The following is a 119297-nucleotide window of genomic DNA, read 5'->3' on the forward strand; positions in this document are numbered from 1 at the left end:
AAAGATACTTTGAGTCCCGAAAAAGAACATAGCATACATTTTGTCCCGGAAAAAATACCGTTTACTGCACAATATACTTTTATGATTTGCATGTAAACTATTCAATCTATTTTGATGGAATTTGGTATGGAGATACTTAAAGTCTCGAGAAATGACAAGGAATACTATTTTTGTCCCGGAAAATGTACGGTTCCTGCACAATAAACTTTTATGATTATCGCTATATAAAACTATTTAATCTATTTTGATGAAATTTAGCATGAAGATTGGAGATACTAATTTGAATCTGGGACAAGGAATGTTTCGTCAAGGAATGTCCCGGAAAAATGTGCGGTTCTCACACAATTTACTTTTCTGATTTGCGCGTTTAAAACGACTCAATCGATGTACGAGAACAACTATAAACTAAAGTCCACGCGGACGAAGTCGCGGGCAACAGCTAGTTTGAAATAAAAATGTAAAACTGTCAATGTCTAATTGATTGTATACGCCTGTCAATGTCAAAAGCCAAAACGTAGGCACTGGACCATGAACATCAATTTTTATAGTTTGTAAATTAATTAATGGAATTTGATCGTAAATTATCTTTCGAGTAAGCAGTCTAATTGTAGCCTTGACACCTGTTAACCGGACAGTGAAGATACAGTGATTATGATGTTCCGATTACGAAACTAAATTTAAAACGTATTACGATTATACATTACGATAGACGAAATGTATTGTTTACAATGGCTGATTCCTGTGCTTTTAATACCGAAGCCCGTCAATCCGGCTCTTGTGAACACACACGTAATGTTTATGGTGCTATATTTAATCGGTTTCTTCCTCGAACGAAAGCCATGCACCGTGTGCAGTGTAGTCTTCCTTGCCGCCGTTATACTCATATGCTATAGCGGAATAGGTAATTGTTTATTCTGGGCCACGCAATGCGAAGGGGAAAAGTATGATACGTAATAGACAAAACACAAGAGTTGCCTTTACAAGTGCTCAAAATGCAACGAAACAGTGCTGCTGCCGAAGAAGACTATTTCTTCTTTTTTGACTCCGCCATGAGTCGCCTCTCCAAGAAGACAAGGTGGAAACGATGTATATTATGCTGTAAATAGAATCTTTACATGACGGTGATTAGACATGTGTCAATATTATGTACTGTACTTAGTAAATTAATTTTAAATGTGATGGTAATTTTAATACAGTAATAATTATTATAGATAATGTTTTAATAGTTAATAAATTTATTCCAATTTTCATCTCCTTTCTTTAGCTCTGATTTTATTGGCCTCCTCATAGCATTATTAAATTTATTTTACTTAATCCATCAATCCCCAAGCGGCAGCCGACTTCCGCATAACAATTGAAAATATATTGTGTATGCGATACCCATGATGGAGGATGTTAAAGATTAATAAATCTTGATGCTTACACTAAGTCAAGTTGGTGTTTTCATGATCAAGTGGCTTCTATAATGTAATTATAGAATAATATGGATTTAGCCTGGGTACCAATTATTGGAAACTAGCTGTTGCCCGCGACTTCGTCCGCGTGGACTTCAGTTTATAGCGCGCAATGTCAAGAAAATTGGTGTCAAAAGCTTTTATAAAAAAACCCTGGCACCCCTTAAATCAATACAGCTGTGCAGTGTGCACACAATAAGTATTTAATTTTTTTATATTAAACTTTATATTTTATGCCAAATTTTAAAGCTTATTTAGCCCCCCAATTACACAACTTTACCCATAAACTATTTATCATTGATAGGTTTAGCCACAATTTCACCAACGTCTGTTTGTGTTAACAGCTTGTTAAAATGTCCTGTCTTCTCTTTCATTCATATGAAAAACGAAACAGCTAACGTGATACTAATTCGAGCAATAACTTTAACAGTCGTTGGTGAAATTTGGTCTTAAGGTTACGTCACTGCCTGCACAGATAAAGTTGGGGATTGATGGATAAACATTTCTTTCTTATATCTTACTAGATGAGTATCGCGCGGGAACCGTACATTTATCCAGGATAAAAATTATCCTATCTTCTTTCCCGGGACTAAAAGCATCTCCATACCAAACAACAAAATCGGTTCAGCGGTTTGGGGGTGAAGAGGTAACTGCCAGACAGACAACTTTTGGATTTGTAGTATTAAGTATGGATGTAGAAATCTCTTCTGCCTCAAGATTTTCAACCAATACAAGCAAGTTTTGCCTAACCAATACAACAGATCAGCTAAGAAAAAATTTTATGTTCAATTTAGGGAATGTTATTATTCGACAAATTTACTATTCGAATATTTTGCAAAAGTTTTCGAATAATTCGAATATTATTCGAATGATTAAAATTTTTTGAAAAATGCTGAAAATCCTGAATAAAAGTAACAAAAAGCTTCGTACAACCATGTAGGTACAACCTATTTTCTTAATACTATTTCTTATGAAAGCAATTATTGGCCGTGTTCGTCGGCGTATTTTTGGACAAACCTTTTATTGCGCATGTCCAAAAGATGTCATGGCAACGCCATAACAAGTTGCTGGTCAAGTCGTAAACAACGTCTTAATTGTTAATACATGATTAAAATAATAAAAGCTTAACATAAATACATAAGCCTAAATTGTGTAACAGCCGCACAAATAATTTATTTAACACTATGATAGTGTTTGATTATTTTATTTTGGAAAATATGGATATGGATCACTTGGAAAAATTTAAAAATTTAATTAACACTCGTAGCATCAGAAGAGATGCAGGTGCGTTGCCGGCCTTTTAAGAGGGAATAGGGTAACAGGGGAGGGTAGGGATGGGAAGGGAAGGGAATAGGGGAAGGTAGGGAAGGGAATAGGGTAGGGGATTGGGCCTCCGGTAAACTCACTCACTCGGTGAAACACAGCGCAAGCGCTGTCTTACGCCGGTTTTCTGTGAGAGCGTGGTATTTCTCCGGTCGAGCCTGCCCATTCGTGCCGAAGCATGGCTCTCCCACTGGTTTGTTCATTGCAACGCCACCAACAAATTGCAATTGGGTTAAATGTCAAGTCGTAAACAGTTGTCGTTGCCATGGCATGACATGATTTGGACATGCGCAATAACTAGGTTTTGCAGCGAATACGCTAAAAATTACGCCGACGAACACGGCCCTTATTTTTACTTTTATCAACATAAATCTTTGTTAATGACATAGTTATTTTTTATTGTTAAAATGTTTATTTTAAGGTTATAGCTGGGCAATTAACGAAAGGCTGTAAAGTGTAAACCGTTTTCGATTGTAGCACCTTTTACTTTTCTCATGTGATTATGCTTAATCTTGCTAGGCAGCAGTGGAGATTAAATAATAATAATATGATATTCGACGTTATGGTATTACTGCATTACGTCATTCGACGAAACATTCGTATACGAATGCTGTCGCGAACTTTGTCGCGAACTACCGTTCACACATTCGTGGGGTGATTCATTTTGATATTCGCACACGAACATGGAGGACGTGTTCATATTAATATAGCAATGTTGAATGAAAAATATGAAATTTATTATAGTGATATTTTGGGTTCCAAATGAGCTCTTCCTTTTTGTAAAATTCTAGGAATTCTAAAATTCACCTTTCACTCTACTCCCTTTTTATTACATAATAATAATACTAAAATATACTAATAATAATATTTATTAAAAACCAAAATATATTTCATTATTAAGTATATTAGCCAAACTGCATAGTAGTTTGTCGGCGGGCTACGCGCTCATAAATGCGAAACTAATGAATATAATACTTATTATACTTTAACAACAAAATATAATCTTTATGTATGTGTTATATCTTAAATTATGACTTATAAGTTTACACAATGATAACTTACTAATGCCACGTATGTGGCATTAGTAAGAAAAGAAACGAGTGTAATAACTAATAACATTGTACTAACGTTATAATAATAATAACATGATAACATAATATATAGAATATATAAATAATATAAGCCTATTTTATATAGAATATAAAAATAGGCTGATTTTCAGTACAGTGTAGGTACTTAAGTCAAATATGTATGTTCAGCTTTGTACACGTCCTGTAGGGTCGGACGCTAGCTGTCAACTGAATGCAGGCGAATGTGTAAACAGTAAGTTCGTTTCGCTCTCAACGCGAATGCCACGAATCGCGATACTGCATTTATACATTCGCGTTCGCTATTCGCCTCGTCATTCGACGTTGATTCGACAAAACATTCGTATACGAATGCTGTCGCGAACTTTGTCGCGAACTACCGTTCACACATTCGTGGGGTGATTCATTTTGATATTCGCACACGAACATGGAGGACGAGTTCATATTAAGATAGCAATGTTGAATGAAAAATATGAAATTTATTATAGCGATATTTTGGGTTTCATTAGAGCTCTTCCTTTTTGTAAAATTCTAGGAATTCTAAAATTCACCTTTCACTCCACTCCATTTTTATTACATAATAATAATACTAAAATATACTAATAATAATATTTATTAAAAACCAAAATATATTTCCTTATCATATTAGCCAAACTGCATAGTAGTTTGTCGGCGGGCTACGCGCTCATAAATGCGAAACTAATAAATATAATACTTATTATACATTAACAACAAAATATAATCTTTATGTATGTGTTATATCTTAAATTATGACTTATAAGGTTACACAATGATAACTATTACTAATGCCACGTATGTAGCATTAGTAAGAAAAGAAACGAGTGTAATAACTAATAACATTGTACTAACGTTATAATAATAATAACATGATAACATAATATATAGAATATATAAATAATATAAGCCTATTTTTATATACAATATAAAAATAGGCTTATTTTCAGTACAGTGTATTTAAGTCAAATATGTATGTTCAGCTTTGTACACGTCCTGTAGGGTCGGACGCTAGCTGTCAACTGAATGCAGGCGAATGTGTAAACAGTAAGTTCGTATTCGCTATTCGTGCCCTTTGATTCGCGTCCGAAAAACCGCTCTCAACGAGAATGCCACGAATAGCGAGGCGAAGAGCGAGGCGAACAGCGAGCGTACTGTTTACACATTCGTGTTTGCCATTCGCCTCGTGATTTGCCTCGCTATTCGTGCGAATTTATAAATGCGGTACGAGGTGAAGGGCGAGGCGAATAGCGAGCGCACTGTTTACACATTCGTGTTCGCCATTCGCCTCGCTATTCGTGCGAATGTATAAATGTCTGTTCATTAATACTCAGCTAGCTCATGCGTCTTTTTGATATTTTCAATCCACGTTCACGTTGACACAGGTGAAGGTGAACACCTTCACCTGTGTCAACGTGGCTCGAAATTATAAAAAATGCCCACTAGGAAACAAACACCACAACAAAGAAAAAAAATTGCAACGAAGCCTTAGGGGAGGGTGAAACATCGAAAGGGCTCTGTTTGGTGACAGAAGCATAGCGACAGTGCTTCAAAGAGGACGGGCCCACCATTGATACGCGGGCGGTCGATTGTCGAGCCACGGAGTAGAGCTCACGCGTTCTCGCGACTCGGCAACGGGAAGACGAAGAGTACCGACGGGTTTTAGTGGGTAGGGCTGCGGTCACTTACCATCCTTACGGCCGCAGCCAGCCCCACATACTCGTGGGGGAGTCCCCAATTCCCCCGGGATACGTCAATGCATTTCCCGTCGAAAAAAAAAAAAAAAAAAAGGGGAGGGTGAAACAATCCTAGAGTGACTTTAGTAATATGAAGTTTGATAACGCCAATAACATGATATTAGGGACCCATCGACATTTTTTGATACTGTACTGTTTCAATTATCAGCCGAGGACTGCCGCGGTAAAGCTATTAAATAGCTTAATCGCTTTAATCATAGATCACATATCGCGAGCTTCAAGCCAGAAGGGTGTATAAAAAAATGATCTTTTGTATTTTAACTACATATTCATACAACTCAATATTACACTTACATCTATTACCTTCTTAAAAGACGAGTTTGTTTTATATACACCCTTCTGGGTTAAAGCCCGCGATATAATATAGTTATCACGGTAGACAAAAATTTGAGAAAGCTTAAAAGAAGTCAATGGATACAGATCGTGAGCGACCATTACATACGATACTGAAATCCATGACTGAAAGGAGTTTATATCTTCATTTGCATGTCTTTAGGCAAAATAACGTCTAAAACATGGTCAACGGCGACGATGAATGGTCGTATACTCATTAGTTAGACTAAAAACAGATTAAAATATATATATATATATATATATACATTTCATTAAAGATGTAGAATATTCATAAATAATTTTATTTTTCTGAAATAAACTTAATTGTGTTCTTATTCCATGTTAATTTTATGTTTGATAGCATTTTAAACAAAACTAAAAAATATTTTTACTATTCGAATTATTCGAAAAATAATTTGGCGAATTTGGAATAATAAAATCGTCGAATATTCGAATAAAACGAGTATTCGAATATTCGAATAACATACCCTAGTTCAATTTGTGGCTTTCTTAGGCATCCATTACATGGTAGGTTTTGCTGTCAGTTTTACCACAGTCATGGCTGTAACTGATGGATAACCTACCGTGTAAGAGCGTGACAGACGGTTGCATGAAGATGATTGGCGAAAGTCTGGATATCTTGATTTTTGCTTCATGCAACCCTCAGTCACGAATTTCGAGTGAGCGTTATCACATCTAACAAAATTGGAAAAAAATTAGAAACATATAGCTTTCAAAATGTTACCAATGTAATGACTGTCTAATACAATTCGTCAGTCCATCAGTCAAACATAATTCATGATTGACGGAATTGACTCTCGCTTGTATGATTGTGTAATGGATGCCTTATAGGTCCCAAAAATTTTGATTATTAAATATCTTAAGTTTTTACTGACAGGGTTTATAAAGGTATAGGTAAAACAATAACATGAATAATATTGAGTTTATTATAAGCTGTTACATATAAAGATCATCTTTGACGGTTTAGTAGAACAACATTATCGGTTTACATTCCTTAAACTATTAAAATAACACCTCCACACCTGTAAAAGAAAAAAAAAAACAATTAGTACTAATAAAAGATATTAATTAATAACAAAGTATACAACTTTATAGTTGGTTAATGATTGACTGTGACTTGCAAGAATTATATTGAGAAATGAGATTAATAATGAGATCACAACTTCTATTTGACCTTATCTTTACACTCCAATATTCCACAAATATGGAAAGCACATTAAAATAAAGGTGCACGGTACAAAGAATCTAGAACTTGGCACAGTTTAGGTTATCTGTTTCAAGATGATAAAACATGATCTCTAGGAGCAAATTGTGTAGTGATTGCAGTCTTACCGTTTATCTTAGTCTTCTGGCTTCACGCTCAGACTCTAGAAGGGTTAGGATGTCACCCTCGCGCACGGGTCCCTTCACGTTTCTGATGATCTGACGGGTGGTCTCTCCCAGGAACTCAACTTTGACCTGGGTACACTGTCCCTGGGACCCGGTACGGCCCAAAACTTTCATGACGCGGGCGAGAACGTTTGGTTTGTCCATTTTGTTTCAGTTATCGAGCTCTTTCGACAAATTACACGTGCAACGCAGCAAGCGTGAACGTAAAAGAGTTGACAGTTGAAATGTCAAAAACAGGATACAAATTTTTTAACCATAGACAAACATTGATTTTTGTTTCTAAAGAGCAAAAGACAAAATTATATAATACTTTTCAGCAGCTGCGCTTATTCCACCTTACTAAATTTAGACGTCTAAAATCTAAATGATTCAGTAACTAAATTTAATCAATGATGAACTCAAAGCAGATATGTTACTACCGCGCGTTGTGAATTTTCGCGTTCAAATACAGCCCAATAAGCTAGATGACTATTTTTTTTTTCTTATTGGTAATTGAAAGACTCTTAAAAAATAGAAACATCGCTGAAAGAATGACTCTGACAGCTTAAAAATTCACCAAGATATGACAATTCAAACATCTCATAAAATAGACCTGCCCGAAACGCTCCATTCAAAATGCTACGAAAGACTGACGTCACTCTTTCGTAGTTTGTACGCATCGGGAGACAACTTTGTTCGATAGGTATATCAAATATTGCGTTTATGAAAGTGGTTTTATAACAAAAATTGCTTTTATTTGCATAAGTTATCGATTGGTATACAAATATTAAGAAATTTAATTGAAAAAAAAAACCGACTTGATTTTGAAGGCGCATAACAAAAAAAATAAAAATGCTATCGAGCTGTAATTTTGGGAACACTTATTTTTCACCGTGATTTCTTTATTTTATTAACAAAATTCGCTAATCTTTGACCTTGCCATCATCCCTGGCCGTCCGTTGTTTTTCGTTTTCCGCGGCACGTTCGTCTTGTCTTACCTAAATAAATTGAAAATGACGTCGTGCGTGTTTCGAAAATGTACCAATTATGACTCAAAAGAAAATGTCTAATGTGAGCTATTCCTATCTCTAGTAGGGCAAACCCAGAGATAGAGCAAATATTGGGAACGGCCGTAAATCATCGTCGCGTGCCTAGCTTTGGCGTAAAAATGACAGAAAGCGAAAAGTGTTTTATATCTCTGATATTCACTACTGAGTGGACTTGATGCAAAGCTAGCGCACTTATTAGCTAAAAATATATAGGTAGTTAATATAATATGAACTAAAATAATTTTATCACGTATTTCCACTAGTAAGGGGAAAAAATTGGGTTGACGAAATTACAAAACAGATGTATCAAAAATTTAACATTTTAATTAAATAATGTCTTCATTTTTCACAAACTTTACAAAGCTCTCTGCACTATTTGTTCCATTAATTTACGCTCACAATGCAAATAAAAATCACACACTCTTTTATACATTAAAATAAAATAAGAACAGGCCTGGAAGACAAGTCAGTACGCAGCATGCTATAATTATCTTGAGTTCTATTTTATTGCTATTTTGGTATTGCCAAGTGAGATTTTATTGTAGTCCATTTTCTTACACAGCTTTCCAATTATAACCTATTCTTATTTTATTTATTCACTCTCACATTTGCCGAGAGGCAAAGATCAGTGTTCTCTCCTATCTCTTCACAAGGTGAAAGTTTAGTCATCGCCAACTGATCTTTTCGCTTTCCTTAAGCGAGGCGACTGTTTGGGCGATTTTGGAGATTTTTCTGTAACAAAAGCATTTTCTTATAACAACAAGTAAAAATATAATATGACATTATATTAATTAAAAAATTAAAAATACAGTACTAGTACAGTACTCCCAAAGCGATAATGGCATAATGCGCATAGAAATTTCCGTAATTTTTCGGCAACGGTCGTATTTCCCGAACGTCGGAAGACGTCGTTGCAAGCGCTGTTTTAAACCTAACTTAAAGAAAAACAGCGCTTTGCAACGACGTAGAGGCGCCTGGCGTTGCTTGGACGATACCATGGTAACGCCGCGATGGCTTCCCGGTGTGTTATAGTACTTATTGACGGACCGGCAACAGCGGACAGCCACCGGCTATATGATATTTACTTCTATTTCCTTTGAACAAGGTGTAAAATGCAAGTATATTGTTTAGGGCTCTTATGTTTCATAGATTCAGGTGTGTTCGTGATTACGACAATTAGCGAAGATTTCCATGCGCATTATTAATTTGGGAGTACTGTACAAATGTAGTTGTCAATATGAAGAAAGTCAGCAACCAAATTTGATAACTGAGTACAAAAACATTAATACTTACTGAGTTGATTTACTACTTCCTTAGGTAGCCAGTCATAGTCCACATCATTGGCTGTTCCAGTCTCCAAAGGTTTGGGTGCAGACCTCGGAGACCTGCGGCGAGCCAGGGATGACAGAGCTTGTTGACCCAGAACAAGGATCAATACGCAAGCAGCTCCAAGGAACACATACAGGAAGAATGTTTCGCCGTCAAGACCTTCGGAAACCTCGACAATGTTGACAGTCTGGTTGTACACAGCTTCCTGCAAATGTTACATATTTTTAAATTAATATAACTGTATTTAAAAACATAACTATGTAGTATGTTCACTAGTCAAAAAACAAATAAGGACCATTGTCTTGAGCAATTACTATAGAGTATATATAGACTATTTCATAACTTTACAAATTATAATTCTGGATTTGACTGTTAATTACAATGGTATACAATAATTTAAAAGCAAATTACACACCTGGTAGTAATTTCCGCTGGCATCCCTGTAGTTAAGTTGGATGTTGAGTCCGAAGGGTCGGCCAGCAAAAGCTTCGTTGGGGATGAAGGAGTAAGCAAAAGTAGCCTCTTGTGCAGGCTTGACTTCTCTGTAGTAAGGCAGAGCGGTGAAGTTCTGAATGTAGTAGGTGTAGTCCATTGGGTATCTGAAGGATGCCTCCATGGTTTCCACGGTGTAGTCTTCAGAGCCCTTGTTGATGAATCCAACAAGGAACTCTACTGGGTATCCGGCTTGTAGGTCTGTAAATACAATTTATTGGTTAGATTAGCAATAACATTTGTAGAACAGAGGCCGTAGCCAAAGTCCCTTTCGTTAAAATGATGACAAAATTTGTTATGTAAATGTATGGGATTTGACATTAGTCTTCGCAAGCTTTTTGGCGATAACTTATGTCTAACCTCATACATTTTGATAACGAATTTTGTCATAGTTTTTCACGAAAGATACTAAGGGGCCAGGTATATTTTCTTTACATAGATAAAAATTTTCCTGGCTAGCAACATTTATATATAAGATATAGACAAAACATTACAAAAATATTATACTATTTTAAATAACTTAGTAAACATAAGAAAAACTTAAAGAGTTATTCTTACCAAAGGCAACATCTCCATAGATAGGTTGAGGTTTGGTGAAGAGTATAGTGGTGTCGACATCTTGAGAGGATTTGATGATTGAGTCGTCATCTTCACTAACATCATCACCAACAACCTGGTTGTCATCACCTTCAATGTCCACTACATCATCTAGCTCATCTTCTTCCGCCCTAGCAAAGAAGGTGTTGCCTGAAATTAAAGAACCTATTAAGAGCTGTTTGACCTTTGAGCTTTTATGAAAGTATCTTAGAATACAAGATAGTTTTAATTCCATATTACATTCTTAGGGAGACAGTTTCAAATTTGACCAGACAACAAAAAGATAATAATAAATTTGTTAGATGCAATTATTGATTAGTTGACAATGATTCCATATTCTATTTGTTAATATAAAAACATTTCTTATTTGCCTACCGTTCCCAGATTGTTCACTAGAAAGATGTTAAAATATGTATAATAATTAATATTTTTTCTCATTCAATATAAACTTGTTATAAAGAAAGTTTATTATTACTGACAGGTATATTATTACAATCTAAATGCAACCTCTGAAAGTACTGTTTCATAACAATCTAGGTTACTTTAAAATTTCATAAAGCAAACTGGGGCAAGCTGAATGTGGCCAAATTACATGAAATATCCCCAAGGTATGTCAAGAAAACATAAAGTAAAATGGCTTATCTTCATTTACATGAAGAAAAGCTTTGCCACGTACATATTTGCCGACACTTTCTAATGAAATAATGTTAAAAATTTAACTCACCGCTTTGTACACATAATAAGGCTGCAGGTAATACTAGAAGTACTAAGTATATTAGTTTCATTTTGTTGTTTTGTTAAATTGTACTGCGCGACTAATGCTATATTTAAAATTGACTATCCATTCACTTTTCTCACTGAAAACAGCCACCACAGCGTTGATTCGATCCCAATAATTCCCAGCAATGCCAAATTTTATTTCCAACTCGATTGACGTGGAAGGTAAAGTGTCAAGACTTGACACTTTGCCTTCCACGTCAATTCAAGTTGTCAGCAGTCCGTGTTGCAAGTGTTAAAAACAAATAAAAAACCATTAAAAAAGACTTCTATTTTTAGTCTTCGGTAAAGTGGCCCATTCACGGTCCTACATTGCAGTCCGCCGTGCAGGACTGCGAAATGACGTAGTCCACACATTATCCTGCTTTGCCGTCCATCTATGGATATGATATACTTGCAAAATTCAATATCAGGGCTTCTAAGTACGAATACGTAACGAAACGAAGCATATAGACATGCTCTACGTGGAAAATTAAGATGGTTTTGTTAGAGTAGAATCTTCTAAAGTGTAATTTGAGGGAGAAACAATCGTTCTTTTTAATGACGCGGCTCACGTGTCATACGCCACACGTTAAAAAAGTATTTTTTTATTTACACGATTTTGCTCCTTATTTCCATACATAATATTTATGGAAATAAGGAGCAAAATCGTGTATATTATACAGATTGCCTATGCAAGCTATTTTTTTAAATTAAATAGGGGCAAACGAGCAAACGGGTCACGCAAGGTCAAACAAGCAACTACCGTCGCCCATGGACATTGGACACTCGCAACATCAGAAGAGCTGCAGGTGCGTTGCCGGCCTTTTAAGAGGGAATACGCTCTTTTCTTGAAGGTTTGCAGGTCGTGTCGTTCCGGAAATACTGCTGTTTTTTCAGGGAGCCTTAGTGATTCAAGAGGAAGGTTTATAAGTATAATAACATTCATTAAATAGTGGAGAAGCACTGTTATTGTTGGGGTTTCTAATGTCGTGATGTCGTAAATAATTACATTTTTTCCGCTTACATTGCAAACGCAGGCTGAACCCTACGAGTTTATCAAAATAATATGTACCAAGACGTATTGTACATGTTGAAAAGGTCTACAGAAGACTCCGCGATGGTAGGTATATTGTCTATCTCTTAAGGATATCCCACAATAACAGTTTTTTGTCATTTACTTTTAACGACAAATAATGGCTAATTTCCGAAGCGATTTTAACTAATACAGCATTAATCCTTATTGAATTAAGCACTTTAAATAGGTACATTGTTGATTTAATATAGATCTATATGGCTCTTTACAGCATGTGATTTAAATGAATATTATGGAAGATATTATTATTTTCAAACGTCGAATCGTATCGCCGCCTCTTTCTTCGCCTGAGCTATTACGAAAATTCGACTTTTTCCAGATTGTTCGAAAAAATAATTGAAAATGTAAATAATCGGGGTATATATTGCAATCAAGACATGTGGTAAAAGATTCCATGTGTTTTGTTTTCAATTTATTTAGGTAAGACAAGACGCGGTACGTTCATGACTGCGCTCGATGCAGACTAAACAACAGACGGCCCAATTGGGCCGTATTTGAAGCTTCACAACGCGCACGGTCGATTTATCGCCCCCAAAATTTCATGAAAATCGTTGGAGCCGATTCCGATTTATATTAGCTGCGATTAGGTTAGCTGGTACCGATTGCAAAATAATGAAGATTGAGAACAGAATTAATACTGAGTACTGAAGTACCTTTAAGTATAATACTAAGTATAATACTAAATAATCCCCCGAATACCACAAGAGCTTCAAAATTATCGGGTATTTCCCGATAGGTTCGTTGCAAACAAATGAAGGAGTCAAGTTTTTCAGGTTAAAAAATCACGAGCGCGAAGCGCGAGTGATTTTTCCTGAAAAACTTGACGACTTTATTTGTTTTCAGGGAACCTTGAGGGAAATGCCAGATAATTTTGAAGCTCGTGTGGTATTCGGGGGATTATTTTTCCGTCCCAAATGTCGGCCAATAGAATTAGAATGTGTTTCAGTCAGAGAAAATTTTCAAAAAATTATCAGTATAATACCATGTAGGATGTACCACGTGACGTCGAATGGTGCAATTCTATTGGTCGATATTTGGGTCGGAAAAATAATCAGGATTATTCTTATGATTTACACTGCAGACACTTACAGCACAAGTCACAATTTTTAAATATAATAATATTTTTTTAAAATAACAAACAAATTGAACAATATATTGGAAATACCGAAAGGGCATAAAAACGACTGACGACTTTTGACGACCTGTCAAATAAAAGTGGTTACAATTTTCATTAGACTGCTTGTCTCTTTTCATCTTGTTATAATTCCATAAAGGATTTTCTTCTCTCTCGCACTCTTTGTTGGTCTTTAGCATTATAGGTTTATGGTATTTAGCATACTATTGACCAGTAATAAGGCAGGAATACAATAATAGGGGTGTAGACAGTAAACGAAATCTAATACAAATCATTGTTTTTTGAGAGTTTGTATTATAGAATTACCGAAAATGGACATATTTTACTTAACAACTTTATAATATTTTTTATATTTAATCTGTATTATCATGTGATCGCAAACAACCATGACAGGATGTGACGTCACGATCTCTAAAACATTGTGTGTGACAATGACATTTCGATGTCAAACCCGTACAAAGATTTTTGTTGTTTGGGGAGTACCGTGACGTCATAGCGACGCCATTATGACCTTTAGCGCTTTAGCGGGAAATTTTAAAACGAAATTTAATAAGTGTTTTTTTTTTTATTGAAATAAGAGTGTATTTATTTTTTATACATATTTTTAGGTGTAACAAAATATGTACATCTGTAAAATAAATATATTTCTTAAAAATAGTCTACACCCCTATTAATTTCTTAATTTACAAAAGTGGATATAATTGTTGTTTGACGACCTCTGTGGCTCAGTGGGTAGGCTGTCGGTAGCTCAAGCTGGGGGTTGGGGGTTCGAATCACAAAAAGTTGGAAAAAAGGAACAAAAAGTTTTTAAAGTTCCTGGGTCATGGGTGTGTATTAAATATGTGTATCATATAATAAAAATCTTGAATATATGTATAGTATAACAGTATTAAATATATTTCCGTTGTCTGGTACCCGTAACACAAGTCTTTCAGGTACTTAGCACGGGGTCAGACTGACGTGGTGTGAAGCGTCCATAGATATTATATTATAAAATTGTTGTCTTAGATTTTCTTCAGTAGTAGGGGAGGGAAGGTGCTATTTGTGTAGTCACCCGAGCGTCATTAAGACCTAGTAGGAATGAAAATATTGAATGGACCTCTAGACCAGGAATAAAATTTAACACCATGTTAGGTGATTTGATTTGACGTGAGCGCATGGTAGAACTCTTGATAGCTCTAACAGGCCGGTAACTGATTTAACAAGCCATTATTTATTTAACATTGCTTGATGAAACGGGTTACGGGACCTAAGTATCTTATATCTTTTCGTATATAGGTTTCGGGGGCGATAAATCTATCTAGCTAGGAATTATTTTAAGAAAATGTCATTTTATTCGTGTTTTATCGAATACCGAGCAAAGCTCGGTCAAATAGCTAGTAATAATTTTATTATTGTAAATGTTTGTACATAATCATCATTACTAATAATGTTATCCATACTAATATTATAAATGCGAAAGTATATCTGTCTGTCTGTCTGTCTGTCTTGCTTTCACGCCAAAACTACTGAACCGATTGCAATGAAATTTTGTATACAGTTATTCTAGAGTCTGAGAAAGGACATAGGCTACATTTTGATGAGGGAAAATATCTTATTTGCATGAAAATTTCGATGAAAATGAATTCGCATTGCGCGTGGCCAGCGCTCATCCCGGGGGTCCTGGGTTCGAGTTCCGCAGGCGGAACAAAAAGTTTTCAATGTTCCTGGGTCTTGGATGTGTATTAAAATAAAATTTCAAATTTCATAAACACAGCTCAAACGGTTATTACGATAATATTAATGTCCAAAAATCAACATTTTATCACTGACTGACCTATAGATCAAAATTCTAACCCAGTTGCAGATGACCTAGAAGGCTGAAATTTGGAATCGCTCAGTAGTTATAGTCTGTCCAGAACGTGTCAAGAAAGTGAAGAAATTGAAAAGTGGCAACATCGTAGTGTCATCCCTTTCTTCTTTGATTGATTTGAAAGGGATGACACTACGATGTTGCCACGTCTTTTTAATATCTTCACTTTTTTGACAGACTATATGTGCAAGCGTAGGGAAAAATCAAAGAAATCGGCCAAGTGCGAGTTGATCAACTCGCGCACGAAGGGTTCCGTACCACAATAGAGCAAAAAAAGACTGAAAATTGTCTTTTTTGTATGGGAGCTCCCCGTAAATATTTATTTGTGAAATGAATAGAAGGTGACTTTATTATTTATTTTGTAATGAAGCGTCATAATATTATGATAATAAATGAGTTATACCACAAACAGGATTCAGAATAGGGAATTAAGTAATAAGTAGGTAGTACCTGGATGACCGAGCTTTGCTCGGTATGGCATACACTCATTGACTTCGTGTTACTTAATAAAGCCATCTGCTGGTTAAAACAATTAGTTGCTCGTAAAATAGTATTATTATCTGCTATATAGATGTCAGGAAGAGTCATATTTTTCATATATATATAAATCGGAATCGGCTCCAACGATTTTCATGAAATTTTGGGGGCGATAAATCGACCGTGCGCTATATATATACAAGAATTGCTCGTTTAAAGATATAAGATACACAAATTTTTGAAAAATGTATCAATTAACTTCTATGGTGCTACTAAAGTACTGTACGAAAAACCAAATTTTTATTTTTATTCAATCGCTAAGTATCTTAAATATGCTAATAATAATAGTTGAAATTTTTACGAGGAAAACCAAAATAAGATTTTTAGATCTAATAGGCTACTTGACCTACATTCAATTTCATTGAACAAATACATATTTCTAGTAGAACTTGGCCTAGGAAACCGTATTTCACCCTTATCATCAAATAAAAGCTTATGATTGATAAATAAAGTCGATTTGAAAATATGATTTTATGAAAATAGGATTTGTACTGACGAAAACGCTTTTGCGGTACTTCCGAATTGGATATGACGTCATTCTATTCGTAATTTAATATCTTTTATTTATCGCGCTCGTTATATGTAAGTTTATTTGTACATAAATAACAAAAATAAGCCTAGAAAGATTTGTAAAATATATTTTCTTGAATAATTCAAATAAAACATCAGTTTTATAAATTATCTCCATGTATTGTAGACGGGAAATGAAATGGCCAAAACTTTTCTCCAAAAGTTTTCAACATTACAAATGATTTCTAATTTCTTATTTAATTCTTTTATAATTTTTGGGCACTTTTAGACGCGTACATTTAGCATATAAAAAAATGTTCAATAAAGAGAGCTTAAAATACAAAAAGTATGACGTCACACTATGGTGGACAGTGTTTTCGGCGCCATTTATAAGGCATATTTTTCAATTAACATTAAGGGTTTCTACTGTGTAAAATATTAAAATATTCGTTTTTTTTTGTAATAATGAATGATTATGAAGCGATTAGCATGAAGAAAAAAATGAGGTCAAGTAGCCTATTTAATACCTCAGTCCTCATAATTAAGCAAATCATTAGAAAATGCGAAATAAGTTAAAAAAGTTTCCGCATGGCTGAAGACACAGATGCGTGTCGTCCATTCGTATGGCGCTGGGCAGTGGGCACTGAACAGTGTCACATTATTTTTGTTCAACGTCACAGTTAGAAGTTATCAAATTTAGACATCGCAACAAATCGGTTCGAATTGTTGTATAACGAAGTTGCGGGCAAGACTAAAAACGAATGTCTGTCTACCCAGCAGTCTTTTGTAACCCCTTTACGCATAAGTCCCATAAAAGGACATCTTATAGGTATTATTACAGAAAAAGCTCTCAAATAAAATTGCGCGAAAGAGGTTGCGAGCAACATACGACTAGTATTTTAAGCCACAGCAACAGTCCTTTCTTAAATTACTGTATATTATGATAGACAATAGTGATTACTGATTAGGCTACGTTTTTCCTTAAAGGTCAAGCGATGTTCAATTTTAATGTAAACAATCGACGCTTTGATTTAACTGATCTTTCTTGTGTTATGTTATTTTTATTTTCGGTATCATATTGTATTGCGTAAAGCTTAGTTCATAATGTCAATAAAATGTACAAATTAATAAGTTACTATAAATGCAGATAATACCAGGTTTAATTATTTAACTATCCGTATGTATAATGGTATTTTTTTTCATGTTCTTCTCCAAGACTTGAAGTATTTCCAACCAGAATATAATACTATATTCTGGTTGGAAATACTTCATATTAATTATATCAAAATAGACTTGGCGATTAGGTCTTAACATGCATCACGTAACAGACAGACAGAATTATTAAAATATTATGCGAAAAACCATCCCTTTTTTGCGTAGTCTATACTTTTTTGTAGATTTAAAAATTTAGTTATGAGTTAACTTATGACATAAAACTTAAATACTACTTATTTTACAACTCTTATAAAATAGTAATGAAAACACCAAACATAATATCCTTGGCCTATGTGTTTAATTAAATTAATTGTAGGTATTATTTTTAATATTCTATATTGTAAACGTGCCCTTAATAATTGACAATGTAAATAAAGTCAGCAGTCAACGCTACTAACCCAAGTCGTTTAATTTAAATTTAGTTTAGTTGCATTATAGTCGTGGTTCTAGTGTAACGTTATGGCTAACAAAGGTAAAGTTAGTATTTACGTTTACAAATAAATATTGGTGTAAAATATAATTTACTTACTGATATCGTAAATGGTTATGGGCACCGATATCATAAATAAGTATAATTTAATAATATAGCAAACACCCTTAATGTAAATATTTTTATTAATTACAACAGATTACGATTTATGTCCACAAAATGACAATATTGGTGGTGGTTATTGTTCAACGTCATATTTTTTTAGCTACTTATATAAGTAATATGAACATTTTACGTACGGTACTAAGACGTACTAACTAAAAATATCATAAATTATAATATAAATATTTACTTACACCAAAGTTTACAAATAATGTTTCCAGTCACAATAACTTTAATAATGCAAGAGGGCAAAGTTGCAGACACATGGGCATAGTTTATTTAAATTGTAACGGGTTACATATTTTACATACAATGTCATTAATACTATGATAACCATTGTTCGTCGACGTCGTAATAAGTGAATTAGTTAGGGATCAATTAATAAAATATACGGTACCATACATTATGAATTATTCCATATCCGGTGAATAACGGATTTTTTTTTTTAAATTTTTGTGTTGTAAGGTAGGTTGTAAGTATTTAATAAAATAAAGAAATTAAAATGTATAGTAATTTTATTCATTTTACGTAACTTTTCTATTGAAAGGAAGATTTATTAACTACACAAATATTTTCAAGTTTGCTTTTAATATTTTTCAGTCGCAAATGGATTGAATATTTTAAAACGAGGCTACGGAAGCTCGCTACCAAAATGTGATTTTATGCCTAAAGAATATTGCGTAAGTATAGTGTATAGTCCAACTTAAAGACGCCCGCAAGTCCGTTGCAGCACCAAAATTCATTTGTCGCGTGGGAACCGTAAATTTTTCCGAGAAAATAAAGTAATCCTATGTTCTTTCCCGGGACTCAAAGTGTCACCATTCACCATACCAAATTTCAGCAGCAAATCGGTTCAGCGATTTGGGCGTGAGGATGTAACAGACAGATAGTCAGTCACTTTTTTGCACTATTTATAATATTTTATTGTACAATGTTTTGTTGTCAACAGGGGCCTACCTTTCAAAAAACAGACCAAATCAAAGGAGAGAATCTACCGCCAGCACTTTTTAACATTTATAAGAAACCCGTGGTACTCCACCAGGGTTATATGCAATGGTTGTTCGATCATGAAGGCAAGAGATACCTTGATTTATTCGGTGGGATAGTCACAGTGTCTGTTGGTCACTGTCATCCGTAAGTGTTTTGGGGATTTAAGGCCCTATTTTTTGATAGCTTTTCTCCTTATATGCCGTTTATAAATTTAAGAAACATATTTTTTGCACTTGAACATTTTTTGCCTGGAAACGATGTACGCTGTACATTTAAAAGGTAAATCTATACTTTAGCTACTCCCTTATGCACTTAACTGTATTTTTTTTCAGGAAAGTAACAGCGGCATTACAGGAGCAAATAAAAACACTTTGGCACACCACTAACATCTACAGACATCCCAAAATATACGAATACGTTGAGAAATTCACGTCTAAATTCGGGAATGATTTGAAAGTAAGTATAGTAATCCCTATTAAAGAATTTTCAAAATGTTTCGATAGTTTTTAACGTGAATTAAATTTTTCAGGTGGTATATTTAGTAAATAGTGGGACTGAAGCGAATGACCTAGCTATGCTATTGGCTAAGGCATACACGGGCAACAATGACGTTATATCTCTCCAAGGCTCCTACCACGGGTACTCGAGTACCATCATGGGATTGACTGGCACAAGGTCATATAGAATGCCCATACCTGTACCACCGGGAATACATCATGTGAGTTACGTTTCAGATAGGCAATAGAAGACAAACTCTGAGTCCATTCATTATTACTTTTCTAGTCAGTTATGTCTATAAACAAGGAAATTCGGGGTTTTCCACAAGTAAATCTGTACAAAGGACACATACACGATTACACACCATACCCACCGGCCATCACCATACCTAACTGGTGGTGGCCGGCGGGTACTACCTTACTATACCCTTTGTTTTGTTACACCCTTTATAATATGACGCGTTCACCGAAAATACATACTGTCCCCAACAAATGTGCATAACTAAACTAAAAACGTGTTTATATATTCCAGGCAATGCTCCCAGACCCACTACGCGGCATCTGGGGTGGATGCAGGGACTCGATCTCACAGGTGTCAGGGTCCTGCTCGTGCCCTGGTGAATGCGTGACCTCCGACAAATACATTCATCAATTGGAAGAGGTAAACTTGAACAATGTTAAATGGAAAGGCATAATATAATATTTGGTCCTTACATATAAAATTGGCGTTTTGTTGTCCACTTTGATCTCAAACATCTCCTCTCTGGTTAAGAATTCCAAATTCAAATTTATATATTCATTTATTTGGTACCTCATTTGGTACATTTGAGTTTCGAAAACGGTCATTTTTTTTTTCTTGATTATTTTTTCTTTGGAATCGTTCATATCGCACAATGGAAAAATTGAAATATCGCTTTATTTACGAATTTGAGTTCTACCGTGGCACTAGTGCTGCAAAAACAGTTAACAGCTCGAAGAATTAACAATGTGTATGGCGCTGGTGTCGCAAAAGACGTCGAAGAAAAAGTCGGTACGGTTTTGGTTCCAAGGTTTTTGTTTTGGAAATTTCGACCTTCAGAGCAAGCCCCGTGGACGACCCGAGACCAAAATGAATAATGAAGAATTAAAGGCCATTGTGGAAGCGGATCCATCGCAAACCACTTCAGAGTTAGCAGTAGGCTTCGGTGTTTGCCCCCCATGTGGGGCCTCTGTTCGGCGTAGGGGGACAAGAAACCCCAACAGTGTGGGCCTGCTTTGGGTGAGCAGGCAAGCGCGGACGGAAGTCACGGAAGACATGTAATAGGCCCTCGCGTCTCCGTCCTGCGCGAAAGTAGGAACACGGTCGGGTTTTAGTGGGTACAGCTGCGGCCACTTACCATCTCTTCGGCCGTAGCAAGTCCCACATACCCCGGTGGTCCTTCCCCAACGCTACCGGGGATGTGTAATAGCATTTCCCGACCAAAAAAAAAAAAAAAAAAAAAAAAAAAAAAAAAAAAAAAAAAAAAAAAAAAAAAAAAAAAAGGCTTCGGTGTAAGTGATAAAACTGCTTTAATCCACTTGAAGTAAATTGGGAAGATAAAAAACTTGAAAGGTGTGTACATCATGAATTGAGTGAAGCAAAGCAAGCAAGATTTTAAATTGAAGCATTACTTGTGAATTGTGATGAAAAATGGATCCTTTGCGATAATCGGAAGCGTTCGTCGCAATGTCTGTCCCCTGGACAATCAGCCAAATCCTGCCCTAAGCGAAAATTTACTCAGAAAAACTTACTTGTGAGTGTTTGGTGGACTAGTGCAGGCTGGTGTCGTTCACTACAGCTTTCTAAAATCTGGCCAAACGGTTACGGCAGATATCTTTTGTCAGCAAATGCAAACCATGATGGAAGAACTAGCTGCTAAACAACCAAGGCTCAAGGCTGGTCAATCGCTCTAGGCCACTGCTGCTTCAGGACAACGATCTTAGACCACACACTGCACAACAGACGGCTGCAAAACTGGAGGAGCTGCAATTGGAATGTCTGCGACATCCATCGTTGACCATACTCCCCGGACCTTGCTCCTACAGATTATTATTTTTTTCGGAATTTGGATAACTTCCTACAAGAAAAAAAAATCAACTCTGATGTGGCAGTCCAAACCTCATTCAAAGAATTTATTGACTCTCGTCCCTCCGTTTTTAGGGTTCCGTAGCCGAATGGCAAAAAACGGAACCCTTATAGATTCGTCATATCTGTCTGTCTGTCTGTCCGTCCGTATGTATTGAATCTTGGTAAGTAGATGTAGTCTGTAAACCGCATTAAGATTTTGATACAAAATTGGAAAAATTATTTAAAAAATATTAAAAATTGTAGGGGTCTCTGTAGGTACAAGTTACAACTGAAACAAAAAAAAAATCATTTAATCTATGCGTGTGGGGTATCGTATATAAATAAGTCTATGGGGGTATCTATGGAGTATGGATAGGTCTTCAAAAATCATATTGAAGTTTCTAATATATATTTTTTCTAACCTGAATAGTTTGCGAGAGAGACTCTTCCAAAGCGGTAAAACTCTAACTTCTAATGTAGAGGCGTGATAAATCTATACTAATATTATAAATGCGAAAGTATCTCTGTCTGTCTGTCTGTCTGTCTGTCTCGCTTTCACGTCAAAACTACCGAACCGATTGTAATGAAATTTTGTATACAGATAGTCTAAAGCCTGAGAAAGGACATAGGCTACTTTTTTTACTGGAAAAAAGGGTTGTAAGGGGGTGAAAATACGAAAATTTGTTCAAATTAAGTTAGTTCCAAAAATTCATACTAGATGGCGCCGTGCGTCTCTTACATCGCGCTAACGCTTGCCCAACATCTTTCTATAAAAGGTGGTATTATCATACACTTAAGTTTCGATTTTTTTTTCGATTGTTATTTCTTTTTTACGTTATTTAATAAGCCAGTACATTATATTAGATAGGGTGACGTAACCTTAAACCTATCAATGATAAATAGTTTATGGGTAAAGTTGTGTAATTGGGGGGCTAAAATATAAGCTTTAAAATTTGGCATAATATATAAAGTTTAATTTTAAAAAATGAAATATTATGTGCACACTGCACAGCTGTTTTGATTTAAGGGGTACCAGGGTATTTTTTATAAAAGCTTTTGACACCAATTTTGTTGACATCGCGCGCTATAAACTGAAGTCCACGCGGACGAAGTCGCGGGCAACAGCTAGTTATATCTATACAGGGTGTAACAAAAATAAGTGATAATACTTTGGGTATGTATGTGTTCCTTGTAGAGAGTTCACTGTGAAAGTAGCAGCTCTCAAAGACCAAATTTTTTTTTCACTTTTGTATGGGCAAGCGCCCGAACGTCACGAGTTTCCCCATACAAAAGTGAAAAAAAATTTTGGTCTTTCAGCGCTGCTACTTTCATAGTGAACTCTCTATAAGGAACACATATTCACCCTAAAGTATTATCACTTATTTTTGTTACACCTTGTATATATAAAAATGGATTTTCAATTGTGTTAGTAACGCTAAAACTCGAAAACGGCTGAACGGATTGGGCTAATTTTAGTCTCAAAATATTCGTAGAAGTCCAGGGAAGGTTTTAAAGTGACACAAAGTTCACCGGGACAGCTAGTATTTTTATATATTATGATGTACATTCCTATAAAAACTACCAATGAAAATTGGTTTGAACGAGATATATAAAGAAGTTTTTTTTATAAGTACGTCATAAATGGTTAACCTTAAATTAATTTTCTTTAAATCAACTGAAATATAAAAATAGATCAAAAACCTTTTAATTTCATAAAAATAAACCTTATTGCTGCTGCGGAACTCTTCATGGGTGAGTCCAACTCGCACTTAGCCGGTTTTTTTTTTAGTAAAGGGATCAACAAACTACATTTAAGATGGCAAAAATGCATCGATAACAATGGTACATACTTTGATTAATTAAATATTATGGGCATTTTCAAAAAAACGTGTACCCTTGCAAAAATATGTCTATATTTTTTAAGGTCATTTATTTACCTTTTTTTGAATGTCATATACAAGGAAAAATATTGAACTAATGGAATAAGTTAAAAAGAACGCTGAAAACGTTATATTGTTCTGATATTATTGAAACAAAATCGAATTTTCGACGAAACAGATTCCGTTGTGCGACTAAATGTAAAATATAATTTAATACAAAAAAATACAGCAATAAATGGATTTCTTCGTTAATTTAATCTAGTGAAATGCATATTTAATTGTTTATTAAAAAAAATTTAGATAATTTCAAGGATCAACAAGAGTAGCAATTATTTTTAATCCATAGTGTGACTATGTGACCCAACCACTAGGTTATTTTTCATTTTTTTACATGAGTAAGTAATATTTAACATATTTAAAGGAGTTTTTATAACACAAAAACCTTTTATTTAAACATTTTTATTGTTGCACTACTTATAAAAGTAAAAAATTCTTTGATTTCATAGATTTAACTTCAATAATTAGAGGGACGAACATCTCATAATCATAAAGATGTGTTCACATGTCTACGAATTCCTAAGTTATTAATGACATCGGATTATATGCACGATCAATGTGCCGAAATATCCATGCAAATATGCACGAAAAATGGTCGAAATATGCACAATCAAAAGTCACTTAATATTAAAATTTATTATTTTTTTGAAGACTTTTCCGGTAGTGACATTAATAAAAGCGCCATTTTTTATAATTTCATAAAATCCAGGATTTTTAATTTCTTGAAATAAAGACTTTTTATTTATTTATTATACGCCAATAATAATTTTCTACCAACATTTTCCGATTGCAATCTTAATGCCCATGGAAGTTAAACTACCGAAATATGCACTATCAACGAAAAATTGCCAAAATATGCACTATCGCCTAAAAAGTGACATTATATGCATTTGCATATGCAAGTATGCAAATGCATATAATCTGATGTCTAGTTATTATAAATCTGCAAATATCAACGACACAAAATGATTTTCAACTTTACTGATAGAAAAGTAGTGGAAATAAAATCAAAATTAAAAAAAAAAAAAAAAAAAAAAACAACTTTTAGGTACTTAAATTTTAAATATTTGTTATTGTTAAGTAAAGGCAACGCCTTGATAATTTGGCTGTAGCGATATCGATTTTTCAATGACTAAAGCTAAGAAATTAAAGTTCATTGTCAGTATTTATCATGTCTTTGTCTTTGATTTACCCATAGCATAACACGATTGGTCAACTTTTATAACACAGAATAATCAATCAAATAGACCTGTGTAAAAAAAAAGGATTCCTATTTTTCCAACAGAGGAGAGTGATTTAAGCTTCCAAATTTGTACATGGCTTGGTTCAAGCATACACTTTAATTTGCCCATAGCTTATATGAAATGTATTTATGGTTTTTAAATTACGCGACAAAAATATTTTGTCGCTTACGCCCTTTCCATTTTTTGCTGTTCCATTGCTTGTTTTCTGTGAAAGGCCGGGCCGGGCTTTCATAGAAAACTAGCAATCTAAAACATATCCAAAACGGTTTTTTACTTTAACGCGGCGTCACCTTAACACATAAGTAATAAAAAATATATTTGTACGTTAATCGTACCAGTTTAAAAATCTCCAATTTTCTGAATAAAATCTGTGAATAAAAAAATAATTTATTTAAAATGTGAACTAAGCCTTATGCTTTCCGCCTGTTGTGACTTGTCCGTTCCATTATATGTGACCATACGAAAAGTCACAAGTCGGAAGTCACGTAATATTACTTTCTTTTACTTTTAAAGTGTTTGTAAATAACAGATAATAGTTATCACAATTTCATTTTTTATACTAAATACTAAGATAATTTTGCAACGTGTCAACAGTAGAAACAGTTGGAGAAAGTATAATAATGCTTACAAAATATGGTCACTTATCTGAACAAATAAACCGTTCCTGAAGAACCATCCAACCTGCGTCCGCGTCTTGTAGCAGATTTTTAACTACTAAATTCAAATTGAAGTTTCTCGATGTACATGAAATATAGTGCTATCATTTAGTGCCGAAAATATTTTTGTAGTATGTTTATAAAACTAAAAAAAACGGTCACTAAACCGAACATTCCGGTCGGGTTGCTTTTTCATGATTATAATTTTAATTAATTTGTAGTTAAATTATGTTAGATTTTTCAATAACAAGACATTCAATTGATACATTAAGTATTTAGGAATCTAACATATGTTTTTTAAGTAACTTACTTTAAGAAAAAAAATAGTTATTAAAGATTTTGTTACAACTTCTGGGAAGGGGACAGATGAATTTAATAGGTTTCGATACTTAAAAACCCTTATAAATCTCATACTAAATAAAATTTTATACAAACGTGAATGTATTTTAATAAAAGAAAACTTGTTTATGCTCCTACATTAAAATTACAAAATGTTAGTATGTAATTTTTTACAAATAATCTGTAGCGAAGTCAAGGGACAAGGTAAAAACCAGGGGTACACATTTTTTTGAAAATGCCCTTATATTAAACAAAAAAAAACGACTTTATATTCCTCCCATACAAAATTCCAGTTTCATATGACGTAAGGACCTAGTAATATCTTATATATTTAAACGAGCAATTCTTGTATCTATATATATATAAGTGGAATCTTGGAATCCGCCCCAACGATTTTCATAAAATTTAGTATATAGGGGGTTTCGGGGGCGATAAATCGATCTAGCTACGAATCATTTTTAGAAAATGTCATTTTATTCGTGTTTTATCGAATACCGAGCAAAGCTCGGTCAAACAGCTAGTATTATATTAACTAAGACAAAAAAATATATTTTATGCAGTCACATTCTGCTGGCCGATTCTGTGTCGTACATTTGTGAGTATTATCACTGAGTTAGTAACGAAACGGAGGAGTGAGTAACGGAAATGATTCCTAGCTAGATCGATTTATCGCCCCCGAAACCCCCTATTTACAATAATATTTAATATTTTAATTTAAGGATGATAAACGCGATACCGTACTTCTTTATATTAATATTTATTTAGCTTTGTAGGTATATTTTTTGAAGTTGTTAGACCATGCCTATAGGAGGGTAGACAGTACACGAAATATAATACAAATTATTTTTTTTTGAGAGTTTGTAATATTATAGAATTACTGAAAATGACATTTTCTAACTCATTAATTTTATTAAATAAAAAGTAAATATTTTATGCGTAATATCACGTGATCGCAAACAGCCATCAGAGAGTGTTAGGTACGTCACGATCTCCAAAACATTGTGTGTGACAGTGACATTTTGATGTCAAACCCATACAAAAATTTTACGCGAGATTTGACGCGACGCCATGACGAACTTTAGCGTTTTAGCGGGAAATTTTAAAACGAAATAAGTGTTTTTTTTTTAATTTAAGTAAATAAGAGTGTATTTATTTTTTATATATTATTAGGTGCAGCAAATATACATCTGTAAAATAAATGTATTTGCGAAAAATAGTCTATTATACCCCTGTTCCCTAAATAATCACGAAGTGGTTTACTTGAAGATATTCTACGAGAAACGAGTGCTTTTAACTAATTTACTTGTTACTAAAATTTTAATTTTTGCTTTACAGCTAATAGGTAACTCGATCCCGGTGGGCGGTGTGGCTGCTATGTTTGCAGAATCTATCCAGGGTGTCAATGGCACTATGCAGTTTCCAAAAGGATACCTCAGAAAAGCCAGTGAAGTGGTCAGAAAACATGGCGGCGTGTTCATATCTGACGAGGTTGTTATTTATTTAAATAATGTATTATCTATTTTACTAGCTGTCCCGGCAAACGTTGTTTTGCCATCTAAAGTATTTCGCCCAGTGATATTTTATTATAAAAAACATCATTGATTTCGCCCATTTTAATTTACTGAAGTGACTAAATATGTATGTCACCATGGGAACATCCATCGCTATCCCATCGCACAAAAAATGGTCGCCGTTGGCCTCGACTCTCGAGTTGTAATAATTGAAGAGTGATATTCCAAAACGTACAAGTAATTTTTTTTAATTTTCAGTTTTATGTTTCGTTTTACTCTATGGCACAGCAGTTACGTAACCGAACAAAATAAATTTCACAAAACGTACTAGGTCGCGTCAGTTTTTTCTAAAATACGGATTCACAATCAGTATGTAGGGTCGGATATCTCACATTGAACCAGGCAGCTACATTTAACCACCATTTTATTTCCAAAATGCGACGTTGCCAATTTCTGCAAAAATGGCTGAAAGAGAGGTATTTTTATGAAAATGAACTCGAAAAGTAAGTATTTTTTACAAATTTCTTTCTTTTTTCACTTTTTTACAATCAATGATATTGGTATCTTTATATTAATACTGTATACTGTAGTTATCCAGCTTGAAAATACGCCTTAATTCGTTACTGTGCGAGATTATTTTCTGGGTAAAATTTTGAGATTAGTTGCCAAAACGTGGTCTGTCCCACAATGAGCCACTTGTAGGTGGTACACATTGAACCATGGCTCAATGTGCACCACCCCACAGGTTAAATGTGTACTAATACCATAATTATTTATTTTGTTACAGTATGGCGCGAAATAAGGTGTTAGTAAAAAAAAGAGGTGGACATTCAGCTGCCAATAATTGCATAGATCAGTATTAGAAAACTTTATAGAAAGATTTATTCCAAAATGTGCTTAGTGAAACTTAGTTTTTACATTTTGGAACGAATCACTTCCTTACTTAGCACGTTTCGGAACGCAATCTGTCATTGTTAACGTAAAAATGGACGAAAGTGAATTTGAAGAGTTTAATTATTGTGTCGTTAAAATAGTTGAAAGTGGACGGAAACGAAGAAAAAATGAGGAAAAGTGGAAAAAACTTTAGAGGACCGGTTGGTCTCCCTAAGAGTTCACTAGAGGTCGGAGGAGTATAGAGTAAAACTCGATATACTGTGGTGAACTGAAGTGAACTCTTAGAGAGACCAACCGGTCCTCTAAACTGGTGACCCCGACGTGATATTGTGTCAATTTCAATTTCAATTTCATGTCCGGTATTATTACACGGACAGATTTCTCTTGTCATGCGAACGTACGTTCTTTGCAGAGCGATTTTCTTCTGTGTTTCAACTGCTATAACGAACGTATACAAAGACGGCGTGCGTTCTTTTCAGAGCGCGTTGTTTTCTTTGTGTCAATCGGCGCACGAACGTAGGTACTGCTACAAAACAAATACTGTTCTCAAGAAAAATATAGTTCCTAATCGATTTTATAGTAATATAGAAAGTATTCCAGCTGAAAACTGCATATCAGAAGAAAAAAGATGTAAGAAAATTACTTCAATTTTGTGATCTACCAACGGCTGCTAAAGCCTTTTATGACCAAGCACTTGGAAGTTGTACAAGTGGTATCTAATCAAGAAACTGTCTACGGAAATAATGATGAAGAGCCATTTATATAAGCCATAAATTTTTAAATGTGTCATGTAACTTCAATTTTTAATCATTTCTATAGTGTTATTGATTGTTTAATTTCATTACCTTCAATTTTGCTTCCAATAAAATAATTAACTAAATAAAATTACTTACTGTTTTTTTCTGATTTAGTTTGAACACAAACTACTATATTGAGGTAAATAGATCTGAAAACTTCACAATAATAAAACAATTTTCTTTGTGATTTTATTTCAAAACGTACTAAGTAATGACTTAGTTCATTATGTTTAATGACTTAGTGCATTTTGGAAATGAAGGACGATAAAAATTACATATTTTTTTCCTTTTATATGTAAAAAAATTATATTTCTTTATCTAAATAACACTTTTTATCACAATGTATTTGTGCACTAACATAAAATTACAATGCATTATGTAAGAGAATAAACACAATTCAGTTTTTAATATATACCCAAAAGTTGCATCATGAGGACATAGCACATTTTGAAATATCACTCTTCAATTTACTATTATTTATTCAACAAATGAACTTATCAATATAAAAAGTACCCAGTAGCCGATTCTCAGACCAACTAAATATGCATAAAAAATTTGGTAAAAATTAGTAAAGCAGTTTCAGAGGAGTACGGTAACTAACATTGTGACACGAGAATTTTATATATAAGATAAGAAGATATTTCCGATGGCTAAAATTGAGCGAAATTCCTCCATGGCATGTCCATGACCTACAATATCATATTCTAGTTTCAGTAAAGTAATAAAAAGCGCTCATCTATTTCAGGTACAGACTGGTTTCGGTCGTACCGGCGATGCTTTTTGGGGTTTCGAAAACCACGAAGTGAAACCGGACATTGTAACCATGGCTAAAGGCATTGGTAACGGATTCCCTATGGCAGCTGTGGTAACCACGCAAGAAATAGCTGCGGTACATACTAAAGCATCGTATTTCAACACATTTGGTGGAAATCCTATGGCCGCCGCGGTGGGAAAAGCTGTTTTAGAAGTACGTTAAAATCTTTTGACCAGGTGGCAGGTACCATCTCAGAAATTGATCCATAGTCAGATGACCGACTAAAGTTAATTGGTCGGATTATGACAAGTCAATAACGAATAGCGTTATTTTTCGGCTGTGCTCGACATACTCGACCTTTCGTAAAGTTCGACAAGGCTTTAATTGAATGTGTCAATGGGCGCCGCTGGTAAAGGAGAACTGTCAAAAATGAGGTTTTTGTATGATAGCAGCGTTAGTTCCTTTTCTTGCCACGTTCATAAAAAGCCTTGTCGAACTGTACGTTATAATGTGCCTATGAATCAATTTTTTGATTGTATGGTGTGAAGTTATTACCTATATCCTGTTGTATTAAGAAAAAATAAATACTTTGCATTTTTTTCACTAGGTTATAGAAGAGGAAAACCTACAAGCAAATTGCAAAAAACTGGGCAAATATTTCATAGAACAGTTGATGCAGTTGCAATCTGTGTACCCTGTGATTGGAGACGTAAGAGGGAAAGGCCTTATGCTGGGCGTCGAGTTTGTCGAGCCAGGCACAAAAACACCGCTAAGCCCTACAGATGTAGGCGATATTATGGAGGGCATGAAGGATCTAGGTGTACTCATTGGACGCGGTGGGCGCTGGAATAATGTATGACTTTATTTATTTTTAATAACTATTATTATTCACGTGAGTTTAGTATGCATTAATATTTTTAATTATTTTCAGGTGTTAAGAATTAAACCTCCCATGTGCATAACGGAAAATGACGTCGACTTCACTATCTCTGTTATAGATACGGTCCTCAATGGATTTATGAAGAAATAAAAACTTTTTCTAAATACCCAAAAAATAGGCTGTACATTATTAACTGTACAGCATGTAATGGATAGGCACCTTTATAACAAAATAAAATTTAATTAATACTTTCATGGCTCTTATTTCAAAAAAAATATAAACGTCAATCTGATTGTCGAATGTCGATGTCAAATGTTGGAGTTTTGCGGAGAATGTGAAAGAGTCATTGACTTTTATAAGTGGACTCGGCATAATGGTCTCTACCAAATCAAAATACTGTCGCCGGTCCGCCTTTTTATGTTCCGGTTCTCCGAGGTACATAAACTGTCAAAGTGTCGTATTATAGGAATGTCGAAATTGAAAGAAAATATCGTAATATCGATACATCGATATTTGAAAAAATATCAATATCGGTCTCGATAAATCGCGAAAAAAATAGGCACTTGAAATGTTCACAAAATACTCAGTTGTATACATACTATTATTATTATTAATAATAATAATTGATGGTAAAATTAAAATAAACTGTAAACACTTCGTGCGCGAGTACAACTAGTATTTGTCCGATTTTTTGGTAATTTTTGCCAAATATCAATAATGGCAACTTAAATAATAATTAATAAACTTAAAATAAATTAAATAGTTTTATTAAAATTAAGGAGGCTCCTATATAAAAAAAACCATATTTGCCTATTTTGTCTTTATGTACTATAGTCTATAATACATAGAGACAAAATAGGCAACATTTTTATATAATATTAAAAAAAAACAATTTTGATATCAATATAATATAATGTAACAGGACGCTCACTTATAACATCTTAGTTTATCGATATCCTCGACTAATATCAACCGAGTGTCCCATCACTATAGACCGCCATGTTTAGTTCTTGGCAATATGGCGCCGGCCACAATTTTTTGTAGTTAAGTCGCTTCCTTCTGTTTCCTTATTCATTGGAAAGAGTCAATGATGAAATACTCAAACCATGTTACTAGCGCGCGCGTTCTGAAGCTTCAAATACGGCCCAATTGGGCCGTCTGTTGTTTGAGTCTGCATCGAGCGCAGTCACAAACGTGTGCCGCGTCTTGTCTTACCTAAATAAATTGAAAATGACGTCGTGCGTGTTTCGAAAATGTACCAATTATGACTTGAAAGTAAACAAAACACATAGAATCTCTTATCACATGTCTTGATTGCAATAAATACCTCGATTATTTACATTTTCAATTATTTTTTCGAACAATCTGAAAAAATCGAATTTTCGTCATAGCTCAGGCGAAGAAAGAGACAGCGATACGATTCGACGTTTAAAAATAGAACTGTCTCTTTTATGTAAATGGTTTTTCGTATCTTTTGTTTCACTTATCTGTCAAATTTGTCAATGTCTGCAATTCTGAATTTGGAAATTGTTCGGAAGAGATTTTAGCCGGAAAATAGTATGGACGTAACATATCTGTATAAGTAAAATCCATACTAATCCATACTAATATTATAAATGCGAAAGTGTCTCTGTCTGTCTGTCTGTCTGTCTGTCTGTCTGTCTGTCTGTCTTGCTTTCACGCCAAAACTACTGAACCGATTGCAATGAAATTTTGTATACAGTTATTCTAGAGTCTGAGAAAGGACATAGGCTACATTTTGATGTGGGAAAATATCTTATTTCCATGAAAATTTCGATGAAAATGAATTCGCATTGCGCGTGGCCAGCGCTCATCCCGGGGGTCCTGGGTTCGAGTCCCGCAGGCGGAACAAAAAGTTTTCAATTTTCCTGGGTCTTGGATGTGTATTAAAATAAAATTTCAAAAATCTTAAACATATTTTATGTATAATATTATAAAAAATCCAGAAATATATCGATGGAATGAACATTTTAGTTCTAATACGATTCAACAGATGGCGTTTTATTTTTTACTTTATTGTAACATAGAACTAATCATACTTATTAGTTAGTATGTTTTTGTTTATAGTTTTTAATACGTTAGAATATGATGTTTAATAATATTATAATCCATACTAATATTATAAATGCGAAAGTGTCTCTGTCTGTCTGTCTGTCTGTCTGTCTGTCTTGCTTTCACGCCAAAACTACTGAACCGATTGCAATTAAATTTTGTATACAGTTATTCTAGAGTCTGAGAAAGGACATAGGCTACATTTTGATGTGGGAAAATATCTTATTTCCATGAAAATTTCGATGAAAATGAATTCGCATTGCGCGTGGCCAGCGCTCATCCCGGGGGTCCTGGGTTCGAGTCCCGCAGGCTGAACAAAAAGTTTTCAATTTTCGGGGTCTTGGATGTGTTTTAAAATAAAATTTCAAAAATCTTAAACATATTTTATGTATAATATTATAAAAAATCCAGAAATATATCGATGGAATGAACATTTTAGTTCTAATACGATTCAACAGATGGCGTTTTATTTTTTACTTTATTGTAACATAGAACTAATCATACTTATTAGTTAGTATGTTTTTGTTTATAGTTTTTAATACGTTAGAATATGATGTTTAATAATATTATAATCCATACTAATATTATAAATGCGAAAGTGTCTCTGTCTGTCTGTCTGTCTGTCTGTCTGTCTTGCTTTCACGCCAAAACTACTGAACCGATTGCAATTAAATTTTGTATACAGTTATTCTAGAGTCTGAGAAAGGACATAGGCTACATTTTGATGTGGGAAAATATCTTATTTCCATGAAAATTTCGATGAAAATGAATTCGCATTGCGCGTGGCCAGCGCTCATCCCGGGGGTCCTGGGTTCGAGTCCCGCAGGCTGAACAAAAAGTTTTCAATTTTCCTGGGTCTTGGATGTGTATTAAAATAAAATTTCAAAAATCTTAAACATATTTTATGTATAATATTATAAAAAATCCAGAAATATATCGATGGAATGAACATTTTAGTTCTAATACGATTCAACAGATGGCGTTTTATTTTTTACTTTATTGTAACATAGAACTAATCATACTTATTAGTTACTATGTTTTTTTAATATTATCACTTGGTATAATAATAATCAATCTATCTTATCTTATGTAGAACTCCTACTGCATTTCTAATCCATACTATCCATACTAATTCCATACTAATATTATAAATGCGAAAGTATCTCTGTCTGTCTGTCTGTCTGTCTGTCTTGCTTTCACGCCAAAACTACTGAACCGATTGCAATGAAATTTTGTATACAGTTATTCTAGAGTCTGAGCAAGGACATAGGCTACATTTTGATGTGGGAAAATATCTTATTTCCATGAAAATTTCGATGAAAATGAATTCGCATTGCGCGTGGCCAGCGCTCATCCCGGGGGTCCTGGGTTCGAGTTCCGCAGGCGGAACAAAAAGTTTTCAATGTTCCTGGGTCTTGGATGTGTATTAAAATAAAATTTCAAAAATCTTAAACATATTTTATGTATAATATTATAAAAAATCCAGAAATATATCGATGGAATGAACATTTTAGTTCTAATACGATTCAACAGATGGCGTTTTATTTTTTACTTTATTGTAACATAGAACTAATCATACTTATTAGTTAGTATGTTTTTGTTTATAGTTTTTAATACGTTAGAATATGATGTTTAATAATATTATAATAATCCATACTAATATTATAAATGCGAAAGTATCTCTGTCTGTCTGTCTGTCTTGCTTTCACGCCAAAACTACTGAACCGATTGCAATGAAATTTTGTATACAGTTATTCTAGAGTCTGAGAAAGGACATAGGCTACATTTTGATGTGGGAAAATATCTTATTTCCATGAAAATTTCAATGAAAATGAATTCGCATTGTGCGTGGCCAGCGCTCATCCCGGGGGTCCTGGGTTCGAGTCCCGCAGGCGGAAAAAAAAGTTTTCAATTTTCCTGGGTCTTGGATGTGTATTAAAATAAAATTTCAAAAATCTTAAACATATTTTATGTATAATATTATAAAAAATCCAGAAATATATCGATGGAATGAACATTTTAGTTCTAATACGATTCAACAGATGGCGTTTTATTTTTTACTTTATTGTAACATAGAACTAATCATACTGTTACGTGCTAGGGTTCGAGGATTTGGAGAGAAAGACCTGGTGACTCTCTTGAAGACTTTATTAACACTGCACTAAACACTAGGTCACAACACTTAGCACTAAGTCCAAACACTAATCACTAGGTCCAATCACTAAGCACTATCACTGTCCTAGGTCGTAGCCAAGTCGCAGGTTTCACTGGTTCACTCACTATTGATCACTTGGTGTCGCCTTGAAGATCGCTCAGATTGAACTGACTTGCCGGGCCTGCCTGCGGCTCTTTTTATATGGCGAGACGAATTCCAGAAATTTCCCGATTTCACGTAAACAAGTAAACAACCGTGGGAAATTTCTAGTAGGCTCGGGCATGTGCCACAATAAAACTGCCGTCCTTGCGATAAGTGCAGTAAGTTGAATTTAATTTAGACCTTATGGACTCAGTCATAAGGTCTAAATTCAAACACGCTAACAAATAAAGGGTAAACACGTAAACAAACATTGGACCTTCCTAGAAGGTTCGAGTATGTACTTGCGCACCACGTGTCCGTATACCATGTACCGTAACAATACTTATTCGTTAGTATGTTTTTGTTTATAGTTTTTAATACGTTAGAATATGATGTTTAATAATATTATAATAATCCATACTAATATTATAAATGTGAAAGTATCTCTGTCTGTCTGTCTGTCTGTCTGTCTTGCTTTCACGCCAAAACTACTGAACCGATTGCAATGAAATTTTGTACACAGTTATTCTAGAGTCTGAGAAAGGACATAGGCTACATTTTGATGTGGGAAAATATCTTATTTCCATGAAAATATCGATGAAAATGAATTCGCATTGCGCGTGGCCAGCGCTCATCCCGGGGGTCCTGGGTTCGAGTCCCGCAGGTGGAACAAAAAGTTTTCAATGTTCCTGGGTCTTGGATGTGTATTAAAATAAAATTTCAAAAATCTTAAACATATTTTATGTATAATATTATAAAAAATCCAGAAATATATCGACGCAATGAACATTTTAGTTCTAATACGATTCAACAGATGGCGTTTTATTTTTTACTTTATTGTACCATAGAACTAATCATACTTATTAGTTGTTAGTATGTTTTTGTTTACAGTTTTTAATACGTTAGAATATTATGTTTAATAATATAATCACTTGGTATAATAATAATCAATCTATCTTATCTTATAGAACTCCTACTGCATTTGTAATCCATACTATCCATACTAATATTATAAATGCGAAAGTATCTCTGTCTGTCTGTCTGTCTTGCTTTCACGCCAAAACTACTGAACCGATTGCAATGAAATTTTGTACACAGTTATTCTAGAGTCTGAGAAAGGACATAGGCTACATTTTGATGTGGGAAAATATCTTATTTCCATGAAAATATAGATGAAAATGAATTCGCATTGCGCGTGGCCAGCGCTCATCCCGGGGGTCCTGGGTTCGAGTCCCGCAGGCGGAACAAAAAGTTTTCAATGTTCCTGGGTCTTGGATGTGTATTAAAATAAAATTTCAAAAATCTTAAACATATTTTATGTATAATACTAGCTGTTGCCCGCGACTTCGTCCGCGTGGACTTCAGTTTATAGCGCGCGATGTCAACAAAATTGGTGTCAAAAGCTTTTATAAAAAAACCCTGGTACCCCTTAAATCAATACAGCTGTGCAGTGTGCACACAATAAGTATTTCATTTTTTTATATTAAACTTTATATTTTATGCCAAATTTTAAAGCGTATTTAGCCCTCCAATTACACAACTTTACCCATAAACTATTTATCATTGATAGATTTAAGGTTACGTCACTGCACATATAAAGTACTGACTTATTTAATACCGTAGAATAGATATAACAATCGAAAAAAATCGAAACTTAAATGTAAGATGATACCACGTCTTATAGAAAGACTTTTGAGCAAGCGTCAGCGCGATGTAGAAGACGCACGGCGCCATCTATTATGAACTGTTGGAACTAACTTAATTTGAACAAATTTACGCATTTTCACCCCCTTACAACCCTTTTTTCCAGTAAAAAAGTAGCCTATGTCCTTTCTCAGGCTTTAGACTATACAAAATTTCATTACAATCGGTTCGGTAGTTTTGGCGTTTGGCGTGAAAACGAGACTGACAGACAGACAGACAGACATACAGAGATACTTTTGGCGTTTGGCGTGAAAGCGAGACTGACAGACAGACAGACAGACAGAGATACTTTCGCATTTACAATGTTAGTATAGATTATGTGCACACTGCACAGCTGTTTTTGGGTATTTTGATTAATTAAGGGCCGCGCTACACCGGAATGGCAGCGGCGAGGCGAGCACTTTCAGCGCTGCCATTCCGGTGTAGCGCGGCTCTAAGAGGGGTACCACTTACCAGGGTTTTAAAAAGTTTTTAAATTTGACACACATTTTGTTGACACCGCGCGCTATAAACTAAAGTCCACGCGGACGAAGTCGCGGGAAACAGCTAGTATCATTATAAAGAGTGATGTCGTGTTTTTATATTATTTTCCTAAAATTGTGTTATCTGGGTTTTTAATGTGTAATATTGGTAGGATATTAACCATTACATATTCGTTATCGTGCACAAGTGTGGGAAAGTGATATAATAACCAGAAACGTACTCTTTTGTGTTCCCTCTAAAACTCCATCGAAAGTTTCAGTAAAGCGTCTACCACTTTACTGAATCAACCGACTTGACTTCCTGACTGAATTGACTTTATACTTAGACTTTGACTAGACCTGACTGACCTGATGATAATATAGAAAAAATTGTATTAAAAAATATTTATTTTCCCGCCATAATATTATACTCGACTCTGGCCATGGTTATAGCCGAAGTGCCATTATAATAAGAAAAAAAAAGTCAAATGTCAATGTCATTTCAATGCCAAAAAAAAAATCGGAAATGTAGCGAGGTGAACCATTGAGCTAATTTTCGTAAAACAAAAAAATAGTTAAATCAGAAATTTAAGTATAACAATAATTATTAACAACATGGTATTTAAATGCCAAGAAGATAGCTTTCTTAAAGAGGTAAATAAGTTTAATTGTACTTTAAAAATTTATAATTTATCCTGGCTTGCATCATTATAAGTATTTCAAATTAGAATATAAAACTCATTTTTACAATGATTTTAATTAGTTTTAGAACCATAAGGCCTTTTTTGAAATTAGGATTAACCCAATAATCCAAAGTACAGGTATAAAAGATATCCAAATATTAGCTCTAATAAATACTTTGGAAATTTGAGAATCATGATTAAGATTTGAGAATCATGATTAATTTCTGTTGTGTTTTGGAGGGTTACAATATTAACAATACAGTGTAAACTCCATGTAACATCACTCTATTTAACGACAAACTCTCTTAAAGTGTCAAAATCAATTGACTTTGGTTGGTTTAGCTTGTCTACTACTACATAGCATCACACCCACTATCAATAACGTCAGCATTACAACAATTGAACAATAAAAAGTACCTTTTAAATTACTAAAATTAGTAAAAACTGCGCAGCTGTGTACGTTTTTTTTGTCGCATTCTTGGAAAGTTCTGTATGCATAGCTGTTTTAGACCCTAGTCCCTAACTAATAATAAGGAGTCATAGATTATTAATATCTATTCGTTATCATATTCTCAGTTATACATAACTCATAAGCTTTCAAACTGTAAATACGGTTACTAAAAGAAAATCACTGTATATTGACGAAAAGGTATTGTTTTTCTTCTCTCCATTTAACGACAACTCTATATAACGTCATAAAATGCATGGTCCCTTCAGTGTCGTTATATAGAGTTTACACTGTATATATAATCCAATTAAAGATTCTGAAGAATAAATTATATAAGTAAATCTTATAAATATACTTGTTTTCATTGAAAAGTTTACAGTAATGAACATGTATTTATAGAGAAAAATACTTTTCATTCCAGTATTCATCAAAGGTTGTAAAATGTGTGGAAACAGAAGATTCATTGATTGATTACGGCAAAGTATCTCCATTCAAAGGTTATGAAGTGACTTTGGAGAACACAATCTTGTTCCCAGCTGGAGGAGGACAGGTATGCCGTATGAATAACAGATTCTAAGTCTTTATCCTACTTTAAATATAATAAAGGCGAAAGTTTGGATGTATGTATGGATGTTTGTTACTCTTTCACGCAAAAACTACTGCACAGATTTTAATGAAACTTTGCAATAATAAAGCTTATACATCAGAATAACACTATAGTTTGTGCGTTATAAGATGATATGGGTGACAGTTTTCATACGGGTTTTTTTTTTAAAGAAAACAAAAAAAATCAAAATGTAATAAATTATATTCCATCTACAAAAACAAATGTTTCCTATAATTGTAAATGAATAAAGATGAAAGATGCTAAATGCTATCTTATTAACATAGCTGGGCACCGTTAATCAAATAGTTAACTTCGTTAATCCATTAAAAAAAAGTTAGCTTCGTTAAACGTTAAAGCGTTGCATTTCGGACGAATTAACGCAAGTTAACGTTAATCGTTAATCTGTTAATATGTATAATATGACCTTGTTATGACTTATTTTTGTATGTAATAATGTACACTAACACAATGATATTATCATTGTATTAGTGTACATACAAAACCTGTTGGTTTAGTTGTAAATAACCTAGTTGAAAATCACAGTGCACAGTTGCTTAGGCCAGCTCCTCTTCCTATGAGCTCCGTGGTGGCGACGCATTGATACTATGGCGCACACATACAAGCCACGCGCGGTGCCTTTGTATGAAGATTACTTACGTCCCCTCCTTTTACTATGCCCTAGCGCTGGTAGTGTAGTGATATAACCGGCACTGCTTCTCAATAAGGGATTTTCCTATATTTTTAATTTGATTGTCAAACAGTTTCCATTTTAGTAACTAGATGGCGTATGGGTAGACAACTATCGGTAATACCAGGGAATACCATCAATAATTGCTACAAAACTGGGCAAAAGAATGTAAAACTTGATACATTTCAACTTGTAAAAGACGCAATAATATTCCAATGAATAGGATAATAAAGTTATTATAACGATGTTTTAGCTAAAATTCACGGAAGACACAATTTGAATATGTCTTAGTTTTAAATTCGTAGGTAATAAGTTAACAACCCTAGCGACGATTTTCGTCATATACGTCAAATTTAAAAATTTCAACATCAGTTCTAAGTCGGCATACTCTATCATTCTGTCTACTCTGGTATAGTGTGCTGAACGCAGGACCTGTTGTATTAGTTACAAGTGTAATTGTTCACGCGGATTTTCAAATTCAAATAGAAACAAGTGATAATTATTATTTATTATCTACCTTCAGTATATGTATAACCATTCAAACGTCAAAAAGCATCGCGGATTACCCTCAACCCAATCTTTTTAAAACTATCAAAATCAACTGACAGCTGCCAAACTGAATTTTACATGGTCATAGGGTTGCAACGTAATAATTTCCGTTAAACTTTTTAATCGGGACTTAACGCGACTTATTTAAGTATAAAGTAGTAATGCTACTACGAGTACATACTTTTTCTCGACGTTTCTTAAATATTTACATACTTAACCATTAGGTCTGGTGTAACTGTCTTTAAAACTTAATTAAAAAACAATTTTTTTTCAGCCTCATGATGTGGGTTGGTTGAACAACATAGAAGTTGTACAAGTACTTCGGAAAGGTAATGAGGCTGTACATTTCACAAAAGAGCCTGTAGAAATTGGTACAAACGTACGACAAAAAGTTAACTGGGAAAGAAGATTTGATCATATGCAACAGCATTCAGGTATTTCTTTTTAAAGATTTAATAGCCTGCTGGTTTAATATAATGCTATATAATAAACTAGCTGTTGCCCGAGACTTCGTCTGCGTGGACTTCAGTTTATAGCGCGCGATGTCAACAAAATTGGAAATGAAATTTAAAATTAAACTTTATATTTTATGCCAAATTTTAAAGCATATTTAGCCCCCCAATTACACAACTTTACCCATAAACTATTTATCATTGATAGGATAAAGTATGAGTTATTAATTAATAACGTAAAATAGAAATAACTTATAACAATCGAAAAAAATCGAAACTCGAATGTGAGATGATACCACCTCTTATAGAAAGACGTTTGAGCAAGCGTCAGCGCGATGTAGGAGACGCACGGCGCCATCTATTATGAATTTTTGGAACTAACTTAATTTGAACAAATTTACGCATTTTCACCCCCTTACAACCCATTTTTGCAGTAAAAAAGTAGCCTATGTCCTTTCTCAGGCTTTAGACTATCTGTATACAAAATTTCATTACAATCGGTTCGATAGTTTTGGCGTGAAAGCGAGACAGACAGACAGACAAAGATACTTTCGCATTTATAATATTAGTATAGATTTAAAAAAAATTTGAACTCATTTAACACTTTTAGAACAGATTTTACTGGGTGCAGTTGCATAGCTTCTGGTCTTATTAATTAAAAACTGAGTCAACAATTTTTTAGGTCAGCACCTTTTGTCAGCAATATTAGAAAAAGAACACAACATACCTACAACCAGTTGGTGGCTCGGTGCAGATGAGTGTAATGTTGAGTTGCCGGTCACCAAGATATCAGATGAACTCATGAACAATGTGGAAACCAGATGCAATGAACTGATAAGGGCTGCAGTACCTGTAAATTTAAAGTTTTATAAAGCAAATGATCCCACACTGAATGAGGTATGTGTAATAATAAATTTTATGTCATGTTGATATTCTGAATTGCTACTTTTAAATATTTATTTGCGCTGTAATGTGCAAAACATTAAATCATACAACCAATAAATAATCATATATAAATAACCAATAATCATACACTATTATAAATGGGAAAGTGTGTCCGTCTATTACCTCTTCACGCCCAAACCGCTGAACCGATTTTGATAAAATTTAGTATGGGGATACTTTAGGACCCGAGAAAGGACATAGAATACTTTTTATCCCGGAAAAATGAACGGTTCCGCCGCGATAAACAAATTTTGGCGCAACGGAGTTGCGGGTGTCATCTGGTATATTATGATAATTAATAATGACAAAAGTCTGTGGCTGTAGATTTTTGTAACTTCTTTATGCAAAAATGGTTGTTTAAGTATTCAAATTTTGATCTTATTTGACATAGTTTAGGCTCATGAATAACACAATGTGGTCTAGTTTTTTTTCCAAAAAATCAATATTTTTGAGGGATACTGTACTCTAAAATTATATTTATTTTGAAGGCTCATACCCGAGGCTTACCAGAGGACTGCATGGATACAATAAGAGTGATATGTATTGGTGATATTGATGAAAACATGTGCTGTGGCACCCATGTTACCAATCTAAGGTATAATCAAAAGTTCAAGCTGTATGTATTGTTCCTATAGCGACATCATAATCTTTTAAATATTATTTAAAAAGCTTTTTTTAGCCAACTACAAGTTATAAAAATTTTGGGTGCAGAACCGGGTAAGAAAAACAAAACGAATCTAAGATTTCTCGTGGGTGGAAGAGTCACAAGGACATTTCAAAGAATGCTTGATAGAGAAAAGGCTCTTACAGGATTGCTAAAGTAAGTTTCCAATAACAAAATGAATATTAAATAAATTAATGAAATTAAAATAAGAATATTATGTAAAACAATAAATCTGTGTTCACACTGTTGTTAGCTGCCAAACAATATAATATTATTTCAAATTTGTTACGCATGTCACTGTCATTTCATATATATTTACTTTTTAATTTACACTTATAACTGGCAACATGTTAGTACCGGTGGCGGATTTACCAATAGGCTAAGTAGGCTGGAGCCTAGGGCGGCATATTTAGCCTCATTTTTTTTATCTTATGGAAATAAAAAATCCCACCAAAAACATTTCTTGTAAAATATTGCCGAGACGACCACATATTAGGTTTACCCTGTGAAAAAGATATGTGATCTCATGTAAAGCCAAGCTTCCGAATCTACACGGCCGAACTCTACTGTCCCTAACTTAAACAAATTCTACATACCAGTAAATATGTATGGCATCGCCGTTTCGCTACGGCACAGGGTGAAACCTGGTGTGGTCGTCTCAGCAAAAATTTTCAAAAAATGTTTTTTGGGAACTAAACTAACGTATTGAATTTCAAAGGTCAGTTATATTCGGCAAAAATTAAATAGCCTACAGGCGGCAAATTTGTAAATCCGCCACTGTAATAGTACGCAATTTGAACTACCTGCTGGCTGCTAGTGAGCTGACTCAAATTCACATGATGGCTGGTTGTACCGTGAACGCAGCTTTATGTTGAATTGTGGTTTTATGATAATCAAATATAACTTATCATTCATCAGAAATGAACCAAGTAAACATGAGGAGCTTGTGTCAAAAATACAGAAAAACATCAAAATTGCCAACAAAAACCTACAGAATGTACTTCTAGAGCTGGCTCAGTATGAAGTTGAGAAAGTCAAAAGAGCTGAACCGAAGCCAAAGTATTTGATTCTATTCAAGAAGGAATCTACACCAGAATTCAACCGAGCAGTATGTAAGGGATTGGAGAATGAAGGACTGTTTATGCTGCTTGCTTCCTCAGAGCCAGATAAAGCTAATGATGGTCAAATCATCATACAGGGTCCCGAAGATGCTTGCAACGATCTTGGGCAATTGTAAGTAATCTATTGTAAGTAACCTACCAAACCTACCAAAATTTTATTAGCACAGACCCTTATCCAACCTATCATCGACTATGCGGACGTTTGCTATTTAGATGCTAACGAAGAGATATAGAACAAATTGGAACGGCTTCAAAATCTGTCCACACGTTTTATTTTTGGCCTAAAAAAAATACGATCACGTGTCCGAATACAGAAGGCAGTTACGGTGACTCCCTATTCGCTTCCGTAGAAATTACCGAATACTCTGTTTCCTCTTCAATATTTTATTCAGTCCTACAACCCCTTCCTATTTGAAAGAGCGCTTCTCCTTTCCCAACTTGCAAAATTTATCCTGTAGATCCTTTAGACGCACCCTCTTAGATATCCCTCCCCATCGTACTGACTTCTTTGCTTATTCCTTCACTGTTTATGCTGCTAAACTCTGGAACTCCTTGCCAAGTAATATACGCGATTGTAAAACACTTGCACTGTTTAAAAACAGACTGCACGAGCATTATTTAAGCCTATCCTGACTAGAGAGAAAATTCCCCGGAAAGTTTCCATTTCTAAGGAATACTTCCTGAAAACTTCCTGAAAACTTCCAAATTTAGAAGTTTTGAAAACTGTCATTTATCTTATAAAGACAGTTGTGACGTTTATTTTTAAATGCAAATAACACTAAAATTAGGCAGTGTTGCCAACTATGGGGATTTCCCACTAAATTTAGTGGGGTTTTTAGGGGGTAAAATATTTTGGGGATATTTTTGGGGATAAAAATTTTGAAGAATGGAATATTTTTTTAATAACAACCTTAAAGTGGCTCGGAACTTCGCCGCGAGCGACCAAAATTCAAACGAAATGCCACTTTATGACATAGGTCATAGGCTATCATTTTACTCAACCACTAGCTTTTATGCCGCCGCAGGCGGCAGCATGGGTCGCCTAGCAAATGTCAGTAGAAAATGATATTCTATAATCTATGTCATAAAGTAGCATTTTATTTGAATTTTTACCGGTCGCGGTCGCTCGCGGGTCACGGCATAATATATCCGAAAGCCACCTTTAAGATGGAACTGCCGCACAAAGCACATGTCGCTATAATCTTTTTAGTCGTAACAGCTGACAGATTATTATATTTGTTGTCGTTGTATGTAATGAAAAAATAAATAAGATTGAAATATGTATTTAAAAACTGCTGGCCTGTTTGTTTGTTTGGCCTGTTGAAGGTGTATTTCAGCGTTTTGAGCGCTTAGTAGAACATATAGTCTGTCAAGAAAGTGAAGAAACTAAAAAGTGGCAACATCGTAGTGTCATCCCTTTTTTCTTAGATTGATTTGAAAGGGATGACACTACGATGTTGCCACTTTTTGATTTCTTCACTTTCTTGACAGACTGTACTCCAAGAAATTTTAAATATTTTGATTTTCTGGGGAGTTTTGGTTGAAATTTAGTGAGTTTTGTAGTTGCTTTAGGGGGAAAACGTTTTGAATAGTTGGCAACACTGAAATTAGGTACTTTTTATAGTTTTGATTAAATTGAACATACTATAGGTATAAAATATGTGTTATGAAAGCAGATATGTCTACTTTATTATTCAGTCGCATGATTTAGATCTTTTTTATTATAAATATTTATCTAAGATAACATTATTTTCAAACATATATTGCTCAGGATTGACTTTCCCCTACAAAATCCAATGTAAACGAATGGAGCGCCTAAGCATTCATGAAACATAATTCATAGTTTAAAAAAAAATACCTTTCTCCCTGTGCACATTTTTAACATCCTGATTGCTTGTGCCTTTTCCAATTATTGTTATGTAAACTTTAAAAACTTTTTTGCAAACTTTACTTGTACCCGTAATAAATCAGTTTCGCACACGCACTGCTCACATACCTACCTACTGCTGGTGTGACAAAAAGCACTAGCGACATCTGGTGACAGTATTAATATTTTATTTTCTATTTTCAGGTTGATTGCAGCATTGAAAGCAAAAGGCGCCTTCAAACATGGCAAGTTCCAGGGAAGAGCAGGAGACTTGAATGAAATCAAACAATGTTATAAAATTATTGAGGATTATTTTAAGAATAAATGAACTTGTTACCTGTTTTACTCAAATGAAATCTTTACACAACTTAAGGTGACGCCGCGTTAAAGTAAAAAAATCGTTTTGGGTATGTTTTAGATCGCTTGTTTTCTATGAGAAGCCGGGCCGGCCTCTCATAGAAAACAAGAAATGGAAAGGGCGTAAGCGACAAAATGGTTTTTGTCGCGTAATTTAAAACCCATAAATATATTTTATATAAGCTATGGGCAAATTATAGTGTATGTTTGAACTAATCTATGTACAAATTTTGGAAGCTTAAATCATTCTCCTGTGTTGGCAAAATAAGAATCCCGGTTTTATAGAGGCATTTTTGATTAATTACTCTGTGTTATAAAAGTTTACCAATCGTCTTATGCTATGGGCAATTTAAAGATTGCTTAGAAGCTTTAGCCCCAATTTCACCAACGTCTGTTAGTGTTAACAGCTTATTAAAATGTCATGTCTTCTCTTTCATTCATAAGAAAAACGAAAGAGGTAACGTAATACTAATGCGAGCGTTAACTTTAACAGTCGTTGGTGAAATTGGGGCTTAGTCATTGTTGAGAAAAATCGATATCGCAAGAGTTTGACAATGTATGGTGCTTATGTCAAAATTTTGAATTAATTACAAAAGTCCGTGCATTTAAGTAGTTAATGTTCCATGAGTGCGGCAGTTAGCGTGCTTACACACGGCGCCGCAGCGCCAGCGTTTTTCGCCGCCGCGGTAAAGAATCTCCGCGCCGCCGCCGCTGGCAGCGCCCTGTGAAAAGGGTACAAGGATGAGTATGCAGCGGCGCCGCCGCGGTGGCGGTGCCGCTGCTGCTGCGGCGCTTGTGTAAACACGCTTAGATATTTAGAAATTTTAATATTACATTAAAATGATCTCTCTGCTATCAACCCGATAGATTTCACATTATATAGTACCAATCAGACGCCGCGCGCCGACTTGGTTTGCTTGCAGCCTATGATATCTATATATATAAAAATCAATTGCTGTTCGTTAGTCTCGCTAAAACTCGAGAACGGCTGAACGGATTTATCTTATCTTGGTCTTGAATTATTCGTGGAGGTCTAGGGAAGGTTTAAAAGGTGAGAAAAATTCGAATAATTGCCGGGAAAATCCTCAAAACAGCATTTTTCTATTTCCCATACAAACGTTTTCTAAATAAAATGGAGAGTCAATTTGTAATTTATTACCGCTGCATAAAGTTCAAATTCGCGTGCGCGTTGGAGGACCTAATATCGCGTTCTGAAACTCAACAAAAGTGAAAGTGAATCGCGAACGCGACAAAATTGCATAGTCTCAAAATACATAGTACATAAATAAACACAATTTTAGCTAACTTCAGTTGTTACTCTGTCCGATTATTTTTTTATTTTAGCTAACTTAAGTTGTTACTCTGTCCGATTATTTTTTTAATAAGACTATATAGAAATCGAAAGATAAATCTATATATATATAAATCAATTGCTGTTCGTTAGTCTCGCTAAAACTCGAGAACGGCTGAACGGATTTATCTTATCTTGGCCAATTTTGATGAAATTTTTTGTGTGTGTTCGTGGAGATTCGAGAATGGTTTAGATTTACAGTTTGGTCTACTGGAAAATGTTTTTTCAATTAATTTCTTATTTATAAGGAGTTGTTGATTTTGGAATGTTTTACATTAGATCCGGCGGACGGCGTTATCATCGCATTCAATATTATTCTATTTCAATTTTAGTTTGTCCTGACAGATGGTGCTACGATTAATTTGAAAAAAATTTTGTTATTCAATTCATGTGCTGATTAAAATATTAAATAAATAACACATAGGCTACAATTTTAACCGACTTTCAAAATGGGGGAGGTGTTATGTTCGTTTTCTTATATTCAACGATTACTCCGCCGTTGGTTAACCGATTTTCAAAATTTTTCTTTTGGTATATAGGGTATCATCCCAATTTGGTATTATATTCAGAAAAGTGATGATCTGATGAAGGATCCATAAGTAATCGAGGGAACTCCTCAAAACTTATAGGGAAACATATGGTGACTTCGGTTTCGTGAGAAGTATTCTAAGCATATGCTACCAACAAGTAAGATTTTGCACCGAGATATACCTGGTATACTGTGGTTCGGAAGGTGCTGAGAGAATTCCTGATTCTTTATAGATACAAGTTTGGGAGTTTCGGCGTTGTTTTAAGAACAGAAAGCATATGCTACTATGCAAATTACATTCTTCATCATCATCATCATCATCATCACTACCATATCATAGTCTTTTAGATCGAGACTCGAGTTTGTCAAGCGATAATTAAAAAAAATCTATATCTACCTAATATTATAAACCTGAAGAGTATGTTTGCTTGAACGCGTCAATCTCAGAAACTACAGGTCCGATTTAAAAACTTATCTCAGTGTTAGATAGATCATTTATCGAGTAAGACTCATCATTTATCGAGAAGGTTATATTATATTATTACTCTAAGACTAATACGACAGAAGAAACTCAGGAAAATGTGGGAAAAACGGGGGAAATATTTTTTATGGGAAAATGTACCTACGGATTCTGTAAAATTTCTAATTTACGCGGGCGTAACCGCGCGGGACATCTAGTTATATTATAAAAACATCATTGCTTGCAGCCATAATATATATTTTATACCCCCTTGGCCCATACCTACGACAAATAAAAACTAAGGAAATGTAACTCCCATACCTACGAAAAATAAAAACTAAGGGAACGTAACTCCCATACTACAACTGTTTTGCATTTGGTTCCTTTTGGACACTGACCTCCATTATACAAGTACGCATGGAGGTCAGTGCTTTTGACACACTAAAATATGACAATAGCTACGAAACACTCACTCACGAAACAAAGCCGTTGACAATTATAATTGTTACTTCTATAATTAACTAAGTACACAAAATTCTTGATTGTATTCGGTTTTTTTGTATCTTGCGGAACAAATTTTTTGACACAGGGCTTGTTTCACCACTTCCTGATAAGTGACGAAGAGGCTATCCAACAATTAACTTGACAGATCAAGTATGGAGAATCAGTCAAGAAAGTTGTGAATAGCTTATTCGGCACTTTATCAGAAAGTGGTGAAACCTAGGCCCTTACTCTTCCTTGTTACATGTAGCCCCTTAGACCAGAGTTGGGCAAAAAGTAATTAGATTAACGATTACACAATTACAAATACATTGTAGTTGATTACAAAATAATCAGATTGATGAAGTAATTGTGCACCTGAAATTAACTAGTACTTGATTCGAATGTAATTAGAATAAATTTTAATCTAATTCAAAGTCAAATCAAATTCGTTTATTCAAAATAGGTTTTACAACACTTTTGACGTCAAAATACAATTTTTTACAGTTACATAGTTACAATTTTATATTTCACATAATAATTTATTACAATTATATTATTATATTTTTATTATTATTTAAACACAAGTAAATTATTACCTTAACTATAAATTAATTACTTATGCTAATACATATGTCAATATTATAGCATTATGTTATGCTAATATATAATTATGTCAATATAACTAAGTATGTCATTTTGCTATTTCATTATCTATTATATTATTATGTCATTATAAAAAGATTTCCAGAATGTGTCAAAGTGCAGATTTAAATAATTATTACACCCATATCTCTTTGTCATCAATATAATCTTGTATCTTATAATAAGCTTTTGATATAAGAGTCATTTTAATTTGTTGCCTGAATTTAGTCTCCATTAGGTCAGTTACGCTAGTCGGAATTTTATTATAAAATTTGACACAGTTTCCCATAAAAGATTTTTTAGTTTTACTAAGTCGATATGTTGGTACCTGGAGCTTATTTTTATTTCTAGTATTATGCTTGTGATAATGACACTTTCTATTAAATAAACCCATGTTCTTTCTAGTATATATAATTACTTCATATATGTATAATGATGGCAGGGTTAGTATTTTAGCTTATTTAAATTGTTCCCTTAGAGATTCATTTCTCTTCATATTATATATTGCTCGTACTGCCCTTTTCTGTAGTATGAATATGGAATCGATGTCTGTAGCTGCTCCCCACAATAAAAGACCGTAGTACGACATCACACTATGAAAATACGAAAAATATACTAATCTGGCAGTGTGTCTGTAAGCTGGCAAATTTTTCGAACGGCAAAGGCGGCTTAATTTATCTAACAGACTTTCAATGTGCTGGCCCCATTGAAGCCCAGAATCTAATTTTATTCCTAGAAAGGTTGTAGTTTTCTCTACATTAATATGTATATTATCTATTTTTACTAATGAATTCACATGTTTTACATTAGGCAACGAGAATCTAATGCGATTAGTCTTACTAGCTCTTTAAAACCAAATTGTTAGTATTAAACCAATCCCGAACTTTGTTTAATGTATTATTAACTTTTATTAAATCACTATCCGTGCGGCAAATTTTAAATAGCAGAGATGTATCATCAGCGAATAGAACGGCTTCTGCGTATAAATCAATCATGTATGGTAAGTCGTTAATATATGCCAGAAACAGGAAAGGGCCCAAAATTGAACCCTGAGGTACTCCTATTTCAATGTTTGCACCAGATGACATATCATCTCCAATAACAACTTTTTGAGTCCTGTCTGATAAATAATGAGATCTAATGAATGATCACTGATGCCGTAGAATTTAAGCTTTGCTATAAGTAATTTATGATCAACGCAGTCAAATGCTTTAGAAAGATCACAAAATATCCCTATAACATCTTGTGACCTCTCCCAAGCATCTAGTATTAGAGATATTAACTTAGCACCAGCACACGTTGTTGATTTCCCTTTGGTAAATCCATACTGACGGTCATGAAAAATTTTAAATTTATTAAAATGTACCAATAATTGATTGAGCATAATTTTCTCAAATATTTTACTTAACGATGGCAAAATAGAGACCGGTCTATAATTGTTAGGATCCGTCTTACATCCTGACTTAAATAAGGATATTATTTTACTAATTTTCATAAGGTCCGGAAAAGTTCCACTTTTTATACTAGAGTTAAATACGGCTGCTAATACTGGCGCAATCTATATATACTGGCGGTATCTATAATAGGCGCTAGCACTTTGACTGTTAGACCCCAAGAATCTTCTGTATTTTTAATTTGAAACATTTTAAATGCTTTTTTAATATCTATGTCATTAATTGTTTTAAATTTAAATTCATCATCTATAATTATTATATTAAAATTATCTTTTAAGTAACCTAACGCTTTCTCGGTAGATGGTGTAAGTTCTTTGGTAATAGCATGAGGTATACGGGTAAAGTATTTCTCAAAATTTTGAGCGACTTCAAACTTGTCCGTAATTAGATCGTCATCGATTTTAAGAATTATTGCATCATCATTATATTTATGTTTACCAGTTTCAATTCAAGTTGCTTTGATTTTGTTTTTTGAATTTACTATGTTAGTACGGATTTTATTAGATTTTACTTGCATCGAACATTTTTTAAATATTTTAGAATATTGTTTGACGTAATTGAGAAATGATTCGTCCCTACAGTACGCTTTTTTATCATATAACTCATAAAGTGTGTCCCTACTTTTCCTAAGTCCTTTAGTGGCCCAGTCGTTGAATAAATATTTGATCAAATTCTTTTAAAATGTTGTCTAAAAGGTTACTGAACAATATATCTGGGTCGTTGTCAAATTTAATAGTTTGTAGTAGTGTGTTGTTTATCCTTTCCTTAAATAGTAACATTTTTTTATCCGTAATTGGCCTAACTTGAACTTTTACTGGTTTATTTTGTAATTTTTTCTCTAATTTTACTATGAGTGCTTTATGGTCTGATAATACACCACCTATAACCTTCTTATCTAAAACGTTACTATTTGTCATAAAGTTATCAATGCATGTTGCAGATGTAGGTGTAATTCGCGTGGGTTCTTGAAAAAGGTGTACCAAATTAAATGATTTAAATAGAGCTAAAGTATTATTTTTGTGTACTGATTCTACCAAAATATCAACATTAAAGTCTCCGCAAACAACAATTTGTTTATTACAGTTAAATAATTTAGATAATATAATCTCCATTGTAGATAGAAATTCATAAAAATCAGAAGACGGAGGTCTGTAAATACATAAAAATAAATAATTATCTATTTCTGCACATGCCGCTTCACATATTCTTTCTACGGAGCAATTCTCAATATCTCTACGTTGCTTATATTTGATTCCATTTTTTATTAAAATTAAACATCCTCCTCCTTCCGCACTTACTCTATTATATACACTTGCATTTTGAAATAATTAATATTGCTTTGTTTCAGCCAGGTTTCCGTAAAACATAATATATCTATTTTATATTTATCTATAAGTAATTCAATGTCTAGTATTTTGCCAGAGAAGCGGTTTACATTTTGGTGTACTATTGTTAAGCAGTTATAATTGCAGTACTTCTCTTTTGTCTTAATCATAAGTTTAAATTTTGAACACTTTGTACATTAGTATGAGTAGCAAAATTTGCGTTATTGACATTATTGTCCGTTCTAGATAAAATCTTATTATTCATATTAAATGCTAACAAGTTAGCTATGTGTCTTAAATACCTTTTAGACAGATACGAAGTATCTGATGGCAGTGTAAAATTTCTAATAAACTTATTAGTATCAAAAAAAATAAAAACAACACTATGATGCCATATTAATTTATTTAATAAATTATTAAAGTAATAGATTTTACTATTCTGTTTCTGAGATAGTGATACAGAATATGGTAAAGCACAGTAAATTATGTTTTTACCAAGTACAGTTTTCAGCATTTCAAAACCTTCAATCATATCTTGTTTTGTCAATTTTAAGCTGTTACTTATAAATATTACAATCGTGGTTTGAGAATCAGTACTACTTTTCTTAACATTTTTAATTATGTCAATAAAAGAACATCCTGGAGAACAATAATTTACTACCTGACCCTTTACATAGCTATGTAATAATGTTCCAAGACCTTTTCCAATAGAGTCTGAAAAAACTATTGTTTTCGTTGACATAATATTGCTATTTTTGTGAGAGATACACAGCTTTTCCTCCAGCCTCTGCGAGGGCAAAGACTTTTCGTTAGGATGTATTATGTTACATGAGCATGATTGTTTTTGTTGTAGCGAATCAATACGATCAGCATTATATTGACCTAAATCTATTAGTTCAGTCAATGAACCTATGTACCCTTTAATTTCATTTTGTGCTAGCTCATATTTTAGCGTTATATTTCTAAGCGATTCCTCTAGAGACAGGATGTTTGAGTAAAGCTGTTGTGTATCTCTCTCATACTCGCGCAAGCACTGGTTAATTTCATTTTCTAAATCTTTGGTCCGGTTAGTCAAACTAATATTAGTTTTGCGCAGTTGCGTAGTATTTAACCAGTGCTTCTGCTTTTTACATATTTTGTTAGTTTTTTAATATGAATTTATTATTTTTTATATATTTCTTAATTCTATTGCTTCCTTTGAGAACCATACTAGGTTTGCCTTTGTTGTGTGTGTATTCCTCAGGAGATGAGAAACTCGCCATGTCTTTGTAGTGAATAGTATCTATTTGTCGGTCTTTCAGGGAGTATAGGTGATTAAATTCATCAAATAATTTGATTGTGTCCTCTTTCTTTGAGATGTTTTTTTCATGCTGAAGTTTATTTATTAGCTCGTAAGCTTCACGTAGTTCATCTTCTAGTGTTTTATTGCGGTTTAACACTTGTTCATATGAAGAAGTACATTCGTCAAATGAATTTACAATCAATTGCAGTTTATCCCTTTGTTCCTGCGTATCGATTAGCTTAGTGTAAAGCTCGCTAAGTTCACTTTTTAGTTGTGAGTTTTTATTTATAATTTTTTCAATTTCTACTTCCCCTTGTCTTTCTTGAACTAGTTTATCGCATAGTTTCTTGGACTCTTTTAATTCAAGGAGAACAAGCTTTTTACGTGGGAGAGCCATGCTTCGGCACGAATGGGCCGGCTCGACCGGAGAAATACCACGTTCTCACAGAAAACCGGCGTGAAACAGCGTTAGCGCTGTTTCGCCGAGTGAGTGAGTTTACCGGAGGCCCAATCCCCTACCCTAATCCCTTCCCTACCCTCCCTTATTCCCATCCCTACCTTCCCCTTTTCCCTTCCCTTCCCATCCCTACCTTCCCCTTTTCCCTTCCCTTCCCATCCCTACCCTCCTCTATTACCCTATTCCCTCTTAAAAGGCCGGCAACGCACCTGCAGCTCTTCTGATGCTGCGAGTGTCCATGGGCGACGGAAGTTGCTTTCCATCAGGTGACATCCGAGAGGGTCCGAGACAGGCGAGACGAGGCGAGCGCACCCATTTACACTCTCGCACTCGGGCCGCCTCGCTGTGTCTCGGCGAGAGTGTACAACCGACATTATACATGCGTTTTACGTATGAACCGTTAACACGGTGTTTAACTTAAACACGTTTTCATAGAAGAAATCTGTGCATAGATGTCAATATACTGTGGGTGGAAGTAGGTGGAAAAATATAAATGCGTCGCGTGCACAGATGTCGCGTCGCTTCAACTCTGTGCCCGAGATAATGTGAGTTGAGCCTTCCTAAAAAAAATATTATCAGTATATGTATTAGCAAAACAGCATAATAAAGAAATATTGCTTACTGCTTAGGTACTGTTTTTGAAAAATTGTAATTAAAACAAAGAGAACACATTCCAAAATTATAATTACACCCCTATTAGTAGAGAAAAATTATAACATACATAATAATATGCCAAGATAGCAAATAATATGGAATTCGTAATGAATAACCTCTTAACTACATAGTTAAAATATCAAATAAAAATAATTGGTACGCAAGGAATAATATTTATATTTGACAATAACATTTAAATGCAACTAAATGTCCCTATAATACATATTAACATTATCCCAATTCAGCTACTTGAATCAAAATATTATACTTCATTTCGATGCAGTCTTAGTAGTTGGGGAGGGGAAGAGGGGATTTCGGGACAAGCATGATAACCAGACACATGTCGGAAGCCTATACAAGCCTTAATCTGACACGCTCGTGTCAGATTAAGGCTTGTATAGGCTTCCGACATGTGTCTGGTTATCATGATATAGAAATTAGATTTCTCGCGTGCGCGTGGTGGGTAAATGTTTTTTTTTTTAAATATTGAAATGTCATCGGATCTGTCAGATTAAGTAGATGTTTAGTATACCCCAAAGAAGCTTCCTTAAAAAGCACTGACGATTCAAAGGTAAGCCTGTAGGGACATTTTGAAATATAAAAAATAAAGCTTCATATTTTCCTAACTAAGCTTCGTAAATATTTTATTTTGCACTAAACTAAATGATTTAGTCTTTGTTGTTTAAAATATATTTATAATTTACCTAAATAAGCAATTTTCTGAATATATTTTCTTTTTCAAAACTTTAACATGGCTGCAGTTTCTGAACCCACCGCTAAAATAAAAAACGCTCTTATTATTTTTTATCAGTTTTACCTAATGCAAATTTAATTTTAATTTAATTTAATAATAATTTATTTGTTTCAAATCATATTCATTGAGAAGCTTATAAATAAGGCATATTTAATTTCAATACGAGATCAGTGATTTTAGCGTTGGGAGCTGCACTAGTTAAAACTGTGACACAGCTTCCAAAATGCAAAAAACCTACTAGGTTTCCATGACGTTCGAGTGACTACACAATCAGCACCTTCCCCTTCCCTACTAATTACTATTATAGTACCTACAATAAAAATACAAAATGGTATTCTCATAAAATGTCAAACCATCATGTTAAGAACATTCTGATTAGTCATCTACAAACTGTTTGGTAGGGATTGAAGCTGTTTTAATTATGTTGGATTAAAAAGCAGAACTAGACTAGTATAAACTCAGCAATAACATAAATACTTTGAATAAGTGTCAGCAAACATTAATTAACCATTAATCATAACAGTAGGTAGTGTTTACTATTATAATATCAGTAACAATATTGACTATTAAATGTAAAAAGTTGATACATACCCCTTACTAATAAAAAATGTGATACATTGTTATACAATATTTTGTCCTTATCTAACTACTTTTTCAATGTATCTGAAAAAACAAAACACAGCTTCTAAATTTGTATGTACAAACATTTTTATTAGTAAAGGAGCATATTTTTCAATTATTATATATCATTTAGTTTAAATATTTGCAGAGATAGAACACACATTATTCTGAGCTGTCTTGGGATAATTCTTCATCTTCATTATCATCATGTCTTATGTATTGTGAATCATTTTTATCACTGGCTGAACTTTTTTTATGTTTACTTATTGTTTTCTCAACTTCAGAGTTGTTCCAATCCAGTGTCATATCATCCAAATAATTATCAAAATCCACCAAAATCTTGTTACTCTTGGTACTCAATAGCCAAACTATTAATTCAATGTCTGGAAGTGCTGTAAGAAATTGTTAACATTAATTATTATTTTTAAAGAAAAAATTGTAATGGCATTGTGCTTTCACAGAAAGCATATTTCATAATGTCTTATTTCTACATTATCTTTCCAAGTAATTTTTTAACAAATAATAGCATTTATCAAAATATAGTAGCAAAAATTATAACTGAAAAATTACCAATTAGCATATTTTTAGGCTTGATTTGTTTCCATTTGGAGTCACTGTATCTGAATCCTTTTAGACCTTCTTTAACACTTTCTGGAGGCAAGAAATTCTTATTGTCAACCTGTAAATAAATAAGGAGATGTTATGCTAATAACTGATATAATTGTTTTTTTATGTAATAAGAGGGCAAACAAGCAAGCTGGTCACCTGACGGAAAGCAACTTCCGTCGCCCATGGACACTCACAGCATCAGAAGAGCTGCAGGTGCGTTGCCGGCCTTTTAAGAGGGAATAGGGTAATATGGGAGGGTAGGGAAGGAAATAGGGCAGGGTAGGGAAGGGAAAAGGGTAGGGGATTGGGCCTCTGGTAAACTTGCTCAGCGAAACACAGCGCAAGCGCTGTTTCACACCGGTTTTCTTGATCCCGTGGTATTTCTTCAGTCGAGCCGGCCCATTCGTGCCGAAGCATGGCTCTCCCACGTTGTAGGGAGTAAGTACATAAAGTACTCTCAAATTAATAATATGCATGCAAATCTTTGCTAATTGTCGTAATCACGAAAACATCTGAATCTATGAAACGTAAGAGCCCCAAACAATGCATTTGCATTTTGCACCTTGTTCAAAGGAAATAGAAGTAAATATCATATAGCCAGTCCGGCTTTAAATATTATTATTAATTATTGAAGTACACATGGCTTTTGTGAGAATTTCATGTGCCTACCTGTTCTGATCATTGATACCGAGCAAAAAATGCCCGGAGCCCCCCCTTAAATATTTAATTTATTTTGTTTTTAGTATTTGTTGTTATAGCGGCAACAGAAATACATAATCTGTAAAAATTTCAACTCTAGCCATTACCATTCTTGAGTTACAGCCTAGAGACAGACTGACAGACATCGAAGTCTCTGTAATAGGGCCCGTTTTTACCCTTTGGGTACGGAACCCTAAAAATTAAAGTGTTTTTAAACACAAAGATTTTTAAAATGTTCAAAAAAATTGCCAAATAAAAATTAACAATTATTGGTACATTACCACAACAAAAACAGCTTTTGGATAAAACTCCAGAATTTTATCTGCAATTTTTTGTGATGGACACCTCTCTGGAGTGTTTTCATAGAAATTTTCACTTGCAGCATAGTATCCTACGATCATTCTATTTTTCGCCTGAGTGTCCAAATCTACCTGTAAAATATTATTCAGTTATAGTGAGATTGCTGGTAATAAATAAATTTTTCAGACCAGACTGTAAGTAGATAAAAAAATATAAAGGATAGAAAAAGAACTCCCTAGTTCTTTTTCTAAATTTTTACTACTACAACATCCCTATGTTGAAATAATATTATAAACATTACATACATCTAGCTAGGATATTATATTATAAAAAAGGACATCTAGTAATTTTATATTCATAGTTATCAATAATTATCATTAGTATTTTCTTAAAGAAGCACAAAAGTTATTTACCTTTGTGAGAGCAATCTCTGCCATGGGTGCCAAGTTGTGGCTATGGTGGAAAAGTGGAACGGCATCGACAATTACAAGATCATCCTTGTTCGCCTTTCCTTGATTTTCAGCAATTAACAAGCCATTGACTGCACAGTGTGGGTACTTTGCGGCGTGAAGAACAATTTTAGCGTGAGCAACAGTTTCTACGTATACATCACCCATTTTTTATGTTTTTGGTTCCTGTGATTTCGCTTTAGGTAAAAATCGCACGCTACTTCTTTACCATTTGTCCAAAAAAACAAGCAGTTATAGAAATATTTAAGTAAATTAATCCAAATTCAGCTTTTCACGAATTTCTCACGATTTGACAATGACATAGGAATGTGAAAAAATAATCGATTATGAAAAAAATCGTTTAAAAATCGATTTTTTCTTTAATAAAAATCGATTTTCATACGCGATTTTTTTGTTAAAAATAATCGATTATTTTATAGTCATGCAAAATCCGACATTACGTTTGGAGTTTGGACTTCTGGCTCGGAGTCGGAGGCTCGGAGCCCCGAACGCGAACTGCCAAAGTAGAAAGTTCATACTATCATAGCTCCAAAATATTACATTAACGCCATTTGTGCATCTATGATGGCGTTTCTTCTGTGCTTTTGAAACAGTTTAGTTGATTCATTTTAATTTTCAATTAAGTAGAATCTAGATGGAGTTCGTCGATGAGAAATTTTCTTATTTTTTCAATTTGATTGTCAACCATTTTTTATTTTAATAACTAGATGGCGTAAACTGGGCAAAATAATGTAAAACTTGATACATGATTAATAATTTGAAACTTAAAGTGCTCGCCGTGCCGCTGCCATTCTGGTCTGCCGCGGCCCTAACAATAACAAAAAAATAAAATTCAATCAAAATCAAATTAATCAAATAAAAAAATAGAAATCTGTAGAGGCCGAATAGTTGGTACTTGGTAATATAATGTTTCTTTTTTAGGGTTCCGTAGCCAAATGACAAAAACGGAACCCTTATAGATTATCATGTCTGTCTGTCTGTCTGTCTTTCCGTCCGTATGTCACAGCGACTTCTAACCTGAATAGTTTGCGAGAGAGACTCTTCTAAAGTGGTAAAATGTGTTTCCCCTTCCCCCTCTAACTTCTAAAGTAGGGGCATGATAATTTAAAAAAATATATATCATGTACATTACTATAAAAACTACCAACGAAAATTGTTTTGAACGAGATCTAGCAAGTAGTTTTTTTTTATACGTCATAAATGGTAAACCTCAATTTAACTTTAATAATAAACCTTAATTTAACTTTTATTAAACCAAGAGGTACTTAATTAAAATACCAACTTTTTTATTTAATTAAATTAATATAAGTTAAGAAGATATTAATATTTTATTACCAATTTTAAGAAGGTACCTATTTTGTTTTGTTGATGTTATAGTGCAGCCGATTCAGGCGGTCTATGTTGAAGATGGGCTGATAAGTAATAATGTTATTTTTTTTTATTTTTTTTATAAAATTGGGGCCGTCTATGGACTGTTCGTCCATATTCTTTTTTTGTTATTTTATTATTTAGATTTTTCGCACCAAGGATAATTGAAATAATATTATGAATTTTAATTAATTGTGGTCCATCACGCCATGGACACTTTTCTTTTGTTTTTTTATATATATATATATATATATATATGTGTATATATAATTATATTTAATAGAATAGAGTATAATATGTTATACATATAATAAATAAATATACATATTTATTGTTTTATAAATTGCATAATAATAATATTAATGTTTTGAACGGTGAGGTCCCAGTCGGTGTGGCGGCCAGTAGATCCGACATTTTCCGATTTCCTTAGATTTTATGCTGCTCCACCCTTTGCCTTTAGATGTTGTGACATTGGCTTGGTGGAGAGGGGTCACTCAAGCTGGGTGGAGTTTCTAGGTTGTTAAAAAGATATCGTTCTGTGTCGAATCTACCCGCCATGTGGCTTAGGACTTTATCGTTCCTGTCTTTTATAGCCATTTTTATATTATAATCTTTTATGTGTTCGGTTGACACCTCCGTGGCTCTTTTTATGAAGCTTGCCACAGCGTCTCCATCAGTGTCAGTGTAATAGACACAGGTGTTAGTGTGCCGGGATATAGCTACAACTGCATGAGGAACGCTGTCATGGATTGCCAGCTTTCGGGACTTGGTCTGTATGATGATCACCGAAGGACTCGTTAATCCCTGAGCTTCATGGATTGTGAGGACGCGAGAGTCCGTTCCCGATCCATAGCCTGTATTAGTGAGGGCTGCTTTCTCCTCTTGTGTGTGGACAAGATACAGGGTATTTAGATCGGTTTTAGGTATTCTCGCTCCTGTATACTAATAATGTTATTTATGTTTTGAAGTGTGTAACAAAAATAAGTGATAATACTTTAGGGTGTGTACGTGTTCCTTGTAGAGAGTTCACTGTGAAAGTAGCAGCGCTGAAAGACGAATGTTTTTTTTACTTTTGTATGGGAAAACTCGTGACTCTCGGGCCCTTGCCCATACAAAAGTGAAAAAAAAACATCTTTCAGCGCTGCTACTTTCACAGTGAACTCTCTACAAGGAACACGTACACACCCAAAAGTATTATCACTTATATTTTTTGTTACACACTGTAGATATGTATGTCTACTTATGCCAGTATTTCTTAGAAAATGATTACCTTTTAATTACTGAAGAAAAGACTGGTTAGCTTTAATTAAGTTTAATTGAGAGTAAGAGTAAGAGTGATTAAAAATAATAATGAATAAATAAGGGTTTAGTTTATTGCAGTTCGCTAATATAGTACATATTAGCGAGAAAAACAATAAACGTAAAATAAACGCCATATAAGTACGTTTATTTTAAAACTATTTAGAAAGTTTGCAAAAATCGATTTATATAAAAAAATCGATTATTTTCTTAAGAAAAATCGATTTTTAATTAATCGATTATTTTTACTTAAAAAAAATCGATTATTTAAAAATCGATTTTTTATCTGCAAATTCACATCCCTACAATGACATGACATTTTTTTTAAATTTATTGGGAGCTGAATGACATGAGTCATGACATAACTGAATACTGATGTCTGATGACGTGCTGACTGATGACATTTAAGAAAAATTGACAAGTTTTTTTTTCTATACCCCACATTAAGCTAAAGCAAGACAAAGGGAGATCGCAGACGGCACACTTTTTCTAGGTTTTTGTGTGGTCGAGTCTGCAGCGCACATACAGTCTGCATGGCCGCGCTATGCAGACTGTATGTGCACCGCAGACTCGATCACACAAAATGTGTGCCGTTTGCGATTCCCTAATATCTATTAAATCTCCTCACCTGACACCTCACATTAAATTTTGACGCGTACTTGTATAATGGAGGTCAGGGGCCTATCAATTTAAAAAATTACTCAGCTGGTCGGACGTCGGTTGTCATTAAATGACATTTGTCATTTGTGATTTGACAGGCCAAATCAATTAAAATGTTTAATTATAAGTATTCTTTTGTAAATATATATTTTTTCCTGATCCTGTCCTGAATTCCTTTTTCCAAATTCCTCGTTTTTCGTAATAATTTAATTTTTTACATTGTTTTTCCCGTTCGTCATTGGCAATGTATTAAGTACATGCCATTAAAAAAAAACAAAAAAAATTTAAATGTACAGTTTATTGGTACTACGGGGCCATTTTTAAAGAAGAAGAATAAGACAGTTTACTGGTGTTTTTGTTTTTAATTTTTATCCAGAAAATCATCCATTTGCTACTAACAAGACTTAAATCTTAAAATTAACATGGGTATTTTGTAATCGCTATGGAGAGATACGACCCGTCGCAGTTAACAGAGTTCCCTCGATTCGAAGGAGAGGCGAGTCAAAGTGGTGTTTCTACGTTTTTCAATAAACTATGGAAGTTTCCTCTATTCTCACCTAGTGAGTCCTCCGACAATCTGGAGAACAAGGTGTCTGTTGAAGATGCGAAGCCTACAGAAGAGGAAAAGGAGAATTATGATTTAAAAACAGAAGTCAGTTACACTGGAGAACTTGAAGGACGAAGCTTGCCTAATGTTTTAAAAAGAATAAAGAGCCTAGTGGCGTTAGGTTCAGGGGTAAGTGAACATTTTTTGAAAACCGATCGATGAGTGACACTTAGCCAAATTTGCAGCCCTAGGTGATAGAGCTGTGTCCATGGGCAACAGTAATCACTTTCTATCAGGTGATGCATTTATATTTGAACCCCTATTCCATAAAAAAAACTTTATTCTTACCAGAACAGCACACTATATTATATTTCCAAGTATGAACACTATAATTATTGAAAATGATTATAATTCAACAAGGAACACTCTAAATTATAATATAAGTGTTCATTTAACACAATACTTTTTAAGGGTGGTACCAAGTATGCGGACACAGAGCTAGCTCGATACTGGATGCCAGATGACATATCTAAAGAGTGCTACGAGTGTGCTGCCAGATTTGGAACCTTGAGGCGAAGGCATCACTGCAGAGTCTGTGGACAAATATTCTGCTCACGCTGTTGTAGCCAACGGGTGCCAGGTAAATAAGTTTACAGCGGCCATATTAAAAAATATTTGTTTTTAAATGCAAGGCTTAACATAAATTAGTGATATTCCAGCCTGTCTATCATACGCCAACGAGATATCTCACTTTCGAGATAATTTAAAACTACTCGTCTCATAATGTCAAACTCTCGACATTATCTCGACAAAACTCGGTAAAAATGTGTTATTTCGATGATAGATCTACGCGAGAAAAAATGTTTGTCATGCTAGGGTCAATAGAGATGAAGAGACAAACCATCAAACATCGGGAAACATGTAGAGTGAGATATCTCATTGGTGTATGCTAGGCAGGCTGGGTGTGTATTATCTCTTGAATAGAGATGCAGTTCTGCTTTCACAGTGCATTCTAGACAAGGGACATATCACATAATATACACACCCTTAGGTAATATTACTCATTAATGTTACACCTTGTAAATGCCAATCATTATAGCAGTGCACATATTATGTATATTATTAATTTTTGCAGGTCAAATATTTGGATGTGCGGGTGGGTTGCGTGTGTGTACATACTGCTGCAATGTTGTGCTCAGCTATCTCCGAGAGAATGACATGACAGGGGAAATAACACCAGATCTGAGAACTTTACAGGAGAATCTACAGGTTACAAATTTTTTTTTTCTAAATATATATCATTGAAATTGTTAGCATTACAGCCAGCCCTACTGAGCTAGGAGTTAGTCAGTCAGTCAGGGATCAGTCAAGGGGTTTTATATATTTACATCAAAATAAATTAATTAAATAATCGGCCAAGTGCGAGTTGGACTCGTGCACGATGGGTTCCGTACCATTATAGAGCAAAAATAGTAAAACATTGTGATTTTTATATGGGAGCCCCCTTAACTATTTATTTTATTTTAAATTTTATTATTATTTATTAAAGTATAAATACAGCTGAGTATTTTGTGTACATTTCAAGTGCCTACCTGTTGTCATCATTGATACCGAGCAAAAAATGTTTGAAAAATCATTTTTTGTTGTATAGGAGCCCCCCTTAAATATTTAATTTATTTTGTTTTTAGTATTTGTTGTTATAACGGCAACAGAAATACATAATCTGTAAAATTTTCAACTCTCTAGTTATAACCGTTCTTTATTTTACAGACAGACAGACATCAAAGTCTCAGTAATAGGGACCTGTTTTTACCCTTTGGGTACGGAACCCTAAAAAAGAATTAAAGCGGAGCATATTTTCATTACAGACAAAGTTTCCAGACAACAAAGCAGAGGCACAGAAGGAGGAGTTTCTATTTGCCAGAGAACAGGAGCTAAGCGATAAAAAAAGCTTTGCCAAAGATCTGGTTGATATATACCAACAGCTGACCTACTCTCTACCCATACAACAACATAGGTGATTACAATTATTGTTATTTTATTAGGCCTATATTGTCTAAAATTCATTAAACCATCATTTAAATTTTTGTAATATTGTAATGTTCATGATGTTTAAAGTAAAAATAGGAAAAAATTATACAATTTTAATATTATTTGTAGTTCAACAATTAAATAATTTATACTTTAACATTCTATATTTGTTTCATACTGTAGCATTAATTTCTTATATGAATGTTAATAATAAAATAATAGCTATAGGAGCGCGGCGCTGCAATCCTAGTCATATTTGTCGCAACTCGCATAACAGCCACACCCCCTTTTCTGTCGCTATAAAAAGGGATGTGGCTATTAAACAAGGCTTGTGACGAAACTAGGGTTTTCATTGCGTTACCAGGTCAATGAAGTAGATTTTATTTTCCATGAATAATGCATGTCCTCTATCTCTGATACAGATATCGTCTCGTCAAGTACAATGGCGTCTGGCGCGGCGGCGACATTCTGCAGTGGGTCATGGACAATACGTCGTACAAATCGAAGTAATTATAATTTTTAACCGACTTCCAAAAAACGAGGAGGTTATATGTTCGGCTGTGGATATTTTTTTTTTTTTTGTATGTTCAACGATTACTCCGCCGTTTGTGAACCGAGTTTTAAATATTATTTTCGAGTGTAGAATTTTGCACTAATTCTTAATATACTTTACCACATACAAATTTATGTAAGTTCAGGTATCTTGAAACTAAATTTTTTCGAGATTAATAATATCTTACGCTTTGCGGACAAATCGATTCAGTAGTTTAAGGACGCTATCACATAAAAATAGGGTTCCATACCTTCATCATCATCATATCAGCCTATAGTCGTCCACTGCTGGACGTAGGCCTCTCGGCCCCATGTTGTCATTTTAATATTATTATTAAATATTAAAGTCCACATATTATAACTAAGGACTTTGAGAAAAATTCAAGTACCTACCTGTCGCCATTATTGATATAGAGCAAAAAAGGCCAAAAAAATCACGTTTGTTGTATGGGGCCCCCCTTAAATATTAATTTTATTTTGCTTTTAGTATTTGTTGTTATAGCGGCAACAGATATACACAATCTGTGAAAATTTCAGTAGTCTAGCTGTAGCGGTTCTTGAGTTACAGCCTGGAGACAGACGGACAGACATCGAAGTCTCAGTAATAGGGTCCCGTTTTACCCTTTGGGGTACGGAACCCTAAAAATTAGCAGATCGATGTCTGTCAGTACGAATATCGACGTTAAGGACATTAAAATAACATTAATATCAGCGCGCCTTGTACAGTGGCGGTTACGACGATCACCGCGTTCTTATAGGGCGAAAATGTATGAAGAAAGAGAGCGTTTCTTATAAATAGAAATGTTATTTATTTTTAACCGACTTCCAAAAAGGAGGAGGTTATATGTTCGGCTGTGGATATTTTTTTATATAAAATATTTAGTACTTCGTACAGGGGACTAAATAAACAAACAATTTTTTGTATATTTATTTTCCTTAGTTTAGTGTATTTAGCTATATCTAATCAGACCCCATTTTTTTAATCTTTTGCGATTATTGTGATGGTTTAAACGTATGAATGTGAAAATTTTGTATGCGGCTATAAATTTTTTATGATGTAGACGTGGAGATGAATATACATAAATTATCTTTCATTTGAAACCAAAATATCCTCGCAGTGTGACTCCTAATTCTTTAAAATGGTACCTGAAAATCGCTGATATTTGTGAAAAAAATTTGATAGCGTCATTAAGCTTGAAGGGGTAATATACAACAGATTACAGACACATAGGATAGACAGACAAAAGTATATTATGTAAGTATAATATAGACACACATCTACATTTATTATAAAAATTGAAATGGCATATCCATAAAATATTATTTCATGGGTATTATTATGGTTACCATTTTAATTTTTAGATCGGCTGCGGAGAACGTGTGTCAACGTCTGCTCGGCGCGGGGCAGCTCGAGCGAATGACGGAGCCGCCGCAGTTCGCCGAGTACGCGCTGTACCGTCCCCGCGCCTCGCCCCCGCCCCAACCCGCCAGCGAGACAAGGACGGCATGTGAGTAGAGAGAGACAATGATATTGTGCATATTGCTTAAGTTGCCCATAAACGGGACAATTTGTCGATTCGATCGATCGTCAAGAAAATCGTCCAATCGATCTTTTGAACGTAAAATCGTTTGCGATATTGCTACACACGTACAATTTGGCGTTCGATTTTAACATCGAGGAGATAAATCGTTACGATAATTGTGCCGTGTATGGCCACCTTTAGTTATCTTCTCTCTATCTAAAAAAAATCAGGAATAAACATACCAATATGAAACACTTACATACGTGACGCAATTTTTGGTAATTTTAGCGCTTCCCCCAACGTAATGCACCGAAAAAAATTCTGTAACGCTGAAACATAATGGCGCACGACGATTATGATTGTGTCAGTTACAATATAAATTATGCTAACGCAATCTGTTTTACAGACTAAGACTTAGTTGCTAAGTTAAAAAAAAGTGCGAGTTGGACTTGCACACTTGTTATAGAGCAAAAGTAAGCCACAAATTGTGTTTTTGTAAGGGAGCCCCCCCTCATTTTTGTATTTTATTTAAATATTATTATTAATTATTAAAGTAGGCATAATAAAATAAAGGATTTTATAAGAATTTCAAGTGTCTAATTGTTACCATTATTGAAATCGAGCAAAAAAGGCCAAAAAAGTCACGTTTCTTGTATGGAAGCCCCTCTTCATTATTAATTTTATTTTGTTTTTAGTATTTGTTGTTATAGCGGCAACAGAAATACACAATCTGTGAAAATTTCAGAAGTCTAGCTATAGCGGTTTTTGGTATACAGCTTGCTGACACACATACGGACAGACAGACAGACAATGAAGTCTTAGTAATGGGGTCACGTTTTTACCCTTTGGGTACGGAACCCTAACAAACTACTGAATCGATTTAATCATTTCTTCAGTGAGTGATATAGGCTATAATATATTTTATACCCGTGCAAAGCCGGGGCGGGTCGCTAGTTAAAAGTATAAAATACTAGCTGTCCCGGTGAACTTCGTGTCACTTTAAAACCTTCCCTGGACTTCTACGAATATTTTAAGACTAAAATCAGCCCAACACATTTGAAAATCCATTTTTATATAATATAAGAAAGATAAATACAGCTGAGTATTTTATGTATGTACATTTCAAGTGTCATCTGTCCTGCTGTCATCATTGATACTGAGAAAAAAATGTTTGAAAAATCACGTTTGTTGTATGGGAGCCCCTCTTAAATATTAAATTTTTGTTTTTAGTATTTGATGTTATAACGGCAACATAAACACATAATCTGTGAAAATTTAAACTCTCTAGTTATTACTGTTCTTGAGTTACAGATGGGAGACAGACGGACAGATGAACATGACATTGAAGTCTCAGGAATAGGGTCCCGTTTTTACCCTTTGGGTACGAAACCCTAATAATATATTATTATTTTCCGTTTTTTTCCGTCAGCTGAAGAGAGCGGCATAGTGTCGAGCGGCCGGAGCGTATCTTCGTACTGCCTCGACCTCAACTTGGGCACCAGCTGCGCTAGACTAACCAAAGCCACCAAACGAGGTATTATACACGGTGCAATTAAACCTTCCGGTCATTGACCGGCGGTCAAAGGAGAATGCCCATAAATATATGGTATCCCATACCATTTTGCGTCAAAACGAAACTTGGTTTTTTAAAGTCTATGATTATCACTTTAGCTCCTATAAAATTTTCTTTGTAAACAAAACCGGGGTTTCAGAGTAATTTGATAAAATCGAAAATAACCTCAAAATCTTCAAAGCACCTATTTTATTAACAGGTCATACACGAGCGAACGTTATTGCTCTAAAAACAGAGTAAGGCGCTTATATTAGTAATAAATCATCACCGAAATGTGACTAAAAGCCGCCGCTATAATATCTACTATCTATAGGTATTTATTAAGTACTAGCTGTTGCCCGCGACTTCGTCCGCGTGGACTTTAGTTTATAGCTGTTGTTCCCGTACATGGATTGAGTCGTTTACGCGCAAATCAAAAAAGTACATTGTGTGGGAACCGCACATATTTCCGGAACAAAAAACATTCCTTGTCCCAGATTCAAATTAGTATCTCCAATATCCATGCCAAATTTCATCAAAATAGATTAAATAGTTTAGGCGATAATCATAAAAGTTTATTGTGCGGAACCGTACATTTTCCGAAACATAATTAGTATTCCTTGTCCTTTCCCGAGACTCAAAGTATCTCCATAGTCCATACCAAATTCCATCAAAATAGATTGAATAGTTTACGCGCAAATCATAAAAGTATATTGTGCAGTAAACGTACATTTTTCCAGGACAAAATGTATCCTATGTTCTTTTTCGAGACTCAAATTATCTTTATACCAAATTTCAGCAAAATGAGTCCAGCTGTTTACGCGTGATGTCGTGACCACGCGAAATATATAACGTTTCGCGGAGCTTCGCCCACGTAAATTAGATAGGTATTTCGCAGACAAATTAGTCCAGAAAAAATAGCCAATGATCCTTCACGTGGTCTATTTCTTATCTGTGCCAAATAACAGAAAAATTGCTCCAGAAGTTCGTGAGATAAGCCCTTTGAAATAATTTCTTCCGTTTTTTCGCCACTTTCCTCTATTTCTTCGCTCCTATTAGTCTGAGCGCAATAAAATATAGCCTATAGCCTTCCGCAATAAATAGGCTATTTAACACTGAAAGAATTTCTGAAATCGGAACAGTAGTTCCTGAGATTAGCGCGTTCAAATAAGCCATTTCAAATAATTTCCCCCCGTTTTTTTCCACACTTTCCTCTATTTCTTCGCTTCTATTAGTATTAGCGTGATAAAATATAGCCTATAGCCTTCCTCGATAAATGGGCTATCTAACACTGAAAGAATTTTTCAAATCGGACCAGTAGTTCCTGAGATTAGCGCGTTCAAACAAAGAAACAAACTCTTCCCAATTATAATATTAGTATAGACTAGCTGGTATTATTGTACAAAAATATTCAATGTACAGAATTGACCTTCCTACGATTTTATTATATTTAGATGTTCCGCCGCGGCTTCGCCCGCATAATTTTGGAATTTCACGCAACCGTACATTTTTCCGCAAAAAAAAGCCTATGTCCCTTCACGTGGTCTATTCTTCATGTTTGCCAAATAACATAAAAATTGCTCCAGTAGTTCTTAAGATAATAAGCAATTTCATATAATTTCCCCCGTTTTTTTCACATTTTCCTCTATTTCTTCGCTCCTATTAGTTTTAGCGTGATAAAATATAGCCTATAGCCTTTTTCGATAAATGGGCTATCTAACACTGAAAGAATTTTTCAAATCGGACCAGTAGTTCCTGAGATTAGCGCGTTCAAATAAACAAACTCTTCCGCTTTATAATATTAGTATAGATTTTTCCACATTTTCCTCTATTTCTTTGATCCTAGTAGTCTTAGCGTGATAAAATATAGCCTATAGCCTTCCTCGATAAATAGGCTATCTAACACTGAAAGAATTTTTCAAATCGGACCAGTAGTTCCTGAGATTAGCGCGTTCAAACAAACAAACAAACTCTTCCGCTTTATAATATTAGTATAGATTATTGAATTACATTCTCATAAGCAATTTAGGTAATTTAAGCAAAAATGTACGTAACATTTTAGTCACCATACTTTTCACAATGGACACATAGCCCAATAGGCAATAGAGCACTAGCGGCCAACGACAGTATGGTGTGGCCGCTGGCCATATATCTCGATAGTCGATGGCCGCCGCGACAGCCGCTAGTGCGCTATTGGGCTTATGCTCATGATGTTGTCTAGACTCTGGAGTCAAAAATAAAACAAACAATGTACTGTAAATCACTAAACGAATGTGGAGGGAATCATTTAGTAACTTTTATTCTTTAATTTAAATTCCGGGTTCGAAAATTGGATTCCTGGCGTGTAATTACGTAAAGAATTCGAAAAATTATTACTATAAGATTTTCATCTTAGCGCATGAGAATTAAAGGTACCACTTTTGGGCATTCTCCTTTTGATATATTGATCATTGCTAAAAATAAAAATACACGTATTATTTATTTTATAATCACTCGGTAAATGTTGAGATGAAGCTTCCGAAAGTTTAAATCCTAAAAAACACCACAATTAATGGACACGACGCGTCGCCCACCCGCCCGCGTCGAAGTGACCGTTCTGCAACGATTTTAAATGGGATAATATAATATTCATCTAAAAACAGCTAACACCCATTTTTAGTTAAATCGACTCTCCTAATGATACCTAAGCCCTGGAAAAAATTTGGCAGGTAGGTTTAATTGCACCCTGTATAAATAAATAAACTCGAAAAATTATATTGAGAGTGTAATGTTTTTTTACGTAACAAGTCACTTCGCATCGCAAATATCTGCGACAAACCTCATAATAAAAATCGGCCAAGTGCGAGTCGGACGGAGTCCGGAGACGGGTCGGAGTTCCGTACCGTTATTGAGCGAAAGTAGGCAAATTTGTGTTTTTGTATGGGGCCCCTTTAATATTTATTTTATTTTAATATTATTAATAATTATTAAATTACAAAATATGAAATTTTCACAGCATTCTTAATTATAAGAATGCTGTGAAAATTTCAAGTGCCTAGCAGGTGCCATTATTGATTACGAGCAAAAAAGGCCAAAAAAATTACGTTTGTTGTATGGGAGGCCCTTTTAAATATTTATTTTATTTTTAGTATTTGTTGTTATAGCGGCATTAGAAATACAATCTGTGAAAAATTCAGAAGTCTAGCTATAGCGGTTACCATAGATTTCAGCCGGGAAACAACAACCGGGAAGACAATTCCCAGCTGTCATCCCGGGGGAAAGGGCTAAAGGGGACTACTGCGGTACAATCCGGCGGTAACAGCTCATAATGAATAATGCCCTTCCAATCCCACCACACACACAGCATCACCTTGTTGCGAGTTAACCCGGGTTTCGCCACAGCCCACAGTCTGTGAAGCCTGACCGGCCTTTGAACACAATCTTTTTCGCACGTTCTTGTCGTCCGTGATCAACTTTTCATCACCAGTTATCAGCTTCTTCAAAAATGGTTCGGTTTCTTTACTTGGTAATAAAGAATCACAAATGAGTACCATTTCATTAGGTTTCTTTCAGTGAGCTCATGAGGCGCCCAAATATCGAGCTTTTTTGTGTACCCAGCTTATTACAAATGCGCCAAAACCGTTTTGAGGTCAATCCCCAGTTCTTCAGCTACATAGTAACTTCTAATATGCCGATCTTGCTCCACTTTTTCAAAAATGGCATCAGTTTTTTCCTTAACAGGGCGACCAGAGCGACGTGCATCTTTGATTTCCGGATTGAAAACACTTAAACCGCGCTACTCCCACAGCTATACTGCCTTAGGTCCATAAACATCACAAATTTTTGTCGCGGCTTGTGTTTTTACCTTTTTTGTAATAACATTTTAAAATGTATCGAATTTCTTCAATAAAATCTGAGTGATTCTATCATAGAATCTAAGTGATTCTTGACCGACTTCCAAAAAGGAGGAGGTAATACGTTCGGCTGTCACGTATCTTTTTTTAAACAATAAGAAAAACAAATGAAAATCTCACATTTACCAACTATAAATTTGGATTTGTCATCTGTAAAATTGAAACTTTTTAATGATACTAAAATCAGCCAGGTGCAATTGGTATAGCCCAAGTGATTTTATTAGAAGTTCATACATACTAGAATGCGAAAAGACTTTTTACACAAACTAATATATATATATTTTTTTTTTTTTTTTTTTTAATAAATTATAATAAATTAAAAATTTTGTTAAAGTGGACAGCAGTTCAGAACTAAAAACACCTCAGTCGTGTGACGACCAGCCCGTCTTAGAACAAAGTTACGGTAAGTTGCATTTTTGTACCACTAAAATCATTCGGCACGTAAGCAAAACTATTACCCCAAGACAGTTATTCTAGTGATAGACATTTTCAAATTCGTAAATTTATATTATCTAATAAAAAACTAGATCAAAATCGATCCACCCGTTTGGAGACAGACAGACACGTCAAACTTATAAGTGTAAATAACACCTATCTTTTTTTAATGTAAAAATTTATTTATCTGTTTATATAATCATACAAACATATTATACAGAAACAGGACGGGCGCTCTGTCGCGGGATCGAGCAGTCTGGGGCGGAGCATCTGGCGCTGTTGATGCGGCAGTGGGCGGCGCGCGCGGGCCTCGCCCCCGCCTGGCTGCCTGTGTTGTACCCGCTGTGCGCACGCGCCGCGCATCTCGTTGACATAGGTGAAAAAATGATAATAACACATACATACATTTCGTAGTCAACTTTAAACTGGACCTTTATTCACTATACGCAACTTGACTCTGCTTCGGAAACTTCACCACTAGACATACAATAAACTCGCCGCGCTAAGCATTGACCAATGACCGCACGGTTAAGTTTCCGAATCCGAGTCGAACGGAAATTCGTTTCATAAAGAGAAGTTAGTAAAATAATGAGCTGAGCATTTTTGTCCTTACCTGATACATTAGCAAAATCGTTTGAAAGATGGTTATTAGTAGAGACTGCAAAGCTAATATTATAACATGGTTAATGGTTATTTATGAACATCATACGATGAAACAAACATTACGCATAGAGCTCGACGAGGATTTATAAAACGTTGCGAAAAAAGTAACTAACGCTGTCATCACACAACACGCCATTTTTGACAGTTCTCCTTTACCACCAGCGCGGCAGCGCCCCGTCCACGTACAGTTAAAGTCTTGTAACCATTGATATAGAATACGGAGAGAGCCTTTTTTTCGGTGTATAAACTTGAAAAGCGTGTCAAGTTGAGTCCGAATTACTCGGTCATAACAAAAGAGTCTGCATATTTCATGTATTAAAAGTGTTAATAAAGGTTTTTAGTGAACTGTGGTTCACTAAAAACCTTAATTAAAGTGAAGAGTGGTTCTGCTTCTAAATAATAAACCATAAGAACGGCCAAAGATTGTCTCAAACATCAAATACGTAAGTTTATAACTTTTAACAATGTTTTTTGAGCTTTTCAATTGGTATTTTGGTATTTTTGTAATAGATAATTTATAAGTTTAATAATCCCTTAATCGTGCTATATAATATGGCATTATTGATAAAAATGTCACATCAAGTAATAATTTTGCTACTAACTTTGCATAGCTTTTTACGTCTGATTAGGGATGCACATTACTTGAACTTATCGATATCTTGAACTGAATGACTTTCTTTTCAGGATTATAGTATGCTTCGAAATGATAGACAAATAGAAATATTCAAGAAAATACACGCACATTACTTGTATGAAAACAATCACAAAATGGCCACGCGATGACGGGCTAACACTCAATCAATATATTAATACTTTATCTATGCTTGTAGCACTATTTAAATACCGGGAAGAGTTAGAGAGGTGACAGTTGTCAAAGTGACTTTATATTTTTTTTAGACATGATGAGTGGTGACATGGACGTGCGCAAGTTCGTGCAAATCAAGAAGGTGCCGGGCGGCGAGATGAGCGACAGTCGCGTCATACATGGCGTCGTCATCACGAAGAACGTCACGCATAGGTTAATTTTAAAACCTCATAGAATAAAAAAAAAAAACTTTAAAGAATTTGGCGTAAAATGGCCGTTGTGTTGCCAATCACCATTTACACATTACGATATCCGATGTCGGACCCGACGTGAAAAGACATCATTGATAATAAGGATGGTGTGAAAATGTTCGGCCAAGCCACATTTTCACACCATCCATATTAGAAACTGAATTGCATTTTACATGCTGTAAAAATCATTTTATTGTAAATGCAATAGTCTTAAAGCATAACATTTTTTTGTAGAGGAATGCCGAAGCAGATATCAAATCCCACAATCCTTCTTCTAGACTGTTCTATCGCGTATCAGAGGGTAGAGGGAAAACTGACTTCGTTGGAGCCATTACTAATGCAGGTATATTCATCCTTCAGATATAAATCAAAATTTATAATGTTATGCAAAAATTTTACCTGTGGTCATAATTTTAAATGTTTTCATAATATTCAAATAAAAAAATGTAATTGAAATCAATCCGAATAAACGTTCTTTAGAGATTTGAAATTTTCAGCTTCGACAGAATTTTAGTTATGGCGATAACCATTTCTTTGGCTTTGGCCAAAAATTAGAATCAGACGATAGTAATAACTTGTTTCCAGGAACAAGAGTATTTGATGCGGTGTGCGGCGCGAATATCTGCGCTGCGGCCGCGCGTCGTGCTAGTGCGGGGGAGCGTTGCCGGCGCCGTACAGGTAAATAGAATCCCACCAAAAACATTTTCATGTAAAAATGTTGCCAAGATTCAAACGTATAGTTCGTGGTGTCAAAAAGTAGTGAGATCTCATGTAGAGCCAAGTTTCTAACCTTACATTCTCAGCCCTAAATCTAAAAACCTTAATTTTACACTAAAGTGCGGCAAAATACTTGATAATAATATAATGTGTCAGCTGTACGAGAAGAATCTAAAAACTCTACACATTAGTTAAAATATGGCCTGGCTATCCTACTAATCCTACTAATATTATAAAGGCGAAAGTTTGTTTGGATGTATGGATGTGTGGATGTATGGATGTTTGTTACTCTTTCACGCAAAAACTACTGAACGGATTTTAATGAAACTTTACAATAATATAGCTTATACATCAGAATAACACATAGGCTACAATTTTAACCGACTTTCAAAATGGGGGAGGTGTTATGTTCGTTTTCTTATGTTCAACGATTACTCCGCCGTTTGTTAACCGATTTTCAAAATGTTTCTTTTGGTATGTAGGGTATCATCCCAATTTGGTATTATATTCACAAAAGTGGTGATCTGATGAAGGATCCATAAGTAATCGAGGGAACTCCTCAAAATTTATGGGGTAATTTGGTGACTTCGGTTTCGTGAGAAGTATTCTAAGCATATGCTACAAACAAGTAAGATTATGCACCGAGGTATACCTGGTATAGTGTATACCGTGGTTCGGAAGGTGCTGAGAGAACTCCTAATTCTTTATAGATACAAGTTTGGGAGTTTCGGCGTTTTTTCAAGAACGGAAAGCATATGCTACTATGAAAATTACATTCATCATCATCACTACCATAATATTATACCATGCATCGTCCCATGATTATGAGCCTTTTCATAGTCTTTTAGATCGAGGCTCGAGATTTTCAAGCGATAATTTAAAAAACTCTATACTTAATATGATAAACCTGAAGAGTATGTTTGCTTGAATGCGCTAATCTCAGGAACTACAGGTCCGTTTTAAAAACTTATTTCAGTGTTAGATATATTATATTATCGCGCTAAGACTAATACGACCGAAGAAACTCAGGAAAATGTGGTAAAAACGGGGAAAATATTAGAAAGGGTTTATCTCACGAACTACTGGAGCAATTTTTATAGCAATATTTGGCACTTATATAGAGTAGACCACGTGAAAGGAGTATTTATAGCTATTTTTATTCGAAAATGTACGGTTTCTGTGAAATTCCTAATTTACGCGGGCGAAGCCGCGCGGGACATCTAGTTTTAAAATAAAAGTTATTAAGTACAACAGAAATGGCTTCGTACAATCGGTGAAAGCAACCTAACCCTTGATGATTAAATTATAGTTTGTTCTTTAAACAAGTTGACTATGGTTCACATGACGGTAATTGTGACAAAAGACTAATCCTCGTTATAATAAAAATATTTCAACAATATAATTGATCATATCTATTTAATATTCCTGTCCTTGTCTTGCTTTTAAATATGTTTTGTTAGTTTTGTATCTACTTATCAGTTTATGCATTGGATAAGTCACATATTAAGAAACAAACACTTTGTATATCTGTTATCTGCAATAGCAGATTCTATCTTTAGGGCTTGTTTCACCACTTTCTGATAAAGTGCCTAATACGCTATTCACAACTTTTTTGACAGATTCTCCATACTTGATCTGTCAAGTTAATTGGTGGATAGCCTTATCAGGAAGTGGTGAAACAGGCCCTAAATCTACTAATAAGTCAGGGAGATTTTATTTTCTAGCATTATATTTACAGGAATGCCTGTTAGCGAGCGGCGTGGCTTTGGCCGTGCGAGTTGGCGGCGACGCGCTCGCTCGCGTTGGCCGCTGCGTGCGTGCTGACACCGTTAGCTCGGTAGACGCCCGCATAGCGGCGCCACGCCTCGGCTCCGCGGAGAACTTCTACGTCACTACATGTAAGTGCTGTCTCACTGTAACGTATTAGATAGAAAAAGATAGTTGCAATAACGTGGCGACGCGCTCGATCGCGAAAGGCGCTGCGTACACGCAGACACCATTAGAGCCAGTCCACACGGCGCGTTGCGTCAGCGTTGCGTCGATGCAGCGCTGACGCACCGCGCCGTGTGCATGGACTGGCTCTTAACTCGGTAGACGCATGCATAGCGGCGCCGCGCTTCGGTTCAGCGGAGAAGTTCTACGTCACTACAATATGTAAGTGCTGTCTCACTCTAACGTATAAAGTAGAAAGAGATAGAGAAATAAACTCTGCAAAGATATCCAACGTTATATCTTAAAAGTCATAACATGTTAGCTAGTTTTACTATTTCACTCTTACCCCAGAGACTGAAATATCGATACATTTTATTTTAGTTAGAGAAATAATAAGAGTTTGTGGTTTTAAAGCATATACCGTTGCAGATCCTTCAAAAACCTTGATGGTTTTTGAGGGTTGTGCGGAACCGAACCTGGGATGCTGTATACTCCTTCGAGGCGGGTCTCTTCAGGAGTTAGCGAAAGTCAAACGCCTAGTTCGTTTCATGGTCCTAGCCTGCTACAATTGGAAACTAGAAAAAGCATTCCTAGCTGACATAGAAGCTAAATTGCCTGAACCAGATACCTTTGTGGCTGATGACGCAGAAAACGTAATAGACGCTCCAAGACCAGAAGACACATCAAGCAATATATCCAATTTAGATGACTGTGGAGACGACATATTTGATCGAGCTAAAGACGAGGACGAAGACAAACTCAGTGAAAACAAATCGATTAAAAGTATAGACACTAGTTCTGTTAATGGCGAAGAAAGAGACAGCGACAATGTATTCGAAAGTAAGAACGAAAGAGACGGAAACAAAGTTAAGGCGAGGAAAACTGAGAGCGATAAAAACCTGAGTTGCGGAGTTCCGATTAGAGACTTCAGTGATCCGCTACGATCTACGATGTCGTTGGACGATGAAGTGTTTCTTCCCAAACAGGAGGCTAAGTTGCAAGCTGATACGCAAAGTGAAAGGTGCGTTTATAAAGTTTTTTGTGTCAGCAGTATTTTTTTTTCCTTCTAAGAAGTTCTCGCACTAAACAATACGACGGCAATAACGACTAAAGTGTTTTAAAACTTTATTACGAGATTTCTTTATGTTACAATGGGGATTGTCCATTTTTTTTTAATTTTGCTCATTACAAAAACATTTCGAGGAATAAGGTCAGTAATCGTTTTTCTGTATATAAACGAAAAAAATACCCATTAGTTACTTATATTTTTGAACAAATATGTTTAACCTTAGTTTGACCTTCAATGGCGTTAAATTAGCAATAAATTCGACCAACATTACGTTTCGAACTTTTGGTAAGCTTCTCGTATCAGCTTTCACATAATGAGAACTTGCATTTGACGAACCAGCCATTATAAATAAGATTGAAAGGAAATTTAAAACACTGCAGTAGTGCTAGCACGGCGACCAGCGGAAATGCGAAAGTATGGACAAACTGTGGAAATAAACCTAAGGTGCCGTTCCGATCTTTTTTCGTTCCGAAAAATTCAATTAAAATGCCACTTTATGACGGTTTATAGTCACAAACTGTGGATATAAACTTAAGGTGTCGTTCCGATATTTTTTAGTTCCGAATAATTCAATTAAAAAGCCACTTTATGACAGACTATAGTTCTAAAAATTCAAATAAAATCCTACATTATGACATATACTATAGTGTGTCATAAAGTGGCATTTTAATTGAATTTTTCGGAACGAAAAAAGATCGGAACGGCACCTTAGGTTTATTTCCACAGTTTGTCCATACTTTCGCATTTCCGCTGGTCGCCGTGCTAACACTACAGAAGTCAATTAGCCGCCGATGATGACGTCAGAGCGAAACTTTAAAAAATTATTGAGAAAAAACTAGCCAATGAATTTCAAAATTATTTAATTTATATTCTTAAAATACCCTATTTTAACAAAAAAAATATAAAAAGTACATATGATTTTTTTTGGACAATGCCCATTATTACATTCCATTATATTTTAATTACATGCCATTTGTTTCAATTACATGTCATACTACCTGTTGTGCATTATCTTTTTTTAAACATCTTATGATTAAAAAAAGTAAATTATTACAAATTCTTAGCTGCCATATTATGTAACAGTTTTTTTGCAACATTTATATGTAATTAAATAAAAAACTCATAGATGGTGCACAGACGACGTAGTGTTGTCCATGTCGCCGAACATCGTGGTGCCGGCGCCGACGCGGCCGCTGCGCCGCCCCCCGCCCCCAGCGCCGCACACGCCCCGCCCACACCGCGCGCCACCCGAGCCGCAGAGAGCAAGCGTACGTACGCACCACTCGAACCAATTGAATGAGCTTAGCTTAAACTTTTCGTTATAAATAAACACACACTATTTAAAACTTTCAGTGTGGTAAGCAGCATTAATAACAATTCAAATTGCATTCGATAATCCGCGCGGAAGTTCCTAAAACTTGCAAGAAATGTTGCAGAGAGTAGTGCTCTTTGGTAAAGTCTAGCGCGGAAAAAACATTTTCTTAAGGATATAATATATTTCTTTTTCTAAAATAAAATAATGAAATGTTATACAAATGTAGAAAACACACGAGTTCATCACGAAACCCATCACCACTTCGGCGGACGACCCTGAGTTTAAAGCAGCGCTGGCGAGCTTCCGAGCGAATGGCGGACGAGTATTGAATGGACATAAACGTAAGTTATTAAAATTTATAACTTGCGATATGTTTAGAAAGAGATTAAAAGCTTAGTATGTGATATGTTTAGAGAGGTAATAAAAGCTTAGCGTAGACCAATAACCGGCACGTTTCAAATTCAAAGCTCCAATAAAAACCAAACCTTTTGATAAAAGAAAATTTTCCTTCTAGCGGAATGTCCAAAGTACACCGCATCCATAGTCAAGCCCGTAGACAATGAAGAGGAGAAAAAGCAGACGGTATCGGAAATTCCCGATCCTCTTTCGCCGGAGAATCATCAGCAGCTCAGTCTACTCATATACAGCTACTGCAGCAAGTCGCCGAATGTGCCTGACTTCTGTGTCAACCCGTGGTACGTATAGGACGCAGATTGTACGCATGTATGACCCGCTATGGCGTACAAGTATTAAGTTTATGCATTATGCATGACGTAAATATAACGTGTCACTAAGCGTGAGCATAATATGATGAAGGTAATAAGAAGTGTTTGTATTTTTTTATAGTCCATTGCGATTTACTTTGATCTAATATAAAGAAAAAACTCGGCTCAAATGTGCTGTTGTTTTTCTCTCAGTAAATAACTCACTTTTCTCAACCACTCGGTAAATAATATTTAAATTGTTATCACTGCATATTATACTGAGTTGTATATTTTAAATAAAATCAGAATAGAGTGGAAAAATATATTGTAATGTATATTATACCTGCAGTACTTCTTACTAATGACGTCACATTTCAGGATCGTCACAATGGTGATGTACGGCAAACATGACATCTCCCTCGGTGCGTTTCTCGAGAAGTACTGCTTTAACGGCGACCACCGCTGCCCGTCACATACGTGTCACGTGCCGATGAACCAACATGTGCGCAGGTGCGAACTATATCCATAGAATGTTAGAAATCATAATAAAAACTTTAAATGTGTTCAAAAAGTCCTTGCAGTAAACTACTAGTAGATAAGTGTTAGTATAATATCTTATATTTTTGTTATTGTAGGTTTGTACACGAAGACGTATGCGTAACGATCACGTGCAACACGGTCGGACACAGCAACGTCGATGACGATAAACTGGACGAACAGCAGGCTAGACAGGTAATCATTAAAAATGCATTAGTGGCCAAAATTATATATTTTTTTAAATTAAAATAATTAAAGAGGTAAAACTCTTTTGTTTACAATGCTTTGAAATCTTGCTGTTTACAGCCATTTATATCAGACACATGAGTCTATTTTGTGATAATTGTGAAATCTAATGAATGTTACATGTCGCAGGTTCGTTTCTGGTCGATGTGTGAAGTGTGCAAAAGCTCTGGCCCCGCGGTAACCGTATCACGACGTGCGCTCGCACTATCCCTGTGCGGGTATGTGCGTGCTCGCCTCGCCGCGCCGCGCTACCGCCGCCACTGCCCGCACCCGCTCAACACGCACACGCACGCCTTCCGCTCCGGACTCACCACGGCGCGATTCAGGTATAAGCTATGACGTCACAGATCTGTGGGGATACGTACGTACACATGCAGACTCACACGTTACTGCGTATACTCCATGACGTCACTGCGTATACGCCATGACGTCACAGGACTGTGCGAGTATGTGCGCAAGCGTTCGCACGCCTACGCGTATGCGTACCGTATGCGCAGTCGTAGTCACTTCACGCTATACGTCCAGCGGCTTTCCACTATTTTAAACGAGGACAAAGCGTTATGTTATATCGTATCCAATGTTGAAATAATTTTTAACAAGATGACGACAGAAATTCGATTATCGCACAAGAACTGTACATTTTTCTGGGATCAAAAGTATCTTATGTACTTTCCAGGGACTCAAAATATCTCCAAGACAAATTTCAGCAAAATCGGTTCAGCGGTTTGAGCGTCAAGAGGTAACAGACTTACCTTCGCATTTATAATAATAGTAAAAGTTAAAATAAATAGATCGTTCTCAGATACGAGAAGATAACTACGTACGACATAGTGTTGCCGCCTGACGAGATCCGCACGAACTACGACACGAAGCAGATGCGAGACGCGCTTATAGCTCATCTAAACGAGCTTATGCTTAAAGGTAAGGTCTAAAATTATTTATTTACTAGCTGTTGCCCGCGACTTCGTCCGCGTTAGTATAGTAGATCATGTCCCAAGTATTATTTATTGTACAAAAATATTTAATGTACAGCATTGACTTTCCTACGATTTTATTATATATAGATGTTCCGCGCGGCTTCGCTTGCGTAATTTAGGAATTTCACGCGACCGTACATTTTTCCGCAAAAAAATAGCATATGTCCCTTAACGTAGTCTATTCTTCATGTTTGCCAAATAACATAAAAATTGCTCCAGTAGTTCTTAAGAATCTTAAGATAATAAGCAATTTCATATAATTTCCCCCGTTTTTTCCACATTTTCCTCTATTTCTTCGATACTATTAGTTGTAGAATAATAAAATATAGCCTATGGCCTTCCTCGATAAATAGGCTATCTAACATTGAAATATTTTTTCAAATCGGATCAGTAGTTCCTGAGATTAGCACGTTCAAATAAGCCCTTTCAAATAATTTACCCCCGTTTTTTCCACACTTTCCTCTATTTCTTCGCTTTTATTAGTCTTAGCGTAATAAAATATCGCCTATAACCTCCCTCAACAAATGGGCTATCTAACACTGAAAGATTTTTTCAAATCGGTCCAGTAGTTCCTGAGATTAGCGCGTTCAAACAAACAAACAAACTAACAAACTCTGCAGAATTATAATATTAGTATAGAATAATCTATGTAAAGAATGAATGTGGAGAGTAAAACATCAAAGCTGCATAATATATGGAGACAGAGATCATTTTAAAGTTTTTTAACATAATCGCTAAGGCCATTGTCATAGTGGCTCTTGGTATCACGGGTCAATAGGTTGGCGAGCGGATTAAGCTCGGAGCTGGCGCGCAGTGAATACGAATTTGCGACAAACACCCCGCGGCTGCGTATTGAAGAAGTTGCGAGCACGTAGCGAGCACCCAACGTGAATATCGCGTGTTTGCAGCGAGTCTACATACCACAGAATACTGCTATCTCATTGCGTTCGTTGCACGTCCGCGAAGTTTTTGCTGCGTGCATGCCCTGCCTCGCCCCGAAGCCATTACGTAACCGCTACAATAAAAGGCCACAACGCCACGCAAATGTTGCGTTTGCGTTGTTGTGTTATTTTGTAATTGTTCAGCATTATTCAATACGCTATGTAAATATCGGATGGCACAAAAAAGAGAGTACTTTAGTTCCTTTGTACAGAGTTCATTGTGAAAGTAGCAACGCTGAAATACATATTTTTTTAATATTCGTAGGGGCAAATTCAGGACGTCGAGGCATTTTTCATACAAATATCAGTCAAAAGTTAAAAGTTTCGGGGCTTTCGCACTTTTTTTCGGGGCTTCTTAAACTTTATGCAAGCGACACATACACAGCCTAAAGTATTATCACTTTGTTTTGTTACAGCCTCTATTTTTTAATGCGGCAAGTGTATTTTTTTAATTTATTATCCTTATTTCAAGGTCACGAGGCGTTCACTGGCGTGTGCGAGGCGGACGGCGAGCGCGAGCGCGAGTACGCGGCGTTCCGGCAGCACGCCGACACCATACACCTGGCGCTCACCGCGCCGCCCGCGCCGCGCTCGCCTGCTGGTATATAAACTACGTTTCAGTCGGGTCATAGGCTAGTTCAAACGCAGCGGAACTCGCGCGGCTTAGACCGTGCGACACTACGCGGCAGCGACGTCAATGCTAATTTTCTGAGGAAAGCCGCAACACGCGGCAGCGATGATAAGCGACACAAAACGTTACTAATGGCCAGTTTCGGCCATAAGTGGCTCCGCTGCAGCCAGTAACGGCGTTAGGCTAGGTTACGGGGGAGACGGGGGTGGAGAGGTTCTCGACGCTAGGGCGTCGGATAAAAAGGGGCGCCAAAGGCGGAGTTTTTTTAGCCCCCCAGCACCCCGAGCGCGGAAGAAGCCCAGGGCGCTAGTGCTAAATCCGGCAATAGCATCGCAGCGTCGTATCGAAGTGTAGTCAAATTAATGTCAAATTAATTCAGATTCGCGACGTAGTCATCATCTTAGTCGCGAATCCGCCGCGTGTCCGCCGCGACGCGACCGCTTCGTCCGCAAACTACCAAGTTAGGTTAGGACAATACCGGTTGACCACCTGATTAACGTAAGTAAGATGATCCATGCGTCGGATGGGCATGTGTTTGTCTTCCGTTCCACTGGGTAATGAGAGTAAAAGGAATAGAGAGTGCTCTTGTGTACTGCGCTCACACTTAGGCACTATAAAATTACTTCCGCGTAACTTGGTTTGAACGAAATCGGCCACCGTCACCGAAACCGGTGTGAGAGTAATAATTTTATTATTATATGATCTCAAAGTTTGGCGTAGCCTCAACCCATACAATACGTTTTCAGCGGCAATACGTAACCTGTGGGCGGTGTATGACAGCATTATAACCGGAGAGAAGATGCTACGAGACGCGCTAGAGAAGTGGTCCAGTCCCAACGCCAAGACCAAGGCTGATACGTCTGGTAAGTATGTTTACTAAGAACAATCATTTGTGAAGGACTTATCTATATTCTAGACTTAACATTTTAAGACAAGCCCTTCCGAAATTAGTGCATCATTCAAACTGAATGCTGAATAGATTAGCTAGTTACAAAGATAATAATTTGTTAGTCTTAATGTTGAATAAAAGTAACCAGTAAGAAATCTCTTTTTAAAGCCGACAACTGCATCGAAGCCCGAATCCAAAAGGAAGCATAACATTATTGGCAGTTTGTAAAAAATCCGTTATATGTAATAGATTAATTACTGATCTGATTTTAATAATAATTGAGTATTATTAATTATACCGAGTTACTGTTTTATTTTTTTATTATTATAATATTAATAGATGATTTTTGTTTTAGCTGAAGAAAAGGATTTAGAAGACTGCAGCGAAGTCGTGAGCAGTGACAGTTCAGGTAAATTATTTAGAAATACTTAGTTGGTTTTAATATTTTAGTAAGATATTTAGGTATTTTAATAAAAAATGTGTACAGTGCTCCCAAAATGATAAAAAATGTGTACAGTGCTCCCAAATTTTCGTAATTTTTCGGCAACGGTCGGATTTCCCGAGCGTCGGAAGACGTCGCTGCAAACGCTGTTTTAAACTTAACTTTAAGAAAAACAGCGCTTTGCAGTGACGTAGAGGCGCCTGGCGTTGCTTGGACGATACCATGGTAACGCCGCGATGGCTTCCCGGTGAGTACGCCGCACTTATTGACGGACTGGCGACAGCGGACAGCCACCGGCTACATGATATTTACTTCTGTTTCCTTTGAACAAGGTGCAAAATGCAAATGCATTGTTTGGGGCTCTTACGTTTCATAGATTCGGGTGTTTTCGTGATTACGACAATCAGCGAAGATTTCCATGCGCATTATTAATTTGGGAGTACTGCAGTACTCGTTATAATGAAGTCAATTTTGGTTCCAGAACTTCTGAAGGATTCCGATGCACACTTAGGTAAGGTAGAAGAATAAGAAGGTAGCATTTTATTTTATACAATTAAATTTCATTTTGTTAGTACTATATTAAACTCTATACTAATTATTGACACAGGTGATGAAGACGAGGAGAAAGGAGAGAACAAGAAGACTGTGAAGCAGATTCTCTCGCAGCTGCTGTCCAACAACCACAGCTCTAACCAGGTGCGAATATCGTGTCAAAGCTACGAATAAAAGTATCATTGGAATTTGTGGCATCATTGCCGAAATATTTTTTTTGGTGCCAGGGAGGTCGCATCTTATAAATGGTTGAAAAACACTGGTCTAGGTTGTATCTTAAGAACGGCGAAAGCTAGACAGCTGAAATTCTATTATAATATGGACGACCAAAAGGCCGAAAACATATATAAGATTTTTTTTATAAAATAAGGAGGCAAACGAGCAAACGTGTCACCTGATGGAAAGCATCTTCCGTCGCCCAAGGACACTCGCAACAATAGAAGAGCTGCAGGTTCGTTGCTGGCGTTTTAAGAGGGAATAGGGTAATAGGGGAGGGTAGGGGATTGGGCCTCCGGTAAACTCACTCACTCGGCGAAACAACGCAAGCGCTGTTTCACGCTGGTTTTCTGTGAGCCCGCGGTATTTCTCCGGTTATGCTGGAAAATTCGTGCCGAAGCATGGCTCTCCCACGTAGATGTACAATGCGTGTTACAGGCGAGCATAATAATATCGAGCGGGCTGGTGCCGGTGGTGGTGCGCGTGGGGGACGTGGGCTCCGTCATCGCCGCCACGCTCGCCTCGCTCACATACCACAAGAGTCTGGCGCAGCTGAGGCAGAGGTAACCCGTAACTAACACAGCCTACTCGGTCCCAAGACATTTGCTACGTGCCCACGACGACCTCGGTTCGCATTTGCCCTGTGCGATAAGCGTGATGGTAGCCGCAAGGAAAGATCTTCCGACCGACCGAAGCTACCTCTCTCGACTACTACTCTAGAACTCGGTTCGGCCGAAGCTAACTGACATAATTCAGACGTTGTATGTTATGGCTTGCCGATCTCAGGAACTTCGATCGCGCGATGCAGGAATTTGGCGTATAGTTGTACCGCCACATGTAAGGGCGCTTTTCCTGTCATGCGTGTCATCGCACGCGCGCGGTCTGGTCCGCTTGGAAGTTGCTCGCATCCTTTCATTTTGTAGATGTTTTTCCTGTTCGTGCGACACGCGTGCGGCCCTGAGCATGCGGACCAGATTCGCGCTAGTGACATCAAAAGTTTAGGGTTGTGTCGGTACAACTAGCGCCCTGCTAAACTCAATCGAAGTTTCTAAGGCTGGTATAAATAGTCAGTACTCAAGATGCATCTTGGTCTCAAGACACGGTTCAGGCTCTGTGACTGGTTGGCTGTCAAAATTTGGACCAATCAGAGCCGAACCGCGTCTTGAGACCGAGATGCATCTTGAGTACTGACTATTTATATCGGCCTTAGATCGGCAAAACGCATACAACGTCTAAAATACATGATTTTATAGTTGCAGTGCCCAGACTGAGAGTGAGGAGGGAGATACAAACACTGGGAAGGACAAGACCGACGGAGACAAGACTAAAGCGAAGACCAACGACCATATCGAGGTTCAACTTAAGGTAATTTTTTTTATGAAATAAGGGGGTAAACGAGCAAACGGGTCACCTGATGGAAAGCAACTTCCGTGCCCATGGACACTCGCAGCATCAGAAGAGTTGCAGGTGCGTTGCCGGCATTTTAAGAGGGAATAGGGTAATAGGGGAGGGTAGGGATGGGAAGGGAAGGGAATAGGGTAGGGGATTGGGCCTCCAGTAAACTCACTCACTCGGCGAAACACAGCGCAAGTGCTGTTTCATGCCAAAGCATGGCTCTCCCACGTATACACGTATTGCTAACTCAATAGTAACTATACTCTATATTATAGCTTTATTTTTTCTCTATCACACGCGCATAAAGACCAATTTACTCAGTCGTAAATTAGTGTCACAAGTTACAACTTACAAGAGATAATTATATGTCATCGTTGCAACCTCTAGCTCAGCGGTAGGCAACAGGCAGACCGCGAAAGGTCCAATTTCGGACCGCGAAATATTGTAATGTATTATATCAAGTATCAATTAATACATAGATAAGGTATACGTAATGCCTTTATTATATAATTAAAATAATATTTTTAATCTACATAGGACAAGTGTGTTTTTTCTGGTCCTCGTTAAAATTTTCCCACAGTATCCGGACCCCACCTAAAATTACTTGCCGACCTCTGCTCTAGCTGCTCAATGCTGCATTAAGTTGCTGCTCGCTACCACTCCCCTAATAATTATAGATACCTCTGAAGCGTCAAGCGATTGATGTTTCTGTTTTCAGGAGGGTCTTATCTGCCGTGTGTACTACGCGGCGCAGTTTCGGCGGTTGCGGCACATGCTGGTCGCCCCGCTAGCGGCGCTCGACACCGAGCCCGCTATTTGCTGCGATGAGACTAAAGATGATGGTGAGGGCCTTATCACTAGAAGATCATTTCACAGAAATGCAGTCATGACGGCGGTAGAGTACTATACATACTGTCTGTCAAGAAAGTGAAGAAATTAAAAAGTGGCAAGATCGTAGTGTCATCCCTTTTTTCATAGATTGATTTGAAAGGGATGACACTACGATGTTGCCACTTTTTAATTTCTTCACTTTCTTGACAGACTGTACATGGTTTTTTAAACTGATTAAGAATTTTCGATCTACTATCTGTGTTGTATACACCAATGCAACATGCCTTTGACGGAATGATATGTCTGTCTACGTATACTACAATATCTGCCGTCAAACAGACACAACTGCGACAGCAATGCAACACGCATTGCTGTCGCTAGATACAAAATCATCCTACGATTATTTCTGTCTGAAGTTACAAACCTAAACCCTCATTAGAAAAGACAATATTAGTGAGAATTATAAAAGACAATGTTTCAGGCAAAAGCCTGTGCGACATAGAGGAGGGTTTCGTGCGGTCGCTGGCGCACTGCGTGCCGTGGGCGGCGCGCGGCGGCAAGTCCGGATCCACGTTTTGCAAGACACAAGGTAATGCCACGAAAAATTATTACTTAATGTTTGCGTAAATGATTAACGCAATCATTAAGTGTTTTTACTGCTTTAATGAGTATCACAGTCTTGTAAACGGGTTGGGTTAGAATTTAGATGATTTAACAAAATTTTTATTAATATATTATTATTTTTTATCAAAGTAACTTATCGCTCTTTCACGCACAATATGTGCCTTAATTTTCGCATGAAATATAGATTTTATTCGAAAATATTTTTCCGTGACTCAGAGTATACTGTACCAAAACTGCACTTCAAATAACATTATCAAGTAATACTTTTTGCAGACGACCGTTTCGTTTTAAAAGAGATGACGAAGCCCGAGTGGCAGCAGTTCCTGGAGTTCGCGCCGCACTACTTCCAGTACGTCATCAACTGCCGGCAACGGCGACAGCCGAGTCTGTTGGGTGAGTGCGACAGAGACGGAGCTATATAAGAGAGAGAAGGCGAGATTATTGTCTAAGGTAGAGGTAAAAATCGAACTTGACAATAAGGCTCAAAATACACCGGAATGGCAGAGGCCGGCAGCGGTCGGCAGAGGCGCGGCGAGGCCGGCAGAGGTGGCTCGCGGGCCGCGGCCGCTTGTGGCCTCTGGCGGCCGCGGGCCTCCTCCAGAGCCTGCCTTTCTTCTATATTCACTCGAGGCACCTCGCGGCGACGCGCGCGGACGCGGGCAGCCGCGAGCACTTTCCGCCCGCGGTGCCTCGAGGCGGCCGCTGCCATTCCGGTGTATTTTGAGCCTTATTGTCAAGTTCGATTTTTACTTCTACCTTTTTAACTTTTTGAGAGGTACGATCAGGATTCAGCATAAAGTTAATATATCTAGCGGAATAGAGAAACAAAGGCCTGAGCAAGAGAGACGTCACTATCAGTAACACTGCGTGGTAAAAAGAGACGTGTGATATATGACAGCATTATTCTTTTTTTGACGTCCGGTCGGCTCGTGCCGCACGTTGACAATTTAATCTCATAGAAATCATGTTCAATCATGCTTGTGTAAGTGTATACGTACACATATTTTTACACACAGATGAAACCAATTTCGGTTACGATTCACAGCTCGAGATTGTTGCTCTATTCCGCTAGGTATATTAACTTTATGGGATTCAGGTTGGGCCATTGTCAATAATTGTCAAACAGTAGTGACGTCATACAGACTATATATCCGTTTTGGCGCCAAAATTTAAATTGACAATATGAAACCGCATTTTTTGCAGTAAATTCCAGTGTTTTCATTTTTTTAATATACTTGTGGTCTATTCTACGTGGAGTTCTTTAAAATAAACACAAAAATAAAAATGTTGCATCTTCCCTATTCAAGCCATAATAAAAATACTCGTCATCCCCATATCTCTTACCAGCGCGCATAGTGGGCGTGTTCAGTGTGGGCGGTTCCAGCAGCGGTGTGCTTGTGCTGGAACACGTGTGGTACGGGCGCGCGCCGGCGCTGCGCTTCGACCTCAAGGGCACGTCCCGCCCCCGCGCCCTGCCCACCGCCGGCCCCGCCCCCGCTGACACCGGGGTTATGTTGGACGAGAATCTTCTCAAGTGTGAGTATGTTGGACAAAATCTGCTCAAGTGTGAGAATGTTGGACGAGAATCTGCTCAAGTGTGCATTTCGTATACTACGCGGTGCGTTCGACGCGTACGGTGCTGACAAATGTGTGATCAGCTTTATAGTTGCTTAACTTTAATAAAAATTTGGACTTTCATTCAATGGTTCATTAAATGAAATGTTTTGAACATCTCTTGTCTCTCTCCAGTGCGATGGGAGCGGCAGCTGTACGTATCGTGGGCGGCGGCGGGCGCGCTGCGGCGGGCGGTGGAGCGCGACACGGCCTTCCTGCTGCAGCACCACGTGATGGACTACTCGCTGCTGCTAGGCATCGAGGACCGCCGGCTGGTGGTCGGCATCATCGGTGAGTCGTGATGATGGGCGTCCCATGTGGGATGGTAGCCAGCCCTGGATTTATATATAGGCAGTATATGCTATGGCCTTTAGGCGGCAGCGTTCTAGGATGGCCTATACCTACTCATAAAATATATAAAACCGGCCCTGATGGGAGCAGTGAATCCAAGTGAGTTTGAAGGAGGAAGAGTTGATTTTACGTCCGTATACGTAAACTGGGCGTGGTCATTGCTTGTGTATTAAAATGGCGTACGCAGTCGCGAGTTTTTAAGATGGATTTTAACAAATTTTAATTGGTTCACAGACTACATCCGCACATTCACATGGGACAAGAAGCTTGAACACTTAGTCAAGAAGAACCTGGGTTCCGGACAACCAACCGTCGTTTCCCCAGAGCAATATCGCGAGAGATTCTGCGCAGCGCTCCGAAAATATTTCCTGCAATGCCCGCACCATTGGGACCATTTGTATGAACAGACGTAGAGAATTTTCAAACTGGAATGTCATTTTTAGGGTTCCGTACCCAAAGGGTAAAAACGGGACCCTATTACTATTTTTGCTCTATAACGGTACGGAACTCTTCGTGCGCAAGTCCGGCTCGCACTTGGCCGATTATTAGCCTTGATCGCAATTGGGAAAGGACTTGGCTAGAATGGTTAAAAAGATGTTTAACGTTGGTCGGAGTGGCAAAAGGATTTTGAACCTTGGTCAGAATTCCATAAGGAATTTGAACCTTAGGCTCGGCAGATTTTTAGGCGAATTGCCAACTCGTGTAGCTTACTTTTATTAGTAAATAATAACTCAGTGATTTAGCGCAATTACTATATATTTTTTTGGACCAGCTTTTTTAGGGTTCCGTACCCAAAGAGTAAAAACGGGACCCTATTACTAAGACTTCGTTGTCTGTCCGTCTGTCTGTGTCTCAAGAACCGCTATAGCTGGACTTCTGAAATTTTCACAGATTGTGTATATCTGTTGCCACTATAACAACAAATACTAAAAACAGAATAAAATTAATATTTAAAGGGGTGCTCCCATACAACAAACATGTTTTTGGCCTTTTTGCTCTATATTAATAATGGCAACAGGTAGGCAGTAGGCACTTGAAATTTTCATATAGGCCCATGATATTCACACAAAGGCCTCTTTTATATGTCTACTTCAATAATTAATAATAATATTAAAATAAAATAAAAATTTAAGCGGGGCCATACAAAAAAAAAACAATTTTTGGCCTATTTTTGCTCTATAACGGTATGGAACCCTTCGTGGGCGAGTCCGACTCGCACTTGGCCGATTTTATTCCTAACTTTAATTTGATTAATTAAATACTAGATTATTTTAATTAAGTGATCAATTCCATTTTTAGTTGCTTATTTTATTTAGTTCATCACGAAAAGTATTACTTAATTATAAAATAAAATATATATTTACTTTCTCTTAAAAATATAGGTATTATTTTTGTTAACTTTAGTTACCTGGCATAAGTTATTTCGACTGAAGAACCAACCAAAAGGAGGAACCATAATAAAAACTGTTGTTATTGTAACTTTATAAGATCTTAATTTATTAAGAAAATAAATGATCTGCTATCGTACATCAGTGCGTTTATTTAAATATGATACAAAAAATATTTTACAATTCTCAAGATTTGATACATTGTAAAGGTCGGTTGAAGAACATCTAACAAATAATATTATGTGGATACAGGCGCGTATTTGACCACTTTGACAATGTACAGTGAAAATTCTTTATAAGTTATGAGTTTATGACATAAGTACCTTACAAAAAATTAGGGTCAGTCACACCAGGACACAACGCCGTGCGGTACCAAATTGATGATGCTCAATTTAATTTTGCAATAAGGGTGTGGACTATTTTTAGGAAATATATTTATTTTACAGATGTACATTTGTTACACCTAAAATATGTAATAAAAATAAATACACTCTTATTTAAATAAAAAAAACACTTATTAAACTTAGTTTTAAAATTTCCCACCAAAACGCTAAAGTCACACACAATGTTTTGAAGATCGTGACGTCACACTCTGTGAAGGCTGTTTGCGATCACGTGATATTACGGATTAAAAAATTACTTTTCATTAAATAAAATATTATAAAGTTAATGAGTAAAAATATGACATTTTGGTAAGTAGTTCTATAATTCAAACTCTCAAAAAAAAAACAATAATTTGTATTGTATTTCGTTTACTGTCTACACCCCTATTGCAATTTCGACTTCATAATATTCAAAATTCCTGACCAATGTAAACCATTCAAAAATTAACTTGGCACTTGCTTCTACATATAGAGTTTTCTAAGAACAGGGTTTCTAATGAACTTCTGCGTGATAATCGCTTTTTGGCGTCAACTAAAAAGTGTTCATCTGGTTATAAGTAATTGTCACTGTATTTAAACATTTATACTATTCTCAGCACCGCATTCACAAATATTTTTAATTCTTGTTCAAACTTTTAAAATAGTACTTACTCTTTTCGGACGTAACAAAATTCTCAAACAATTACGGAATAACGCCTCAAGTCCACCGACGCTGCGAACTGCGAAACCAATGCGAAACAGGAATAGAGCGAGATGCAATATAACTCATTGTCGTGTGGCGGATGAGACAGCAAATCGGTTCGCCGCTGTTTCTCAGTTCGCAGCGTCGGTGGACCAGAGGCGTAATAAACGAAGAATGACAGCCACGAACTAGTTAGCTGTCTTATTCTTAGTTTATTTACAAGGCAGTAAAACTAAAGTTCACATCCCAAGCACCATTATGCTGTCCTTGTTATAATGCACTTATTTGCATTTTAAAACAACTTTTAAGAGGCCCCTAAAATAAGAGTTGAAAATTCAGTAATTGTCAAGTGGTCACATCAAGACGAACATTGGAATACAAGATCAATTTTAAAACAAATTATTTACAGATAGTTTACTACTATAGCGTAGTTTTCATAAAGCGCACTGCGTGATCCTTTGGGACATTCAGATTCAAAATAACATAAGGATGCTTAAGGTGATATATTGAAAACATCTGTCCTTTTTGACGTAATACTATATAGGACCCTCAGAAATGTTACAAATCTGGTAATGAGATATACATATCTTCATAGCCTTATCTAGGTTTGAGAAGAACTAGAAATACGATTAATGTATTTTGCCTCGACACATTTAATTTTGGGAATGATCTCTTAAAAATACGAAATTTGAAGATTATCTTTAAATGAAAATAGATCTTACGTTTTTATTATTAAACACTTGACATTAGTTAAAGTTTACAACCTTGAGAGTGGCAACCCTAGTTTCCCTCACATCTTTTGTCCTTTTCCTTCCTTTTCCTCCTATATAGCTATCTATCTCGCTCGCACGATCCCCACCAGGTAGTTGGTCGAGCTGCAATGCCAGCTGCGACCTGTTCCTCATTGGCGTCAAGTTTCGGTCACGGGCGGTTCACTTCTGATAACTCGTAGTCATTATCAAAGTGCTACCGCAGGATATTGGTATGTCCTTTATAATACGTTTATTAATAGAGCTCTGAAACACATGAAAATATCCTTGTTCTAACGGTTTTTGCCGTTCTATTTAAGCCTTTTTGTGGTATTAAATTACTTAAATATCAAAAAGGATTATAATTCTTTGTTTCAGAGAATATTTCTTATTTTTTATAGGTTTTTTATAATACATTATACTGAATGTACAAAGTGAATTAACTAAATAGTTTATTAATAGTTTATTACCTTCGTTTTTTTTTTTATGAAACACTTGTGGGTACCCACATGTGATTTTATTTTGGACAAGGCTTGTCCTTGAAACTTTTCCAATAGACATTCTATTTTTAGATTTTTAACAACTACCCGCATTTATTTAATATTTCATAATGATTAATGAATAATTAATAGGTTAATGCTCGCTTTGCACTGACGTTCATTGTTTCTTATTTCTTTTAGCTATAATGGATGAGACTATCGCGAATGATAACCAACCTGTAGCCGGACCATCTGGCACACAAAAAACGAAGAAAAGACGTAGGGAATCTGTTACAAGTCGCTCTTCATCTAGTCAAAGTAGTAGCTCTAGTTCTTCAGATTCAAATTTTCGACGCAAAAAGAAACGGTCGCACCGTAATTCTTTTAAAAAAGGGAAAAAGGGGGGGCAAATCTATTCGCAAATATGATTTGTTACAAAAAGTAGCTAATGAGGTAGCCGATCTACGCAGACATATTTATGAAGGCGAACCTTGTGTAAATCAAAAAGAATTAAATAATACTAATTTTTATACGAATCCTAATTCCGGTGATTTAAATTTAAATGATGAAGATCAAATTTCTTTATTAAATATTAATGACTATGATATTTTAAATGATTGTAATATTTGCGATAATAATATTAATAACTCAAATGATACCGCTAATAATGATTTTAATTTTGAATTACAAGTTAGATTGAAAGAGCCAGCAATACCTAGGGCTCCAGAAAATTACCTTAAAATGTTACAAAATTTTCAACATTTTGATAAAAGTGAGTGGTTCGATGTCAGATATGCTGATGTGCAGAAACTTTATAATCACTTTCCGGACTTCACCCAGTTAGAAGTAAATGATGAAATCAAAGCATATGACGCTCAGCGTCATCTTGCATATAATGATAAATGTTTCGGTGCTCTTTCCTTATGTATTTTAAAGCAAAAAGAATTGTTGCAAGGCAGTCTAAATAAACTCATCTCCTGGGCGCGAGATTGTAATAATGCGATAAACGCTGACGACTTACATTCCAAAGTAGTTGAGTTATTTAATCAAGGTGATTATAATAAAGTAGCTTCGGACATGTTGCAGTTTGTGGGCACGGGGCTGAAACCATTCAAATGCGTCGAGACGAATGTGCGGGATCCGTTACTTAAATCGACATTACGTAAAATACCGCCCTCTAACGAACACATTTTCAATACGGGGCAACTGACCTCAGCTTTAGAAAAAGCAGGTGGGGTAAGAAAAGTTTTTCTCCCACTTCCAAAAAATATTAGATGGCCCGCTTAGAAGTAGTCAGAATCGTCGTCTGTTATTTCCTGATTCCCTCAATCAGGAAATAACAGACGACGATTCTGACTACTTGTGGACCACGTCTCTTATTTCCCGTCGCGGGATCTTGCCGGTTTTTTTTTTCATTCACTAGTCTGTCATTTATTAAAAGCTATAGCTTTACAAAAACCAATAACTCAAAGAAAAGTTATTTGGGATATTGACATTTTAACTACATACTTACGCAATTGTACTGTAGATGAGACTAGTATATTTGCTGTTTCTCGACAAACTGCAATATTATTACTCCTCTGCTCGGGTCGCAGGGTCCATGATTTAACTTTATTAGCCACCGATTCAAAACATTACTCAGAGGAAAATGATTCCTTAATTTTATGGCCGATTTTTGGGTCTAAAATAGACACTGCTACATATAGACTGGATGGAGACTTCACTCCAATATTGGGAGTAAAAATCTTGATCCGGTTTTTTGGGTAAAGCTATGTAAAACTCTGTTGCAGGAGAGACGACAGCTAACAGGAATTCCAAATCTATTTTTAAATATCAGAGGCCCACCAAAAGCAAGCCTCTCGCACACTCATAGCAGGTTGGGTAAAATCGCTATTAATAGAAGCAGGTGTGATAGCAACCCCAGGAAGTCTGAGATCAGCTGTTGCCTCAAAAAGGTGGGAAAATAACTGCCCACTAGATGACATTCTTTCTGGAGGAAACTGGAGGTCAAAAACAACCTTCACTCGAGTTTACTGTAAGGAAGTTATGCCCAGAGTTAGTAATGGCGATGTTATAAGTTTGTTTAACTCTGTTAAAATTTATCCTAGTGAGCAGTAGTGAGCTTTAAATTACAATTAAAATCTCGTTATTCATATTATAATTAAGATTTCTTTGTTCAAATTTTTTTTTCTATGAAAGCAAATGCATTTTATTGCAATAGATATTCTTTATTTTTATATTTATTATTGTACATAGTCTTACCATGCTATATAAAGCAATACTTATTAAATATAAATTATTATGAGTTTTCAAATTTGTCGTGTAAGGTTTAAAATCCTATTATGATTTTGTAACTGTTACCCCCTTGTTACTGAGAATTAATTGTTATTTTTCTGTAGCTGTAGTCCAGCACTTATCAAATATCAATATAATATACCTGTTGTAACATTATAATTACTATTTATTTTAACTTCTTCCTTTTTAAGATAGCACAGCTTCTGAACCTTTTTAGCCTAATACAATCACATTGGCGTCTAAATTTGGGTTTACTTTACCCACCAGGCGATAACAAACAGGTCTCAAGGTTGTAAACTTTAACTAATGTCAAGTGTTTAATAGAAGTGTTTTACCTGAAATAAAACACATTTAAATACTAACCTTAGTTAAAGTTTACAAATTTAACTTCTGCCTAGCGGTTCCTTTCGACTCAATGAGGAACAGGTCGCAGCTGGCATTGCAGCTCGACCAACTACCTGGTGGGGATCGTGCGAGCGAGATAGATAGCTATATAGGAGGAAAAGGAAGGAAAAGGACAAAAGATGTGAGGGGAACTAGGGTTGCCACTCTCAAGGTTGTAAACTTTAACTAAGGTAAGTATTTAATGTGTTTTATTTCAGGTAAAACAATTCTATTATTATTTACGTTTTGTCGCATGTTTTCCGAGCCGCCGCCGCCTATAGCGAGCCGATAGCTTCTGGCCGCAGCGTATTCACGACTTTATAGTCATACAAATTAAGTATAAAATTTGCGTAGCGTAATAAGCGCTTATAATTTGTTTTCGATATAGCGCCTTAAAGATGTAATATGATGCATTAGCTTTATCGTTTTGTAACATCTCAAAACGAAACGGAGCCGAGCGCGGCGTTTTAAATTAGCCATTCAACATCGAACTTTTGCACTCAATTACACATTTCATTAACATTTTAAAAAGTAATGTATTGCTGTCATTTTTCAAAGAAATCATCCCGTTTCGCTCATCACGTCTCGTTACGATGTGAACTGACCCTTAGTTACTGACATACATCATGGACGTCACACGTCATGCAAAATTATGATTGAAATGTATCTCCGGCCTAGCACGCGTACAACGAGATATCTAACTCTCGAGCGTAGTTATAATATCTCTTTTTCCCTAACATGCGTACGTCGAGAGATAAATTTCTCTTTCGTAAACTAGCTTACTCGATAAGATATGTCGATGTCATTTGAGATATATATTTTTATTAAAATAAGGGGCAGACATTGCAAGCGTGTTTCTTTACCTTCCAAACCGTAGACGACACATTTCATCTCAACACATCTCAACAAAACTCGATAAAAATGTATTGTTATATTAGGGTTTGTAGACAAAAATAGCATCTGTGCTATGTTGTATTTAAAAAAAACACAATTATCTCTAATTTTGACGACAGACACGAAAAAAAAAGTATGTCATGTAACATGTTAGGGTCAATAGAGATGAAGAGACAAACCATCAAATATCGAGAAAACATGTAGACAACATTTTCTCGTAGTACACATGCTAGACATGCCTGTTTCACAATGCCAATTTGAGTTTAAAATATTCATGCGCAACAGCAAAATGCAAATTAAGTTTGGCGTTGACAACTACATATACGGTAAGTTTTTATAAATCTGGGGCTCAATTGTCGAGCCTCGCTCCTTCTCACTCGCGTTTACTGTCCCAGGATGGAGAATCGGTCCTTTAAATCGAACAGGAATTGTATATTATACGGTTTTGGACTTTTGACTTTAGAGCAGAAAGGTCAACTCACTTGGCAGGGTCTGTCTAATCCTAATGATAAGTGTCAGCCATATGAAGTACGGTTTCAACTTGAGGTTTTTTCTAAAATCGTCATAACAAAGTATAAACTCATATTATTCAATAGAGTACGTCAGTGGCCTTTTAAAACCTAACTTCTACGCCACAAGCCGTTAGAGTAACTAATGAAATAAATATCTTAAAATTTAGATCAAAAGGACATTTTAGCGAAGGGGCGGCGCGGGCACTCGTCATGTCGGCTCCAGGCTCGAGCTCAGAGATTTCAACTGGTCCAGTCCCGCCAACAAATCCCTGAAACAATTTGAAATATAAATTTAAACTACTTATTTTGTATTTACTTAACCGATTCGTTGCGGATGGCACGTTTCAGTGCCATCACTTTCTATTGCGTGTGGCGTAAGGCACGGATGTGTGTCATTTAAAAATCAATGATAACTCCTTCAATGGGCATTGTCAAAAAAAAAATCACATGTACTTTTTATATTTTTTTTCGTTAAAATAGGGCATTTTAAGAATATAAATTAAATAATTTTAAAATTCATTGGCTAGTTTTTTCTCAATAAATTTTTAAAGTTTCGCTCTGACGTCATCATCGGCCGCCAATTGACCTCTGCATATGTTTTAAATTTCCTTTCAATCTTATTTATAATGGCTGTTTCGTCAAATGCAAGTTCTCATTATGAGAAAGCTGATACGAGAATCTTAAAAAAAGTTCGAAACGTAATGTTGGTCGAATTTATTGCTAATTTAACGCCATTGAAGGTCAAACAAAGGTTAAACGTATTTGTTCAAAAATATAAGTAACTAATGGGTATTTTTTTCGTTTATATACAGAAAAACGATCACTGACCTTATTCCTCGAAATGTTTTTGTAATGAGCAAAATTTAAAAAAAATGGACAATCCCCATTACGCTTTAAAAAAGTTTTGCCCAGAATCAAACTATCTTCATTTTTTACGTATATTAATCTCGTAGCCTTCGTTTCTAGATATTAATACCTCATAATCAAGCAAATTATTAGAAAATGCAAAATAAGTTAAAAAGGTTTAGCACATCTGTATTTAAAAAGTCACTTACTGTCCATTTCCAGAAATACACTTATTTTGCTACTTCTAATCACCTAAAACAGTGTGCCGGATCGTTAATGTCAGATTTCGAATGTAAACTAAAAGTAGGTATTTAAGCTTTAAACATGTAAAAAATTGTCAAAAAAACTGTTGTCTTTTCCGCTTGGCTAAAGACACAGATGCGTGTCATCTAATCGTATGGCGTTGGGCAATGATCAGTGTCACGTCATTTTTGTTCAACGCCGCAGTTAGAATTTGGCAAATTAGACACCGCAACGAATCGGTTAATACAAAAACGCGTAAGTGACTTTACACAAAACCTAAGCCAATTGCGAACAAATTTACGTTACTAACTAGAGGAAAGTACAAAGAACTAGCTGTTAAGTTCAGTCGGTAATAGGTGTCAAAATAGCTGAGATATTCATTTTCTTCCTCCTGTAAAATCATCAAAAAGCAGATACGCGGTATTTACCAACTGCTCATACGTGGTATCGCACGCGCAGCGACAATATTATAAAACAGTCGCTTTTTTTCCCTCATGTCCCTTTGTTCCCTTTAATCTTTAAAACTACGCAACGGATTTTGATGATTCTTTCAGTGTTAGATAGCCCATTTATCGAGGAAGGCTATAGGCTATATTTTATCACGCTAAGGGCCTGTTTCACCACTTCCTGATAAGGCTATCCACCAATTAACTTGACAGATCAAGCATGGAGAATCTGTCAACAAAGTTGTGAATACTCGTAGCCTATATATATAAAATAGGGGAAAATGTGGAAAAACGGGGAAAATTATTTGAAAGGGCTAACTTGAACGCGCTAATCTCAGGAACTACTGGTCCGATTTAAAATTAATTCAGTGTTAGATGGCCCATTTATTAAGGAAGACTATAGGCTATATTTTATCACGCTAATGCCGGCTCTTGATATGGCGAACGCGTTGGCCAACGCGTCTGCAGACGCGTTGGCCCAATGTGTAGAACGGGCGTTCGCGCGTTGGCCGTAGGTATTTAGACGTTGGCCGACGCATCTGCGAGCTTGCCGCGCGGGTCGGAAATGTCGGCAAAAGATCAAAGGACATTTGTCGCAAGCTTCGCGCTCCATCCACACATAGGCCGCGCGATCAGTTTGCCCGGAGTTATAATTATGATAATTATTATAATATGTAATAATTTTTGTATGTAATAATTTAATAAATAATAAGTAGGTAATAAAATAATTACTTATATTATTTTGATATTATAAAATATTATGTAAAAGTGAGTTTATTTCTTTGTTTGTTACGTTTTCTCGCCTTTTATTTATTTATTTCCAGAATACTCTTTAAAAACTTTTTCTTGTCCACATTTACAAAGTAATTATAAGCTGTGAATAAATAAACAGCTGCAGCTGTTAGCGACTAAACATCCATTTTGAATCCGTCCGCACATTGGCGCGATCCAAAGCATACTGAACGACCTTCCTATGTGTGGATTACTCACAAACGCCGTTGCAAGCGCACTGCCAACGCGTCTGCAGACGCGTTGGCCAACGCGTTCGCCTATATCAAGAGCCGGCATAAGACTAATAGCAGAATGTGAAAAAAACGGGGGAAATTATTTGATAGGACTTATCTCGCGAACTACTGGAGCAATTTTTATGTTATTTGGCACAGATAAGGAGTAGACCACGTAAAGGATCATAGGCTATTGATTTTAATCATTTTTTCTATACATTTTATACCCGTGCGACGCCGGGGCGGGTCGCTTGTTTATAATAAACTCGTTTCATTAAAAAAGCAATGTAACCAGCTGTAGCACTCTAACAACATGATGTAAGGTGCAGTCTAGTAACAACAGCTTGTTTGCTTGATATTACAAATTAGAAAAGTTTCATGATTGACAAAGACAGAGAACATCGACTAGTAAATTAGAGCCAGTCCACACGGCGCGTTGCGGCGACGCAGCGCTGCCGTTGCGTTGTTTTACATACAAATAACCGAGGTGTTCACACGGCGCGCTGCGCCGTCGCAACGCACACATGACGGACAGCAGCCCCCGAGACGAAGCGGGACGTTAAGACGGCTTCGTAAATTCGTAATAACGCTGCGATGACCCCCGTGTGGCCGGCTATGCGTCAAACGGCAGCGCAGAGTGCTACGTCGATATCATGCTGTGTATCATGTTCTTATGCTGTGTAAATATCATTTTTAGTAAAAGGACTAGGTGCCCCGCGCGGCTTCGCCCGCGTAAATTAATTTTTCGGAGACCGTACATTTTCCCATAAAAAATAGCTTATGTCTTCACGTGGTCTATCTGTGCCAAATATTTCCGTAAAAATTGCTCCAGTAGTTCGTGAGATAAACCCTTTCTAATATTTCCCCCGTTTTCTCCACATTTTCCTGAGTTTCTTCGGTCCTATTAGCAGGGGCGGATCTTGAATTTGTGGGGCCCTGGGCTAATACTGCGTAGGGGCCCTACCTAATTACTCAACTAATGGGGATTGTCCATTTTTTTTTAATTTTGCTCATTACAAAAACATTTCGAGGAATAAGGTCAGTGATCGTTTTTCTGTATATAAACGAAAAAAATACCCATTAGTTACCTATATTTTTGAACAAATATGTTTAACCTTAGTTTGACCTTCAATGGCGTTAAATAAGCAATAAATTCGACCAACATTACATTTCGAACTTTTGGTAAGCTTCTCGTATCAGCTTTCACATAATGAAAACTTGCATTTGACGAACCAGCCATTATAAATAAGATTGAAAGGAAATTTAAAACACTACAGAGGTCAATTGGCCGCCGGTGATGACGTCAGAACGAAACTTTAAAAATTTATTAAGAAAAAACTAGCCAATGAATTTCAAAATTATTTAATTTATATTCTTAAAATACCCTATTTTAACGAAAAAATATATAAAAAGTACATGTGATTTTTTTTGGACAATGCCCATTGCCATTTTGACAAGAAGCAGTTTTCTGTAGTGATGTAGGTATATCTATATTCTATACTTTTTTTTTAAATGAAATAAGGGGGCAAACGAGCAAACGGGTCACCTGATGGAAAGCAACTTCCGTTGCCCATGGACACTCGCAGCATCAGAATAGCTGCAAGTGCGTTGCCGATCTTTTAAGAGGGAATAGGGTAATAGGGGAGGGTAGGGAAGGGAAGGGAATAGTTGAGGGTAGGGAAGGGAATAGGGTAGGGGTTAGGGGATTGGGCCTCCGGTAAACTCACTCACTCAGCGAAACACAGCGCAAGCGCTGTTTCACGCCGGTTTTCTGTGAGAACGTGGTATTTATCCGTTCGAGCCGGCCCATTCGTGGCGAAGCATGGCTCTCCCATGTAATCGGAAGCGGAAGAGTGTGTTAGTTTGTTTGCTTGTTTGTTTGAACGCGCTAATCTCAGGAACTACTGGTCCGATTTGAAAAATTCTTTCAGTCTTAGATAGCCCATTTATCGAGGAAGGCTATAGGCTATATTTTATCACGCTACGACTATAAAAGCGAAGAAAGAGAGGAAAATGTTGAAAAAACGGGAGGAAATTATTTGAAAGGGCTTATTTGAACGCGCTAATCTCAGGACAGCGTTGCCAGACGTCCCGATTTTTTCACCAAAATTAAATCTACCGCGCGGGACAGGCTCAGTCCCGCTTTTCGAGGAAAGCCCGAACCTACGTGCAGCGTGCTGAAAAAGAAAGGTGCGTGATGAAGATAAGAGTATGGGAGGTAGAGGGGTGGATTTTCTTTGGCTACTTTTAGCTATCTATTGTCACGTAAACGGTATTTTTATGCAAATAAAAAGATAAAAATTCAAAAATCTTTCGATTTTATACCTTTTTTTACTCTTTTGACTGAAGAATCCCGCTTTTTCACTCAAAAAGTTCCAAACTCCCGACTTGGCATAAAAAAATTTGGCAACGCTGTCTCAGGAACTACTAGTCCGATTTGAAAAATTCTTTCAGTGTTAGATAGTCCATTTATTGCAAAAGCCTATAAGTTTATGTATTTTGTGACGCTACGAAGGAGGAGCGAAGAAATAGAGGGAAATGGGGAAATTATTGAATGGGCTCATCTCACGAACTACTGGAGGATTTTTTTCTGTTATTCGGCCCACGTAAATTAGATATTTCACAGACAAATTAGTCCACAAAAAATAGCCTATGATCCTTCACGTGGTCTACTTCTTATCTGTGCCAAATAACAGAAAAATTGCTGCTCCAGTAGTTCGTGAGATAAGCCCATTCAATAATTTCCCCCGTTTTTCCATAATTTTCTCTATTTCTTACCTCCTATTAGTTTTAGATTAATAAAATATAGCTTACTAGATGTTCCGCGTAAATTAGGAATTTTAGAGAAACCGTACATTTTCCCATAAAAAATATTTCCCCCGTTTTTCCCACATTTTCCTGAGTTTCTTCGGTCGTATTAGTCTTAGTGTGATAATTTTATTTTATTTTATTTTACTTTAAAAATTACAAAACCTGTTAAAAAATAAGTAATTGTGTATAAATTATAAAAGCATATATTTCTGTAAAATTAAATTAGTAAAAATTTTATGGAACTATTAGTTTTTAAGTAAAAATTGTATTATATTAAGCTAATTTAAAAAAAAAACTGTTTGTTTCCTAAATAAAGTAAAATAAAATAATATAATATAGCGTATAGTCTTACTCGATAAATGATCTATCTAACACTGAGATAAGTTTTTAAATCGGACCTCTAGTTCCTGAGATTGACGCGTTCAAGCAAAATGTACTCTTCAGGTTTATAATATTAGGTAGGTATAGATTTCTTTAATTATCGCTTGACAAACTCGAGTCTCGATCTAAAAGACTATGAAATTGTATAATATGGTAGTGATGATGATGAATGTAATTTGCATAGTAGCATATGCTTTCTGTTCTTAAAATAAAGCGCAAACTCCCACACTTGTATCTATAACGAATCAGGAGTTCTCTCAGCACCTTCCGAACCACGGTATACCAGGTATATCTAGGTGCGAAATCTTACTTGTTGGTCGCATAATATGCTTAGAATACTTCTCACGAAATCGATTACTTGTGGATCCTTCATCAGATCATCACTTTTGTGAATATAATACGAAATTGGGATGATACCCAAAAGAAAAATTGTGAAAATCGGTTAACAAACGGCGGAGTAATCGTTGAATATAAGAAAACGAACATAACACCTCCCCCATTTTGAAAGTCGGTTAAAATTGTAGCCTATGTGTTATTCTGATGTATAAGCTATATTATTGTAAAGTTTCATTAAAATCCGTTCAGTAGTTTTTGCGTGAAAGAGTAACAAACATCCATACATCCACACAACCACAACATCCATACATCCAAACAAACTTTCGCCTTTATAATGTTAGTAGGATATTAGTAGGATAGCCTTCCTCGATAAATGGCCTATCCAACACTGGAATGATTTTTCAAATCGGACGAGTTGTTCCTGAGATTAGCGCGTTCAAATAAGCCTTGTCAAATAATTTCTCCCCGTTTTTTCTACATTTTCCTCTATTTCTTCCCTCCTATTAGTCTTAGCGTGATAAAATATAGCCTACAGCCTTCCTCGATAAATGGGCTATCTAAGATTGAAATAATTTTTCAAATCAGACCAGTAGTTCCTGAGACTAGCGCGTTCAAACTAACAAACAAACTGCAAATTATTTTATTTGGCCATCGCACTGTAGGTCCTTTGTTAAATAGAAATTTATCGAAAGAACTGATAATTGATGATGACATTGTTGTCCTGTATTTGTTTTCTATATACGACATCCTGGAGAAAGAACGCTCTGCTTCCCGTGTATTATATTTCTCTATGGCTCTGCTTCACAGCTAGTGATCGGCATCGTTAAAAGATCTTTAAGATGGTATAGCAGTTTGGGAAAACATCAACAAGTTTCTTTTCATAAATTAGCCAAAAAATTTCACTGCAAGAGGTGTAAGACTCTGTCTTTGACTGCAGTAAGTAAGATTTTAACTGAATGCACTCATTTACTAAATGTTCGTCTACGGCATTTGGATAATGCGCCAACCTCATGATCGGAATTTTTTAAATTCTAGATAATTTTTATTATTGACAATATCGTCTCATGGTTACAGTTCGGTTGGGGGCCCTCTGTATTCGCGGGGCCCTGGGCTGCAGCCCAAAAAGCCATATAGTAGATCCGCCCCTGCGTATTAGTCTTAGCGTGAATTATCACGCTAAGATAGAGATATAGTTTATAGCCTTACTCGATAAATAAGCTATCTAACAGTGAAATAAGTTTTTAAATCGGACCTGTAGTTTCTGAGATTAGCGCGTTCAAGCAAACATACTGTTCAGGTTTATAATATTAAGTATAGATTTTTTTTAAATTATCGCTTGACAACTCTCGAGTCTCCATCTAAAAGACTATGAAAAGTGCCAATAACAGGGTCATAATAGGCTCATAATCAGGACGATGCATAGTATAATATGGTAGTGATGATAATGATGATGAATGTAATTTGCATAATAGCATAATATACTTTCCGTTCTTAAAAAAACGCCGAAACTCCCAAACTTGTATCTATAAAGAATCAGGAGTTCTCTCAGCACCTTCCGAACCACGGTATACCAGGTATACCTTGGTGCTAAATCTTACTTGTTGATAGCATAATATGCTTAGAATACTTCTCACGAAACCGAAGTCATCACACGTTTCCCTATATATTTTGAGGAGCTCCCTCGATTACTTATGGATCCTTTATCAGATCACCACTTTTGTGAATATAATACTAAATTGGCATGATACCCTATATACCAAAAGAAAAATTTTGAAAATCGGTTTGCAAACGGCGGAGTAATCGTTGAACATAAAAAAAACGAACATAACACCTCCCCATTTTGAAAGTCTGTTAAAATTGTAGCCTATGTGTTATTCTGATGTATAAGCTATATTTTTGTAAAGTTTCATTAAAATCCGTTGAGTAGTTTTTGCGTGAAAGAATAACAAACATCCATACATCCAAACAAACTTTCGCCTTTATAATATGTATTAGTGGGATATGTGGTTTGACCAACCACTTTATTTCGGTTATAATATATATAATACGAATATGCAGCTATCAAGTCAACAGCGGGGCTAAAATGGTCGCTTTGGAGAATCACATTATGAATCATAAAATGATTCATTTTTTTCAATCGCAAAATGCAATTCTGCATGCAATTAATGTCTAGTAATTTGTACTAATTTGACATTTGTCAGTTTGACAGTTTTGACAATTCATTTGCTGATTTGATTGAGAGGAATTGCTAAATGTTACCATTTTAGCCCCGCTAACTGTATCACAATTCACCATACTGACTTACATGACACTACTTATACTATAATATGAGCAATAATTGTACCTGAGCTGCAATTCAGCGACCTCGGCAGCGCGACGCAGCTGGGCGGCGGCGTCGGTCCGCACTGCTCGGGAGGCATTTAGCTGCTCTTGCAGGCGCCGCACCTCCGCACGCAGCGTGCCGTCCTCGCCACCCGCCTGTAACAATTAAAATACACTAGTTGGCACAGCTTTGCCTGCTACTTTGCTCGAAAATAATACCAATTTGGAAACATACACAAATAAATAATCCGTTTTGTAGATTTAAAGATTAAGGATTTTAGGGATTAGGGACAGACAAAAAAGAGACGACTAAGGCGTGGGCGACATGTGCCACCACCCACGGCCTCGCGGTCCAAGGGGCCTAGCGACCCACAAAGATTTTATTAAAATTTACGAGTTTTATTTTAGAAAATTGACGTCCTTACTAAGTATATTATCTAGTACTTTCATCTATAAAAATTAAAAATAATAAAACGAATTTTTGCCATTTGTTTTCAATACAATATTTTAACAACTAAAAATCATTAATTTCTTATTCTTTATAAACACCTAGCTTATAAAATATCTGATTACAGCGTATATTATACTACTCAATCTATATTAATCAATAATCACTAAAGATTGATATAGATTGCTTACAACTCTAAGGTCACTTGGAAAAATGGGAGCATTGAGCGTCTTCATCAACGGGTTGTGTAGGGTTGATTGCAACCAGTTAGTGATGTTGTATTTATTTTTATTTATTTATTAAATAATCATGATTAATTCATGATTAATTGTGCACAAGGAACATTTACATAATATTAATTTACACAGTAAGATGATGCAAAGGATCTGCTAATTTCTATTAAGAAATCTCTTCCAGCAGCCCTACGGAGAGAGGTTGGATTAGGATAGCAGATAGGACGTGCACAATTATGAATATAATATTATATCAACATTTACTTCTTACAATAGAGTTTATGTAATTTACCTGATGTGTCTCCGGCCTGAGCCTGACGGCGGCCAGCTCGGCCCTGACCGCGGCCAGCTCCTCCCGCGCGCGCTGTGCCTCGTCCTCCGCGCGAGACCGACGGCTGCGCTCAGCGAACAGATCTGACCTGGAACATGTAATATTAAAATAATAATAGTAAAAAAAACATGCTTTCAAAAAAACGATTGTATTGTCATTGGCTCCTAATACATATGCAAAGTTTCGAATTAATTAGACTACTGGAGATAGGTAAAAATCGTGCTCAAAGACTCCGTTACATTTTAGTTTAAAATACTAGGATTATTTCATTTCATTCAAGATGAAAAACATTGTATAGCTTCCATTCATTCATTCATTCCTTGTTTAGTATTTATTATTAAGGAGTCAATATATAAATAAAAAGCACAAGGAAACACCAAAGCCTCAAATTAATTATTATGATTAAGATTAGGATTATGATAAAGGCTATGAATAATAAAAACTACGGAAATGTAACTCCCATACTTCAACCGTTTTGAATTCGGTTCCATTTTTGCACACTAAAATATGGCAATAGCAACAAAACACAAACACTCAAATTTACATAATAAAGCCGTTGACATTAATTTTCACTTTTATATTTAAACAAAATTGTGTAATGAGTACATGTATAGAGTATGCATGTATTCGGGTCACATTTTGTAGACTCGTGGACAGTTTTTTTTGGCACAGTTACTCTTCCTTAGTTTCTACTATTCATAGGATAAAGGTTGTTGATGAAGACATTTGAAATAATATAAGCAAAGCTGTTCAATAGAGTCAAATAGTATCATCATAATATTCTTAAGAGAAAAAGCTTATAGCCTATAGACCTAGCTCTCTCCAATTCGGATATGATCTGCTGCAGCTGCTCATCCTGATGCTCCGGCTCTGGGGAGGTCCGCCCTGGATGAACGGGCATTAAATCTGGCAGCCGCCTGGACTCTGCACCTGGAATTGTGTGAGGCGTGAAGGCAGCTGGAATTCTGATTAACTTTTTAGTACTTCACCAGATCAGTACAGATATATTATAGAATATACTAAGGCCTATTGCATCTGTCTGGAATCTGGATTAAAGCAATTTGTAAATTATATCAATTGAGAGACAATACACACAGCAAACAAGGTGTTAGTAATTGTTCATATCACAAACGCATTTGTTTTATTTCATCATCTTGTTGCCCTTGCCTGCCAAAATACTGACAACAGCTGAATAAATTCTGGGTAAATGCATCTAATATGATAATCTTAATAGATAATCTGGGTAAATGGATCTAATATGATAATCTTAATATTAGATCAATTTACCCTGTAAAACCAAGTAGTGACACTTGGTTTTTCGTGATTTCATTTATTGAAATGAAAATGTAAGCAATAGGTTGTATAATTGGTTGATTTAACTTAAATTATAGTCTGCATACATATATTTTAATATAATTTGAATAGTAATAGTACAAAAAAGTACAACTTTAAGACTTTTAAAAGAAATGTGGCATTTTAATTTTAAATTAGCCAAACATGCCACTTGTAAAAAAATTAAAAAATATTCTACAGATGTCAAAGGGTAACACCAAAAGTAGGGTAATGCTAATAGTCCACTCTAATATATAACTATTGATAACTAAAAATCAATACTTTCACTTATCAAATTCCTACACAAAAACAATTAGATTGTACTCAAATGAATATACATTCTTACAAACTCACCAGCATTCGGTGGCAGATCTAGAGGGAAACTGTTTCTAGGCGAGACATTTCTTCGATCCGACTGATTAACAGATTCTGTGAGATCTAAATTTAATCCAAGGTCCAAAGGCACCGGACCTGCAGCACCCTCCGGGAGGTCCAGTGGTATATTCCTCGATGAACCAGCCTCAGATCTCTCTCCATCGTACGGATTATAATCATAACCTCTATTATTACTATAAGATTGTTTTTTGTGTCTGCCCACAGGGGAACCAGAGTTAAAACTCGTGTTAAACGTAAAGTCGGGTAAATTATCTAGATCCACAGATATGGGGCCATTCGAATTCGAGTATGCCTGCTCCACTAATAGGTGATCCTGTACAAAGTCAGGCAAAGATGGCATACCTAATGGTTCAGAAGCTAGGTTAGGTCTATGGAAGAAGGGACCATCTGAGCTATTAGAGTACAAGTTGTGTTTGGAATCGGAGTTATCGGCTACACTATAAGGTAATTCTACAGAGCTACTAGAAGACGCGTGATCACTGCTATGATAAATGTCACTCTGTCTCTCTTTGGCTTGGGGTTCACTCGAGCGAGTTTTGTCCCTTCTCGATTCGGAATGAATGTCTAGTTTTGTTGGAGAATGTTGCACAGTATTGGCGTAAACTTTGGGTCGGGCGCCAGTGTTTTCGTAAGTCGAGTTGCCCGGCAAAGACAGGTCTCGTTTTAGAAAGTGTCGAAAGGAAAATGGATTCTCTTCCTTGCGTATAGCACCCGTGGACTCTGTGAAAATAAAACGCACCACTGAAGAATGTCTTTATATTTAGATAACAAAAAAACAACATCAAAAACACTCACTGGAAGTAGACTTTGAAGGTTCTGCGACGGCCGTGTCGCCATTTTCTTGAATATCGTATTTTGCTTCTTCGATACCTAAATCTGGCTTTGTCGTATTTTGTTTATTGTCTTGTGAAGACGAAGTGTTATTTGAATTTTGTGGCGAATTTTTGTCCGAAACACCATCTTCGTCCTCCGCCATTGTAATCAAATGACAGCTAAAACATTTTTTAATGTCAGTGTCAAATGGGCAAGCCCTTTTTTTTCTTATTATGGCACTTCGGCTATATAACCATGGCCAGTGTCAAGTACTATAAATGGCGGGAAAACAGTATTGTTGCATACAATTTTCAGCATCATTTCATATCGTCAGGTCAAAAGTCTAGTCAAAGTCGAAGTAAAAAGTCAATACAGACAATACAGTCAAGGAGTCAAGTCGGTCGATTCAGTAAAGTGGTAGACGCTTTACTGAAACTTTCGATGGAGTTTTGGAGGGAACACAAAATAGCTCGTTTCTGGATATTGCATCACTTTCCTACACTTGTGCACGATAACGAATATCTAATGGCTAATATCCTACCAATATATCACATTAAAAACCCCATTAACACAACTTTAGGAAAATAATACAAAAACACAACATCACTCTTTCACATTCCCGACAAAACTCTGGGCAAACCTTAAGGGCGTTTGAGCACTACACGAAATTTTACCGTCCGGCGATCATAACTTTCACGTTTGCCATATAAATAAGGTAGGAAATCGAGATGCCGCGGCCGCGCCGCGCTGGATGGTAAAATTCCGTGTAGTGCACAAACGCCCTAAGGGAGAGAGAGACGCGAGACCCAAAGAATAGTATGGACTATGGACTAACATTTATATCGTTTTACCCACGAACATCTACAGAAAGTGCTTGGAAAGTGCTAGAAACTACAGTTTCTTTCTTTTTTATCTTCTTCATAAGTTCATACTACGATGAATGCAGAATGACAGCGAACTTTTTTTTTTCATAAACTATTTGATTATGATACTTTGGATGCCTATAAAGGCGTTCGGCGTTCGCTGCGTTGAGCGCATTTAAGCTCCGTGGTTGAGCGTGTGCCCGGCGCGGCTGCCTGACGCGGGCGGGCGCCCGCGCCGTCCGTGCCGCGTCTCTCGCAGCGGCCAGTTAATAATTTCGATCGCGCGGGTGGACAGTCGATACCAATGGATATTTTAATGATATATTTAGTCAACAGACGACGACGCCGACGTGTAAGTACAAAAGCGTCAACCAATCAGCTATAACAACAAATCATCAACAAATACTAAAAACAAAATAAAGCAAGCTCCCATACAACAAACGTTATTTTTTGGTCTTTTTGGCCCGTAATCCATAATAGCAACATATAAAGACACTTAAAAGAATTAAAAAGTGGCAGCATCGGAGTGTCACCCCTTTCAAATCAATCCGGCCCGGCCGCACCTGCGTCTATCGTCCGAAGCTTCGTGCTATGAGACGATACTATTGAACGATACACGCGGCAGATCGTCCAATAGTATCGGTTTTAGCGCGAAGCACTACGCATACTAATGCCGCGGCCGCACCTGCGTCTATCGTCCGAAGCTTCGTGCTATGAGACGATAATATTGGACGATATACGCAGATAGTCCAATAGTATCGGTTTTAGCGCGAAGCACTACGCATATGCCACCGCGGCATTATGCGGCCGCCGCAATGGATGACACTACGATGTTGCCACTTTTAAATTTCTTCACTTTTTTGACAGACTTGTATGAGTATTATGTGCTCTTTAATATAAAATAATAAAATTTAAATAAAATAAGATTTTTCCTTATTTTCGCTCTATAACGGTACGGAACCCTTCGTGCGCGAGTCCGACTCGCACTTGGCCGATTATTTACAGCAGAGTAAGGTCCCGGTGTGGACTATGGGCTCTACAATCGGCGCCTCTTCGTCCTAGAATCCCGATTCGTAGGATGCTCGTTGGGAAATATCACTGTCGAGAAAAAAATCTCCTCTTTTCCTTACTATAATAGTAATAAATCAAACTACAATACACATTCATATGGCTTGTTTATTTTTATTAACAAATAGTTAATTAAAGTAACGAGAGAGTATAATATTCACAGTAACACAAAAATAAATTCGTTAACAATAAATGCATACTTACTTACTTACGTTATATTATTACAAAAATAGATAAATAGTTTTAGGAGAGTCTGAGCATAAATTTTAGCTATAAGCATCACACATTTGAAATTTTGAACATAAATGGTACACAAACAACCTTTGATTAGATGATATTATAATATTATGTATTAAATTATAAATAATGTACAGAGTAGAAACACTTATGCAATAGACAATCAATTATCAATATAGTAGAATTATTAGTCTGTCAAGAAAGTGATGAAATAAAAATGTGGCAATATCGTAGTGTCATCCCTTTCAAATCAATTTAAGAAAAAAGGGATGACACTACGATGTAGCCACTTTTTAATTTCTTCACTTTCTTGACGGACTATACAATACTATAATACCGCTATCCCCAACCCGCGGCCCGCCGCGCCACACCGGAACTTTATTTGTGGCAAGCGTGATGTTAAACAATTTTGAAATTCACGCCCACCGGCAAAATAACGTAGTCTACGTGATAGTCGTAAAATTTTTTCCACTTTTAAATCGTTTAAGAATGTTATTTTTTAACCCTAAAATATTTTTGTTGCGGTCCGCGACACCAAGAGCAAAACATGTTTGTGGCCCGCATGAAAAAAAGGTTGGGGACCACTGCTATAATACGACCTAGATAAAATACATTATAGACACGACTTAGAACACCACTAAAAATGTATAATACAATTAATACATTTATTAAATAGGTAGTTTAAAATAGTAACAACTAGCTTCTAACATGTGATTAGGATTGTCTATGGTTAAATTTCAAAATTGGAATTCAGAAGTGCGATCGTGGAAATCAACTTATAAAAATATCTAGCAGATTTCAGTTCAGTCCGACCGCGACAGATTAAGCGTTTTTTAAGGTGAATAGTAAGAAAGGTTTAGTTTTACTATACATATAGCGGTATAATAATTGATTTACAACAATAATAAATATTATAGGTAGGTAATTATTAAAATTGATAAGTAATAAAATAATTTACAATAATATAAATCTACATACCATTGCTGACTTGGTAGAATAGATTTAAATGCTACATGCTTTCTAAATATTATATTTTGCTGATTTGATTAAAATAAAGTCGTCGTAAATAAAATATGTACAAGTATTAAAATTTGGCACATAAATAAATACTTTCGACCTTTACTTAGACAACTTATTTATTTTAAGGAAGGCTACTTAGATAATATTTTACGATAAAACGTAGAAGTCAAATAGGCACCATGTTTTGAGAAAATTGTATGGAAGTAGGTGCAAATTTAATTTCTGCGTCAAGGTAGGTAAACAAATGAAGTGGCAGGCGATGTAAAATATTGTTCAAAAACTAATTCTACTTTGATGTATAATCTGTCAAGAAAGTGAAGAAATTAAAAAGTGGCAACATCGTTGTGTCATCCCTTTCAAATCATAAGTCGTGTTCGTTTCGTTTTTCAATGAACATTGCGCTTGCGCAAAGTTAAAAATTTGTGTCAGTGTGTCATGTTCTAAAATTTGACAGAAATTGTTAGAACATGCCACTCCATTATGAAGTTGACAGTCAGTTGCCAAACTGCGAAAAAGTTCGCAAATCGCAGTTTGGCAGCTGACTGTCAACTTCATAATTGGGTGTCATGTTCTAAAATACCAATAATAAATTATAAGCAAAAAACTTTTTGAAAAAAAGCTTGTATTTAAAAAGAAGAAAATAAATTTCCCCTTAAAAATTCTAACTATTAAGTTATAACCTCAATATATTATACAATCCGGGAGTTGACAGTATGTTTAAAATTTTAAAATAATTATTAAATTTTATAGATTTATTGATAAAAACAATACAAATAACGAAAAAATAATTATTGATTTATTTTATTTTACATTGAAAAAAAAATCGATTTATTAACTGTAAGTCACGTGATTGGAAACGCTAATTTGAAGCAGTGACGTCATCGTTCAGTGTCAAACAAAATTGACAGTTGTTAGGTTAAACACTTACTCACTTTTGCTCTGTCTACGCTTGTTTTGTTTCATGAACAGTGACGTCACACATCACGTGACCACCATAATGCCGCGTTTTTGTGACATATTTTGAATACAGTATTTAAAATAATTTTTAAATCATTCTAGGGCATAAAAATGAATAAAATATTAATTTACAGGTATTATTGATAAAAAACTGAAGCGCTTAAAACTATTTTTAAAAAGTTGTCAACTTTTTAAAAATAGTTTTAAGGATTTGCATGATAATAAAAACTTGTCGCGTGATTTGTTAATAATGAACTAGTAAGTGCCAATTTAACTGAGAAAACTGATATTATATTTTTTATTTTATTAAAGTATCTAATTAAATATTGACAGATTGTTAAGTCTCGCGACAAGCTTTTATTATAATGCAAATTGTATAATATATTGAGGATATAACTTAATAGTTAGAATTTTTAAGGGGAAATTTATTTTCTTCTTTTTAATTTGCTTATAATTTATTTTTTGTTTTTTAGTTAAATCTCTGACTAGATTTCTTGAGTCTGCTTGATTGTAGTTTGTTTTGTTTCAAGAATTTGTTAAAATCTGATTACCTAACTTAATTTAAGTCTTTAAGAAATCGTACTTAATGTTACGAGTTACGACTAAAAAATTAAATATCACATAACAAAAATGTCCGGATTCAACCAGGCATTATCTAATGCCCGGCTGGTTTTGACTTGACATAACAACACACGACACGACATGACTTTTCAGTTTACTCTCAATGAGCCTTTTTGTTTGATACCCATATTGCAGAAGTGCTTTAAAAATAACTATATTCCCCTATCTTGCGTGAGTCGCCATATTGGATGTAGAATGACATTACATTCGTTTCCGAGTTTCTCTCAATGAGCCCTTTCATTTGATACCCATATTGCAGAAGTGCATTAAAAATAACTATATCCCCCTACCTTGAATGAGACGCCATATTGGATGTAGAATGACATTACATTCGTTTCCGAGTTACTCTCAATGAGCCCTTTCATTTGATACCCATATTGCAGAAGTGCATTAAAAATAACTATATCCCCCTACCTCGAATGAGACGCCATATTGGATGTAGAATGACATTACATTCGTTTCCAAGTTACTCTCAATGAGCCCTTTCATTTGATACCCATATTGCAGAAGTGTATTAAAAATAACTACACCTCTATCTTGGATGAGCCGCCATATTAGATGTAGTATGATTACATATGACATTACATTCGTTTTCGAGTTACTCTAAAAAAGCCCTTTCATTTAATATCCATATTGTAGAACTGCATAGAAAATAACTATTTCGCCATCTTGGATGGTCGGCCATATTGGATTTAGAGTGATGTCACATACAATATCATGTATTGTCATACAAACTAAACGTGCCCGCAAAACTTCAGCTCGATCGGTTAAATATATCTACTCCAAAATTGAGTTCCAAGATTTCACCCGCACATACATACTTACATAGATACAGAGCAAGTTAAATAAAAGCTTTTAAAAAATACTAACAATTTCTGTCAGATTTTAGAATATGACACTCACACTGACACTACTTTTTAACTTTGCGCATGCGCAATGTGCATTAAAAAACGAAACGAACACGACTAATCTAAGAAAAAGGGATGACACTACGATGTTGCCACTTTTTAATTTCTTCACTTTCTTGACGGACTATAGGGTGGCTATGTTGACAACATTTACAGGACTGACTCTTTCTTACACGATTATGCAATATATAATATATTTTATTAATTATAAAGGAGCAAACAACAAATATTTAGCTATTAATTTTTACTATATTATTATTATCATCATAAAAAAGTTTTCTGTTTAATTTATTCGAATTTATTACACAGTTTTAATGTATTTTATTTTTAAAACGTAATCCCCGTGAATAGTATTGTATGTTCTATGAATAATTATTACCACCTCATAAGAATATTAAAATTATGTACTTATTGTATTTATTTGTTTAATTTGCATTGACGCAACAAAATAAAATAATGCATATTTTATAACGTATGGGCAAATCATAGACAAGACTTATTTTGTTGATTACAGCTCTTTCTAAAATGGCTGACCATAATAAAGACATTGCAAGAAATGTAACAAAACATAAAAAGATCCTCATTACTACTTTAAACATAATTTAGTGTATGTGTGACTCTAATAATACATTTTTTAAATCATAACTAGCTGTCCCGGCAAATGTTGTTTTGCCATAAAATTATTTTCCCTGTTTTCCTGGTTTTCTGTTTTTTTTCTATAGACCTCACGGAGCCCGAGACCTTTCCAACGAATGCAAAACCGTGGAAATCGGTTCGTGCGTTCTGGAGTTATAGCGTCAGGAAGGAACATCCTACTAATATTATAAAGGCGAAAGTTTGTTTGGATGTATGGATGTTTGTTACTCTTTCACACAAAAACTACTGAACGGATTTTAATGAAACTTTACAATAATATAGCTTATACATCAGAATAACACATAGGCTACAATTTTAACCGACTTTCAAAATGGGGGAGGTGTTATGTTCGATTTCTTATGTTCAACGATTACTCTGCCGTTTGTTAACCGATTTTCAAAAATTTTCTTTTGGTATATAGGGTATTATCCCAATTTGGTATTATATTCACAAAAGTGGTGATCTGATTAAGGATGCATAAGTAATCGAGGGAACTCCTCAAAATTTATATGGAAACATGTGATGACTTCGGTTTCGTGAGAAGTATTCTAAGCATTTGCTACCAACAAGTAAGATTTTGCACCGAGGTATACCTGGTATACCGTGGTTCGGAAGGTGCTGAGAGAACTCCTGATTCTTTATAGATACAAGTTTGGGAGTTTCGGCGTTGTTTTAGGAACAGAAAGCATATGCTACTATGCAAATTAAATTCATCATCATCATCATCATCACTACCATATTATACCATACATCGTCCCATGGTTATGACTTAAGAGCCTATAATGACCCTGTTATTGGTGCTTTTCATAGTCTTTTAGATCGAGACTCGAGTTTGTCAAGCGATAATTGAAAAAATCTATACTTAATATTATAAACTTGAAAAGTATGTTTGCTTGAACGCGCTAATCTCAGGAACTACTGGTCCGATTTAAATCTTATTTCAGTGTTGGATAGCTAATTTATCGAGTAAGACTATAGACTATATATTATTATCACGCTAGACTAATACGACCGAAGAAACTCAGGAAAATGTGGGAAAAACGGGAGAAATATTAGAAATTACGAACTACTGGAGCAATTTTTATAGCAATATTTGACACAGATATAGACCAAGTGAAGGGAGTAGAAACATAAGAGATATTTTATGGGAAAATGTACGATTTCCGTAAAATTCCTAAATTACGCGGGCGAAGCCGCGCGGGGGACATCTAGTATTTTTATATATTAGATTATTATGAAACACTTATGGCCGTTTTTTGGTAGTAGTTTATCTATTCAACAGCATCGATAATAGGTCAGTATTTTGAAGTTTTAAAAACACTTTTGAATTAATTAACTTCAGTCAGTGTTTACGTAAAATATCATGATTATTATCAATGATACTCCATAAAATGTACCTACTTATGGCCAGTCAAAGTCAAAAGAGGTTTTACAATACTTTTAACTACCTTATTCAAAGTATGTTAAACTTAAATACATCGGTGGGCATAATACAGGCCTCGAATTAATGCATTTACTTAAATAAATGAATGGTCCCGTGAAACAGACTTCATAACGGTAAAAGAAAACGATAGAATATCATCACATTAAACTACTAATAGAACAAGTAATAAAATAAAAATATTATATTGTTCTTTTGTAAAGATTTACAAAAACTACAATTTGGATTCTACTGTCGACAGTCTTGATAGTTGCGAGGAAGATCTCTCTTTTGACTTTGACGTTATTATTTGGCAAAAAGCGTATCAGTTTTTTTACGAATCACTTTTTTTTCAATAATGTATTTTGATAAACCTAATTAGAGCTTCATAGTGCATATACCTAGCTACTTATAGAATACAGAGCCATGTGAACTATGGTTATCGAATATCGACAAGTCCTGTTTCTTGGGTATATTGTGATTTGTGTACCACATTTCAATCTGATTCTTATTTCAATAAGGCCCAAAAGTGTCCCGTTGTATGACGGAATTATTGTTGGTGTCTGTACACTACTTACTATGTTATTTTATTGTAGAAACGTGACTTTTAGAGAATAAAACAAAAAATATAACAATAATATAATCTAACCGCTAACGTAAAGAGTAAGTCAGTCGATTAGTTAATAATATAATTAGTGATTGCATTAAACGTTTACCTAAAAACACTAAAAATATTGAACAATACAATAAATGATAATGACGTACAGTATCTAAGACCGGTTCACTAATTAGTTTCGCCCGGGGTCCATTTTAAGAAATGAAATGACCTTCGTGGTCCACACATTTAAAAAAAATTAAACAAAGGTAATTACGTAATGACCGATGAGACCGAAATGTATATATTATATAATCATAATTCGTATGTTATTTCGTATTTAGGCGATTTTTTTTTAGTACAAACACTGATAACACGTATGCGATAACGTAATTTGAGCTGATCGATGGCACTTCACATGACCGAAGATAATAATAATTATTGATGATCCAAAAATTCCAATTCCCCGCTAAAATCGCGATAGTTTATCACACGGAAATAATAAAATAACGCGTACGCAAGGACCTTTTTATTAATATACTAAAACGTAATAATCGTATTACGTTTTAGCACGCAACCTATTTTATTGTTTTGATTTTAGGGTTAAAAAAGGGGTTCGAAAAATTACGAATTTTATTAAATATTGAAATAATTTATTAGAATATATAAAGAAAGTTGAAATTGGAATTATTTCCTTTTTTGGTCTACCAAATTCATCTTTTCTCTAATATAATAATTATACTAAATCCCAGCCAGACTTTGCCAGTTTCGGGGTTAAGGTCCTTTAAACTTAGCGGTGGCATGCCAAATACCAATCTAACATGAGCATGCCAAGTGCCAAGGAAATACTTGAGATTTAAACGGAATTGGAAATATACACGGACGGCCCAAAGTTTATTTTTACCGAATGCTTGTCTGTCACATTCTGTTCCAGCCTACAAATAACAGATATAAAAATATATGCAATATTATACCGTTTGGCGGACATCCAATAAACATATTATCCGCATTTTTATGTTTTCAGTTGAATTAATGCCAGCGTTTATTTATTGAAAGTATTTATAATCACAGTTTAACAAAAAAATAAAATCCGTAACTTACGTTGCAAGTTTTCGTACGAATTTACAAGGACGACCCAAAAAAAAAGACAATATGAAAGCATAATATTAATTAATTTTAGCAGTCATAATAACAAAAAATATATCTACCTACTAGGTAGAAAAAAGGTTTATTTTTAACAAGGAAAAAGATTTCACGATAGTGTTCAAGGAGTTTGCGTGTATAGTACGTCAAATGAACAAGTAAGTCGTAAGTTTGTAGGGCACGCGAGTGTTACCATAATTTATTTTATTCTCGAACATATACATAACTCTTGAGTTAATTAAGCTGATTATATTCATTGCTTTTGCCTTTATTTTGGTTAATTTTAGTTTTGATTAGGTACCATTTCCTTACGTAAGTTTCGGTTTCGAATTAAAAAAGTTAAGTAAGTATAATAATTATGATTATGAATAACCTCCAAAAGTATGAAACGAAAACGTAGGATTTTCGAGTTTTAATAGGCTACTTGACCTAATTTTTTTCTTCATACTA

General features: G+C 35.6%; 7 protein-coding genes across 7 annotated transcripts; 3 read left to right on the forward strand and 4 right to left on the reverse strand.

Annotated features, from left to right (window-relative positions):
- Positions 1 to 513: 513 nt before the first annotated feature.
- LOC121739491 (bladder cancer-associated protein) lies at positions 514 to 1215 on the forward strand. The gene has a single exon (XM_042131978.1). It carries the CDS (start codon positions 715 to 717, stop codon positions 952 to 954), a length of 240 nt encoding a protein of 79 aa, XP_041987912.1. The 5' UTR covers positions 514 to 714; the 3' UTR covers positions 955 to 1215.
- Positions 1216 to 6899: 5684 nt separating this feature from the next.
- Positions 6900 to 7604, reverse strand: LOC121739492 (40S ribosomal protein S28). Its single transcript, XM_042131979.1, has 2 exons — positions 7324 to 7604; positions 6900 to 7013 (listed from the first exon to the last, which is right to left on the reverse strand). The coding sequence occupies exon 1, from the start codon at positions 7522 to 7524 to the stop codon at positions 7327 to 7329; it is 198 nt and encodes a 65-aa protein (XP_041987913.1). The 5' UTR covers positions 7525 to 7604; the 3' UTR covers positions 6900 to 7013; positions 7324 to 7326.
- Positions 7605 to 8712: 1108 nt separating this feature from the next.
- LOC121739489 (translocon-associated protein subunit alpha) lies at positions 8713 to 11756 on the reverse strand. Its single transcript, XM_042131975.1, has 5 exons — positions 11551 to 11756; positions 10788 to 10976; positions 10153 to 10430; positions 9702 to 9942; positions 8713 to 9140 (listed from the first exon to the last, which is right to left on the reverse strand). Exons 1-5 carry the CDS (start codon positions 11609 to 11611, stop codon positions 9070 to 9072), a joined length of 840 nt encoding a protein of 279 aa, XP_041987909.1. The 5' UTR covers positions 11612 to 11756; the 3' UTR covers positions 8713 to 9069.
- Positions 11757 to 18345: 6589 nt separating this feature from the next.
- LOC121739032 (alanine--glyoxylate aminotransferase 2, mitochondrial) lies at positions 18346 to 46034 on the forward strand. The gene is made up of 17 exons (XM_042131344.1): positions 18346 to 18399; positions 19120 to 19199; positions 19469 to 19653; positions 19842 to 19965; positions 20039 to 20227; positions 20539 to 20667; positions 27604 to 27756; positions 30216 to 30437; positions 30832 to 31077; positions 31156 to 31197; positions 39191 to 39319; positions 40888 to 41047; positions 41748 to 41962; positions 42499 to 42605; positions 42690 to 42830; positions 43593 to 43907; positions 45867 to 46034. The coding sequence occupies exons 1-17, from the start codon at positions 18387 to 18389 to the stop codon at positions 45988 to 45990; spliced, it is 2574 nt and encodes an 857-aa protein (XP_041987278.1). The 5' UTR covers positions 18346 to 18386; the 3' UTR covers positions 45991 to 46034.
- A 9989-nt stretch (positions 46035 to 56023) lies between these two features.
- Positions 56024 to 58397, reverse strand: LOC121738680 (ER membrane protein complex subunit 8/9 homolog). Its single transcript, XM_042130898.1, has 4 exons — positions 58053 to 58397; positions 57621 to 57770; positions 56602 to 56710; positions 56024 to 56423 (listed from the first exon to the last, which is right to left on the reverse strand). Exons 1-4 carry the CDS (start codon positions 58254 to 58256, stop codon positions 56194 to 56196), a joined length of 693 nt encoding a protein of 230 aa, XP_041986832.1. The 5' UTR covers positions 58257 to 58397; the 3' UTR covers positions 56024 to 56193.
- A 3391-nt stretch (positions 58398 to 61788) lies between these two features.
- LOC121738811 (1-phosphatidylinositol 3-phosphate 5-kinase) lies at positions 61789 to 90147 on the forward strand. The gene is made up of 34 exons (XM_042131063.1): positions 61789 to 62172; positions 62455 to 62623; positions 63119 to 63252; positions 63852 to 64000; positions 64437 to 64520; positions 65929 to 66074; positions 67519 to 67623; positions 71869 to 71937; positions 72190 to 72345; positions 73530 to 73650; positions 73923 to 74031; positions 74274 to 74366; positions 76144 to 76303; positions 76767 to 77358; positions 78533 to 78674; positions 78948 to 79062; positions 79236 to 79416; positions 79804 to 79935; positions 80061 to 80157; positions 80338 to 80534; positions 81011 to 81129; positions 82599 to 82727; positions 83504 to 83620; positions 84002 to 84055; positions 84570 to 84599; positions 84696 to 84784; positions 85295 to 85419; positions 86110 to 86221; positions 86970 to 87093; positions 87564 to 87671; positions 87980 to 88099; positions 89054 to 89242; positions 89456 to 89611; positions 89906 to 90147. Exons 1-34 carry the CDS (start codon positions 61879 to 61881, stop codon positions 90082 to 90084), a joined length of 4896 nt encoding a protein of 1631 aa, XP_041986997.1. The 5' UTR covers positions 61789 to 61878; the 3' UTR covers positions 90085 to 90147.
- A 6942-nt stretch (positions 90148 to 97089) lies between these two features.
- On the reverse strand, positions 97090 to 109546 carry LOC121738915. The gene is made up of 6 exons (XM_042131186.1): positions 109362 to 109546; positions 108525 to 109286; positions 107651 to 107768; positions 106800 to 106926; positions 105849 to 105982; positions 97090 to 97706 (listed from the first exon to the last, which is right to left on the reverse strand). The coding sequence occupies exons 1-6, from the start codon at positions 109540 to 109542 to the stop codon at positions 97646 to 97648; spliced, it is 1383 nt and encodes a 460-aa protein (XP_041987120.1). The 5' UTR covers positions 109543 to 109546; the 3' UTR covers positions 97090 to 97645.
- Between the last annotated feature and the right edge of the window lie 9751 nt (positions 109547 to 119297).

This window comes from Aricia agestis, chromosome Z (assembly GCF_905147365.1).
Source record: "Aricia agestis chromosome Z, ilAriAges1.1, whole genome shotgun sequence".
In the NCBI taxonomy this organism is placed as follows: domain Eukaryota; kingdom Metazoa; phylum Arthropoda; class Insecta; order Lepidoptera; family Lycaenidae; genus Aricia; species Aricia agestis.

Bases quoted from the DNA above. Each gene is read 5' to 3' on its own strand.
- LOC121739489 (XM_042131975.1), bottom strand. From the start codon at position 11,611: ATGAAACTAATATACTTAGTACTTCTAGTATTACCTGCAGCCTTATTA. The intron at 10,977-11,550 runs GTGAGTTAAATT...CTTTAATTTCAG, and splicing joins CTTATTATGTGTACAAAGCG to GCAACACCTTCTTTGCTAGG. The intron at 9,943-10,152 runs GTGTGTAATTTG...TAACATTTGCAG, and splicing joins CCAGCGGAAATTACTACCAG to GAAGCTGTGTACAACCAGAC.
- LOC121738680 (XM_042130898.1), bottom strand. From the start codon at position 58,256: ATGGGTGATGTATACGTAGAAACTGTTGCTCACGCTAAAATTGTTCTT. The intron at 56,711-57,620 runs GTAATGTACCAA...ATTTATTTACAG, and splicing joins CAAAAGCTGTTTTTGTTGTG to GTTGACAATAAGAATTTCTT. The intron at 56,424-56,601 runs GTAATTTTTCAG...AATTTCTTACAG, and splicing joins GCCTAAAAATATGCTAATTG to CACTTCCAGACATTGAATTA.
- LOC121739491 (XM_042131978.1), top strand. From the start codon at position 715: ATGTATTGTTTACAATGGCTGATTCCTGTGCTTTTAATACCGAAGCCC.
- LOC121738915 (XM_042131186.1), bottom strand. From the start codon at position 109,542: ATGGCGGAGGACGAAGATGGTGTTTCGGACAAAAATTCGCCACAAAAT. The intron at 109,287-109,361 runs GTGAGTGTTTTT...TTATTTTCACAG, and splicing joins ACCTTCAAAGTCTACTTCCA to AGTCCACGGGTGCTATACGC. The intron at 97,707-105,848 runs GTACAATTATTG...AAATTGTTTCAG, and splicing joins GTCGCTGAATTGCAGCTCAG to GGATTTGTTGGCGGGACTGG.
- LOC121739492 (XM_042131979.1), bottom strand. From the start codon at position 7,524: ATGGACAAACCAAACGTTCTCGCCCGCGTCATGAAAGTTTTGGGCCGT.
- LOC121738811 (XM_042131063.1), top strand. From the start codon at position 61,879: ATGGAGAGATACGACCCGTCGCAGTTAACAGAGTTCCCTCGATTCGAA. The intron at 62,173-62,454 runs GTAAGTGAACAT...ATACTTTTTAAG, and splicing joins TAGTGGCGTTAGGTTCAGGG to GGTGGTACCAAGTATGCGGA. The intron at 86,222-86,969 runs GTAATTTTTTTT...TTCTGTTTTCAG, and splicing joins ATATCGAGGTTCAACTTAAG to GAGGGTCTTATCTGCCGTGT.
- LOC121739032 (XM_042131344.1), top strand. The intron at 27,757-30,215 runs GTTGTTATTTAT...CATCTATTTCAG, and splicing joins GCGTGTTCATATCTGACGAG to GTACAGACTGGTTTCGGTCG. The intron at 30,438-30,831 runs GTACGTTAAAAT...TTTTTTCACTAG, and splicing joins TGGGAAAAGCTGTTTTAGAA to GTTATAGAAGAGGAAAACCT.